The 127,008-nt window shown below is 41.3% G+C and overlaps 6 protein-coding genes across 14 annotated transcripts; 2 read left to right on the forward strand and 4 right to left on the reverse strand.

The window, feature by feature from the left end:
- Positions 1-25,713: 25,713 nt before the first annotated feature.
- On the forward strand, positions 25,714-50,377 carry prag1 (PEAK1 related, kinase-activating pseudokinase 1). Of its 2 annotated transcripts, XM_086152106.1 has the most exons (6): positions 25,714-25,901; positions 31,173-31,517; positions 31,598-33,258; positions 42,641-42,786; positions 44,896-45,662; positions 47,923-50,377. In XM_086152106.1, exons 2-6 carry the CDS (start codon positions 31,248-31,250, stop codon positions 49,084-49,086), a joined length of 4,008 nt encoding a protein of 1,335 aa, XP_086008232.1. In that variant the 5' UTR covers positions 25,714-25,901; positions 31,173-31,247; the 3' UTR covers positions 49,087-50,377. The 2 variants fall into 2 exon arrangements, with proteins under 2 accessions (XP_086008232.1, XP_086008233.1); XM_086152107.1 differs by lacking the exon at positions 25,714-25,901 and having other exon boundaries at positions 28,664-31,517.
- Positions 50,378-55,448: 5,071 nt separating this feature from the next.
- edf1 (endothelial differentiation-related factor 1) lies at positions 55,449-59,104 on the reverse strand. Its single transcript, XM_086152100.1, has 5 exons — positions 58,885-59,104; positions 58,066-58,117; positions 57,027-57,187; positions 56,168-56,261; positions 55,449-56,057 (listed from the first exon to the last, which is right to left on the reverse strand). The coding sequence occupies exons 1-5, from the start codon at positions 58,960-58,962 to the stop codon at positions 55,996-55,998; spliced, it is 447 nt and encodes a 148-aa protein (XP_086008226.1). The 5' UTR covers positions 58,963-59,104; the 3' UTR covers positions 55,449-55,995.
- A 341-nt stretch (positions 59,105-59,445) lies between these two features.
- On the reverse strand, positions 59,446-63,169 carry LOC147231031 (uncharacterized). Of its 4 annotated transcripts, none has more exons than XM_086153054.1 (5): positions 62,923-63,169; positions 62,168-62,223; positions 61,691-61,848; positions 61,497-61,601; positions 59,446-60,151 (listed from the first exon to the last, which is right to left on the reverse strand). In XM_086153054.1, the coding sequence occupies exons 3-5, from the start codon at positions 61,826-61,828 to the stop codon at positions 59,987-59,989; spliced, it is 408 nt and encodes a 135-aa protein (XP_086009180.1). In that variant the 5' UTR covers positions 61,829-61,848; positions 62,168-62,223; positions 62,923-63,169; the 3' UTR covers positions 59,446-59,986. The 4 variants fall into 4 exon arrangements, with proteins under 4 accessions (XP_086009180.1, XP_086009179.1, XP_086009181.1 ...); XM_086153053.1 differs by having other exon boundaries at positions 62,168-62,242; XM_086153055.1 differs by lacking the exon at positions 62,168-62,223 and having other exon boundaries at positions 61,691-61,829.
- A 2,749-nt stretch (positions 63,170-65,918) lies between these two features.
- On the reverse strand, positions 65,919-86,730 carry prrc2b (proline-rich coiled-coil 2B). 4 transcript variants are annotated; one of them, XM_086152105.1, is made up of 31 exons: positions 86,582-86,730; positions 82,363-82,540; positions 82,072-82,249; positions 81,824-81,926; positions 80,772-80,835; positions 80,519-80,662; positions 79,738-80,051; positions 79,436-79,560; positions 79,182-79,345; positions 77,946-78,024; positions 77,664-77,832; positions 76,898-77,237; positions 76,595-76,782; positions 75,957-76,158; positions 75,645-75,849; positions 73,511-75,544; positions 71,861-72,024; positions 71,569-71,684; positions 71,337-71,478; positions 70,987-71,063; positions 70,599-70,886; positions 70,327-70,413; positions 70,023-70,209; positions 69,830-69,927; positions 69,622-69,749; positions 69,286-69,526; positions 68,971-69,138; positions 68,740-68,819; positions 68,493-68,574; positions 68,127-68,336; positions 65,919-66,391 (listed from the first exon to the last, which is right to left on the reverse strand). In XM_086152105.1, exons 2-31 carry the CDS (start codon positions 82,475-82,477, stop codon positions 66,224-66,226), a joined length of 6,660 nt encoding a protein of 2,219 aa, XP_086008231.1. In that variant the 5' UTR covers positions 82,478-82,540; positions 86,582-86,730; the 3' UTR covers positions 65,919-66,223. The 4 variants fall into 4 exon arrangements, with proteins under 4 accessions (XP_086008231.1, XP_086008228.1, XP_086008229.1 ...); XM_086152102.1 differs by having other exon boundaries at positions 75,645-75,867; XM_086152103.1 differs by having other exon boundaries at positions 80,519-80,675; positions 80,770-80,835.
- A 1,903-nt stretch (positions 86,731-88,633) lies between these two features.
- On the reverse strand, positions 88,634-99,035 carry LOC147231033 (inactive phospholipid phosphatase 7-like). The gene is made up of 2 exons (XM_086152108.1): positions 98,442-99,035; positions 88,634-94,345 (listed from the first exon to the last, which is right to left on the reverse strand). Exons 1-2 carry the CDS (start codon positions 98,950-98,952, stop codon positions 93,957-93,959), a joined length of 900 nt encoding a protein of 299 aa, XP_086008234.1. The 5' UTR covers positions 98,953-99,035; the 3' UTR covers positions 88,634-93,956.
- A 1,978-nt stretch (positions 99,036-101,013) lies between these two features.
- fam78ab (family with sequence similarity 78 member Ab) lies at positions 101,014-112,673 on the forward strand. Of its 2 annotated transcripts, XM_086152110.1 has the most exons (3): positions 101,014-101,508; positions 102,329-102,632; positions 109,028-112,673. In XM_086152110.1, exons 2-3 carry the CDS (start codon positions 102,370-102,372, stop codon positions 109,551-109,553), a joined length of 789 nt encoding a protein of 262 aa, XP_086008236.1. In that variant the 5' UTR covers positions 101,014-101,508; positions 102,329-102,369; the 3' UTR covers positions 109,554-112,673. The 2 variants fall into 2 exon arrangements, with proteins under 2 accessions (XP_086008236.1, XP_086008235.1); XM_086152109.1 differs by lacking the exon at positions 101,014-101,508 and having other exon boundaries at positions 101,520-102,632.
- Positions 112,674-127,008: the final 14,335 nt, after the last annotated feature.

Here is a 127,008-nt window from a genome sequence, read left to right on the forward strand (position 1 = left end):
AGGCTTCACGTAGGACTGAAGGGCGATTCTTTTTCTGTTTGAAGAAGTATCCAAGTGATACGATATCACAAAGCTCTGAGCAGCGTTGCGATTCAAAGGCTTGTAAAACATTAGGGGTTAGTTTATGCCGGTGTGAGAGCAACGAAATAAGCCAAATAAGGCAAATTAGCCAAGTCACAATTATTATATATTTTTCTCTTTTGAATATATAATGATAATAACAATAATAATGCATTGTATTTAAGGACGCCATACAGACATACACACAAAATACAGATTTAAAATAAACAATGAAAAAAGAGGGACAAAGTGGTTAAAAAATAAGAATAATTTTAATATCATTTGTATTATTAATATAATTATTAATATAATAACACATAATAAATAATAATAAAAAATGTAGAATTGGAGAAAGGAATGTTAGCAGTAAGGGCTTACAGAAGCTTAGTTATCCTGTACAACATACTGATATGTTTAATATAGAACATATCAGTGACATGTTTCCCCCCCAGACAAATAAAAAATGAAAAATAATAAGTAACGATAATAATAATTTCTCACTTTTATTTGCATATACTTTTCCACAAAAAGCTGTGTTACTTTGTAAAAGTCCTCCTTGTTTATTTTATTCATCTTATTTATTTTATCCTTTTAGAGGGACAGCAGTCACTAGCACCTGCCAACTCACCTACGCTGCCTTCAGGTGAGGCACAGTATTGTCTGCCTCAGCTGGTGACTTTTCTCTAAGGTTAATTTTCCGATCAGCAAGAATAATTGTCTGACGCATTTACGCTAAAGACAGTACACAGCTTGTAGAAGGACATGCTGTATATAATATATATATTGAATCTTTCTGTAAACAATCTATAGGCAACATGCTGAGAAACAGAAACGAGCACCCGCCACACAGCCCAGTTTTTGAGGGACTGCATGGACAGAGGTGACCTCAGCTGCTGCATCTTGGCATGTATTTGATCAGGAAGTGTGCAAAATTCAGCAATTTGTACTAGCGAACATTTAAAAAAAATTTGAATCAGATCAGTTGAAAAATGTTAATATTTATGTTATTTTTTCATTATGGCCGCATGTCACTGGACCATTCACTCTCTCACTCACAAATATGGGCAATGAACCTGCTGAGAACCCAGAGGAAACTAATTCAGACACGGATTCGAACCAGAGACCTTCCATCTGCGAGGCAATTCATTTATTAATGCTTTCCCTCTTGTGTGAACACACACTGCGGCGATATCATATCGAGCACCAGCTTCATAATACCTCCTCTTAGTCTCAGCGGGTGTGATAAATCACAAATTTGATTGGCACACCAGGACTTGCCCGGCGTGCCCGGCGCACACTGCGAAACATGTGTTACTGCACATAATCTCAACATGCCAGCCGTGGAACATGACACTTCTTTTTAAGAAAACACAGGGCTAAGACACATGTTCGTTTCCCCTCTTTGATTTATGTGTCATTTACATGGATGTGCTCTTTGCCCTCGCCCCGATTTCTTCTTTTCCCGGTCGCATGTGGAAAAAGGAAAAAGGGCCGCAACCCCTGGGACTTGTAGTTTATTCCATTCCTCCTTCGATTGTGACAGCGTCAGTCTGGAATGCAGATCTAACGATTGCTGCCGAGGAGAGCCTCAAGTAGCCGTTTCATTTTCCACTTCCCTGTGCCACAGAGTTGCCATCTGTAGAGGGTCAGAGAAAAACATGCATATGTGTGTGTGTGTGTGTGTGTGTGTGTGTGTGTGTGTGTGTGTGAGCATGTTTCCGACCAAGACTTGACTTATCTAATTCAACAAATGCAATAACCTGTTTTCCAGTAATGACACAACATTCAACACAGAATTTAAATGTATTCCTTTCTATAATTTCCCCGAGCCAGAATTGATATGTAAATCAGGGTTAGGAAGTGACTGTGCTGTAAATGATTCACTCAGTAATGGGACGCTGCTCCTGCAAAGTGGCTCAAAGGTCGTTCACACTATTGCCTTAGTCATTACAGTATATGTGAGTAGAACTTGGACTGTTAATCCAAGTTGCTCTTAAACTTGACATACAACATCAACCCATGTTAGGTGGTCCTGTGTATTCAAGCACTTCCTTATATAATTATGTTTAAATTAATCTTATTATCATTTATATATACATATATATGTGTATATATATATATATATATATCAGTGATGTGCGGTTAGGTTCAAGGCAGGTGAGGCACTGACTGATGTGCCTCATGATCGCTCAGCACAAGAAACTAATAACACACATACAGTTGTTAACGAAAAAAAAACACAATACATTGAAAATGTAGTTCATAAAGCAAAAGTGTTTAAACATTTTAATCGCGAATTACAGCAAGACAGCAATAGTGTCAGAGTATGCTAGCTGTCAGCCGTCATTGCGCAACCTATATTGAGGCTAAACAGTCTGCTGCCTCATCGCACGTCTCTTAGTATTTGAACAGTAAATGTGAAAGTCTGGCAATTTTAAATCAAAAACTGGTGAAGTTAAATGTATACTACTTCTATAGCACAAATCACTGATAGATATTATCATTTAATGATTTCTTCCATTTTACATTTTTTTTCCAATATTGGTAAGTGAGGCACGGCCTCTCCTGCCTCCCCTGACTGCACTTCACAGATATATATATGTAATAGATATATATATATCTGTGTGTGTGTGTGTCTGTCTGTGTGTGTGTGTGTGTTTGTGTGTGTGTGTATATGTAAATACATATATGTGTGTGTGTGTGTTATTATAATGAATGATAATTTTTTAATAATAATGATAATTATTATTATTATTGTTGTTGTTAATCAATTCATCATATCATTTTAACAGTGTTTTCAGAGGATTTCTCATAGAGAAAGGAGGACAGCAGCAAGCAAGGCAGGAAACTTGTTGGTGATGTGCCGAATCCAGGACAGAAATAGAGGCCGAACATGGGTGCGGGTACGAAAATAAACAAATGGAAAATGGCATAACTAAGAATACAGAAGACAAACATCAGGGAAACAATGAATAACTAACGCGACCGGGACAAAACCAAAACAATCGCTGGTGAAACAAAGGCGAGGACCCCAGACAGACGAAAAAAGAAACCCAACACGAGACAGGTGTAAAGCATGAGTCAAAGCTTACGGAGACTGGAGGCTGGTAATTTATTAGCGGACAGGTGACGACAACGCAACACGATGAGGCGGAACAGAAAGTCTTCCACAGTAAGAGTAACTCATATGGCGCACAGAAAATAAATCCAGAAGTGCCGCAACCGAAACCCAACGATGGAAGTTAAAAAAAAAAGAAAAGAAAACAAACAGAAACAAAAGTCTCAAACCAAAAAAAATAAGAATGATAAACATGTGCCGAATGAAGAATTTTCCCCATCCTGTTCTTTTTAAAACCTCGGTAAAAATCTTTGCGCTTTGTTGTTTTTCTCTCCGTTCTGGCGCGGTTAGTCATTGTAACAGCTAAACAAAGTCAGGTATGTTATCAAAACATTACATTCATGCTGGACGAGATAAAAAAGCAAAAATGTAATTCATTCATTTATCATCTACCACTGCTTACCCTCCATTGAGGGTCACAGGGGTGCTTGAGTCCGGCCAATTTCGGCTCTCTGATGAATCTCCCTAGAAGAATTGAATTTATCTTGCAGAGAGTTAGAATAGCTGAGCAATGTCTGGGTTTTCAAATGGAGACTGTTTGTTAACACCACTTAGACTGCAAAGCGATGGTGGCTGACATGATGCATTTTTCATTTTAACTAAAACAAAAGACTCCGAGTTTGCTTGTTTTTTTTCATAAGCAAGGTTAAGCTTATTATTCTCATCGAGCTGAAAGTCCTTTAAAATAAAAAAAATATTTTCCAAAAGCCAAAATCCATTTCTGCGCCGTCGGATCATCTATCTTTGCTCGAGGGCAGGGTAATTGCAGCGAGCCCGCTTTTCAGATTCAGTGCTTGCAACGCGTTGAGAAGGCAATTAGAGGCGACCCCGCGGCAACGCTGGTTTATTGCTCTCCATGTTCAGTCTTATTTCGGATGTTTGCGAGGAATTGTAGTTTACAGTGTGTGTGTGCGTGTTTGATATGTCAGCCTGTAGGGGACCTCCATGATGCTGAGGTTTGCAAAACACAATGTGTTTTTTTTTCGTTTAGTGTGTCATCACTCAGCATCCCTTGTCTTCTCTGATCCCATTTGTTTCTTTTACTTCTAAATTTCTTTTACCATTCACTTGTAATTGATGCTTTTGTCTAAGTACTCATGCACTGCAGACGCCCTGCAGAATCAATCCCTTAATTGGATGCGAGGGCGCAATCAGTCTCAGTTTATAAGTACCCGATTCGCCGTTCTCAACACAGAACTGCAATTTCTAGCATGTGAAAATATCAATATTGCATTCATTAAATGGCCGTTACAAATGTCTTCCACGGTTCGGATAACAAAACCATGACAATGCCTGGCAGGTAGGTACAGTTTATTATTTTTATTTTATCGATTGTTTCCGAGCTACATGGGAATACACATGAAAACACAGATTTCACCAATTCATCTGTTTTACACAAGGATTGAATGTGTGAATGCGCACGCTTCTGCAGACTAATGATGTTAAAATGTGCAACTTTATCATTTTGCTTGTTAATATCAGATCTTTGCAGACACGCTGAAGGGCTAAGCTAAAGTAGGGTAAGATTGGTGTGGCAAGTAGAAGATGAGGGAGGATAAACACTTCGATGAACTGAACCCCTGCCTCTGATTTAACGGTTGAAATTCCAATTGACTTCGCAAGAGTAATAGAGCAGGAAAAACTCGCACCTGTGGCTCCTCTGTCAACAAATGACAAGCGATCTGTGATCTTCGTTGTGATGGGGGACACACAAACACACACACACACACACACACACACACACACACACACACACACACACACACACACACACAAACACACACACTGAGGAGGTCACACAGAAACCAGACAGGAATTTCTGGTATCCCCTTTGCTCCCCCTCACACACACACACACACACACACACACACACACACACACACACACACACACACAGACAGGTGCTTATTAGGACAGCAAATCCCCTTTCTTCTTCTTCTCCTTGTGTCTGACCCGTCTGAGGCCAGCAGATTGAGAATGAGAAAAAAAAAAAAGTTTGTCCTTTTAAATAAGAAATCCTAAGGTGTGTGTTTGTGTGTGTGTGTGTGTGGAAGGGGGTCGGCCTATCTGCTAATTCTTGCATGTCTCCTTTTAGCAAACTCTTGGCAGTGAAAACTCTTCAGCATCTGTGTTGGGAGGAGGTGGGATTTGAGGTGCGAATAAGAAATTTATGTTTGGTGAGAGTTCCTGTTTATCTACCGAGCTCAGATAAAGGTTTGAGAGGTTTTGAAGTTTCCTCAGAAGCTATTCAGGAATTCCTAAACACAGGAGAAAAACTATAAAAAATCACAAAGCCTTTGAAATCAGCCAGTGTGTGTATTTGCAGAACTAAAGCACTCACTTTATTGTGCTCCCCTTCATTTTAAGTTGCAAAAGTTTTTTTCTTTTGCTGAAATACCTTTCGAGCAATTTGTCTTTCTTTCTCAAAGATAATATCCAGTGTTCTGCTGAGCCCAGAAAAACTCCCCGCTTTTAATGCTCCCGCTATTGTTGCGACTTTCCCCGAGGCGTTGCTCATTTGGGAAGTTTGTTGTTTGATATGGTGAGCCAAAAAACGGGATTCTTACAGAAGGTAAATACGGCGCATTCTTTGTGAGCTCGGGATCAAGGAGATCAGGCGGCACATCGTCTTTTTCCACATAATTTAAGCTCAAAGTGTTCAAAGCCTAGCAGATTCCAAATGAAAAGGAAAGAAAGAAAAAGAAAATAAAAACAAAACCAATGTGTTTTTTTTTTTGGAGCCCCGATTAATGATAAGAAAGTGTGTGTGTGTGCATATTACCGTCATTACATGTGGTGGTCTAGTTACAGTAACTCATTATATGGTCCTTCACCATGGCCCGGCGGACGTGCACGGACCCGGAAAAACAGCAAAGTGGCCTGTGTTGCTACGTCGGTGAAGAGCAGCGGACGGAAGGAATGCTCTTATCAGATCAGCGTAGCACTCAAAGGAATCCTTCAATATTTGAGGAAACAGGCTCTTTTGTTTACCGTCTTGGATGAGAAAATCAATACTTTGATAAAAAAAAGTAAAGCTCTCAAAAGCATCAGCCTCAAACTCCAAGTACTTTACGGCTGCAGGAGATGCAGCACAGCAGGAATTCATATTTTGTAAGAATGTGCTTTGTATTGTAACCGAATAAATAGTTTTTCACAGATAAACGTTATACTGATATTCATCCATTCATCACGTCTACCGGTTATCCTGTATTCAGGGCTGCTCGATCACGGGGTCACATACAACATTTCACCCCGTCATTCATATGTCATACGGAGACATACAATGGTTGGAGAATGTCACAAATTGCTTTGTAATGATTGATTGAATTGGGCCCTTTAAGTACAAACATACATATACCGTAATTTCCGGACGATAAGCCACGACTTTTTTCACGTAATCAACGATGCAGCTAATATATGGACTTTTTTGGGTGGGGGACGCTCACATAGGACTGATGAAATGACCGGGAAATTCTGAGTCCGTTCAACTCTGACACCGAAGAAGACGACATTGACGGTTTTAGTGCGCAGGAGAAAGACCAAGATAGTGATCTGCTAGCCGGTGCGGCTTATATTGAGGTGCGCTCAATAGTCCGGAAATTACGGTACACATATGATTCAAACACTTTGGGTGAAAGAAAAGCAAATATAGACATACAAACCCCATCAAAAAATATATAAATAAATAAATAAATAAATGATTTATTTTATTTTATTTTATTCTTTTTTAACATTTATTTATTCATTTTTATCACTAAAAATGTGTGAGGGATAAGAGAGGAGAGGATATACTGTTCATATATTGTTTTATTTTCATTTTATATTTTTGTATTTTTCCTGATATTAATATATCTCACTGCTTGAACATTCTTAACTCCCTTTTTATCGCACTATCCGTTTTCTGCTGTTTGAATTAAAAGTTCCCTGCTGTGGGACGATTAAAGGAATATCCTATTCAGTTCTATTCTATTCCATTTTATTTTACTCCGTTCTATTCTACACTTCCCTGTAAATGTGAATATATGTAGATGCACACACACATATTATATGCATATATATATATGTATATATGTTATTTATATATTATGTGCCCAACTATTTGTAAAAATGCTCTTAAATGTAAAGTTGTTTGTGCTACTTGCTATAGTTATATTTATCATCACTGACACTGCATTGTGTGAAACTGCAATTATTTTCCGCTCCAGCTCAAATTAACCGAGCTCCATGCAATTCCTCATCTTCTCCTTTCTCCACACACGGAATTATTAATCACCACGTTTTAATTTAGTGTTTTAAACTCTGAACCCCCCCCCCATTCAGTGAGCGATAATAACACGATAGTGAGCAGGTGCTCTCATCATCCTAATGCACTAGCTGGTAATGCGATCTTCTGGGTAGACGGGTTTGCAGGCGGGTGGTTTCCCCTCTCCTCTCTCCAAATCCCACGAGACAAAATCCTTGCTCGTCTGAATTATTAAAATGAATCCATTTATCCAGAGGGGAAATTTACTTTGCCTCAGATCATTCGTTTTCCAGCATTTCACTTGTCGTACGTACCGAGAGCAGAAACTTTTCCTACGCGGGGATTTGTCCTCCAACACAAACATGCAGTAAAAAAAAAAAAACAAAAGGGGGGGGAAAAAAAAAGAAGAAAGAAAAACAGCGGTGTTACTGTTGAGAAATCCCACAGCCGGGACAAAACATGACACAGGAGACAAAAATGTCTCTTATCTACTGAAGTGGAAAAGAAGTGTAAGTGTCAAAGTGTGCAGGATCACCCGTGCATGTGTGTGGTCAACCATCAGCAGTATAATGGCGTCGAGTGCCAGATGTGCCCCTGTTACATTATAGATGGCAGTCGGGGAACATAAGGTCTGCATGAAGTTACATATCAATGCTCCGTCTTCGTCAGTTCCTCAAAATCCGCTAATGCGTTTTACGTGTTCATTTATTCATGTTGTGTACTTTGTGTATGGAATCAGTCATTCGAGATAATATATGACATTGTTTAGTCTGTGAGTCTTTAGACAAAAGGCGCTTTAAGAAAGACATAATCGCACAATAATCTGCAAACTGGGCGAAGCAACGCTCTGAAGTCCGACTTTAGCAAAGCGAGCCTGGGAAAAACCTGTTTTGAATGATTCATTCACATTGGTTAGTTGAGTATGACATGAAAAAACTCAAACTTCCTGTTGTTTCCAAAACATCCTGGAATGTCAAAATAGCTCTGTTGTCACACATACCACCCCGCCGAAGTTGTAGACAAGGTTACATCAAGGAGCGAGATGTTTGCCGAAACCCCGGGTCGATGACGCGGCCTGATGTGATTTAAGATTTTCCGACAAGATATTCTTTCTTTCTGACAAAATACAGGCATGTCCCCACCCCAGGTAGAAGATGTGCTATTTATATGACCACTTCTATAGTCTAAAAAGTCATCAAGTCAGAGACGAATCCCCGGCTCTTGGCTTTTACATCAACCGAAGATTTACAAGGGGTCTCTTCTGAGCCCACAGGCATACAAATGTTATGCTTACATGTACAAATGGGCCTCTCACGCCTCCAACTTCAAATCATAAATCTAAATCTTTAAATGAACTGACAAACCTATTCTGAGTGGACTATTTTAACAAGTTAGTCCTTCCCATTGGGTTTTTGCTTTCAGGCCAAACACACTGAATGTGACACTTAAGGAAGACCTTGCAGGTTATTGTTTTTGTCACAGTCCCAGACTAATAATTGAAAGTCAGAAGGAAATCTTTACTGGAGCTTTACTGGAGTCTTACTGAAGTCGCAACACACCCCAATCATCTCCATCATTAAGTGTGGGGCGGTAATCTGACCTGTTTCGGATTAGTCTTTTCCCAGCCCCGGGCTATACTATATCAGACATGTTTGACATGTTTGTCAAGTCTTACAGTCTTAACAATGACGTAACACAATCAACAACCAATAGATGAGCTCTAACGAAACCGGAAACAGGAAACCTGGTAAACAAACATTTGCCAGAATGGGAGCGGCGAAGGACGCTCCGATCAATACGGACCATCCAGAAAAAGGAGGGGACGGTGGAGCCCATTGTACGACATCAACTCTCCGACGTATCTCGAGATAGCGGAGAGGGAAAAGAGATGGACCGAAATAGCGGAGGCTTTGCAAGTACCCGACGAAAACATTGCATGATGGGAAAATTCCGTAAAGGATGTAGTTGTAGTCTGGTAAAGTGACCCCGTAAGATTCATGGTCTCTAAAATCTCTGTCTCAGACGACGGCTGAGACTTAAAACTCTAAAAACTAGTCTTTAGATGTGAGATGCTAGTTTTCCTCGAGCCTTTTCCGAATCTTTTCAAAGTCTTTCGGCGTACGGGTGCCATCAGACTCAAGGTCGAACTTGGAGGTCAAACCTTTTGGTCACTGTGACCCTGAGACAGACGTTTACCTGAGCTTGACGGCATTCAACACAACATTAGTCTTCGTGTTACAGGTCTTGACAGACAGGTATATTCCCAACTGCTGGGAAGAGTTATACATCCACAATGTGGTATTTCTAGTTTTACGGCTATATTTGCTTTCTGGAAATCATCTCACAGCCCCCATATGTGTCTTGTGACCTTCCGGATGGAGGTCAGGACTCCCGGGACCAGAGGATGGCAAAAAAATAACCGTTTGTCAGTTTGTCCACGCTAGGAGTGTCAGTGAAGGACACAAGGAGAGGTTTTTGGTTTTTTTTTTTGTTTTTTTTTTGGAAGTCTTAAGACTGAATTAAGAGGATAGCCATCTCTCCTCTCTGTCTCCTTTGTCTCCTTTAAATAACTCGGGCAGATGTTGGAGCGCGCTGGAGGTTAATACCTTCAGACACGTGTCTGCAGCCCACGATCACGCCATTAGAAAGTAATTGTGATGAAAAGGCTCACACAGACACACACACACACACACACACACAGGGAGGGAGCGAGACGGTCCATTTAATTAAATCAGAAAGCATGTTGTCTCTCAGCGGGCTTTGCAAAAAAAACCTGATCTCTCTCACTTGTAGCCTTTGCATTTACAAAATCAGGTATTAGGCCATGTTTTAAGAGGGGTTTTTTTTTTTAAGCAGGAATCTCTCCGGTGTTGCCAGAAAGAAAATAACAAACATTCAATTATCAAAAACCAATCCCGCACTTGTGGAGAATTGACGACGAACGTGTCAGAGCGATTTCGTGAATTCCAGGGAAAAGAGCAGCAAAAACTATCACCAGGAAAAACACTCTTGCGAAAAGCATCGGCCGCTCGAGGTGGAAATGTTGTCCTTTTTTACATTATTTGTGGGATGATGCGTGTGGGATGTTGATGATTGTTATAATTGTAATTATTAACATAATTAAAAAAAAAAAGAAATCATTAAAAGCAATCACGATGTTACCGCAGCAGCTGCTAAGAGGCATGAGGAAGACCCGACGTGAATGCAAATGAGACGGCCTGCTGAGGAGAGGGAAAGGCTTGCAGACGCTTCACCCCGGGTGAGACGACGCCGAGATGTGAAACAGGATTTTATTCCTTCCTTCGGACGCCGTCGCACACAAAGACGGAGCCCGATCCGCCTCGAGTCGAAATATTTGTCTCTACGCCGCAGTTTGTGGGTTCCAACAATGCGACTTTTGCACAGCGGTCGCTTTTCCTCTTACGTTTATGAACCTGTGAAAAAATGCATGTGCCGTTTATCAAGTACTGGCTCTCAAAAAAAAAAAAAAAGCCACACTGTTCTGTTTCCTGTTTCGCCGTCTGCGAAGACCAGACGCACAAACAAAGCCACATCCGTGCTCGACTTAACCCGGGCGCTTTGTCTCCCGTTCGGGTTCAGCGCACGAATGCGAGCGAGGGCTCCCCCGGGCTGACAGGTTCCCTGTAACTTGACCTGACTTTGGCTAACCTGTGTGGAATTTCAAGGTTTAGTGATCGGGGTGATTTGAGAGGCAGAAAAGATATGAAATGTTTCTCATTCCTGGAAACATTGCATTGAAAGGGTTCCCAGTTATGTCGAGATCAGGCAGTAATTACCTTTCAGTTATTTGACCGTTTACTGTTTCACACTTTGGATGACGGCCCAACTGATATTTTTTTTTTTTTTTTTTTGGACTTGACTTTAATACTTGGAAGATAAAAAAAAAAAAATCAATGAATATGGATAAATATAGGAGCTAATTGCAATTATACAACACATAATGACACTGGTGAATGGCTTTGTTATACCAGCTTCATCAGATGTAAAGTTAGTATTCAAATATCCATCTGAAACAGATTTATTTGTAAAGTGATTCCGTCGGATAATGATAATCGGCGAACAGCCAGCTTGGGTTCGGATATTATTTTAGGATCGGCTGGCAGCACTTCACGGATTGTCGAGGGGGTTAAAAAGATGGAGCAGAGATGCTACCGAACCAGATAATTCAGACACCCTTCACCAAAATCACATCGAAGTCTAAATTAATTCTGCGCGTTGAGAAAATAGCACCTCGTTGCCAAAGAGGAAGAGATAGAGAAAGAGAGAGAGAGAGAGTGAGGCAGACACTGCTAAACTTAGATCAACCACAACATTGAAACGCTTGTATTGTGATCTAGAAGACTTCTCACTCCTCCGCTTGAAATTAGAGATGATATCGTTCAAATTTGATTTGTTTTTGCTTTTATTTGATCGGAGCAAAATGTCACTGTATTGTTGGGTGATTCTCCACCCGCCCATGGACTTTGAACCACAGATTGAGATAAAGTATGTCACGCACAGAACCTGATTTTCCCGTGCACTATTATAGAGAAGCAGAAATCCGTTTTTACAAACTCATTGTGATGGCGTTGATGGGATCACGTCAGATATTTTCGCTGCTTCCTTTACACTATTTAACATTTACGAGCATTCTCGGAGTGAACTGTTACATGGAAGATCTGAACCCTTTTAATAAAGTGAATGCCTTTCAACTACTTCATTTTGTGTCTGGTGAGAGGAGGCGTCCACCTAATGGCCTTATCTCATAAAAATCTATTTTATCACAGCTGGCAGCCGCCGCCCACTGTGGTTGTAAAAAAAACAATGAAAATAAAGAGCTGAAATCACCCGCCGGCTGAAAACCCTCCAAAAGGGGAATCACAAGAAACCATTTGCATAGGCTGTTTGAATTTACCGATTGGAATAAACGAAAAATAACAAAGAATCATCAACCCATTTCGATATTCCTTTAAATAATGTCAGCAATATTGCGCATTTGCAAAAGCTTCGGACTTTGCCACAGGTGTGCTCAAAGCGACCACTCACGGCATCTGTCTGTTCTGACAAATGTTTTCTTTTTGAACATTTGTAAGAAATCGCAAGTTTTTCTTTAATGATATCCTCATTAAAACTTGCGACGGGGATGAGGGCGCGGTGTGTCCGTGCACCTGGCAGCGATCACTTATAAGGTACAGACAGGGTCGGCAAGGGGAGGACCACCCCACCCCCCTCCATAGGGATTTCGAAAAAACATTTGTCATTGTAAATTACTCTGACAAAAAGATAAACGTGAACAATTCACCGACACAAATATGGGCGAGCGCGCTCGTAAAACACCGACGCAGCAACACTGAAAGAATCCTCGTCGGACCTTTTCACCAGCCCGCTCGCGCCTTTGGTGTTTGGCATGATATAAAGACACGGTGACCTCCAGAGGGTCACGGCGGGGGGAGTGATGAGGCGGAGAGGTGGTGGTTGGAGGGGTGAGGTCTGGAGCGAACATGCGTCTGGGAACCGAGTGTGATTCACACGCTACTCATCCCCGCGCCGCTCTGTTCCGAGCTGAGCCTCGGGCACTTCACTGAGAGGGGGCTTTGTTTGGATCCTCTGTGTGTTTGTGAGCGAGAGTTAGAAAGACCTCCCGTGAATCAACAACTGCTCATTATATTTCTTTACGGCCAATCGGGAGTTCATTGGCCTCTGTCTTTTGTTTTTCTCGCTGTAAAATGATCTGTACAAGGCGGTGATGTACAGTCCATTGATTCGGTCGTTAGTGTGCTGCGGTAGAGTGATGAGGTAATTTTCCTGAACATTTCAAATTTGTTCAGCTCAGTACCTTCACTAAGCCTCATTTGACCTCAAATATTATACGCCAAAAACATAACATAATCTAATCTGATAACACATGACATAATGTAAAATTCACTTTTTTTAATTTAATTTAATTTAATTTAATTTAGTTTTATTTAGTTTTATTTTATTTAGTTTTATTTTATCTTTTTTTATTTTATTTTATTTCATTTTATTTTATTTTATCTTATTTTATTTTATTTTATTTAAGACATAGACATAGACATAGACTTGTTAGCCCCCTCCTTCCTAAGCCTGCGTGAAGGCGTATGGTCACACATTATACCATCAATAAGAACTATTAAGTTGTTCCCACAACATAGCTCTGAGTGGCCCAGCGCAGCCAGTAGAAATGGATTGTTTTTGTCCACAAAAGAGCCAGTTAGAGTCACAGCCCTTGACCTGCAGGCTGACGAATCGAAAGCGACAATAAAGAGCCTCGGTCACAGGGGTCAATCCCAAATGTTACTTTCGATCACATGAGTATACTTTCTTGGCTCCAGAGTGCGATGGTGCAAAAAGATAAGCGGTATTTTTGAAAGCTCTATTCATGCAGTGCAGACAGCGGATCGTCAGGTAACAACTTGGCTGATTTTGTTCATGGCGTCACGATTTGAGGAACTGAGCAAAAGGAATGGAGCCGCAAAGTCGGACAGACGTCAGCGTGACAGCTGCTGGTGTTTTCCTGGAAAAACAACAACATGACTTTTTGTGAGGGGAAGAGATGCAAATTTGGGATGTTATGTCATGACTTTAATTTTTTTCTGACCAGAAAAAAAACAATTCTCCTTCACAAATGTCTATTTAGTCACAGAATCTCGATTTCCCTGTTGCTTTCATAATCATGAGATTTATGTGTCTTCACAAATTCGGGGCAAATTAGGTCCTCCGATGAACCTACTTCATATTTTTCAGTTCCTGTTTGAATCCAAGCAGGGAGAAAAAGTTTTTGCTGAAAAAAAATGTTGAAATAATAATAATCTTGCATGTATCTTTAAATGTTTATGCAAAATATTTGTTGGTTTGAAGCCAGTCTGGAATCCGACACTCATTCGCTTCAGAGAAATACAAACATATCACATGGGAAATAAAACACTGATATAGTAAAACACACACACACATGGTATTACACACTCACTAGCTCCCCGATCACCTCTGGAATGGCCTCAATGTGCCCGAACCCGAGTTGACTCACCACATCTGGCGTCCCCGCGTCCTTCAGCCTCATGTAATCTCATTGTTTATTCAGATGCCGTTTTTCCAACCAAACTAGAGAAAAAAACCCGATTAAATATCCATAGAGTCTGGAACTGTTGACAACCTTAGTAATGAAGGGATTTAATTTCTTTCCCCGAGGGAAAAGAAAGGATGTCTCAACCAAACCTGACTTGTCAAGAAGTGGCTAAACCGTCAGAGCGTCAGAGAGGAAGACGGTGCGTCTGTTTCCAACTATTTATTGTCGTAAAGAAGCTCAAGAGCTTTCAGAATTTCATTATTTGAGATTGTAGCGAGATTTAATCTTGCTCGGGCTTGGGTGTGACGGCGTCAGTGTCGCATCTGCGGTGTCAATCTAACATTTATCACTTAGCAAGTTTACCCAATGAGAGGTATCTCACATTGGATTTTTAGTAGTTTGATTCCAACATGGGTTTTCAACTCTTTTTTTTTTTTTTTTTTACATTTAAATTTAATCAATTTAAATTAACTTTACAATTAACTTTGAATATCTTTGTCGGGAGTTTCTAATGTAACTTTACATCCCACCTGCTGACATTAAATGGTAAACTTATACAGCGCTTTGACAACTTGTAATTTCACCCGGCTTCAGACAAGATAGCCGTCATCCATTCAAACACACACACACACACACACACACACACAGCGACCATACAGGGAGTTAGCCAGGCCATCTGGTGTAACTTGGGGTTCAGTGTCTTGCCAAAGGGCACTTCTATGTGCAGGTAGAAGCAGATGGGAAGCGAACCGCCAAATTTTTTGGTGGGACGCTCTGCTTTACCAACTGAAATCGGACAATTTTAAACACGGTTTGAATGCCGATTGGTCTGCATCCTACCTGCAGGAGAAAACAATGAATGTAACAATAAGTGGCATGAAAGCAATCTGATCTCCAATTCATCTGGAGGAAATGTCCTGAATTTATTAAGTCTGTTTTGTTAATTGAATTTATTCATTTCATTTTCTCAGAGATGTGGAAGCAGCGTCGCGCGGGGGGTTAGAGCGCTCGTCCTTGGTTTCGATACCCGGTTCCTCCTCGTCTGCCTGAGTGTTATTGAGTTGACTAAGACACCGAACCCCTAACTGCTCCTCTGGCGTTGTTCCTTAGCTGCCTTCTGCTCATGGTGCATCCGTGACGGGTTCAGGACACAGTCATCATGTTCTCCAGCGGGCAGAGGCAACTGACGGAGGCATTCACCACCAGTAGATCCAGCGGAAACACTGAAGGAGTACAGATACCTGGGCACCAACCGCAGTACCGACTCAGGAAGTTGAGGTCATTTGAGGTTAGCGGCACAATCCGAAACCACATTCTATTACGCCTTCATTGAAAACATAACGACCTTCTCCTTCGCCCGCCGGTTCCTTTCCAGGAATCGCCTGGAGCGCACCACCTTGGTCTGCTCCAAAATAATTGGCCACCCCCTCAGGCCTCTCTCCAGGCTTCCATGACATTCAAATCTTAAAAACAGCCAAAAGATCCTCCGAGACCAGTCCCACATCTTTAACCCGGACTTCGAGCGGCTCCCCTCATGGCGCAGACTCTGCTGCATGCCGCTCATGATATATTTTTATATAAAAGCAGAGCGCAGCTTACTCCACAGTCTCTTATCAATGGTACAATTTGCACAATTCTGTGCAGTTAATCTATTTATCATACCTATATTACATATACACTGCTCAAAAAAATAAAGGGAACACTTAAAAAACACATCCTAGATCTAAATGAATGAAATATTCTTATGAAATACTTGGCTCTTTACACAGTTGAATGTGCTGACAACAATATCACACAAAAATGATCAATGGAAATCAAATGTATAAACCCATGGAGCTCTGGATTCGGAATCACACTCAAAATTAAAGTGTAAAAACAAACTCCAGGCTGATCCAACTTTGATGTAATGTCCTTAAAACAAGTCAAAATGAATCTGTGTTGCTTCCTGAGTGGACACTATGATTTCACAGAAGTGTGATTGACTTGGAGTTACATTGTGTTGTTCAAGTGTTCCCTTTATTTTTTTGGAGCAGTATATATATATTAACCCATATATTTATTGATGTTCACAATTTGACGCTGCTGCCCCATGTTCCCCCCGATTGCCCCTCTGGGAAATAAAGTTTTTTCTTCTAAATGCAGAGGTCAAATTTCGCTAGTCTGGTGCTCCATGTATAAACTGCATGTTAAGATAAAGGCATTTCTTCTCAGTAAATGTGTTTAGTCTTTCTTTTATTAAACATCTTTGGCTTCGGTTGGGTTCAAACCCCTCTTCCGCTGCCGCGTTCTGGGAAAGACTCCAGCTTTCTGTCATATAAAGGAAAAAAAGCTGATAAAGAAATTGAATGAAATGAATGTGTAGTTTTGTCGCTGCGCAATAAGCTGAGAGTAAATCATAACTTCTGTCAACATGGAAGGATCATGCAAGACAATATGAGATTATGAGCAGCACAACCTCTTGGGGTGAATTTAAGAGATGAGATAAATTACGAGTAACATTTAATTAACTGATCAATTATTTATTTTGTGGCGCCGCTTGACAGAATGCGGGCACCTGGTCGGATTCGGACAGCGAGCCTTGACCTGCAGAGTTTGCACATGGGTTTTATCCGGGTTCTCCAGCTTCCTTCTGCAATCCTAAAATGTGCGGTCGGTCAATTGGAGACCCAAAATATGACACGTGAATGAATGGGTAAGTGGTTGTGTGTCTCTATGTGGGGAAATTTGACACTTTGGATCCCAAGAATTCAAAATAATCTGTTTGAGAGATTATTATTAACAAAGTCAGGTTGATTCAGGTTTTGTCCGTTTGGAGATTTTGCGAAGTCCATTTTTCCTAAACAATAGTTTAGGCAAATCAAACTGGGATGTTTAAAATTGAACTTCTAAGCTAAATAGTTTTTGGGGGGAATTCCTTTTCTGTGTGTTACTTGAATAACATTTGGCAACACGTTGATGCCAAACTTCCTTTTATGCATTCCCTTTGCATCTTTGTGTAATAGAAATTACAACAATTCCCTTTTTTGGGAATTTTCCAGATTACAAAAGTTACTTGATTTTGTCAGTTTTTCCTTTTTTGATTTCCCAAGCCACTATTACCACTGAGGAATATTAATTCCCTTTGCAAGTATTTGATATGAGGCTCATCACCTCCAAATGGCCCCACATGCTTGTTTGTGCATTTATTTTTTCCTTTAATGAGTCTTTAAATACATCAAATTATCATCAGTGATAATTAACAGTTGGATGTTATTTATGATTAAAAAACAATTTTCTCTTGTTGTAGCCTTATCAGCAAAACTTATTGTTCCAGCTACTTATTTTCTTACTGAGGGAAAAAAAAAGCCACCCGTCTGATTAATAAACAATCGAGCTGTCATGAATATTTAACATTTATAAATCCAATCTAAATTTTGCAGATGACAACTGTCAAACATGTGTGTGCGGCTGTGTGAGTGTGAATGGAAATCTACTTAGCTGACCTTTTAAAAATATCTGATGTAGCACACGTACCCGCAGTCTTACACCAAAGTCCTGTCCCGATAGCTGAGACCTGCTGTGACCTGGGCATCTGCAGACAGCTAATGCATCTGGCAGATGGCCCTGTTTGTGTGAATGCACGTGCATGCCTGAGTGTGTGCGTGTGTGTGTGTGTGTGTGTGTGTGTGTGTGTATACTGGTGCGCTCATGCATCTGTGAAAACTCTGCCAGCATTTGTGCTCACGTTTATGTGTGTTAAGTGTTAAGTACTGGAGCAGAGGGGCGGCTCAGGCGCGGCACAAACAGGTCAGCACTGTCCAAAAAGTATTAATGGCATCCGTGCGTCTGGCCAGATGAACTACCAATCACAAACTAACCAGCTGCTCTTAGTTTGTCACACAAATATGTCGATTTAAGTGTGTAACCGCACCGAGGGTTTATATTTTGACCAAAAACAAGCAGAAAGCGACGTATAAATGTTCCCGAAATGTCTGCTCACAGTCGCAACAAAACTGTTAAATCTAAACCTCAAGGTTTCAGTATATACCGAGTGGTAACAAAAACTTCTGCAAGAGAAATGTGAATTTCCCAAATGGCTAAACTATTATCTTCCGCTGCCTTATTCAGTTCCTATTCATTGTTATGCAGATTTTATTTTTCGGGTTTCTCCACAGGATAAGTGCCAGGCCAGTTCAGAAACCTCATCGAACAATGAAAAGTGTACATAAAATAAATTTAAAGTCATATTTGTTCAGCCCCACATGCTACTGATTTAATCGTTTTCTGCCTTCATTGTTAAATGCAGTAATGTACAGAAAATAAATGAATCATCCGAGACCGAGGACGCCTGAAAGAAAATTCACTCTGAAGGTCTAGGGATCGGATGGTAACCATGGTAGCAATATGAAATATAACCGGATAGTTCGAGTGAAAGTCTAACTGTCTAACCTATTAACACACACACTGAGATTTTATTGTATTTTTTTCGTCATATAAAATATGAATAAAATTATAAAAACGGGTGATTAAAGTCGGAGTGTTGAAATATCCTACGTGATAAAGTACAATTAATCCGAAAAATATAAGGTGGGGTTTTAGAAGAAGTCCTCTAAAGCTCTATAAACAGATTATGTACTCTATTGATGGCGAAATTAAACGTCTTGGGGGTTTTGTGTGTGTGTGTGTGTACGTGTGTGTGTGTGTGTCGTAATCGGAGCCTGTGTGGACAGGCAGAGGAATGCTACAGAGAAATATCGTCATCGGAGACACGGAGTAGGTGATTAAAAAAAAAAAAAGGCTTACAGGGTGGGTTTCTGTGTATTGTTTGACTCTGTACGTGAAGTTGTGTGTGTGTGTGTGTGTGTGTGTGTGTGTGTGTGTGTGTGTGTGTGTGTGTTTGCATGTGAGAGGTGCGGCTTTGCCTTGCGTTATCTTTACATTCCAAACCAACTCCTCTCCATGAATCGCATGGCAACCCAGAGAGGAAAAGACAATAAATCTAACACCCACCTCCCGCATGCGCGCACACACACACACACACACACACACACAGACACACACACACACACAATTAATTCCTGGTGTCAGGCTTTCAGAGGCATACAGTTACAGGAGGGGGTTACCTTCAAATACTCGGGTTTAAGAGGGACAACCCGGGGAGAAGAAAGCGAGTCCTGAGGGAGCTGCGGTACTTGTAGCCTCTTTGGCTCTTTGTAGTATTTTCCACTGGCGGTAAACAAACTGCAAACAGAAGTTCCTTCTCTCTTTCATCTTTCATTTCGAGCACCTGTTGAAAATGTTCGAATTGCGCCATTGAACTTCAAGTTAGGCCTTTTTCGGGGGAGATTTTCGGCAGGGCAGAAATCCGAGAGAAGCTCAAACGAGAGGGCCGGGACGTCGATCGGCCAGACTCGTCGTACGCGGGCCAAATGCACACAAAGACCTTTTGGTGGGCTGACAGGATATCTTTTATGGGGTCTTTTTGTTCTAATGGGAAGCGACACACTGGCAAAAACAAGTGCAGCACAATACCTGGTTTCTCATTTAGCCTTTACAAATGCTGAGCTGGCGAAACTCCCAGCATCACTCATTAGTAAACTCCAATCACACAGAAACTCATAAAATGATGGTATGTCACGACCTCAAAAACAATAGAAGCAGAAATTCATTCGGGATCCCGTCACGGCGTGGGCAATGCGTGACCGACGGGTCAACTCATCACTGGCAATACAACCCAGTCAGCGGGAACAGAAGTTCAGGACCATCAGCGCAGCAGCAGGAAAGACAAGAGGCGGAAATGGCGGACGGACGACACGTGGAAAACGCAGCGCGCTCAGATGAACAGAGCCGATCGGGGGAAAATAAAGCCGCCGTTCTCGCTATTTTTCGTCGACATGCTCGAGACCCACGGCTATAGCTATTTAAAAACGATCTAATAGTTTGGGGTTATCATCGGCTGAAATTGGCACAGGCTTTTTTCACAACGCAGATACGGCAAAGGTGATGCTTTGTTTTAAACTGGCAAAATAGGTAGTTATATAAAGGTATAGATATATTTGAGAAATAATGAAAAAAGACAAAAATATTTTCTCAGCTGGAGAAGAAAAAAGAAATAAAATCCTACAGGTCTTTGTATTTCTATATATTTTTTTTTTGTTTATTTGAAACAAATACAAGTTCAATTCAGTCATTTAAATCACATTTGGATAAATACAACAATACTGTATCGCTCATATTACTGATTTGGGGTGTTTCAAAGTTACACACGCATAATGGAGAAAAATCTTAAGGGTATATTTTACCAAGAACCATTTTCTCGACACAAATGCGTATTTCTGGCCTTCGCAATGGACAATTGCTCGGATTGACTGCTCTTCGTACTCAGCTGGAGTCTGGAGCAGAGACGGCGGCGGTCCTATCTGACCTGGCTAATGTCTTAAATCATTAGAAGTCCGTTTCTTGCTACTTTGCATTAAATCCCACGTCTCTCCTTGCTGGATTTAATTTAAGATGATTGTACCTTTAATAATTCATTCGAGCTGAGGGGAGGAGAGCACGTGCATCAGTCTGAGCACTGCAAAGCCCTGCACCCGCCCATGTGGGCGAACAGAACCTCTCCCTAAAGCGGTAGAGGTTTAAATCCGGTCTTCCCTTTTCAAAGAGTCGAAACAATCTGCGTTTTCACATTTATTAAACACGGTTTTCTCAAATGGCGTCCGGTTGGTAGTTATGATGCAAGGCTGCAGGGCAACCGTGAGGGCTGCAAAACATCATACATCATGTAGAGGTGTCAGGCTCACTAATATTTCATGATCCTGACGTTGCATTGAGTTGGGATGAGAGCAGTTAGAGTCTGGCTCGTCTCCAGCAGCATCTTACTGTTGCAGGAAACACACTGGGACGTTCTCATCCTCACAAACACACTCCCTGCATCCGGCAGGATGTCAAAAAAAAAAAAGCTAATTCATCACCGGGGCTGCAAAAGCGTCTTTTAAAGCAATGTGTCCCGATGGCTTTGGTTTCATGTCTGCAGATGCAAAGGCTGCCAAAGTGTTATTTGCATGCGAAATGTACGGACTGACATTATTTTAAATTTATGGGTAATAATGTCAACAGTTTATCGTTATTTTTGGACGACATAAAAATGTATGCCGGTTAATGCAGTAACACGCATGACACTAAAAGTCCATTAGCAGTCAGCGCGTGAAGAGATCATGTGATAATGGTGGTCGAGTTTGATGTTTTGAGGATAAAATTGAGCAATCCCTTAGTCTGGCTGCATATTCTGCACAGACACTTCACATTATAACCCTTCTTCTCCAATGTGTCTAACATTGAGTGGGTTATTTATTAGTGTTTTCAATTATCTCACATTTTATGCCACTAAACTCACTTGCTATATCAATGTTATTGAAAAATTTTCACAATCATCTCATTAAATGTTTAAATAATGCATTACATGGTTTACATTTCAAAATTATCAAAGGATTATTGAATGCATTTTAAGTGCAAATTAAGGAATGGCAGTTACTCCCTCGGCTGATGGAAAATACCCTGACTTTGATTTTAAATGGGAACCTTCATCTATTTATTTTAGAATATATCCACTGTAAAGTCTCGTATGTAGAATATACTTTTTTTTTTTTTGTTTAATCTTAAAAACAACTTATATTGCCGGGATCCTTTTGACAGAGTCCGATGTGTCAGCTGTATTTTTTTAACTTCTCGGACTACAATCTAAATTTATGAGAGAAGGTAGCGAGCGCTTTCAAAGATTCATGTCTTCGACGGTTTACAAGATGATTACGCCTCAGAGAACGATTAATGCGGCAGATGAAAATAAACAAGCCCTTTCCAAACGCCTTTCAAACTTGTATATTTCGAGCAAACCATAAGCCATTTGCAGAGTCCATTAGCAGAATTATTAAATGCTCTTTCGCCTAATGCAGATGCAAAGCAACAAAGTTTAATCCCCTTGAGAGGATCGCCGCTCTTTCCAAACCCAACAGGTGGTCTAGTTAAAGTTATCACCGTTCCTGGATCTGCTCTTTGCTGTGCCACTTATGCTGATTATTCAGTGCCGTAATAAATCCTTGTGTGAATTTCAGGAAACTGGCAGAGTCTGTGTCCCATAATATGGGGCAGGAAGTGGAGCGAACCGACGTCCTCTCCACGACGGAGGATTTAATGAACGTTCAAGCTGAAAGATCAAGAGCCTTCTCTTGTTTATGCCCCCAGAGCAACAAAAGAAAGATCGATTCGGCATTTCATTTTGATGTTTTGTCCTTGTGACGGAAGGAAACAGAACAGAAACAGTTAAACATTTGACCAAATGTTGTAAATGTGTTTCAGGCGTTGAAAGGCGGATAATGCCCTCTCTCCGCTGTCGCCTCTCATGAAGACATGAAGGAACAAGCTTCTCTAAAAGGTTCGCCTCCATGGATGACCGGCTTCATCCAACGCTGCGGCTGTGTTTGGCGCTTTGAGCTCTGCTTCTCCTTTTGCTGCCTGTAATGAAAAGCAGCAGGGGGTCGTCCCGGCCCAGTGGTCGCTTGCAGGGGGGGGGGTTTGATGTGAAGGGGCAGGAAATCTAAGTTGGATAAGCATAAGTATGAATTCATTTTAAAAAAAAAAGCATCTGAAAAGTAAACCAGCCTTTGTTGGCGAGTGTTTCAGCTTGAGTCCTGTTCTTATCCGCGTGCATGAGAATATGTATCTTTCGATCTTCCACGCGCTAGTGTGAACACAAAGCGGTCTTTGGTCCTTGGTTTAGTGGCTGAAAACTTTGGGAGAAGAAAAAAAATGTGGCAAAATGTAAAATAAAATTAATTTATCAAGATAAAATGAATGTATGAATTTATCCAAATAAAATGAACACAGTTATTATTTTATTAATTCATCTGAATAAAATGAATTTGGTTCAATTTTCATGCTGTTGACATACCATAATACCCCAATAAAGTATTAATTCGTTCATTCTTTCATACCAGATGAAGGCGGATTTCAAAACTGCTCAAATCACGTAAAAAGGTAAATAATGATATTTTCCCTTATAATGTCCTGAAGACGTTTCAGATCGGAGGCTGGTAAATATTTGTATGTTGATAAAAACAAGGGCTCAGACAAATGTAAAGCAAACACGAGTATCAATTAAAGTAGTCAATCTATGGATTTACGAAAGGCAATTGAAATAAATGAATAGATTCAAACCTTATTTAGAAATAATACAGAGAAATATAAAACTGTAATATGAAAACCAACGTGCTTGTTAACTGCCTACGGCATGTTCAAGACACATTTTTATTATTTTCTTCATTTCTACAATGGGTTGATACTAAAAGTGTTTGCAAGACTAGCTAAAGCTCCAACCAGGGTGTTTTAGGATTTTATTTGATATGAATCACTGTTTTTCGATCATTTATATTTAGATGTTATGTGTGTATATTGTCGTTTATTCATGTATATATAAGCCTGAAATCAACTCTGCAGTTAGTCTATTGATACAATTAAGCTCCATGAGGCTTCCGATGTCCTCACAGATGAGTCAATCATGAACCATTTGAGATTTTAAAAATGCAGAAGCGGTTTTGCTGTCACACATTCGGTCGTAGTCCTTTGCCGACATCGAATGTGACCCAGGCTGAACTCCAAGGGTGAACATGTTCTCATCGTACAAGGGTTCTCCTTGTTCCGATCCAAGATTAGCCTCCGCACTGGGACGAAAACATCGCTACCCACAGGAGTTGTTTCTTGAATAATGGAATGCCTTCTGGCTCTGCAGGCAGCAGCTACGTCAGAAAAAGGAAGACTTTAACTACACAACTGCTGCTTGCAAAGACAACAAAGCCTGCAGAGACTGTGATTTCTTATGCATGTTGAATCTGATCTAAATACATCCCAGAGTGTCGGCTCGGATAATAGTGAACGCCTGAAGCAAACTAACATCGAGGCTTTCGGGCCCTCGGCGATCTACTGGGGGCCCGTGTCCGTTAGCAAAGCAGCATAACATACATGTTATTCATTCATTATGTCATCCTGCAGTTTGAGTCACTAGTGGGGGGGGGGGGTTTAGCCCAGCTGTCATTTGTCAAAGAGCGCTTCCTCATTCACATGATTGGACAATTTAGAACCTCACATTGAACTACTGCATGTTTTTTGACTTTTGAAGGAAAGCGTGCAGAGATGATGGCGACTCTGCACAGAAAGTCTTCCTGTCAGAATCGAAGCAGCGACCTTCTTCCTGTTAGGTGGAAGCGCCTGCCACTGCACCACCCTCGAACTTCCCCAATGGGGATCAATAAAGTATTATTCTATCCTGTCCTAAAACAAACAACTTACCTAAAGACATTCAAAACAGTAACAAATGTGCCATACTGAAACGTTAATCTTTTTATATGATGAGTAATGACTGCCATGCAATTATCAACAGCAGGAAGTTAATCTTTGTACTTAAGACCTTAAGACACTTTATAGCCTTGACTTGTTACTTTGACACTTTATAGTTATATTTGTATTTCTTATTCTCCCCTCTTTTTCATACTGTTTATACAATTTCCTACAGTAATTTAATATTGTTATGTTTAACTTGAAACTCTGGCACAACAATTTCCTTAAGGATAAATACATTTGTTCTTATTCTTATTCTTATTCTTATTCTTATTCTTATTCTTATTCTTATTCTTAGACGGGTCTGATAACAGTGGACATCAGAGTAACTCTAGTATAATACACATTTCTAAAGTTATTATTAAATGTGATTATCATTAACTGAAGGTGTTGTAGTAGCAGTACTCTTTTGTAAGAGGTCACGTAATTGGTACATGATCAGTCAGTGTGTGTGTGTGTGTGTGTGCGTGTGTGTGTGCGTGTGTGTGTGCGTGTGTGTGTGTGTGTGTGCGTGTGTGTGTATGTGTGTGTGTGTATGTGTGTGTGCGTGCTTATCACAGAGCCATCGACATAATTATAAAGTACCACATCCCCTAACATGTGGTTGAGTGGACGCGGGGTGGGTTGGACGTCGCCGTGCGTGTATACGCGCCTCCGTGCACGACCGTGGGAGCTCCTCCCCCCACTCCCCACCCCCCCACCCCCGCCCACGCCGCTGCAGCAGAGGAGTCCCGCTCCGCCTCCCCGCTCAGTGCAGCAGCGGCAGCGGCTCCAGCAGAAGCTCCAGTGGCTCCAGCGGCAGCAGCGGCGGCTGCAGGCGGGCGGACAGCGCTCATTCCCCGGGTAAATCAACCTGTCGCAGCCGGGCTACGGATACCGGGCCTCCGCTTCCACCGGAACAAGACTGAAGCCTGACTGCGATTGCTGATTTCTCTCAACCCCCATCCAGCACAACCACCTCATCCTTCCTTCCTTCATCCTCACTGATTTTGGTTTGGTTTCGTGTTGCCGGGAAGAGAAGGTCCGAGCAGGTAAGCAGCGGTAACCTTGGTCGGCGCAGCCCGGCTGCAGAACCGCCGCCGCCGCCTCCCATTCCGATCGCACCGCGGTAACTTCTTCCAAGGTTAACGATCGCATTTATTTATTTCCTATTATGCTTAGAATGATTTATTTATTTATTTTTTTCTGAAAACTATTATTGTTTAAATTATTGTTTTTTTTTTATTATTATTGTGGTCATTATTATGTCGCATTCCTCCCAAATCACCTGCGTAAATGGGAAGTGATTTGCGCGTCTGGAAACGGATCTTCTGGACCGAAACACGTGGAGGGAGGAAGAAGAAACAGGTGTTTTGTTTTTTTTCTTTTTTTTTTGGAAACAAACAAACCAAACCAAACAAAAAACGAACAAAAGCAAAAAAATACGTACAAATAAAGCGGAATTTTCGTTTAAACTTGAAACCTTCAACTTAAAGGACTTCACGGGGATGTATTGACTTGGCAACTCTTGTGCGTGTGCGTGTATGTCTGCGCTTGTATGTATGTGTGCGTGTGTGTGTGTGTGTGTGTGTGCGTCTTTAAAAAGGGGCGGTTTGCCAGCACATGGCACCGAATTCTGTTACAGTAACCCAAGTACAATAACCATCAGATGACCTATGCTTCATAAAGGCAATTGCTGGCGTGTGCATGTTTGCGCCCCTACTGGCGTGCGTGTGTGCATGTGCGTGTGTGTGTGTGTTGGGGGGGGTGTCACTTATATGTAGCTGATCCTTTTGTGCTGCAGACAGATCTGCACAAAGTGCAGTTTTCCCAGCTGTTGTGTATTGATAAGCCCTCTAACCTTTGTGCACTTCCTGGTCACGTGTTGGTTGTCTGCTGCTGTATAGTCAGATGAAAGAAGTATATTATGTATATTTATATATGAATATACATATATAGATATACTTTTTGTGGAACTGCCCTTTAATTTCCCCCAGCAAAAATTGTTTTTTTGAGACATCTAGTGGCTGGACAGGTGTGGGTGGATGCCCGCTTGGGATGTCAACATACTGTGGGTCACGCAGACTCGAAATGCGTGATCAAAATTCATCACATCCCCCCTAGAATGACGAAAATCCAGGTCACACGTCAGTTGCAGCAACGCCAACATCCCCATTTCTCAAGTCACCCTTTTTTTTTTTTCCTCTCATCACGCTCATCTTATGTTTCCGGTCTCTGACTTCTAACAGGCACGTGAAATATTTTTGCCTACGGGGCCTAGAGGTTGTCGTTAGGGCTGAATGTCTGGTGACCTGTGTGTTTTTACAAGGAGGAAGTGAGAAATATTAGACCTTGAGAGCGAAGAGGCGCGGGGAATGTAGACACCGGCATTCTGTCAAAGTGTAAAGAAGCAGAGGAACACAAGCAAGAGCTGGGTTTTGACTTTTGCTTGGGGAATGAGAGCACAAAAAAAAAATGTTTGGCATTTCAGACGGACTCCCACATGTCCGACCCCTTTTGTTATCCCGCTGGGAAAGTGAAACATCACATATTTTGGGTTGTGTCCTCATCATTGTGGTCAGATTCTGCCATCGAGTCCCTCAAACCTGGATCCGATTGTCATTCGTCCTGCGATAGAGCGCAACCAGGAGTCGGCTAATGGTGTGTATGCTTGTGATCGGTCATTGTTTCGTGTGACTCACGCTCACACACACACAGCATCAAACACCGGAGTCGATTGCAGGAATGTTCAAACAAACACAGCGCGAGTTGGTGCTTTCCTTCCCAAACTGAGTCAGACAAGAAAAAAAAACATGCACCATCTTTATCAACAGGGAAACTCCTTCCATACATCAGAAGACTTTGAAAAGATTTGGAACCATCATCTCGTACATTCGCGCTCTAGTTTTTAGACACAGTCTGGTCTCAATTTGAGATTTTACAAAGGCTGTGAATCTTACAGGATCACAAGGCTACAACTAGATTCTTTCAGTATTTTCTTTTCTGTTACGCAATGCTTTTGAGCGTCTGCTATTTCAATCCATCGCTTTTCCGTCTCAACTTGGTCGTGATACGCTGGAGAGTTGACACGGTCCAAGCCGGCCTGTTCTACCCACAGCGCCACCATCCGGACCTCTTTCTGGACGTCCTTCGCCGTTCCCGTTCCGCCAACAAATACCGTATTTGCTGCCAATACCGCTTTGACGATTGTTTATCTACCAGGTTTCCTTTTTTTCCGGTTTTGTTCAAGCTCATCTATTGGTTGTTGATTGTGTTACGTCACTGCAAAGACTTAAAGACTTGCGACAATCGTATAATCGTAAGCACAAGACTAGGAAAAGACTGAAACTGAAAAGACTGGAAATGACGTCGGTCGCAAAATTCCCAAGATTTCCTTCCAAGTTTCAGTTTTTTAGCCCGTGACCATGAAAATCTTCTGCTTTTAGCCCAGCATTTTTATCTATTTTACAATTCCAACGTTCTTCCAGCCAATCTGCAAGTCTCAGCAAATCTAAGGCTCGGATAAATCGCCACGAGCAGCTCCCTAATTTCACATGAAGATTCCCAACCGCCGTTCTCCAGAACGATGGTTCATCCCCGAGGGGGGGGGGGGGGCCTTCGGTCCGTGGATATTTACTCTAGTTATGCAAATGATGCCGTGTGTCATCGCAACGCCTTGTTGAGAGGCAGTTAAAGCGTCTCGAGGGGACGTAAAGAGGCGCGCCTTGATGCCGAGGAACAAATGATCCCTGTGAAGTGGCGTCGATCCTCTCGCTGTCATTCCGGTCAAACAGGACGGCAGGCGCGGGAGGTGTGGAGGTCGGTTTGTTTGAGGGAGAAGAAAACACATGTGGTCCGAGTGTGTGTTTGTGTGCGGGTTGGAGGGGAGGGTGGGGGCTTTTTTTTTTTTTTTTTTTTTGTGGGTGTGAGATTTACCCTGGTGAGACTTGCGCCCTTTTAGACATTCCTGACATTCCGACCTCCGGGATGCTTGTTGCTCCTCCGTGGTCTTGTAGCGTGTCGGGGGCTGCAGAGGACTCTGGAACGCTTTTATGTCTCGCTGCTCACACAAGAAGTTCAACAGACGCCGCATACCCTCTAATTTAGGAGGCCATGGGAACAAGAATCGCAGGGTCTCCTCACGTTACGCCCACAGATAACGCGCCTTCGATGAGACGCTTCCACAGTCCGAACTGCCTCATCATATTTGAATTGTTTTGATGATTTTGTCCAAAAAGGGCATTATGGAGGAAAAAAAAAAAAGAATTGGAAATACCTCATCAAAAAATTAGCAAAAAAAAAAAAAAGACGGATTTGGACACTTTAATTCATGGCGTCGGAGTTCGGATCTGTTGTGATTGAATTGAACTGTCGTCTCATCAATTATATTGATGAATGCCGACACATGATTTATGATGTTATCGCACCTGTTCAGACATTATCATCATCTTACGGCCGTCCGGTGATGCAATCGAAATTCACATATCGACGCTGTTTGCAAAGCAAAGTCCAGCTCTATCGCTGACTTACTCCCTCCTTCGGAGGCTCATCTTAATACAAACCAACAATTATATGCTGGAGTTTATATCAATTTACGGCATTGTGTTATGGACTTTATTTGAGCAGTTGTAGTTTCATGTTCCCTTTTCAGAGATAGTATGTGCTAACGTTTCCTTGCAATTTGTTAAGTGCTCAGGCGCTCGGTATTTGATTGATTTACTTTATATACTGGTGTGCAGATTGAAAAAATATATTGAATTCATGTTGATGAGTTCTTAGAAATATAATGTACAGTGGTCCCTTAAGATACAAATCTAATTTGTTCAAGAAGTGGGTACATATGTTGATTTTTTTTTCGGATCTTTAGTGAATTTTCCCTATTTAAAATAACAGAAAAGAAATGAATTTGTTCCAAAACCCACAAAAAAAAAAAAAAAATCACAAAATAAGGATATTACTATAGAAAAACCCTGAAAAAGAAGGATATATATAATGCAATGAATAATTTCATGCTTAATTTCCATAGGAAGCATCATCTTTCTGGGTTCATCACTTCCCTTCTTAGGCCCCACGATGATTATTACAAAAAAAAAAATCAAAATAAGCACAAAGATATAAAATGATGCCACTCAAGAGATAGGAACGTGACTTGAGATATGCGTACTGGATGAGCTACTCGGACGAAGAGGCCGAGGGATGCCTGAAGCTGCGAGGCCTCAGGGTGAGAGCGGCGAGCAACGGCAATTCAGAAGATGCGACGCCGTCATGAAGCGTATTCAAGTTGTGGGGGCTCGCTTGGCGCATACCGCGTAAATTTTGATTTTCTCACTCTCTTATTCGTATCAAGACTTCGTATCAAGATTTCAAGGATAAAATTTGCTTGAATCACGCTTCGTATCTTAAAAAAATCATATGTAAAGTGATCTGTATCTTAAGGGGCTACTGTATTTTCATTATTCATCATGTAATAATATATACAATTTACTGTGTAAGAAGGAATGGTTTAATTTTTACTTAAGTCTCTCAAACACAAAATACTGTTTAAATCAGGGGTGTCAAACTCAAATACACAGTGGGCCAAAATTCAAAACTGGGACAAAGTCGCGGGCCAACATTTATATTTATTGAAAAAAATCTTCCTCTAGATAAAACAATGAACCCAAGCAAGTTTTGCTTCAAAACAAAATATGGAAGAAGCACAGCTTAATACCATACAATATATAACTTAATATTGCATACATGCAAAATCCCGTTTTCTGCCTAAGTAGCAGGTTGGCAGTATTAGCATAAGGTCGCTATGACTACTGTCAACAGAGGAGAGGGCGTTTATGGGTCCTGTTGTGATTTTCGTGCCAAAACACTAGCAGAAAATCCGTGGATTTGTAGAATTAGCGGTAAATGTAGACCAGGGGTGTCAAACTCATTTTAGCTCAGGGGCAACACGAGGGAAAATCTATTCTAAGGTGGGCCGGATCAGTAAAATCATGACATATGAACTACTGTTCGGTACCTATTGTTCATTTCACTCCTCAAACCCGGTATTTTTTTAGCTTTGCGAGCCGGATTAAACCTGTTCACGGTCCTAATCCGGCCCACGGGCCTTGAGTTTGACACCCCTGATGTAGACTATCCCGGCGGGCCAGCTTTAATAATCTTTGGCTTTTAATAATTTGGCTTTGCGGGCCAAATATAATTACAGTGCGGGCCAAATTTGGCCCGCGGGCCAGAGTTTGACACCTGTGGTTTGAATGGACTTCATTCCTTTAACGCTAAAACCAGTTTCTTTTTCCTTTCTCCTCTGCACGCTGCCTGTGGATGACCAGCCATGAGAGCTTATCCCGTACCTACCAGATTACTCCTCAGCCGCCTCTGACCTTCTCTGATTCAGCGAACCCAAGATGTCAGCGTGCAGTGACTTTGCAGAACACGTGTGGAAACCAGGCTCTTGTAAGAACTGCTTCCACCTGCTCAGCGCGCACAAAACTCACAACGGCCCGGATGGTGTTTTGCCAGCGACTTGTTTGAAGAGCAGCCTCGGAGGTGATGAAGAAGCCGGAGTAACATCGCCTTCGCCCTACAGCAAGCCAACCATCGCTGTCAAACCCACTATGATGAGTCTGGACACGAACGAAACTATGACTGATGTAAACATGAACATAGAGCAGCAGGTGATTCTGTCTTTCCTCTATTAAACGCTCCCGAAAAACGCGTTGGTTTTTAACGTTGACCTCTGTTTGTGTCTCAACAGGAGAACACAAAGAGCCCAGCTGAACGTCTGGGTCTAAAGAAACTCTTCGACCTGTCGTCTTTTTACATCGACGGTAACGTCTGCAACAAGGCCCTGAAAGACTCGGTTCTTCAGAGTCCCGAAGCCAAGAAGGACTACAACGGTAGCTTTCCTCAGTCCCCCCTGTCTCCCAAATGCCTGCCCAAAGACACCATGATCATAAGCAGTATCTATGTCACCCAAGAAGAAGGCAAAGGCTCAAAGAACATAAAGAAAACCGCCAACGGAGACACGTGCAGGCAGCAGAACAGCAGCGCGACCAGTCGAACCAAGAGCACTTACAATGGAAATTGTCTAAAGAACAGGGCCAATTCTCAAGAGGGCCATCAGGAATCTGTGGATTTACCTTTCGGTTCCTCGGGACCCGCCTCGGCGTACAGCACCACCCTGTGCGTCAATATCAGCCAGAGCCCTCAGTCGTCCCCCAACCGTCCTCCCGTCCTTTCCAAAGAGGCCAGTCTATCAGACTCCTCTTCTGCTTCTTACCAAAGTAGTACTGACTCACCTCCGGTCGCGCAGGGTTCGGTAGGGAGACAGGTAAGGTCGGCCAGCCCTCAGAGTCCACCCGCGGCGGACAACGCTTCGTCGGCCCCCAGCTCTCCCAACGGGCCGGACGCCGAGCCCATTTATGCCGAGAGCACCAAGAAAAAACGCAAGCCGCAGGGAAATCGGTCACAGTCCCTTCCGGATTCTCCCGACCAGACGAAGAACTCGCCTCCGAGCTCGGGGGAGAGTCAGCGGGCCACCATCACCGTCGTGGCCGCTCACACCGAGGAAAACAACAGGACTTTCTACCTGAGCAGCCCGGATTCCGCGGTCAGCACCGAATGCCATTTTAGCCCCACGGCGCACAAAGATCAGAGCATCTCGGCTTTCCGGTGGCCCAGCCCGAGCCACAGCGCGCCCTCCTTAGTGACAGAAGCCAGCGTGCCTCCCCCGCTTCACAACAAGCCCCAGTCTAGCCCGCCTATTCCCCCGAAGAGGACAAGCCGCTCGCCTAAGCTGGGCACCTCCAGCCTCACGTCATCGATGTCCTCTCCGGTCCCGCTTCCGGATCTGGCCAAACTCAGCACCTCGGGCCTCACGCAATCCGTATCGTCCCCCGTCCCCCTTCCTGAACTCCCCATGCTCTTCCTGGTCTCTGCCAGAGAGGGCCACTTCAAGGTCCATGCGGAAAATCATACCGCGGCGTCCGACCGCTGGCTCAAGTCCCACCACCATAACCCCGGCTGGAACTGTCGCATCGAGGAGGAAGAGGAGGACGAGGAGAGAGATCGGAAAGAGGGCGAGACAAAGAAGGCGGCTACCAATCCGGCCACAACCTCGCATGCGACGGGCCCGGTCAATGGCGCCGCTGTCTGGAAGGAGTCCAGGGACTGGAAGGCCCACAGCAGCCCCCCTCCAATGACAGAGCCAGGCACGGCCCCTCTGGCCGTACCCAACAATGGTGCCTGTCAGCGGGAGACCGAGGCCTCCGGTGCAGAGGAGGAGGGAAAGCATAACGGGAGCATGCCGACCAAGCAACCGTTGCGTGACGCCTCAGCAGAGTCGCCGGCAGCAGGGAAAGGAGCCGCCATCCCCGAATCCAATCCGCCACCTCCTCCTCCAAAGAAACTGCACAGGTAAGACAAATCCCATCATTTGTTCCTGATCGGGAATACAAGATCACTGCAGAAGCTAGTCACGGTGTATTTCGGTTAAAATTCAATTCTAACACGGACTGATAACAACAGAGAAAGACAGAGGAATCCAACGCTTTTTTTTTAATTTTTTTTTTTTTATGAGTAATAAACCTCAGTCTTCTCCCCGCTAATCATCTGACACAGTTGGGAGGTCCGGATCTTAATTTAGCTTGTAAAATCAATCTGTTTTTACTCTCAGTAAAAAGTATTTAAATATTTCATATTTAGCTGACGGCATCGCTGAGTTGTTTCAGTTTACATTTTTCAATACATTTTCATGATGAGCGCGAATCAGGCGCCGAGGATCCACCAGCCATCACGATGAGCTCTGTTTAGATTTTGTTTCCCATCCTGAAGGGATTGTCCTAAATAGTGTTTACAGTGAGATAAGAAAATGTCAGATAAAGGCTTAATTACTATATATGTGCCCTGGTTTCTATAGTTAAACCTGAACTGGCCACAGTGGTGTATATTTTGCGTGTCTGCACTTCAGTTTCTTACCTGCGACTTACATTTGCATTGATGGAATTGTACTTTCAAACATCGCTCTGGTTTCATTAGATTACATTATTCAGCACTTACAACATGCACTCACTTTGAAAGCCTGCATGCATTTTGCTGTTAGATGGTGCAATAAATAGATTTGGTGCTTCTCATGCAATGTAGCACCAATATATATTACCAGTCAGTGCGTGCGAGTGTATGTGTGTGTGTGTGTGTGTGTGTGTGTGCGCTCGCTTAAACATGCATCTCAGTGCAGACACTCTCCGCTGAATCGTCCTGTGCCCTCTCCTTTCATAACGTCATTATTCAGCCTTGAATCAGCCTCCATTCTGGCGACTTGTGATCATTGAAACTGCTCGGGCATATTCTTCAATGCATGCCTTGTTCTATTCATACTGGTAATGTGACTTTTTCAATTCTAATTAACACACAAAATGGGTCTGTTAAATAGTCCCCCCGCTGTATCACGTTGCTGTAAATTTGTTTTGGCTGGAGCACAATAGGAAATCTGTAAAAGAAAGACGGAAAAAAAAAAAAAAGAATAACAGGCCTCACTCCATTGACATTGTCATGCAGGGACAAAGCTGCCATTAGGAGGTGTTCAGATGCAGCTTCGTGTAAAAATTATTATCTTATTTACACCTGCTGGTATCATTTTGCCACAAATTAATGATGCTCACATGCGGCTGCAGAATTGTAACCATGTTTTTTTTTTTCCCCCATTTATTCGGATTCTTAAACAAGACGTACATTGATATTCATCTTTCCAAAATAAGACGGCCATGAGGGGATCAGTGCCAGCTGGGTGATGAGGGTAAATTAATGTCTTAATATTCAGATGGCGCTTCAAAAAACTAAATAAAATATCAATATACATCAAAACATATGTAGATATTTTGAATATGCAAGAGTTTTTCCCGCCTCTCTATCCTTCGATGGGATAAGTGGTACAGACAATAAATGAATGCATAAATGAATGAAGGAAAGAGTTTAATTCCAGTTGTAGTTTAATAAGTATATGTTTAAACACATTTTGGTTCTTTCTAATACCTGACTCGTCACCCTTGGGTAATATTTACCTAATATTCTGCTAATTTCTTCATTATTCCAAAGTATACGTTCTCTTTTTTTAAGATGCTTCCGCTCATTTTTGGCACGACATGATCATTTTTTGTCAACAAAAAAAAAATTCACTTGGAAAGAATTGACCTTGATCGGACAAGATAATTTAACAGGATTATCGCAGATTTTGCATTCAAAATACTGGAGGATATAAAAAAATATATGGATGAATTTCTCATACCTAATCTCATGATCACACACCAAAAGAAAAGAAGCCTAACAAAACGGAAGGTGCTGTTGAAGTAGAAATGCTGCCACACACACACATCCGTCACCCCACACCCGCAAGACTTAAATCTGTTTCCTGTGAGTGCATTAGTCATGAGGAAGTAACCTTCGGTTACTAGTCCAAACAATGCCGATATAATTCTCCGAAGTGCCCTGAGTAGTCCCCCTTTTTTTTTTTTTTTTAAATCGAATCCACATTTCACAATCGGAAACAACATAGTTTTAATAAATCCCGGCTATTTCTTTGAGCTTCAGTGCTGCGGGCTCTTCACCTTCCACCCCATTCTGTCTCTGGGGATTTACATGTTAATATGGACAGCGGTGTAATATAACTGTCTTTAATGGGCTCCGCAAAAAAGGGATTCTGGTAGACTCAGCCGTTTCATACTGACTCTGCATAAGACCAAGAATACACACCCGCCGTCTGAGTCACCAACCCACAGCAAGAGACAGAGGAACTGACTTGTGTTGCACTTATTAAGAGCGTCAAATGATCCCCCTCAAAATAAACTTTCCTTTGTTCGGGACGGCGTGACGAGGTGTAACACGAGGCCGACATCCTTGAGACCAGCAGACGTTCTTCCACTCAAAAGAGCTGCGCGAGTCAGCAAAAAGCAGACCGCGACTTTTCAATGACATTTCAAGGGTCTTTTGTTTGCGGTGACGCCTTTTACCACTCACACAGCCGGCATTCCCCCCTCGATGGGGATCAATAAAGTATTATCCTATCCTCCTATCCTATCCTATGCTGATAAAAATACACCTAGACGGGATGCTTGTGGTAACACGCCTTTTTCCTGTCCTGAGCTTAGTTGAGGGGTTAAGAGTCTGGTGGAACCTCGGCTTACGATTTTAATTCGTTCTTTGACTCAAATCATTTTTTCCCATTGAAATCAATGTAAACCCAGTCCTCAAAAATTTTTTTTTTTTTTTATGAGTTTATATGTGGCAAAAATACAAAAAGGAATATAAGATAGCCTTAATTATTACGGTGTTTTTGGAGTTCTTTCTCTTCTTGTACTCTGTGTTTACTTCATTAAATCTGCAAAAATAAAGCCTTCTCGCATTTGAGACTTTCGCGAACGCTATCTCCAGCAAGCTGTCTTTCATTGATACAAACTAACATTAACTTTTCTACTTTTTCAAACACTCAAGACCAGGGGTCCCAAAACTTTTTCATGCAAGGGCCAAATAACTTTTTCCTTCTCTGACGGGAGGCCGCGACAGTTTGTAACAAAAAGTGTGACGATCGCGTGACGAGGTGTCTAAACGTAAACATTTATCGTTTTCCAGAAAACCACACGTAAGCAAAAATTAACCCTTTCTGGGATCTTGACATGAAAAAAAAAATAATCAAAAAATAAATAATAACATTATTAATGAAATAAATAATACTATTTATGAAATAAATTATAACCAAATAACCCTTTTCAAGTTTTTCACAAATATTCTCCCCCCAGTTGTAGTCCCTTTGAGACTTTGGTAGGCTGCCAGATCCTCGCACATTTTTAAAGTTTGCGCTAACTCCACAAATAATATTTACAGCTGCGCTGTGTCCTGCACATCCGTGCTCTCATCCAGTGCTATTTACAAAAAGTCAAATTATTTTGTCTTCCGCTGTAGCTGGGCATATACATCACCCCCAATTTCTTCAATACGTCTTGTGATCGTAGTCGCCGACAGACTTGCGACAGCTTTCAAACATTTCTTGATAAGTTCTCCATCGGTGAAAAGTTTACCGCTGCTCGCTATCAGTTGAGCAACCCGAAAGCTCGTTCGATCAGAGGACCGTTTAAGCTGAGCTCGGCGTACAAATGCACTCCGCTGAGCGAACCCTGCATCATAATGCATCTCTGGTATTGTTCAGGGGCCGGGCAAAATGTGGAGGCGGGCCGTATCCGGCCCCCGGGCCGTAGTTTGGGGGCCACCGCTCAAGACCTTTGCTTCAATACCGTAGTCACCCCAGCCACATCAGCCATCTTTAGCGCTTCTTTGTTCCTCAGGATTGCACAGATGGTTTTTTTAGCCTTGTCACAGTGCTTGGCGAGATTTGTGACACTAACACCACTTTCACATTTAGCAATTATTTCCATGTTGAGATCGACTGCAATTCGTAACTTCTTCGTAACACCGCTTGCATTCGGACTTTTTCGGGAGAAATAATGAGGGCTAACTCACTGATAGATAGCACAAAAAAAGTGAGAACACAACGATGAACGATGTAAACAACGTGGAGCGACGCCACAACGTGGAAAGCCAGTGTGTTTGTTTCAGTGTTTGCGCAACATGGTTTGTTCGCGGCTCGTTTCGAAATTTGATCAATTTGATCGAAAACTCGGTTCGTCGGTCAATTTGATCGTGATTTGGGGCCAGAAGTTCCTAAGCCAGAAGTTCTACTGTATTTGATCCTCAAGTGTCCATGGACTCTGCGTATCTTAATGCAGCAGGGAAACTAGAGTAGAAATCTCCAAAGTGTTCAAAATTTCAAACCTTGGTCATCGACCGAGGAGGCAGTTTTGTGCGTGAGGCGAATGGCGATCATACGTACACACTCGCACCCGGCGAAGCAGCATTTCGATGTGCTGAATCATTTAAAAGTCGCAGATGGTTTCACACACACACTCAAAATAAAATCTTTGATCCCGATGGGAAAAACACCCAGTTTATCTTTGCAGAAAGCTGACCTCAACATCACCTTCAGGTGTGTGTGTGTGTGTGTGTGTGTGTTTGTGGAGGTAGATTACTCATGCATGTGTGCATGTGCAAGTCATCAGTGAAGGCGTGTCGACTGGACAGCGAATATTGCCAGAAGGAGGAGCTTCGCAGAACAGATTGTTGCCCCGGGCAACTCCCAAACTGTCCCAGCCTGGCAGTTGGTCGCACCAATAGAATTAGAATTTATAGATCAGGCATGTGGTTTCAAACCCACTGAGCCTGAATTGCCTTTTGCACTCTAAACCACAGTTCCAAGAGAGTTTGCCCCTCCCTCCTCAGAAACCTCTTGATCCCTTCCTTTGCAGGGGAACAGACAGCATCTTGCTGCTCCAAAGCGAGCTGACATTATTGGACTTAATACGATATTTGAGTTATGGCTGCTTTAATTTCACGCATCTAATGGGCACTGCCGCTTTTCCTGCTGAGACAGACTTTAAATACACTTGACTCATATGGAGCCGGGGTTCTGTTACTACTCCTGGACTGGCGGCTTTAGAGAGCCTCCGGTCTGATCCAGAGGCATTTTCGTTCACGGTCTTTAGACGCGGACCTCGGCCTCGCCGTCATGAGGTAGGCACCTGGAGGCGACCTTTACTCGCGATTGTCTTTCGGCGATAGACGGAAAATCAGACTACCGTCGGACTTCTGAAGGGAAACGCAGAAGCTCTTGTCTGCACAGGAAGGTGGCGGTTGAGGTTGATCTTGAGCGTGTTTCTGCAAGATCACAATAACCACAGTGCTTTTGCAGGTGAGTGAAGGCCTCAGCTCGCCGTTGCACCTCTCAAAGGTTAAATATACTAGGCTACTTGTTGGTGTTTCCTCATTTACCCTCTTATTAAAACCCTTTAAATCCTCATAATCTTAAGAATATTAAAATTTTCTATAAGCGCCTTTGAAAGCGTTGAAATTAAACAGTGCTCTAGATGACAGCGAAGAGATATTATACCTATTTGGTATATTCATTCAAGTAATATGCATATTATGAAAAGCGGATTGCCGTATTATCGTGAGCGAGATGATAACATGCAGTTGCAAGATAAGGATTTGTGTTAAACATTAATGGATTTTTTTTTTTTTTTCGAGGACTGTATGAGTAGACAGCCGCGTTGAAGAAACAAAAGACGTCATTCATCGGTGCGTTGTCGGTTGCACAGAAACAAGAAAATACACATCTCGTTGCATAATCCCATTCAAACCACTCGAGTCTTTGAAATAATTTAAAAATGGGTTTACAATCGATACCCGAATAAACCTGGATTTTTTTTTTTTTTTGCCCTCTGCGTGCCCCCCCCATCTCCGGTATAAGTCAGGGCGAAATATGAGTCAGCGATAGTTGCTACCAACTCCACCTCAAGAACAATCCTGAAAAATGTGTCATTAAGTGATACACCAGGCAGAAAGAAAATTATACTGATTTTTTTTCTTTCCTGGTAAAATTAATCTTATTATTATCTTGGTATTCTTATTATCATTATTTTGATTGTTGTTGTTGTTGTTGTTGTTGTTGTTGTTGTTAGTATTATGATTATTATCACTATTTGTGTCAATATTATTAATTATCCTTGGTATTATTTTGATTGATAGCATGTGGTGTGTTTGGTTGCAAGAGATCTGCGATAAAGCAGTTTTTTTTTTGTTTTTTTTTTTGGTAAAGTTATTTTTAGAGCCCGGTTGATTCTTGATTTCTCATTTCTGGTAATCCAGCCGCGTTGGCGTGCATTGTCATACCAGAGTGATCTTCAAAGCAGCAGAGTAGCGATATATCAGGAGATGTATCCGAAAATATATTGGAAATAAGTCAGGTAGAAGTTCCACGTCAGCCGGCAACTGAAATCAGGTTGGTGTTGAAATCCAACACCAGATTCGATTCATCTTGTCTCCTAAGCAACAACATAGAAAACAGCGGTATCGACGTAAGCTGAAAACAACGTGCTGAATCAAAGCGTTGGCATTTGCTGCCCGACATCGACATCGTCGCAGCCGACACCCGATCAGAAATGAACATTTGAACATTGTTGTCCTAATAACTGATCAGATACAATAATAAAATGCGAATCAGTCGTGACGCCGTAACATGTTGATCGTTAGCAGGGGAAATTTGATCATATATTTACACAACAGAAAGTCCTGCACTGTTGCTTGGAAAAAATAGAACCTATGTGTGTGTGTGTGTGTGTGTGTTTGTGTGTGTGTGTGTGTGTGTGTGTATGGTGGGGGGTGATTTGCTCCACAACAACACTGCAGAGTAGTTTGACATCATGTCGCTCTGTATAGCGCAGTCATATGGTGCCCGCTGGTCCGTTCCCCGATTTAAACCCGTTCTGCCACTGTTGTGTGTTTATTAATAACCATCTAGGGGTGTGTGTGTGTGTGTGTGTGTGTGTGGGGGGGGGGGGGGGGGGGGGGTCAACTGATCTCACATGTACATTACTGTAACATGATTGTTAAATATGGGTTACTGGTGTTACTGAACTGATTCCAAAACATAAATCTGGTAGGTTTTAGGGTTTATGTAGGACAGAGCTGGCGCAGCAAGAAGGTCTGGTTTGTTCAATTCAGACATTCTGTGTGGAGTTTGCATGATCTGGGTTTGCAGAAGTGCATGGCTTTCCAAAAGCATACAGAGTTGCATCCAAGTTTTCCTTTTCAAAGGAAAATGATAGACATTTCTGCTTTTCATTAAATGAATATTAAGAAAAAATGTTTGCACTGTAAACCGGCCCAGCAGCCGCCGTCGAAGCTAATCTGCGACGATCTCTGAATTCTGAATTAAAATTTCTTCATCCATCCAGGCCCCGAGCTTCCACCAAGGATTTAAAAAAAATCAACATTTTGTTTGTTTGTTTCTTTTTTGCATAATCCTGCACACAGAGAGCCTGCAAGCCAAACAAATGGCAAAAAAAAAAAAAAAACAACACACAGCCGCCTTGATAGAGGTCAGGTTATTTTCAACCTTAAATGCAGGATCAGTTTTACATGTGGCCCTTTATCCGAGTCAAGGTTTGCCCGTCCTTGCCCAGAAGGCGTGTTCGGCCATGCACATCCTCCCCACAGGTCACAAGCGGAGTTTGACATTCTTTCACCAAAGAAAATCCCGTGTTTTGGATACAAACCCGTGGGATCTGGAGTGAGACAAGCACAGGCGCACATGCACGCACAAAGACTCCTAATCCCTTCGCACATTATCATTCTACACAGCCTGAGCATGCCGACTGCTCCTCATCACCGCCCTTGTCTGTAAAATGATAGCGGATCTCTGAGCCGACTGCACACCGAGACCTTTGTTTTCCCCCCCTTTGCGTTCCTGTCTTCTCCTCTCTTCCTCATCTGTTTGTTCCGCTGATGCACGCCGGAGTTCCGGCCAAAAAGCCAGCAGATAAACGGACAGAGGAATCATTTTCTGATAGAGCGAATATGAAGGGACGAGACCCCGGCTCTCGGAGCTGTTAGCGGGTATAATGAGCCGAGTGAATGGCTGTCACTCCCCCTTAATTGGTCACCTTGATTAGGAAGTCTTCTCGTGTCGTTTTCTTCCGCATTTTAAGTGGCGGTAATCGTCGGTTGTACTAGACTCAAGACTGAAAGAGTTTTTATTGTCATTATGCAGGCATAAAGAAAATTCGTAGACTCGCGGTCAGACGCGTGCGTGAAAAAAGAAGCAAAAAAAATTATAATCGACATACAAATAATATAGACATAAAAAAAGATGATAGCGGCATAAAAATAGATGGCAAAAAAAAAAGTGGTGTTGTGAAAAAGTACAAGATAGGTGACAAATGAAGCTGGACATTTCTCACAGTTAACACTACAAACCAAAGAAATGTGCCTCTTTACAAAGGAAGTGAAAGGTTCAGAACTGAAAGTGAGGGCGTGTGTGTGTGTGTGTGTGTGTGTGTGTGTGTGTGTGTGTGTGTGTGTGTGTGTATAGCCGTCACCACCAGGGGACAGTGCAGCCAGTTGGGTTGAGCTGGTTGAGTTATTTACACATGAAAAAGAAATATGTCTAAGAAATGCGCGTTAAGAATAAGGTATTTTAAAACTCCCTTGATAATAGCTTCTTATGATAATAACTGTTCTCCCCTGTGTTGGAGGGGCTGTGGCATAACGGGGGACTTTTCCCACATTTTTTTGGGACTGCCCTAAACTGATGAAATTCTGGGAAGAGGTAAAAAAACAAATAAGTGAGATTTTAAAATTAAACAGACCAATTGATCCACAGCAATTTATTATGGGTACAGCATCAACAAGCGATTTAAGGAAAAACCAGGTGTTTTCGCTTAGAGTTCTTCTATTAATTGCACATAAAATGATCACAGTAAACTGGCTCAAACCCCACCCACCCACCCTGGACCAGTGGCGTCAGAGGCTTAAGGATGTAAACTGCATGGAACGCATAACAGCAATCTTACAACTTTGGACAGACCTATATCTTGACAAATGGGCACCCATTAAACAATATTTGGAGAGTTGAAGATATTATCTCTATTTGACTGAGTTAATGTTTTTTTTTAATTTTTTTAATTTTTTTTTAGCCTTATTTTATTTTTCGCTTGCTAGTGAGGAAATAAGTGACCTATAAAGAATATTGTATAATGTGTATCTTGTTATGAGGTTTTGTAAGAATGTGTGTGACTCTGTTAAGGAACCTGTTCTAATAAATGTTCCAAAAAAAAAAAAAAAAAAAATGCGCGTGTGTTTTACTGTTTCACATTGAACTTGTCCGTGCTCATCTTTGCTGCGATCCCCCTTGCAGGGTGTCCGGAAAAATCAGCGGCAGCAACATGGAGTTGGATCGCTGCAGCCGGCAAGGGTCAGCGGAGAGCCCCACTTCGACGCTCCAAGGCCTGGGCAGTGCCGGTCTACCCACGGCCTCCACCGACAGCCTGACAGCCGACACCGGTAACTATCACTTTCTCAAAGTTAAAGAGGTTTTTTTTTTTTCCGCCGGCCCAGTGGAAACTTGCGAAGGGATTCTGACGAAAGGGCAAATGACGATGACACACAAAAAGGAATTTCTTGATCCACCAATTTCGTGATTATATGATCCATTCAGTGAAAACGCTGAATTTCAACAGTCGCTTTGCTCTGATGGTCGGTTGCAGTATCTAGGTTGCGGAACATTGCCGACAGATAATTGTGGAATAAAAAAAAAACAAAATACTATCATCAACAATGTGGCCAAACCCCTGAAAAAAATGTGGATATTTCTTCGCAATCTCCTGAATCAGAATGATCTCTAAGACTCTTAAAAACAATGAGAGCATTATTGGATGTTCTGAGTCAATCTGAGTACTCGGGATGTGGCTGTAGACAAGATAGGTGGTCTAAAAACGTTGGTGGAAATGCTTGTAGGTAATATCTCGCCCCTTCATCTGGTAATCCTCTCTAGAGAGGCAAGTTCAGGCGCTGCTTTTAAAATGTTACTATAAAGGCCTTTTGTCCATTGTGAAAGTATTTTATAGCAACAGCCTGCCGGCTTATCTCCCCCGCATTTAAGTACGAATTTATTTTTGCGCTCAGGATTTTGTTATCATCGTCGAACCTGAAACGTGGCACAGAACGAGCGGCATGCGTCTGCGGTTTCAGAATTACGGTCATCCTTTACATGGGACTTCTGCGTCGCTCAGACACTTGTAATTGCTGCAACTTCCTGGCCGATGTTGTTTGAAGAGATAATTATGGACTCCGATAACGAGGGAAAAAGGGATTGGCTACATCCTCTTTTCTTTTTCCTACGCTGTCTTCCACCCACTGCAGTTATGGGAGACTCCACCACACAATTATCATAGTATCTGTCTCCTCTGGTGTAATGCGAAGGCCCGACCGTAAATCTTAAAATTCGCAAATGTCTTGTTGGACCGGAGACGGGTTGAACGTCAGGATGTACCCCGGACTGTGGAAATTTCCCGCTCTTTTAAAGAAACGAGGTAAGGATGCACGCGCTCGGGGCTAGGCGGGAGGCATGGCACGGTAAATAAATTAAATCCGCAACTGTCACTGAGGAATAGGAGCAGGCAGTGTGTAGTAAATAAATCAAACTCACAGCTGCCACGAAGGAATAAGTAAGACTGTGTGGGGTTAGGTCAGAAAAAAATACCCGGACAAAGTACAGTGTTAAATCTTGTCTAAATCCACAAACGCTGTGGAAAGACAAGACAAAATTAGTTGTGTTTGTGTGTCTTTTTGTTTTCTGCCATAAGTGATACATATGAGGTGTTTGATACACTTTCTTTTTTTTTCCCCTTTATATTTATTTATTTTATTTATCAATTATTTTTTTCCCTTTATTTTTATTTTTTATTTTTATTTTATTTATTTATTTGTTTATTTATTTTATTCATTTCCCTTCATTTTTCCTTTATTTCCTTCATATATATATATATATATTTCCTTCATATATATATATATATATATATTTTATATCTATTTTTCTGCCGGCAACCATAAAAACCTATCTTTAACCTAAAAAAAACAACTGTTTTTTGTGCAATATTCAGAACTGTGCAATATTTCATTTCATAACAGCTACACTACAATTTTTCCTTTTATCATACTATTGTGCACTCCTTACCTCACTTGTTACTAAGACACTTATAGTTTTATCACTTGTTTACTAAGACACTTTATAGTTTCACTGAGACACTTTATAGTTTATAGTTTATTTTTATTTCTAATTCTGCCTTTTTCTTTTTATTATTTATTACTGTTATATTTTCTGTAACTCTGGCATAACAATTTCCTTCGGGATTAATAAAGTTGTTCTTATCTTATCTTATCTTATCTTATTTTTTCCTTTATTTTTTTTCCCTTTATTTAACCAGGAAAGTCCCATTGAGATTAAAAACCTCTTTTTCAAGGGAGTCCTGGCCAAGTCTTACTCTTAGCCAAGAGGAGTTTTCTGTCATTTCCGTTCAAAAGTCAACGCAACCACGGCTTTACTTTTGATGCCTGTTTGAAAATCTTTCTGCAGCATAAATGAAATATTTGCTCTTTTTCTTTTCCTTCCAGGCCCTCGGGATGCCACGCGAGTGTCTTGTTCGTCTCCTTTCACCAGAAGCCCCGTGACCTCAGCACCGGGGTCTCCCCACCCGCCCCTGTTTAACAGCTTCGCTTCCCAACCTCCACCGCTGCCGGAGAAAAAGCTGGTGAACCGCACGGTGTCCGCTCCCGATCGCGCCAACGGAAAACCTTTCGTCCGAGCCTACCCTCGCCTCCCGTTCACGGGCTCGGAGAGCAACGTGTGTCGAACCACCGAAGTCAGCTCGCGGGCCAGTTTGCCATCCAGTCCCGTCGACCCTCGGCCCGTTTTCTCCTCCAACGAATCGCTGGAGCGTTGTAACACCCAGCTGAACCGACCCTCGATGTCCAGGACGTTGGACGAGCCTTTCAAGAGTCACGGGCGCCTGGGGGTCCACGGTCGAAGCAGCATCACCTGCTCCTCCTCCCCGCAGCTGAGCGTGCCGTTTTCCTCCACGGAACAAGGCTCGGCACCAAACCTAGGTTCCAGCCTGCAGCTCCAAACCCTTCTGAGTAACATTGATAGCAGGGAGGGCGTGTATTCAAAACTAGGAGGCCTTTACGCCGAGTCTCTGCGGCGTTTGGCTCTCAAATGCGAGGATCATTTCACTCGCTCCCAGAAGAACACGCTTAGGTTCGAGGAGAGCAACTGGTCTCTGTTCAGGCTGACGTCCAACAAGCCGAGCTGCAACGCAGGAGACGCTGTCTACTATTCTGCCGCCTGTGCCTCGGACCCTGCCAATTCTTACGCCGTGAAGGTAATCCCCTTTATTGCACCTGTCGATTTTATGCGGTGAATATTATCAATGTCTCTTGGGATTTTTTTTTTAAAGGGCCAGTAAGTAGGGTCTAGGTCAGGGGTGGGCAAAATATACACATTTTATATTTAACTTCTATATCATGTAAATTGAACAATATAAAAACTGTAATTTAAATATTTACATTTTTCGGCATTTTATTTCAACTTAATCATTAATGATCATATAAATGCACCGACATTATTTTGAATGCAATCATCCATACAAAATCAAACAAAAGGAAAAATATAGGGAGTTTCTGAATTTATCATTGATTGAAAATATTTGTTAAAAATATTCAAAGAAAATTATTGGGCAGGCCGGATGTGGCCCGCGGGCCGTAAAGTGCCCAGGTCTCGTCAAGGTCAAGGGTCAGCAACCTTTACCTCTCAAAGAGCCCGTTTCCCTGCAGTAAAGAAAACACCGGGAGCCACAGAACCATTTTGAAATTTAAAATGAATGGGCACGGCTTATAACGTTATTTTCCTTTATGCCATGTATCAACTTTATGTGTTGCACTTCTTTAAATGAATGAACAACTGCAGAGAAAATGAAATCGCATTTCTGCATGCGACAAAACATTTTGAACTCTGAAAAAAAGATGTTGGGTTAAAGGTTACTTTTAAGCAAAATATTCCGTGTCTATTTGAGTCCGAAGAAAAAAGGAAAAAAAGAAGAACCGGCAGCAAACCGAAAATGCCGTTTTTTCTCTGTGTGATGTCGTCCTTTTACTGGTGCTCGTAGAGAGAGCAACAAAAATATTTGAACACGCTTTATTTAGATGTTGCAAGATCGCCATAATCTGCAAATTAAAAAAAATAAATAAAATAATTTAATTTAAAAATGAAGAAACTAAATTAAAATACATTTTAATTAAAAAACCTAATAAAAGTTAATAACTTTCAAAAGCCACAGGGAGCCGCAGGGATCAAAAATGCAGCTCCGGAGCTGCGGGTTGCAGACCCCTGATCTAGCTGTTGGACTTGATTAAAAATAATCCAATTAAATCATCGAAATAAATGTCAAAATGTTCTTTATTTCCCATCAGTCTTCAACACAGACCGATAGATCAGTCCAACTGATCAGCGGGGATATTAGTTGGTGGCTCCATGACAAATGACTGTTCTTTTAATGATCCGTTAAACAATGAAACCCTATGTTTACGACCCGCCTAATCCTAGCTTGCAGGTATTCAACACTGAACACTGTACAGGAGCTGAAGATCACACTCTCCCTCGCTTAAAATATCTTTTAATTTCATGTATTTTATCACTTATTTTTCAAGAGTGCCTTCTGGCCATCCTCTTATCTACTCACTGTACCTGCAATGCCCACAACTGTTTTGTGTGCAGATGACAAAAGAATAACTTAGAATAAGTAAAACAGTGTATTTCCTCCATTGAGGAGTACTAGTCAAGCCAAGCCTCCTGTGTTCACACACATTTGCACAGCGAGTGTTGGGAATTATTTAAGGTGGTATCGGTTAGATTGGAGATAAAAATCGGGCTGTGCTCTCGTTTGTCTTGAGTCTGCAGATAGGATGGCCCCACAACCCCTCGAGGCATTTTGTATAAACGCACCACGAAGATGGGTGTGGATGCCGTCTCGGTGACCTTTGTCCCAAAGTCATTAATGTTGTACAAAGCGGCAGCTGTTTTTATTGTGAGTGTGGTGCCGCGGCCCTGGTGCCAGCAGTCTTGCTTAATATCTGAAGGCCAATTAATCTTTACATTCCAGGCGGGATTTACTGTCAGTAAAGCCAAGTAATCAAGGCTAGCGTGCTCAAACACACACACACGGTTATCTACATTCGGAAGAGATTTCAGGTGTCACACAGTATTTGTATAATGCAATAATGAGACTCGCTACAAATGCATTTCAAAAGCATGGATTTGCTTAAAGGAAACGATATCTGTGTGTTTGAATTGAAATTCGACGGATTAAATTAAGTAGCTTTCAATGGAATTAAAAACACCGTTCGGCCGGTGGGTAAATTAAATTTTGTTTATTCAACTTCGCAGGACGTGGGCTGAATCAGTCCAACGAAAGCAGGAAGTGAATTGGCGTTGACCTTGAAACCTCACTAAGAATTCTTTTCTTATGTTTCTCGGCTCCCCTCCCTTCCCGTCTCTGGAATTCCTCTCGCTCTACCCCCTCTGTTCCTTTCTCCTCCTTTGCCTCATTCCTTCCTCCCCCGCCTGTTGTGTTTACACCTCTCCAGATCTGCAAGGGCCCATCCGTGGAGGCCAAACAGGGACATCTCTACGGCCTGTCGGTGCAACAGAGCATACCTTCCCACTTCAACCTCCAGCAGGACTGCGGCCACTTTCTGGCTTGCGTGCCCCAGAGCATGTTGCCCTCCGACCAAGTTTCACTGCCGACGACACCCGCTTCCCCTTTGCCTCCGCCCTCGCTGTCCACGATCGGCCAACAAGTAGAGCGAGAGCGAGTGGTGGTCATCACCCCTGACATCCCCCATCAAACCGCAGCTGACTTCGCCCGGGATTGGGAGGCGTTCCACAAGAGCCAACCGGAAGTGTACGAGCGCCGCATTTGCTTCCTGCTTCTCCAGCTCTGCAACGGCCTGGAGCATTTGAAGGAGCACGGAGTCACGCACCGTGATCTCTGCCTGGAGAACTTGTTGTTGGTATCTCATCACCGCAGGCCGACAATACAAATGTCCCAACAGAATGTCAACGACACAAGCGGCGGGAACGGTTTCGGCGCCGTAGACATTCAACGTCACCTTCCCCGGCTCCTCATTAGCAACTTCGCTAAGGCCAAGCGTCGCTCCTCTGAGGACGCCGCGTCGGCCGGCGTGGACCCTCGCGCCAAACGCGACCACGCGCGGTTGGCGCCCGAGATCGTGTCCGCCGCCCAGTATCGGAAGTTTGACGAGTTCCAGACAGGCATTTTGATCTACGAGCTCCTCCACCAACCCAACCCTTTCGAAGTGAGTCCAGCGCTGAAGGAACAAGACTACCACTGTGAGGATTTGCCTTCCATCCCTACTGTGTCCCTTTACTCTGCCGGCCTCCAGAAGTTGGCGCAGCTCCTGCTCCAGCCGGACCCCATCAAGCGTATCCACATCCAGGAGGCCAAGCGCATCCTGCAGAGCCTCCTTTGGGGTCCAAGGAAGGACCTGATGGAGCAGCAATGGGAGAGACACGGACAAAGCGGAGGTTTCGTAGATGGCTCGAGACACGAGGGCCTCCTCAACTGGCTGGATGTGAAACGGGCCCTGTTGATGATGAAGTTCGCCGAACGTTCGCTGGAGCCCGAGAGGAACGCCGAGCTGGAGGACTGGTTGTGCTGTCAGTACTTTTCCACGGCTCATCCTCTGTCTCTCTGCCATACCGCTGAACTGCTTTACTCAATAAAGTGATGTCTCGCCTGAGGTTTCAAAACCCAGAGCGTATAGGTTAGAGACCAATACCGTCAAAGTGGCAATACTGGATGAATCCAGGCAGCGTGGTGATTTTTATTCCCTTCTTTAACAAAGGAGACACTGTGAAACCCACCCACCTGTTTGTGCTACTGCAACATGCATGAGTGCCGTGTATAGAATCAACCGTCCACTTGGGGCAGCATCCTGACGCAGACCGTCACCTCAGCGCGACGCAAAGGACGTCTTTAGATTCCCACAAACGTTTGGATAATAGCAGACACTTACAGACTAATGCTGCCTATAGCCAATAAATACATCCAAATAAAGGACAATATTCATCACTAATATACTTAACCAAAGTACATTTTTGACAATATATTAAATATACCTAACAAGTATCAAGTGATAAATCCCTGCGTGCAGACTAACAGTTTGCAAAGTATGTCACTCTGTCAGCAAGCCCGGCAAGAACGGTGTTATCCATAAATGTGCAGCTAACTTGATTTTCCCGTCTAACTCGAAACAAGCGGTGACTACAAGATCAATTTCACGTTTCCAGTCGGGCACGCAAGTGCTGCGTTTTACAATGTATATTGAACACACATTCAAATTCATCAGATCCACTTTTTCTATATCACGCATTCTCCGTCGAAAGTTGTAGACATGCTGATGTGAACATTTGTGTCGTCTCACTATGTTAGACATTATTGCATAATAAATATAGTATACGCATCAGCTACATCATTTTCACTTTAATGACTGACTAAAAAGTTTGAACATGTTATTCTACTGAAGTGGCCCCGTTTTTTTTCCCTCAGCGACTTCTCAGTATGTGTTTATATGTTATGACAATGTTATGACACAGTGCCTTTTGTTGTTTGTACGTTACAGTGACTCAGAAGCCAAATGTAAATATTACTTATCATTCGTCCTTTGGTGAAACTGGCCTTTCACAGAATGTTCTCGAAACCATTTTTGTACAGTGATATGTTGACAATACGAGAAAACAAATGTTCCCAAGCAGGTCTTAAAAAGCCATGAATATGAGCAGCAGTTTAAAAAAATTATTTATGATATAAGTTGTTATTGTGTAGCAGCCACTGGAATTTCTTTTATTTTCATATGTGAATTACCAAGATTTGTGTGCTTTTTTTTTTTTTTTTTTTTTGGAGGGGTGTGCAGCGGCTTATTTTATTTCTTTGCGTCCTATTTTACATATTGCTGCAGCAAAAGTTACATGCATTTTATTCCCAACTTTAAATGTCCTAATAAAGACAAGAGTGGGCAAGAATTCATCGGGCTAAGTGTGATTTATGTTGTGCAGGTGAGTCTCTACAGACAAGAAATGGCTACATATCGGTCGAAAATAAAACTGTCTGAAAACAAATACAGAATCAATGAAAATGATGGTTCCTGGTTTGATTGCGACGTGGGTTTCCTCCGGGTTCTTCCCAAAATACAAAAACGCGCAGGTTCATTGGAGACCCTAAATGACTCTCACATTTGAATGAGAGTTAATGGCTATATATCTCCATATTATGAATTAATGTCCATATATGTGGTCCTGTGATTGACATGTAGCCGGTCTGGGGTGAACCCCGCCTCTCGCTCAATGGATGGGATAGACTCCGGTGTCCCCGCAACCCCGAATGCAGGATAATCGGTATGGATAATAAACGGCAGAATGAATGAAAGTTGCAAGCCATATTAAATGGTCTCCATAGCTTTGGACGAGTCAGGACTTGCAGCAGTGGCATGAGGGAGGCTAATAATGGGTCCACTGTATTATTGTCTCAGAGAAGACAGCATACGGCACACAATGTTACGGTGTATCAATTGAAGACAGCGTAAATGGCACTGACTTTAATTTAGCGTGTATATCTTTACACGTGGACTCTTACCAAACACGAAATATAGAAAGATCAGCAGACATCAGGAGAAGTTAGGAGCGTGCAGCTGTATACGCAGAAAGTATCTGGCCTTTAAAAATGACATTCATTTCCAATAACCAATTATCTGTATATAGTTTTCCCGACTGGCCTTTTGCCATTTTCATTGGGATTTATATTTTGCAATCGATTGGGGAGGCAAAACAAAAGTGTCTCCCGGTTCGCTGGATTGTGTTATTGCTGATCTCAGTTCCTCAGTCTAGATGTGGCATGTTTATGATAGGGGAGGTGTCAGTTTGTCAACTCCATGAGTTGGAAAATGTCTCTCATCAGAAGATTTTACTTTAGGATTCCAATAGTTTTAACAAACTTGATGCTGGCAAGTGATTGGAATTGTAAATGGAAATATACAAGCCCAGTAATGAGTACTATTTTTCACCATTATCACAGGGGAAAAAAAAAAAAAACACCCACATTGTGGGTGGCGCAATTAATATTTTAAGGATGAGCTGTACAAGTTAGGCTGAAACCGACTAAATGAAAAGCATCCAGACAAAGAGCGAAAGCGTGGCTCGACACAACAGACTGTACGTGAAGAGGAATCTCAATTTGAGCGGAGCCTCGGGCTAAAACAGACCCCAGACTTTCTCTGTCGCTGCCGCCTCCTGACCCACCCACCCTCCCCGCAACGCTTTCTGCTTCACATCACTCCTTCAAAACCGCTGGCTGCTACCTTGTCATAGGATGAACTATGTTGCTATGGTGTTTTGACCAATGGCGTTCCCAGGGAAGTCAGTCAGTCTCTGTCTCCCTCTCTCTTCAACACACACACATTCACACACACACTGACAGCAAAGCAGCCTGTTGAGCAAGAATCCAAATACCCCCGTGACAACAGCCAGGCCTCCTCCTTTGTGTGGTAAATGAACACAGGGCAAGAGGTTGCATTCTTTATGAAAAGAGAATATGCATCGCAGTCTATACGGTTTTCAGCTTGGGGCCTTATTGCAGGAAAATATTCCAAAAATGCAACCGCAGTGAAAGCCAATACTTTAAATATGACAAAAGGGTTAAAAGATTCTTATCTTCCGACCAACTGATCTTTTATCACGTGACTTTATCAGTCTATGTGTGAGCATTTGTGTTCACATGCCATCGGTATTCTTCTTCAGTGAAAATTTCCGGGAAGTTCTTACCATCTTGAAGCTTTGTCCTCCCTCAGCTCTAATTGGTTCATTATTCTGTAAACAAATTTCACTCTGCTAGTGAGGTGTGAACGATAAAACGGGGGGAAGCCGTGATGAGACATGGAAAAGCACACAGTCTATTCTTTGATTTGTATTTTGTTGTGTACACAATTATAATGCAGTTAAAAACGAAGCAGTGAGTGACATCACATTACAGATAAACAAAAATGGGTGTAAACTGCAATTGGATTTGTCAATGGGAGAATCTAGCTGGGAGGTGGGAATTCTGCTTAGCGTATGTAATGATGAGCGAGTAGATTTACAAATTTGCCGCAGGCACCAGAGGGTCTTATCTCACAGAACCAGGTTTATTACTGCGGTGCTCTGTGGGTCATGTTTGCATTTCATGCATCGCTGTATGCTCCGTAGGCCTCCCTCTGCTGGTTTCACCTGAGCAGGCCTTTAGTCCTCTTCAAATGTTGTTGTGCAGACAAAACTGTTTACGTGACCGAGAATAACTGACAGGAATGTCATGCAACAGGGACTCCTGGATTTTCTTCCTGCCAACGTGATGGGCTGAAAATGATTCCGCTCCCATTTCAAGGTAGTGAGGCAACAGTGAAATATCTTTTTTAAATTTTTTCTTTATAATCTCAACATCAGCCATCATAATCTTATCAATAAGAGCTAGGCAACAAATACAGAGACCATAAACTGTGATAAACTCTCTGACACTGAAAACGGAGTTAAAAAATAAATAATTGGAATATAAATCTGTTATTTTCATGCTATTTTGCCACTCAACCTTTTCTTCAATAAATCAGTTAAAATGAATTTTGGGGAAAAAATTGTTGAATGAAAAACGTTCTAACGCTTAAGTGAGAAATATATATATAAAATATAATATATATATATATACATACGTCAATAAGTTTTGATGCCCCTGTGATTTTGCAAGTTCTCCTACTTATAAATCATGGCGTTGTCTAAAATTTTCATTGTTGCTACATTCCCACTGTGAGACAGAATCAAAAAAAAAAATCCCATTGTATGAATTTTTTAACAATTTAATTTTAAAATTACAGGGTAAAATATTTATTTGATCCCTTGACTCAAACAATTTTAATGTTTGGTACAGAAACCTTTGTTAACAATTACAGAGGTCGAATGTTCATGTAGGTGTTCACTAGATTTGCACACACTGCAGCAGGGATTTTGTCCCACTCCTCCATACAGGTCTTCTCTAGATCTCTCAGGTTTTGGGCTGTCGCTGAGCAACAAGGAGTTCCAGCTCCTCCAAAGATTTTATGTTGGATTTAGGTCTGGAGACTGGCTGGGCCATTCCAGAACCTTGATATACTTCTCACGGAGCCACTCCTCGGCTTTCCTGACCATTTGTTGGAAGACCCAGCCATCTAGGGAAGGAGGTTTTTGCCCAATATCATATAATACATGGCTCTGTTCATCCTCTCCTTAAAACAGTGCCGTGGTCCTGGCTGAAAAACACCCCCAGAGCATGATGCTTCCACCCCCATGCTTCACTGTAGGTATGGTATTATGTCTAAGTGTATTACTGATAGTAGCTTTGGAAACGGTGGTCCCAACTGTCTTCAGGTCACTGACCAGCTCCTCCCGTGTAGTTCTGGGCTGATTCTTCACCTTTCTTAGCATCATTGATACCCCACAAGGAGAGATCTGGGCCCCAGTCCGAGGGACAGATAGTCATCATTAGCCTCTTCCATTTTCTGACAATGGCTTGGTTATTCTTTTTTCACCTAGCTGCTTGTAGCACTTTCCAGCTTTTGTGAATGTCAGCAATTTTGTCTTGTGTCTTTTGGCAGCTGTTTGGTTTTACTCATGTTGGCTGCTACATTTTGACAGATTGTGGGGTGCATAGGTGTCTTTAAGAAAGCTAATAACCTCAAATAGGTACTACTCAATTAGAATGATGAGTAGAGTGTCATTGGACACTCAAAAACCAGAGGAACAGGTCTTTGAGGGTCAGAAATCTGGCTGATAAGCAAGGGATCAAATACTTATTTGACCCAGTAATTTACAAAAAAATTGTTAAAAAGTCATACAATGTGATTCATGGTTTTTTTTCTTTTTTTATTTCGTCCCTCTTTCTCTATATATTAACTGGAGGTACCAGAAAATAGGAGGGGAAAACTATGTGTGGGTATATAATGGCTAAAATCAATTGAAATTATTGAAAAGTCTGATTTAAATAAGATGTGTTATTTATCTACCATTTGAATCTACAAAATCTCAGTAGAATCCATGATGTTCTCAAGATTCATTCATTTATTGTCTATGCCGATGAGTCTGGACAGGTTGCCAGTCGATCAAAGGGGCACAAACAGAGACATAGAACCACTTCACTTCCTCAGTCGCGCGTCAAGGCAGTTTGGTGTGTCTTATCAAACTGCTGCATATCTTCCGGAGATTGTACAACTCTGTTTTCTACCATGCTCACTGCTCGGCAGCATATTCTCTCCGAGTCCTTGAGTGCATTGCACCCCTGCACTTCTCCCTGTCAAATATCAATGAGGCTCATGAATCTTTAATAAAAGAAAGGAGTCTAGCACTGGCAGCGCCACCTCAAATCTTACACTTGCAAAACAGGAGAACCATGGAGGAGTTAAGAGCTGTAGAATCGAAAACACAGTCGAGCTTTTTCCAAGGCCAGTCTCTTCTAGTTCTCACACTTTAACACACCGTGACCCAGTGCCAGATACTCATGACCCCGAGCAGATATTTGTACAAGATTACCGAAACGTGAAAATGGCACTGCTATGTTACATAACAACACTATCAGCAGTTAAGCTGTGCAAATATTTAGGGCAAAGTGACTACTGGAGTAGTAGGTGTTCATAAATGCACCTTTAGAATGAAATATAGAAAAGGTGTGGGTTATGAGACAGTTTTGATTTGAGTGTGTGTGTGTATGTGTGTGTGTGTGTGTGTGTGTTTGTGTGAGAAACCAAATTCAATTGAAGAACTTTCAAGACATTTGTTTCGGTAGTCCAGGGACGTTTTAAGGAATTTTGTTTTGCCAAAACATCCAAAAATGTTACATTTGGGGAATTATTTTGTGATGATTTTGAGAATATTTGAACTTGGTCTTGATACTATCTGGAGTAATAAAAAAAAATGCCTCCTGCTTCTGGTTCAACAGCGGATTATGTTCCATCAGGTTTACCGAAACTGCCAGGATTCCTTCTTGAGAAGCACGTCATTGTGTTGTGTTGTGAAATTGTCGGACAAAATTCACGCCAAGAAATGTTGTGAAATGCCAAACTTTAGTTTTTGATCAAAATAAAGCACAGCATTAAAGTATTTCAAAAATGAAATTACATCCACTCTTCGTTATGAATGTGGGAGAGAAAAAAAAAAAAAAAGAGTTGCAATCAAGCACTTTTGGCTGAACATCATGCTTAGAACCTAAGTTAATGAGCCTGGTCATGAGAAGCAAATCACCTGTGAAATGATTTTACAACCACCACCTAGAAAAAAAAAAAATTATTCACGCCAAAGCCTAAGCAGATGTAGGCGAAAAAAACATCTGATCTTTTGTGATGCTTAAAAAAAATGCATTCAGTTGATCAACCCTTTTATATGATCACAAACGTGCTTCCGCCGACTTGTCAGCGCGCAGCCTTTAAACATGTTGGGAGCACCAGGTCCACAGGCAGGACGCAGGTGAGATCAGCCCAGGAAGTGAGAGGGGTGGGGAGAGGAAGGAGAGGGATCTCGAGGGTTGGGAGAGGAACATATTTCACTAATTGAGGAAAAGAGGGGACGGGGGGGCTGATTTCGAGGCTTTGTGTTCATTTCTTCTTGGGTTTTGCCTCCAGGGGTAGGCCAATATCCTTCCCACGAAGTTTCAGTCCTGTTCATGACACACATGAACACAACTGAGTGTTGGGACTTGATGAACATGACATACTTAGGACGGGCACATTAAGTTTCCCTGAGGTGGGACTAACAAGGGGCCCTTACCGAGTGCTCTCTCTATCTTGCCCAGGACCTGGTTGTTGGGGATTGCTTTCCCACACTCGTAGTCGGCGATTACTTGAGGTTTCTCATTAATTTTCTATGGAAACAATTTTAAATACACAAATTGATCATTTGGTGCAACTACAAGCCCCAAAGTTGGCACAAGATCTCAGCATGCAATGAGACACCAAACTTGATGCATTGGTTGGTGCGGAAAATTCAAAGTGAGGAGTTTGAGGATTTTCTTTTTATATAATAAACAACAAGGAGTGATTCTGTTCACTTTGTTTCCCAAGCTTGAAACAGGATCCCCACATCTCATAGAGGGATAACATTTCCGTAGTAACCGTATGATAAGACAGACACTCATACATTGCTGTCAGAGACATCTTACATCTTTTCTGTTACTTGCTATCAGCAAAATGTAATGTACTGAAGATGTACAGAACAAGTATCTATAAACACCAGTCTGACTAACTTTTTGGAGCAATCTATTTTCTTCACTCCGATGATGAAGTGTGCTTCACAGAAAAACTTGCGAGAACCCACTTCTTTGTTCGTAACATTTCATTGGAAAAAGTACAGTGTTTTAAACCTAGCAGGTTCTTTGTTTAGCAATTTTGTTTTGGATTTAACTAGGAGCTTAAGTATGAACCATGAGCAAACTGTGTGGTCATATGGGTTTTATCGGTAAATATCCATAGCTTTTATGAGCCTTTCAATTTTCAAAAATATCAAATATTTAAAACAACTGTATAAGACAACAAACGCGCACACACACACACGTATATACCGTTTTTTTTTTAATATGATTAATATTTTGAGTATTCCTGACTGCGTTATAGATGCAAAAGAAACTCACAGTGGCGAGATCTTTCTGGGTCAGACCTCTGTCCTGTCTCCCTTTCTGAATGACCTTGCCCACCTCCAGAGGAACTCTGTCATGGTGCAGCTCCTCTGTCTCGCGGTCAAGCTTTGCAGTGTTCTTTGTTACAAGATGCTGCTTGTTTTGCCCTGCAGACCCTGTGAATACGAAAGAAATGATGAGGAATCATACAAGACAATTAGCACGCTCCAACAAAAACACTGAATTGAGCAGGGTTACGACTTGGCTAGAACATACAACCAAGATGGGTTTACAATCTGCCTGCTCAGCTTTGGTAAAGCCCCCACACAATTGCAGATTGTGGGATGTCAATATGATTTATACGACAATTAAACAAGCTAATGTTTATATTCAGTGCCTACTGACACTGTCTATTGCCCAAAAAAGGCACATGCATATACGAAAAATAAGTTTATGCATGCATGCATACTACAGCTTAATTTGGAATTCAGACAATACTGGCCAATAGGACGTGACATCTTTGGGTATAAAATTGTGTATTGTGGCTGAAGAGCACTCCAGTATTTAGTGATGCTTCGAAGTGTGTAGGCAATACCTGTCTTGACACAATGTCAACAACTGCTGTGGCTCATGCCATTTCTCAATATCTTTTGAATTTTAAGAGTTTTAGGTGAGAAGTATCTTTAAATATCTCAGTCACAAAAGGATGTCTGATTTTATGACCAGGTCACGTGATAATGTTTCACAGAATATGTTCAAAGAGGACAACAGGGGCCGTCTATTTATGTTTTGTTGAAGAGCCCAGTTCCTCTGTATATGAAAGAATAAACTATCAACTTTGACTTTAAAGGAATTGTTCTTGTACCCATTTTGTGACTTCATTTTATACAAAAATCTATCTGTTCTGAATAAGGTCAATTGCATTATGTTACTGTCTTTATTCAATCTAGTTGTTTTGCCTATAGAGCAGAGAACCTGAATCATCGAAATACTGAGAACTCAAAACAAGTGAACTGTGGTCATTATCAAATCTGTACAGAATTCTTTAATTTACATTTCTTGGTTGTCTCAACTTCTTCCCCTCGTCTCTGAGCAGTAGTGATGGCCTGAGGAAGGAGAGAAAAACAAAGAATGGAGAGGCAATAAGTTTCTGTAACTCAACATCCAGGTGTCTTTTTTTTTTACTAAGCCCATGTTGCCTTTGTTGATTTCAGGTCAACCACATCCTTTCTGCAAATTAACTGACTAAACAGAATTTAAATCGGTATCGACCCAACCTGCCTCCTGGTCGATTTTGTCAGTTAACTGTTAAGACACACTGCTGACAAACTGTGACGTAGCACTGTCAATTCAAGGGAGCAGAAATGATTAGCTTTAGCCAATGAAGGCAAAATTAGTTTTATATTTTGACACCCTTTGGCGTCATATAATGAATTGAAAATAAATAATGAGAGTTCATGAGAGTAAAATAATAGTAGTAAGTCAAAAACAAGAGTTTATCCTGAGATTTACATCGTGTCTGGCGTGTTTGAAGGTGTTGGGTTGAGCGACTAGCTGCTTGGTTAGCATAGCTCCTGGACGTTAGCATGTCCGTTCGGTTTAGAGCAAACGTAGCCGTCGGAAGACCCGAGTGTACCGGGGGACTTCCCCCGGTCCTCACCCGGCCAACTACTGCCAAGTTGACGAGCCGCTAGTCACAAAACGGCCATGTTTCTTGTTGCTATCGAACCAAAACCACAAAGCGTCTGCTTGTTCGATTCAAATTCACGAAAAAACGAAACCGTGTGATACCGCAGCAGCTCGGTCGGACGTTCTGCGAAGTCCCAGCGACACTCGGGCTCGGTGAAAGTGTGCTCCGGAGACCCGGGCTAACCTGCTTGGATTTGGCCTGGGCAGCAGTCGGCCCCTTCTTCCTCAGAACAGTCACGGTGTCCCAGTCGCTTTCTGCCATATTTCTTTGTCGGGGGTAGATTTAGTCGCTGACCGTAACGTCTTTAGTTGATACAAAAATAAATTCAACTTAGTGCCTTGAGACGTTCCGTGGATCGGTTACGCGAAGCGTCCGTTCCCTTCCTGAAATATCACCCACGCGTACTAGCGAAGCTTTATTTACAACGGGGAGATTAACAATACGGTCATGAAGCGTCGACGGCGTCCCCTTCTGGCCAAAAACATTGACCTACATCCACATCGACATGTTTCCAACCACGCGGTAGGGCGGAAGTGAAGCCTGCTTACAAACTTCAACGTAATCTTACATCAGACTGGATATTCACTACATACTGTATGTCGTCATATTATAATAATGTATAATCGCTAAAAAACGTTGGTATATTACCAAGTTCAGCTGTGAATATTGCTGACGGAACGAGCAGGAAATACGTCACGCTTTTCAAAATATCAAATAATTTCACTCACACCTCAACAGCACTCAAGGGGATTTTTATTGTTTTTAACCAAATTAATCAGTAAGGTTTTTATTTAAAAAAATATTCTTAGAGATTATGATGTACCATGATTATTCTGCCATTTTTTTCACGTCAACATTACCAAAAAGGACCTAGAAATGGTTTAAGATAAAAAAAAAGTTTAAAAATGATAAATGGAACTCAAAAAGAAATAATGAAAAAGTAATTTACTTATACGTAAATTTGCAACAAATCACAGAAAGATCAGCAGGCAAATGTTTTGGAAAACAAGGGACATGCATGAAAATTTCCTGTATGACCAAGAAGAGACTCATTGTGGTACCATGTTAATCATTTGCTGGTGAGCAACAGAAGACAAAAGCCATAGTCCGTACCGTATCGAAGAAGGCTTGGCAAAGGATTCTTTTATTAAAACGGTACCACCACAGTACTTTAAAAAGTCTAGTATTGCAGTATAAGTAAAGTGTAGATTTGAGAATCAATGCTGTGTGTGATTCATGTGTGCAGTGTATTTCAGCTTTGTGTTACAGGCCACACTATTCCAGGTCACCAGTTACAGGACATTTCTGAGGCAGCATCACTGTTGCGCCGTGTGCGTATGGGTGACCAGCCAAATTCAGACTGGGCATCCTCAGCCGGTTGGAGACGCCCCCAGCGGTGGCCATGTTTGGAGCCCTGTTTCCCTGCCCAAACACGAGGTTTTGGATTCATCTGAAAAAAAGACCAGGCAAAATGAGTGCTTAAGGTCTGTCCAGCCGACCATGTATTAAACAATATATTGATTGGATCAATAATTAGCACACCAAATCAAGCATAAATATTGTGTTATTTGTTGTTAACTTTCCTGCTGAACCTGAGAGAAAACCGAAATAAAATGTGTTTTGCTTTGTGGCAAAGTTATGTTGTTGTACTCGTATCTGCCACAAGAGTTCAATATATATTTGTAAAGAAAAGGATTGAACAGCAAATGAGAATATTTCTCAGATGTCTCTAAATACGTTATTGTGTTGGGCCATTTTTTTTAAACATGTTTTTAGTCTTGTTCTGTTAATCAGTAAGAAAGCATTCAGCTTATTCCCATACCATCAGAGGCGCATGCTTTCGGACTGACCACTGTTAACAAGCTGGACTGTCCACATTTTTGGTGGTTTCCAAAAAGATTTTCAATTTTGATTTATCTGACTGCAGACCATTTTAAATAAGCTTCAGCCCAGAGAAGCTGGCTGTATTTCAGGACTGGCTTTACATAGCACTGCTTGTGCTTTGTATGACACCGCTTTGATTTTAGCTTGTTTAGTGGATTGCAGGGTAAACTGTGTTCACAGACAGTGATTCCTGAAATTATTCCTGAGCCCTTGGAGTGATGTCCAGTAGAGATACCTGCCTGTTTTTAATGCAGTGCCACCCCAGGGCCCAAAGAAACCACTTCTACAGCTTTGTCCCTTTCCCACAGAAATTCCTCCAAATTCTCTGAATCTTTTAAATATACTGTAGGCTATTGATGGTGGGATGTACTAATTATTCGCAATTTTCACTGGAGGAACATTTTTCTAAAATTGTTTCACAATTTTAAGATGCAGTTTGTTTGCAGATTAGTAAATGTATGTCACTATATACATCTGAGAGGCTCTGCCTCTCTGGAATGTTCCTTTTATACCCAGTCATGTTACTGACCTGTTGCCAGTTAACCAAATTAGTTGTCAAATGCTCCCCTGGTTGTTTTTGATTTGCTCAAATTACTGTTCCAGCTTTTTTTTTTTTCGCCTCTGTTCCAACCTTTCAGAGAAGCGGTCATCAAATTCAAAATGGGCAAATGTTGTCATGAAATGTTAAAATGTTCCAGTTTCAACATCTGGTATAGCTTTTTATGGTAAATCAGGAATGAAGTATGGGCTTGTGAGGTTTTTAAATCATTGCAATCTTTTTTTATTTACATTTTACACACTGTCCCAGCTTTTTGGGAATTTGGGTTCTACTATGAATTGTACTTTCAGTTAGCAGACTGAAGTCAAATTATCTCACTTCCTCATAGTTTCTTGATTTCCCTGTCACTTACCTGTACAAAAACAGTTGTGTTCATGTGAAGTGTCTCCACTCTCTCTGAAAGATGATTCAACCATTCCAGGTGATCACTGATACTCTGAGAGAGATCATTGTTGCTCTGCAGTTGAAGAAAAAATGTCATAACAATAAGAAAGTCTCTTGTTTCAAGTTTGTATCACACGCTGATTTATTGTGTGCCCAACATACCCCAGATAAATTGTCTTTAAGTTCAATGGCAGCCAGGCGAACATGTTCCAATTTGTCAATCTGCTCTTTCAGCCGGTCGTCAAGCTCTTGCATCATCATCAGGCCTTCATCGGGCCGGACACCGGCCTTTTTAGCCATCCTGTGTTACAGCCACAGACCTGCAGTTGATTTGCAGGGCACATGTCTTAAGATATGCACTCAATGCATTTTTACAAACCCTGACCTCAGTTAGATAAATGTCTTAAAACTCAGATATGACATGTGTATCTCATAACACACCCACTGTGAGCTGTTCAGCTGCAATATTAGATTGAGATAATAACACACAGCCTTTTTGAGTAAACACAGATTGGATTTTAAAGATATAGAAAAATAGTTTTAATAGTAATAATCAAATAAAATATGGTATATGGTATAAAAATAGTTCACATTATTGTGTAAATGAACAGTTTCACTGGCTAATGTGTAGGGACTTACCTCTCCACCAGGGAGAGACCATACTCTCCTCACTGGCATCACCTATATTTGGCTCACTGTCCCATTACAGTGAGACTTTGAAGGGGTACAGGATGAATTTTTGAGATCATTTAATGTATAGCAGGAAAATAAAACTTGAATTTAAACAGCAACATTACAACAATTAGCTGAAAAGGAAGCTGAAATGTGTAGTTGATTTTTTTTTCATCAATTGTATGTTGAAGAAACTGCATTAAACAAATGCACTTCCAAGTGGAGGCATTCTAACAGTCCAACCTGCAGAAAAGAAAATATTTACATCATAAGCACATTGTGTGGGGGTAGAAATATATTTTTATACTGGGAAAGACATTACAAACCTATTGGACTTCATCATTTAGCATGCTTAAAGAGCAAATATTATCAGCATTTTAGACTCTGAACTCAACAGATTCAGCTGATTCTCAGTTTTGCGCAGAGCTCATCTTTAGCTGGAATTTTATTTAAAATCTATCTTCATTCAATTATCTAGGTAATGTAAAATAATAATTGATAGATAGAGAAACTGCATATCAGTCAAAAAGTATCGAAGTGTTTAGCTGGCAGTTTTAGCCCGAAGCCAAGGGAAGTTTAGCTAGCATCTTTTATAGTAACGGGACTATTGTTTACTTACAAGTAAGATTTTTAAGTTGTCAGCTTTGATGATAAATCAGTGACTGTAGTTTGTGTATTTATTCTCTTTAGTTCGGAATAAAATAATGCTTTCAAAGGAATACCTGGCCAAGAAAGACACGGATAATCAATTTTCCGTGCGAGCAGCTTTGTCAGTCCAGGAATCCCGGAGAGAAGTTCTCTGAACGCCTCCTACCTCAGCGGACAATGCTTGGCAGTAAAGTTAATAAATCCAGCAGTGAGATGACCACTGTAACGGCTTCTCTCCTCTTTTTTTATTTTTCATCTACTGTTTTGTTTTGTCTTGCAGGAGCGATGCAAAGTTCCCGTCCAGACAAGCTTTCTTTGTCCCGCAAGTATCCCCGGAATTTGACACTGTGACGTCAGCGCGCTGGTGTTTTCAGGTGCGCTCGAAAACGGTGTATTGCGGTAATGCGCATTACGGTAATTCGATTTGAACAATACAGTCAAGATTTCTTTTAAGTTTCCTGTCCTAAAGTATAAATTAAACTAAAATCGCAAGGTTTTATATGCTTTTTTTATTTGAAAAAATCTTTTTATAGTGTTTTTTACTTCCTAAAAAGCTCCTGGGCAAACAACCATTTTCATGGTTTTGAATGCTCACAGGTTATTCCCTGAAGAGACTGTCAGACAATAATCTATCTAATGATCAGTTCTCTCCAATTCCCAGGTTGGGGGCCACGGTAAAGTGTGCGCTGACTTCTAAAGAGGCACCTTAAAATGCAAACACTGACCTGGCCCCCCTTATATCCTGTTTTAGTAACTGAAAGGGGGAAAGAAAATGCAAATTTGCTGATTCCTGCACAGGCAAATTCGTGCAACAAAGCAGATGTTTGACAGTTGACTGGTTTGTGTAGCAAGTCTGTGCGAAAGGTAGAAACTGCAGGTGATGCTGAACAAACCAGGGGGTAACCAAATACAAATGTATGGGTAAAGGGCCAAAATTTGTGTAACTACAACCGTTGTTTCTCTGGGCAAAAGCATTTTAAGAGGAAAATTAAGAGTTCAAAAACAAAACCACTGCACTTAGTGTTTAAGGAAAAATATGCACAGGCTTACTGACATCAGTCAATGAAATAACATTAGGACAGCCAGCATTTATATTAACATTTCCAAAACTAAAATTAATTCCCCAAAGTTTCTTCCACAAGAATTCAACGGATTTTAATATGGCAAAGTGAAAATACAGAACCACCTGTACATTTAAGAAATCACAACTGCTTTATTTCATTTCTTTCAATAAGCTCTTTTTTTTTTTTTTTTTTAAACAAGGGAAAGTAATGAACAAATATCTGAAAGGGTAAAGATCAGGTAGGATAAATAGAATGCTGGATCAGCTGTAGAAGGTGCTGGTCCATTTGCCAAAAATGAAATATGCATCTTTAAAATACCAAAAAAAAAAGGAAAGAAAAAATAACTTTTAGGGCAACATTTTGGTGTAGATACAATAATGAGAAGCATCAAGATCTTTTGCAGGAAGAGGCAAAAACACTCCAAGCCTGATAAACCTATCAACGGGTGAAAAGCAGTCCATTCTGAAAACAGTGACCAATGTCAATTCATTTAGAGTGCCACAATGTCCAAAATGAAATGTGGGTTTAAGCCTCCCCTCGCTGACAAGGCTCGACTGTACAGTTAAGTATGCATATACATATACCAGTGAAACACTGACGAAGATAAATCATAACATTTTGTAGTGTCATGAAGCATTATAGTAAGCATTTAACGAGTTATGACATCGGCAATGTGACTTTGAAAACGGGTGTCCATTACAAAAACAGAGGGGTTCCAACAGCTTCACATTTTAAAGAGAATAAACACTTTAAAAGTCCTTCGTAGTCTGCTGGAACTGCAGTGCTCTGAGGAGGAAGAGGAGGAAGGAAAAACAAAACAAAACAAAACAGAAAAAAACCTCAAGCAAACATTTTAATAATTCAACACACCAGTCTTAACGCTTCCCCCTTGTAGTTATTTTATTTTGGGAAAATGAAAAATGATTTGGACCCTGTTTGTAATAACTGTTAGGCTGCTTTTATTGCTAGTGCCACTTCAGAGATACAAATGCTGGAGTCTAAAATTGAGTTCCTTTACAACGTCTCGCTGCAAGGTTCAGTGGGACAGGAAAGGAACTAAGTCTTTCAGGAGCCCTAAAAAAACAAAAGAAACAAAGAAAAAAAAAAAAGCCATGTTTGAGGATGCTAAAATCATTTTATGTCACACCCTCGAACGTTAATTCATTACAACCCAGAAAAGAGCAATAAGAAAACTAACGTGGGATCTTTTACAGCAATCATGAATGCTGCATCTTCTACCTCCTCTGGCAAACTTCACAATGAGCCTGAAATTGTTTCCAGCTTGGGTGACAATATCCACACAGATAATGGCAGCATTATGAATGTCGAGGTAAAAGTTCAGTCTTTGTGAAATGTCGCCAGGTAGGAATCCTGCAAAATGACACACGTTCAGCACATCACATGCACACAATGTTCCCAAAGGAGCAATATCGTTTTGGTAGGATGTCCTGACGTTTCTGTTACGGTTTACATCCAGGAGAAAACTGAATGACAGAGGGTAAAAGCAAAGAACAGAATTTTAAGAAATAATCTACAAATCTATGCCGTTAAGCCACAGTCCATGGTTGGGTTAAGAACCCAAGAAGATGCATTTCAAGGTTACAGGCTGCACGATCGCCATGTTGACATGCAATGATGTCCACAAATTGGAGTTCTCCATTTTTCTCATTTAATTAAAGTCCATTTCCAATAGGATGAATGGGTAATGACTTTGAACATTTATCAGCAAAAAATAACAAAAAAAAGTGCCCCGCTGCATTTTTAATTTGTTTAAAAACTCTGAACAAACTTTGCTTCTCATGTTGAGTTATTTCAAGAGTCTGCCTGGTCTTAAAGGCAAAAGTCCATTAACAGGGAGGAAATACAGTTTGGCAAAAAAAAAAAAAAAAAAAAAAAAAAAAAAAAAATGGTATGAAAGAAGGAACCATCTGTCTTTTTAGTTGACTGCCACCCCCCCACCCCCCAACACACACACACACTTCAGATAGAAACACAATAAGCAGGAATATTTTTTTTCTTTACCACTCTCCCCGTAAAAGTGAACTATAATAAATTAAAGAGGACCTTGAAGAGATCTGCTTAAAAGACTGTTTGTGTCTATGTATATATTTATATATATTTATATATCTCTATACTTGTGAAATAATAGTGTCCAAGTCTGACAGTTCAACAGGGGTATTTCATTACATCTGCATGAGTGCCCCTTGCATTGGTGCCTTTTGATAAGGTGGGTCTCAAAAGGCTCAGACATTGGTCAGGGGGCTTTGTGTGTTTGTAGGCTGGGTGGTGATGAGGATTTTAAGGTCCATTGTTATGCCTTGCCCTCCTCCACTTTGACAGCCTGCGGTTTGATGGCTCCAGTGCGTGCTGGTTTGGCTTGCCCTGTGGAGGATAGGGGCTCCTGGAGTTTGCTGGTCATGCCCCCGGGTGGTGTCTTGCCCTCCCCCACGACTTTCCGTACTTCTCGAATGGTTTTACTCTGCACAAAAAAAGAGACATATTCAGACCATAATTCACTCATGAATTAACTTAATGTATTGTCACCTTCTTCAAATAATAGCCTGAGTCATTTTTCGGAAAGTTTTTCAGAAAGCACAATAAATTGAGCCATATGTTGAATAATGAGTTGATTTAGCTTTAATTCTTTTTTAAAAGGCAATTATTTACGAAGGTGATGATATGCACATTTAATGAAGTCTACGACAAAAACGATAACAATCATCAATTACCACAAAGAAAGCATTTAATTTAATTTCACAAGTCAGTCGAGTTTTAACAGGTTCCTAATGGTAAGTCAAAAGAAACGTAAAAAATTGGGAGTTATCACTTTGTCAAAATTTATTTAACACATGGCCAAACACTATGAAACGCACTAAAACTTTTTAAATTTCACATTTTCCAGCTCGGTCACTATCCATCAGCTAGCCAGAGTGGCTGGAACAGGAAATCCAAAATCGTGACAAAATAAAGGAACATAAGAAGGTAACATGAAGACTGTAGAACAAAGGACAACATTAACACGAGTGAAAGGCGTAGGTGACAGCAGCAGTATGTCCACTCTCACTTTTCTACACTACAACCATACACATTCACAATTTTGCTAGTTATAATTGAATGAACAAGCAGGTGCTCAGCTATAGGTCATTTTAAATAAAGGTGGCGATAGATTCAGAGAAAGAAAGCAAATAGTTATTTAAAGCCATGACAATACAGAGATTAATCAGCTAATTGCTTGTAGAATTTGAACTACTGTCTGTATGTACTATTCACATGTGTGTATGTGTGCATGTGTGTGGGGGGTAAGAGCATACCCAGTACTACCATGATCCTCAACATAAATAGCCCAATGCAACAGACTGGGAAAAAAAGGAAAACAAAAAAACCTTCATCTAATATGAATTACTTCCACTGTCATGTCAGTTTTGCAGTATTTAACAACAGAAATGATACAACATATGACAAAATATCCTCTTAGCTAAGTACATCTTAATCATAAAAGCAACCTGTAGAGGAAAAGGGAGTATTATGACATACTGTAGTTTCAAATTTCATCCCAAACCCCACCTGTAAATGCACACTAAAAGTGCTATCAACCACATCAGTTCTCCAGCACGACTTGCCTCCATCACACTTGGGTGGTTTTCCATTACTTCACAGTACCTCCTCAATGCGGGTGGGGATGTCACAGCACGACAGTGCGCATTGCCGTTATTTTATACGCAACACTAAACAAACAACGAAAGAAGAACGTCGAAGCGATGGTGTATTTGTTGTGCTGTCTGACTTCTTGTCACAAAACGCACGAAAAGAGTCAGAGAAGGCTGCAGTTGTCAAGAGAAAGCAGCCAATGCTAATGTGTGCTCTAGCAGGTTTGTTTGATTTTTTTTTTCCTCATGTATGGTGGATTTGCTTCTAGGTTTGAGTGCAGCACTCAGACAACATCCTCTGGCCAATCAGTGGCTGACATTCATTTTGAAGTTGCATTTTAGTGTCTGCTTGGCTCAATTGGAACCTCACCGGAACAGGTGCTATAAAAGTGCAAGGTGCTTTTGTGTTTAATCGAAACACTAAAAGAGCATGAGTCGAGTCGTGCTGGAACTGTGTAGCGCCACTCAAGTAAAATACACACATTTGAAATACATGAAAAACAATGCGATTTGAAAAAAAGAAAGTTGATTAAATTAAATTACCTATATTTACAGTGGGTGGCTCACCTTCATGCCATCCTCTGACCCTTTGACTGGGGGCTCAGGGGCCGAGGGAGGGGTGGAGTGGGGAAGGTCACGACCAGGATTAGGGTAAGGGGGGGAGCGGATGATGACAGGTTTGTTGACCTGCATAACTGGTCTCTGGATGGGGTTAGGGAAAGGGCCTGTGGTGGGGGGCCGCATGTGCATCACCATGCTGCCTTGAGCAGGCGGGACCTGTTGGCCATGGAAGGGGAGGTTTGGGGGAATATAATTGAATGAGCAAAGAAAAACAAATGAGAACACAGTTAGGACTCAGTGCTTTTTTTAAGCCCAAAAATGTAACTTAAATTTTCAGATCGTGCTAAGAGACACGATGTCTGATATAAATACCTGCTGAGTGAAGTGCGTGGGCAGAGGTCCTACAGGGCCACCAGGACCAGAGGGCTTGCCACTTGGACTGGCAGATCCCGGTCTGATGAAGACAATGAAGAAAGCAGATAGGTTGTAGTTTCTATTCGATACTTAAATTGTGAAGCAAATGTTATATTTGCTGAAAGGATAGAAGAAAAACTGATAAGTTGAGAATGTTAAGTGTCGCTAACATGCAAATTTAATTTGTGCCGAAACATTCACCCACCTGTAGGATCCTCCAGATATGCCAGGGGAATGATTGGGCTTGTCGGAGAACTGAAAACCTTTCATTTCCATCTGTGAACCCTGAAAGTGTAGCAGTGACAAAGACACATTGTCAGCCCACAACGACTCTAATGCTGCTTGCAGACTCTGGCTGTACTGTTTGTCTTCGGATTGTACGGATTTATAGTCTTATTATTGTATTAATGGCTTATTAGAACACAAAAGGTCACACCTCTCGACTGCCAGTCATGACGGCAGGCTGGGAGCCAGGAGGCATCATTCTGCGCGGGGCTCCTACAGACAGATTCTGTCCTTGCTGCAGCTGGATGGATTGTGGAAGGATGAGATGTTGTTGAGCTGAACCATAGCGTAGCTGAGATCCAGGCAAGGGCATGGTGACCTGGTGAAAGCAATATTCTTTATGTTACATTCATCCATTCATTTTCTCATAATACCATTAAAAGACAAAGATAAATGATACAAAAACTGCAAAAAAAAAGGTCTTTCTCTAGCTGCCCAGACAATGGACTCCTCGCTATCTACAGACCTGGATGAGTTGAGAGTCCATTAACTGGGAAGATCCCATGCTGGGTCCCTGGTTGAGTTGGCTGTCATAGACAAGCTGCTGGCTGCCATTCATGGGCTGGTAGTGTGAGCCTGACTGAGGCTTGACTATGTCGGAGGGCTGCATGCCCGGGAAAGCAGAGTAGGGCCCCTTGAGAGGGGCCCCTCCTGACAGCACCATTGGGCTGGGCTGGGAAAGGTTGGGATGCATGTATACCTGGGACCTAAGAGGAGAAACAAAGATGGTAGGAAAATGAATTAGCTCAACTTCTTATACGTCCTTTTGTGATGATGCCAATATTCTACTCTCATTTATTACCTGAAGGGTGGCATAGAACTGAACATTTCTTGGGACTGTGAAACAGGTAGACCTCCCCGGAGACCCAACTGAGCCTGAGCCTGAAGAGATGTATGTAAAGAGATCGGAATCTGCTGAGCTGCTGCCGCCTGAATGGGTTCACAAATTCAACATCATGACCATTTTGAAAAGAACATAAACAAAGGTGTCGGTGTGTGTGTGCTGTTACCTGTTGGTAGGTTTGCTGTTGGGTCATTGTGGGTGGCACGAGGCGTGGCTGACTTGGAAAAACATGACCATCCAGATACAGTGGGGGAATATGATTACCTAAGGAAGAAATATGAAAGAACAGATATTAAATTCTTTGCAATATTTCAAGCTGCCCTGAATTTAGAAATTTCATATTTTGTTGTAGTTTTTACCTTGCATGGACATGGAAGGTGCTACTGATGCGACAGGCATTGGTGGCATAGAAACCCCTCCAAAGGAACTGTAGCTTACTGATGAACCAACGCTGCAGGGAGGTTGAACACCAGAAGCACCTCCACCTGGAGAGCCTTGCTCCGGAAGAGACTGGGAATTCTCCCAAGCCTTACGTGCAGATTCCATCTACAAAGAATAATTGCGGCTTATCAGCTTGGCACTTCACTTGTTCACTCAAAACTGACTGATCCCTAGTTATACTCTTGCAGAATTGTTGTATCAGTTGTAGCTAGTTACAGTTACCTTAAGAGTGAGGTCAGCACTGGGGAAAGAGATGGGGTTAAGGTTGATGCCAGGCTGCAGGTGATTGGTACGCAGCATGGGGATGCTCTGCTTGAAAACAGGCAATGAAAGGAATGACAACAAGTTGTCGAATTAATGACACGTATACCATTTCATCAAAAAAACAAAAAAAAGCCAAGACATTCCATTGGTAGAGGGCCTTTCTTTTTTACACTCTAAAGGCTGCTCAATGTTTCTATTCAAAACACTGCGGAGAAATGAATTTCACTCACATTGGTGGTAAGAGCATCCTGCAGCTTGTTGACAGGGTTGGACACGGGAACTGGGGTAGAACCTGGGGGCAGGCTGAAATCAGAGTCTTTGGCACTGACGCCAAACTCAATAGGGGGTACAGGAAGCACAGTGTCCACATGGAGATCCACACCGTTGACTGGAGTAATAGGGCCTCCCTCTAGCCGATCAACATTTTCAGAGCCCTTGCGATGCTTCAAGGAGCGTTCATTTCCAATGGGCCCCGGTTTGTGCTGTTCTTTACTCTGTTCTGGACCAGCATCAGAGTCCTGGTGGAGAATAATCAGCAGGCACTTCAATTCAATAAATAATGTGGTACGAGATATGAATATTTTGAGGATATTTTAATGAGCAACTGTACTGTGGTACCTCAGAGTTGGGCTCGCTCCCCGTGTAAGACACCTGTTTAGTCCATGAGTCTCCCCCTGAGGACTGCACTGAAAGAGCTGGGGAAAAAAAAAGTAAAGTGCTGTTTGTCAAAATAGTCAAAGTTTTTTAATTCATTGCGAAATTGTGCTCAAGAAGCAGCCTTACACAATAATCCCTCAATCTTCATTTAAATCTTTCAATTTTGACCAAAACGACTTTGAGTACGGTGCTGATATTAAAACACATTGTGGACTGAACCTCACCCTCGCACTGCAGTCTATTACCAATTTCATGTTTATAAAATACATAGTTTTGTCATCTAAAAACAAAACTAATATAGTCAGTCATACCTGAGCTGTTTGTCTCCCAGATTTCGGTTCCCAGGTTATTAGAGGAAAGCACTTCCTCCGGTTGTTCAATGCTTATGCTTCCCTGCTTTTTGGCAAATCGTGGAGGTATCTTGGAAGCGACTGATCTGCTCTTTACAGGTACCTAAAACATGTCAAAAAAGGGGATTAGTTAAAAATCCCCTGACAGGGATCACAATTACACATGACTTGTCTGCAACTATGTTAAACTTACAACAGCTCCCTGTTCCTTCCTCCTCCGGTCATCTTCCTGTGGGCGTCTTTGCTTTTTGGACAAGGCATCCTGGTAACCATCTGCATTTGAAACTGGTCCTCCAGAATCTCCGTCAACTGGAAAACAATATTTCAATGTTGATAAAACTACAAGCTGCGTGTAATTTATCTCCTGATGAAAGACCAGCACACAATGCCAATAATAAAAATGCAGGCTGACACATAATAATCAGCAAAATTGTGAATTAGATCGTTTTTGAAAGACAAGAGATCAATGCCAAGCCCTAACTTACTTGGGTAGGTGCTGAGCTCATACTGAGACAGATGTTCAGCTATATCGCCTTTGACAGATCCTGGTTTCAGGTCCTTGTCTAACTTCTTCCCTGAGGAGTCAATGGGCTCCCTCTCCTCTGGCTGCTCTATGCTATAAACTGGGCCTGAATCATCAGGGCTCCTGCTGAAAAACATGAGTGAGACACAGAAGTTTCTACCTGTTGCGCTGAGTGATGCTAAATATTTCAAAAATTAAAACAGCTAAAACAGTTCCAAACTGATTACAATATAGTTGATAAATAAACTAACAAACAAACAAATAAATAATAAATTTATATTACACACTTATCATACACAGTAAATTAGCCTCAACACAAACATTATGGATACTTACTATAACCTCAAGATGTAAAGGACAAAGTCAATATTCTATCACTATCAGATAATTAAAATATCACATCAAAACTGATAATTAATGCAATTTTCCATCTTATGACTACATAATTATTTAGGGTCATTAAGAGTGTAAGAAATATGTCAACAACCATTTTTGAGGAGTCAATGTCCTTGACTTTTAACTGCAAAAATCAAAATCAGTTCATCAGTGAGTTAAAGAGGGCTTTTGTGTCTCTCACTGCTATCAAAATCAATGCATTTAACTAATACTGCTTTCTTGATACAGATGTTTTTGAAATGTTTGTGAAGCATTATGCAGTTTTATTTTCATGCAATTTCTACTCTGCCCTTTAATTTAAATATTTTTGTGGCACAACTAGACATTTATTTAAAAATGATGTTACAAAAAAAGCAGTATCCAAAATAGAGGCTCTAATTTAGGTAACATCTGTAATTATTTTTTGTTATATTTTGATAAATTGAGGCATATCAGTTTAAAGCTACAGAAAAGTATTTCCTTTGCTCTCAAATAATGGTTGCATTATGTGAGAAGCTTAAAGAGAGCTCTGAGATGATAGTGAATAAAAATCTTAAATTCTCAAAGTGAATGGGCTCATTTACGGAAACAAAAACAAAAGAGAACAAGCAGAAAGGGAATTTCTCTGTTGATCCCCTGAGAGTAAGATGGGGGCGTATTAAATCTGTTCAAAGTCTCAACGCCCTTTCACAAAAGACTGCATGTTGGGGGAGGAAACAAAGTGTGCAAAGTGGTGGAGCTCAATATGTGCAACCATAATTGTTGGTATGCTGGCATCCAATGACTATGATCAAGGTGAAATATATCTACAAAGCCCGTAAGGATTCTTTCATCCGTCTTATAATCGATATCCCTCTAAAGATGACACGTGTATTATTGCAAATGCAACGCATGTCTTCTTGCATTTCCAATTCATGATGTTGCGGATTTTCGGATTTCAAGGATTTGATTATCATTATAAGTTATTAACTATTAAGTGAAAGCAACTTTACGAGAGTTCATTCTATTAAGCTATTGTTGAGCCTGGTATACTCTTAGAAATCCATGTTAAGAAAAAAAGCACACCCAACAAACTACCACACATACAGTTCTATGCATGCAAATAAACAGTAGTTTGGGAACAAGTGCACCGTATCAACTTCACACCAAGTACTACGTTCAACATTTGTTCCTGATACCAAGAAGTGGAAAAAGAGATTAACGCAGGCTTTTAGGTTTGTTCAGGTCATTAACGTACCTCTTGCATGAAGTACCTCCATTCTGCCAAGTATCATTTCTGTTCGAGGCAGCGGAAGGATTTTCAGGTGTGCGTGACATCTTGCTCGTCTCCAACAGTGTGGGCTCTCCTTTCCTGTTCTGCCGGTCAACCAATGGTCTCTGGCTGGAGAAGCTCCTCTTGGAGAGTTCCCTTTTCTCAACAGAGCCAGGTTCACTATGGCAAGAGTCTGAGGGAATATCTCCATGTCCCTGTGTAACAGTCCCTCCACTTCCAGCTCGCTTGTCCCTCCAGTCACCGAAGTCACTGTTGTCTGATCCCGTCTCCCAATCCTCTGCCTGGCCGTGCTGGCCGGATCGCCCGGCAGAGTAGGGGCCGCTGGGCCAGTTGTCATCCCCACTACCTTTGGGACGACCGGGCCAGGGATTTGCAAAGTCCCCATTTACATATTCATCACTCGTCCACTGGTTTGAACCAGGTTCGCGATCTTGTCGCAGACGACGAAAACGCGGGGGTTTGTCTTGCCGTGGTGGGCGCCGCCTCCGTAAAGCGTGTCTGTCAGGGTTGTCGTTGTCAAAGTAGAATTCTCCTTCACGTTCCTCTGTACCATTTTCCATGAAGGAGCCGGTGAATTTAGGCGCGTATTTGAGTGTCTCGCGCTCGGCTGGGGGCCTGCGAATATAAGTGGTCTCCGCTCCAGGGCAATAACCGTTTTCTTGCATGAAGCCACCACTGCTACTGAACTGAGGGCCACGGCCTCTCCATGTAGAAATATCTCTGGAGCCTCCAAAACCTCGGCTGTAATTCCCAGTGGCGTTCAATCTCGGAGGCAACACACGACCACCAAAGCCTCTGCTGACCTTGCCCTTTTCTCTGGCATCTAGGTTTGTCAAATCATCCGTGTATACCTTATTGGATCTCCAAGAGTCTCGATCGGCTTTACGGACTTCTCCAGACTCGGTGTAAGCTTCTCCATTTTCAGATCCCTTCTGCCGTCGTCTCTTGGGCAGTTCCTCGTACTCAGAGGTCTCACTCAATGTCTCACTGACATTGCGCCTCCTTGGCTTGCCCCTCTGAAACTCCTCTACCTTGAGGTCTCTTGGTTGTGCTCGACCTCTGGCTGCTCGCTGAACACCAACAACGTTGTTATACGCTCCCCTGAGACTTTCTCCACTTCGGACACCACCCCGACTTCCGCCTCTGGAATTGAAGTCTCTAAAACCTCGACTGCGGCCTCTACCCGCTCCCCTGACGGAACCAAAGGCCTGTTCTTCATCTATGAAGATCCAGTTATTGCGCCGCGGTGCCTGAGGATCTCGATTTTCCTGGCAATCTCTGGATGACTGGTTTTTGCCATTGTCCCAGGGATTCTCCTTAGGGGACTCATCGCTTTGGGTGCTTGGAGGCCTTTCTGTCTTGATGGGGACCGGGGACTGCCGCTGCCGCTCTTCCAGTTGTTTTTCAATGACGGGCGAAGCTGTCCGCCTGTTGCTGGCAGGCTGGATGTCTTTCTTCAAGTCATAAATATTTGTAAGAACTTCTTTTTCCAGGCGGTATGGGACAGGTTTCTCCTCAGGCTCGGGCTTAGGCTTCTCATTTTCCTTGTCTTCAACTTTCAGAGCTTTGAGAACTGGTTTCTTAATTGGCCCAGTTCTGCGCGTCAAGGTGCGCCCAGTGGTCTCAGGCAGCTGGCTAACACCAGTGCTGGATGAGGAACTGGACTCAGACCACTGGCTTTGAGAACTACTGAGTCCTCCATCTTGTTTCTGGCCTCCATCTCTTTTCCAGTTGTCTTTGGAACCGTCTAAAGTCTCATCCTGAGATTCAGTAGCATCTTTCACAAGCTTGTCTCGAGAGTCTTGTTTTGAATATTCACTATCTGAATGCTGGGACTGGCTCTGATTACTTGTCAATAACCCTTGGTCATGTGGTTGGTGCTCCCTGTCTAATCCTCGGCTCTGGTAAGCATGATGGGGGAGATCATCTTGAGGGTGGGTCAAGCACTCATTGGCTCTCTCTTCATAGGAGTCCTGTTGGGAGCTGGCTTTATCGCTTCTGTGGAAAAGGAAAAAAAAAAATACAAAAAAGAGCTAAGAATAGAAAGACTGAGGCCCGCAAGTGTTTTTTTCTTTTCTTTTTAAACACAACAGCTGACCTGTCATCTGGTTGGCCACTGTCTGAGCTTTCATGCTGTCTCTGGTAAGGTGGAGTGAAGCTGCGCAGAGGGTATCCATCTTGACTCCATACAGGGTAAGGCTCGGTGGAGGGGGTTCTTCTCTCCTGATGCACATTGGGATGACACCCCTCATCAGAGCCAGGACTGCTCAAGTGATCTTGGTGCATCGTCGGTTTCATTATTCCTGTAGAAAACAGTCCGTCTTTATATACAACAAATATTTCAAGTAAATCAGATGAGAATTTAATTTCAGAAAACTCAGTATGAGCTTATTTTTGCGGAAGCGTTCACCTGAAGAGTGGACGGCACTGGGGTAGTAGTCAACGGGCGATCTGCCTTGGGTCATGCGGGGATCCATAAAAGGCGGCATCATCATCCAACGAGGGTCAAACCCGAGGACATGTGGTGGATAGTAGCCACGCTGTGAGTGGCTTGAATTAGAGGACGAGGAGTGACCTGACTGCTGCCAGTGCTGCATTTTGTATACTTGCTCCTGCAAAATCCATTGAACAATTATAGTCGGCACACTCTGACCCCTATTCAAGAATAATGTAACATCAGCTGACTGTAATTATGGAGTTTTTTTTTAATCAGATGGGCATACGAAGGCTTTCTTTTTTCCTTCCTGCTGGCTTTTGACAGTAAATTGCCTGTGATACTATCCTTAACTCAAAGTGAGCGGGCATCAAAATTAAACTAGTCAACATGCTGTGAGTCGTGCCAGTGATGCTGTGATAAATAAACTACATTTTCTTGAAAGGTGAATTTTAAAGTGGACATCAACTTTCTATCCTGGCGCATAGCTGTAAACATGAATTGACAGATCAGACAAGCTTGAACTCAAGTTTGCATTCTTCTGATGAAGCTGCCAGTAGTGCATTGATGGATTTTCTTCATTTGGATGTGGATTACAAGGGGGCACCAATCACCTGCTGCTGGTGCTGTGGTTGTTTCTGAAAACGGGGCGCGATGGGTTTGGAGGAATGACGACCACTGAAATCTCCAGAAGGGGAGGAGGGCTCCTGGCCATCATCTTCACTACTGCGATAGGTAGGGAAGCTTGATTCTTCACGGTAACTATGGCTAGGAGAATTGTCTGAGGGACACTCGTTTATATCTGGAAATCATGAATTACAAAAAGAAAAAGTTTAGAGCTGGCTTGTTAAACTGGCAACATTTGACATATTTTTACATGAATACTTATGACTAAAATGTAATTTAGGTCTTCTTACCTTTTGTGCTGTATTGCCAGCTGTCATGGTGGGCTTTAGTCTGCTCCCTGCTTGGAGACAACGGGACTTCTTTGCCCTCTCCATCTTTCTGGCTTTCCTCTGTCCTTGACGTTTGCCTTTCAGTCTTTCCAAATTTCTCATCAAGCTTCTTAAGTTTTTCTGCACAGGCAGCCAAGCGTTCTTCTCGTGCACGCCTCTCTTCCTCCTCCCTGCGTCTGCGAGCCCTTTCAACTGCCTCTGAAAGCTCAGGCGATACGTACTTTGCCCTGGCCGGACCCTGAGCCTGGCGCTGGTGCTCTTCTTGGTCAGTCAGGGGATCACATTGGATTTTCTGCAGGACCTAGATGTGGAACAGACATTGTCAGAAAGAGGATGGCAATCTATGATGATCTATGGTCTTGAAAACACATGGGCATGACATGAAAATGAAACTATAGCCAAATTTAAATACCTCACAATGTACAGCCAAACTGCTGTTAACACAACCAAAATTTGTTTAATTCATAACAGTTGAATACCAAGAACTTGGTCTCACAGACTTTTTAAGAATCAGTCTGACAAAGCCAGGATCCAATTTCATTGTCAAAACCTTTTCAAAAGTAAATACATCATTATGGTTACTGGGAGGTCAGTGGTATCTTTTTTGGCAGTTGCAGCACAGTGAAAGACAAAGACTTTTTCATCTGTGAACAAAATTATGGGTCGAGCTTCATGTAATGTTATTCTAGAGTAATAGAAGTAAACCACAGAAAACTATATGGCTTACCTTTGAGTCTGTTGAGAGGTATCTGCTACTGATCTTCCTTAGAGACTCCTGATGATGATGTTGGTAAGAGTAACCCTCCTCCAGACTATCCTGAGGGTAATGTACCTCACCTGAACTAAGGGAGGATTGGCAGTCACGATGAAGGTCTCTCTCCCTCTCCCATTCAGTCCTAAAACATTAAGAGTTCAAAGCAAATCCTTATAAATGAGAACAATCCTAGCACAGTTTACCAGTGACAGTAAGTTTTCTGATCGCTCAGGAAAATAAAAAAAAAAATCTCACCACAACTTTTTCTCAGAGTGTTCTTCTTCGTCATCACTGAACTTGAGCTTTTCACTATAATCAACTTCCTCATGGAGTCCTTAAAAACAACAATAAGTCAGAGGAGTTGGGATGCAATTAAAAGGTGCAGTTGCACAGCAGCTTTATACTGGCAGTTCACTTGACTCACATTTGGACTACATTTTGCATTCAGGAGCAAACTGAAATCTGGCATAGGCTAATGACATTACCACTACGTCAATAATTAGCTAAACAGTCATGTGTTTACATGCACTTAAGTAACCCATTTACAGCTGCCCTACTCCAGTAAGCTGATTTCTTACATGCCTGGTAACCAATCTTGCTTTCCGCAACCAGAGGATTACAGAAACCTCATTTACCCAGCCAGATTTCGCCTGCAGAACAGAAATCTCTTGGCAAGGTATACAAAGACTTCAGACACAGACAAAGCTTTTAGACAGTGAAAGCCAAAGCAGAGTGGACTATGGAATAAAAAGCGCATTGCACAGATTTGGTAATCTTCCTGACAATACAATACATATTTAAGAGACTTTGCAAAAATGTTCCATGGCTGCAGCCTGTGACAGAATAAGTACTACCATCACTGCGTTTATTATAAACTGATGACTTTTTTTTTCCAAAGGAATCCATATTTTACAGGCTTCACTTTGTACAAGTTTTGGAGACACTGCTTGTTGAAGGAGACATGAGGCAACAGTCAACCTACCATTCCAAGTTAGACGAAAGGTAAGAAAAAAAGGCAAAAAACAATGTTACATTTATAGTGATCCACAGTTGCTGCTGCAAAAAATGTATTTTATAAAAAAAATAGACTAGACTTATTAAAATAAATTGATTAGACTGACTTATCGTCAAGCTCTAATTTCAGCCATAGTGAACAATTTGGTGAAAAGCCAAGGGGTTTTCTAAATCTGAATGCTCCTCATGGTCAAAGAATTGGGCCTCATGCCAACAGAATGATAATTCTTTTAACCCCAACAGTCAATGCTGGTATCAGCGTTCTGTCGTATCGCATTCGTGTATGCATCAAAATGTGTATGCGTGCATGTGCGTATATGTGTGGGGGGAGGGGGTTACGCTTCTGCAAGTTAAAATGTATACAGGTTGGAGTTTGGCAGTAAAGATCAGAAACAGCTATACGGCAAAAATCAATTCATCATTTAAGTGGCATAACTGTGACAGAGGTGATTCATTAAGTGTTAAAAAAATACTGACCTGCCCATCCATCCTCACACTCATTGTCGAGTTCATCCAGATCTTTTAAGTCTTCTGGGTTAATGATAGCTGGGCGTTGCAGTCTGTCACCAGGCCTGCGGATGGGCTGAGAGGAAAGTCGAGGTGGACCACGAATATAACGATTCTCTCTTTTCACATCACCACTGTAACCAGAGCACATACAAAAAGTTGCAAAAATGTCTAATGGTGCGAGTTTCTCAATGAGAAAATTAATGCTTTATAAATATACCTACTTGACAAGTTCAGGTTTGGCAAAACTCTGTCTAAAAGTAGATTTGCTGTCAAATCGGGCTGGTGCTGCTACAGTAGTAGGACCATGGTCTGTGCCGGGGGTTTCACGTGTCTCTTTTGAGCACATCTGATAAAAGTAGGATGAGACAATGCTATCACTCCAGGAGGCTATTTAGCTTAGAGACAAACAAAAACTCCAAAACACGAGGAAGTTAGCTTAAAAAGATGAGAATTCTAGTTTCAGACTAAATAAACAAACATAAAACAGTTAAAACAGTCTCCAATGTGGTAGAATATAACTCACAAAAGCAGGCAACATATCATGGTAGACAGCGTTCGATGTGTGGTGAAGCTGGTACTGCAGGGCAGTAGGGACGGTTGTTCTACGGACAGGCTGGGCGGGTCGCAGGGAGGGCTCCTTGGGGTCAATACTCGGAGACTGACTTGTTGCTACACCAGTGGAGGTGGTAATGGTGGCAGAGGAGGGGTGAGATGAGGCTGGAGGGGTCCCTGTCTCTCCAAGGGCAGTGGGTTTACCCTCAGGATCAGCTGGAGGGCTGAGGGTCAAGGACGAGGGCTGAAGGTTCCTGCCACCACCTTCCCTCCAGCTCGTCACATCTTTACATGAGAGATGAAGATTTAAGTCGGAGCAATGACAAAGTTTATATGTAAGAAATGTACTGACAAGATGAAATATTCTAAAATGACAACATGGCGATTCTGACAGTTTCAAGGATCCATTTGAGGGTGCAGACAGCAACATAGATTAGTGATGTGTTCATCACTGAGAAAGCCAATACAGAACATCCCAAAAAAACAAATACAAGAGCCATTCTCCCTTTTGCCACCAGGGTCAAAGAGACAGGAGAGGTGGGGATGAGTCAGTGCTCATCATTCAGAAATGCATCACAATTTTGTTGCATGGAATATTAAATATATGGAAATCTCACTCAGGCTGATGCCATTACTTTCTATTAGCTTATTGAGGACTTTCTGACTTATTGGTTCCAAGCAGATGCTTTTGGAGGACAGCTATGAGCCAGCAGGCTGATCCCCACAATTGGGGGCATAAGAACAGAAATTACTTTGGGGGCGGAGGCTTGGTCCGGGCCCATACGACGGATCGAAGCCGCTTCTTTCCTTGCCAGCCCTGTCCTGTTCTCCAGCTGCTTTCAGGGTGGGAAATTCCTCGTGAGAGAAGGGCTGAAGTCGGTTTGAGGCCCTTAAACCTGATTTTGTGGGACCAAAAAACATTAAGAAATTCTCTTTATAGTCTGACTTTGCAAAGAAATGCTTCAAAATTAGGAAAGGTGTTTTAACCCATGTGAGAATACTCACCATCTTGCTCTACTGCTTTTCCATTTAGCTGGGCCCATTGCTTTGGTCCACCTGTGTTTGTGTTCTGTGAAAATTCAGAGTAAAAAATGCAACCAAACAATGGCTGCGTTAGATCGCTGCGATCTTTGAGACCGAAGGAGTCATTATTTTTGAATCTGAAATTTGTTATTCTGCTCACATAGTATCTGAAATAAAGTAAGTTTCCAGTTTCCTTCTGTAATTTGAATTTCAATGTCAGGAAAAAACATTGATTCAAAGCTAGTGGCCAACTTTCTGCAAGTTCACTCGGCTCTAACAAAATGATAGTGTTTGTTCTGGATGATACTGAGCTTCCAACTGTTACTGAAACAATTACTCAAAAACATTAGGGAGAGAATGTATTGATTCAGCGTTTAAAGGACAATTTTCTAGAATATTTAACCTGACAATTTAAAAGAACACATTAAAACAAGATAAATAAACCTAAAATATCTGATTCAAGTGTTTTGTAAATGCTCTCCACTCATGACGTGCTTTCGTCATCTTGTGGTTTCAAAGTGCTTTACACTGGTTTACATTCACTAGTTTACATAAGCACTCACACACCGATGATGACAGGGCTGCCATCGGGAGTAACTTGTGTTTCAGTGTCTTGCCCGTGAACATTTTAACATGGAGACCTAAGGAGCTGGGGATTGAACCCATAACCTTCCAATTGAAGGAGTGCCCGCTGTACAAACCGAGTAGCAGGCGCTCCAAAAAATCTTGTGGCGCTAATCCGAACATGAATTTGACAGAAGGCATACACAACCTTTAAAAATAGCTTTGCTCTCAAGCTCTCAAAAAGGTAGCTCTCTCAAGCTTCAGAATGTTACATCTATCTATCCATATATCTGTATACAGGAAATCTATCTATCAATCTATCAATCTATATATATATATATGAGGGTATATAGAACAGAAACTCAATGCAAATAAAATGACTAATAATAAGCAATAAATAATTTAATTCACTTAATTTCTGCAAAAATAAGCCAAATATCCACTGACTGTAGAGGATTAACCTGACACACCTCCTGATTGGCTACTGGTGAGGACTTCTGAAGATTGGAGACAGATTTCTGTATAGCCAGCTGCAGCTGCAACTCCGGCAGCTGTGGAATTGATGCAACAGAACTAGGGACAAAGTGGGAGAAGTTTATCAATCACTGTTTCTGAATGGGGTCAAACAAAGCTCAAATTCAATCACAGGAATGATAGAAAATTGCAACGAATAATATTGTGGGATGCCTGAAATCCAAGTTGAGATGCCATCCCTCACCTCTTTTGATCGGGTTGTTCCTGCTTGTTCGCCCATCCTGTACCGTCTTTTGGCACAATAATCACGTTGGGATCGTTTCCTTTGTTTTCAGACTTCAAGCTCGGTAGGTGAGCAGGTGGGGGCATGCGCCGGGCTGCGGCCACTTTGCCAAGACTCTGTAAGCCATGTCGTGGAACTACTGAGGAGAGCAACAAGGCAAAGAAGGTGGTGGAGGGGGAATTGAGATATAAAAGAGGACTAAATTAAGGCAAAGTAAACAGTTATTGACAGAATGACACAAATATAGCTTACCTGTATTTTTCTGAGTTTCTATTGATTTCCCCTTGTACTTTTCAAATAGGCTGAGTGAGGAATACTTGCTTTTCCCATCCTTGGACTTGGTTATTTGCCCCAAACGATCGGACATTGCGATGTAATGTCATCGAGTATGAAAATTTTTCTTTGCGCCTCTTCCCAGTGCCTTCTGATTCTAGGGGGAAAGAAGTGAAGCAAGAGCTAACTTTAGTACTGGTGCTTGGACACCAGAAACGCTTGAACACATTTAGACTTATGTTTATTGTCCTCACAATTTTGCATCAATTTTTGATACCATGGAAACGTAAATATCAGAATATGTAAAAGCCCCTTCCTACCCCCAATCAATATGTATCTCTGAATGCATTGGAATGGAAAATTGAAATTATGAAATAATTCTATCACTATTCATCATACTGGTCCTGCTTTCTAAAAGCAAACAATGGTGGGATTAATCTACTGCTGAGCATTTAACCGGTTCAACTGATAATTCTATATTCATTTCCTGTTAGGTATGAAGTTGTCATAAATTGTCATACTGATGTATGGCTACAGAATTTAATAACCGCTTCACATGGTCACCAGGCTGACTGATTTAGCTAATAAAGGGATTATATGGCTTTGAAACTAATGCATTATCTACAAAGGGCAACTCTTATAATTGTACATTCATGACATGACTCCACTGAATAGCAAGATGAGCGCAACTAGGTGTCAACCAAGTGGCAACTAACAGGGGCGGCGGTGGATATGACATTCAAAATGGAAAAAATAACCACAGATGAAAAAGAGAAGCCAGAGATGCACCTGATGCATTTGCCCAGACAGAAGAGGTTTCAATTCAAAATATCTGACACTAATAAAGTTTGCATAGGCACTGTTGTTGCTGGTGTTGGTAACGCTGCAAGCTCATCCAGTTATCTAAGCAAAAATGTACATATGAATGAAAATGTCAGATTTAATTGGATGGCTTTTTTTAAACTCCTGAAACAATATGCCAATATGTACCTATTTATAGAGGTCTCATATGCAGAAAAAATCTGATATACCAAGACAGCTTCACAGACTTACAAACATAGCAAAAAATTTGGTCACACTTTACAGAAAAAATAATCTCTTAATGTTTTTAGCACAAATTGGGGCAGTGATTTTGTTTATCACAAGCCTCAGCGCTGAATGCACACCATAGTATATTACCATTACTGGAAAATGTCAGATCTATCTAAACTGTATACTGTCAGTGGACTGCTGAGGACTAATATAAACTATTTTTATATCTATATTATATGGTTTGGTATGGGTATTATATGGTTTACTATATACATTATATTCTTTATCTCCATCCTTGAATAAAGACCTCCCATATTACAGCCCATTGATGGTTGATGTTATACAAAAGCCAAGCAGTCAAATGTCAACTATTGTCAGGGAGCAAATCCTCATCCATACCTTGTCAGGTGTATTTCACTACTGAAGATAAACTCCTAACCCTTGAAGTTGCCCATCAATTCATCTTTTCATCCTGCTTTAAAATCATGCAATGAGAAGAGTGGGTTGAGCCTTTTCCAGGAAAATGAACAATTTGTATAATTTTCAAAATGTATAATTTTGAAGAAAAATTATAGAATTTGGCTTCGTGGGGTAAAATAGTAGAAATACTACTTCTGACTGGAAATCACAATGCATTATCAGACAGACACGTCAAAGATTTGTGAAAAACTGGGTATTCTCACAAGGACCAAATTTTTGCTATGCGCACAATTAACAATTTTGTCATGTATTTTATGAAAGTTTAACATGCAAATATCATGTTTTATTGAATCCAGACCAACCTCAAAATAGCAAAACTATGTTCCGTTAGGGTACTCCCCTCTCTATTGTTTCTCTTCTTGATGAGATTCATTTGAGCAGCCATGAACACAATAATCAAACTGTAGTGCAGACCAGAGCAATTGCACCTAAACCTTTAGGGGGCTGGTCTTTTTGACAACCTTTATGACAATAGCGTTTACAAGTCAACACATTATTCCTATTTATGAATTTCTGTCCATGATATTAATTCATTTCAAACATTTATAAAAGGTTTGACTGACAGGGTTAGAAGTGCAGTGTTACGTAACAGAGAACTGAAGTAATCATGGAGAAGAATCAGAGAAGTTCTCTGCTATAAGCCTGACTTCCCCCACACTACTTTCCCATTTTCTTGTTTAGTCAGAAACTAAAGTCATGCGTTACCAATGGTGACATTCACTGAAGCCTTAGCATTCACACAATATGAAATTTAAAACTGGCAACGATCCATCATATTCCACAATTTATTCCAACCAAAATGAACTATTAGAGCGCAGGTCCCAGTGTGCAGGAAGTCAGCATCATGATGCTGCTATGTCAAGAATCCCTTCTCTTTCCTGGTTGAAACCCCATTTCCATCTATTCTTTCTTAACACAAGGCGCAGCTACAAAGGGCTAATGCAATATTAAGAGAAATCACACAGAGATAAAATAAATGGGCGAATTTATTACAGCTTTATCTACTAAATCATTAAAAGACTTACAGGATATTATCTGACATGTTCTTATCAACAGTACTGGGATAGGATTTTAAACAAAGGCGCTGGAATTTAGAAATAAACTGACAACAATGCTGCCAACTCAACGAGTCTGAGATTTTGTTTTCAAATACTTGGTCATCTTTTGGCCAGTTAGTTGTCAATCCAGGCTTGGATATGGCTTATTACATGTATTACAACACAAACAATAATGGCAAAGACGTTTTGGTAGCTTATATATGACTGAATTTAACAATCTGTGTTACACATGAATTGCTAGTCATACATTTTGAGTGGTTTATCAGGATCTGAAATATAAACGGAACCAAGTGCGTTATACACTATCCTGCTTTGGAGCATTACTTATGTGAAAGCTTAGAAATGGATGATGCTAAAGGCTACAGATTAGCGATGCCTTGCAGAAAGCCATTTCTAAAATGAATGTGCCAAAATAGGTATGCTGGGATGTTATTTGACACTTAGATGACACATGGTGTGCTTATTGTTTCAGGGACATATAGTTCACAGATAACATTTACTATAAGGTAATAAAGAAGTTCATATTCGTTTGAGCTGAATGCAAGACTGTCGTTAAGCTATGCGAGGCCGCTTACCAAGAGGGCAACATCGGCGTTTTGTTGTTGAAAAAAAAACAGCATAACGCCCTTTCAAATAGAGGTTTACAAGTATTTTGCACTTAGAATAGTAATTTATGTCTTTTTTTCTGCTACAGAACAAATTAATAACTTTCACTTTGTCCAACGAAATTCAAATTCGGAAATGTAAGCTAACACGATGGCATCTAGGTAGCTAGCGTTAGCATTAAAATACACTTTAAAGCTTTCCATCGCACAACTACACATATAAACCACACAAGCAGATACGCGTAATGTTCACCCATACAAGATATTCATCGCAAATGTATTAATATTATCGATTATATAGCGAGCAGCTATTTGTTGTGAGAACTAGATAATGCTAACGCTAATGGCAGCACAAACATGACGACTGCCAGGACACTGAAAACACAAACAGAAGCTGTTTCACACCGTTAAATCAATCCTTCAAAGCGACGCAACTACAAACTAAGATAATTCACAAAATTGTTTCAAAATTGAGACAAAATTCGCGACTCAACCAAAGTGGTAGCGTATGGAAAAAGGCAATGTAAACATCCAATGCTAACGCTAATGGTACTCGTCATATCATTGTCGTTACGCTTTTCGACTCTACCGACATAAACAAGAGTTATATTATGAATCCAAACAGGTCAAATCGGCCCCAGTTCGCAAAGACTGTTGCACGGTAGCTGTTTATTTGGGAAACCAACGGTGGCCAAATAGCAACGGCAATCCTGATAAAACTTCCAGCGTTAGTATTTTCAGAATAAAGCCTGGTGGGCCGGGAGGGGGGGTTCCGTGTACTCTGGTTTGGGTTTGACATTAAGGAACGCTGCGATTCGAAGGGTAATTTTTGGTGTAAAACATTAAGCCCCGTATTATTATATCCAACTTGGCTTTCGGATCGGGGGTGAAGACAGCGATGGGAATGTAGGACAAGACGATTAAAAATGGCTGCTGCCCAGAACAAAGCAACAATAAAATTGGGCAGAGTGGACGACGGGCGAAAATCGAGATTTGGCACAATCGATGACATCCATAACTCACCAATTCAACGACTTAGTGAACCTTCTGAACAAAGACCGTGAGATATTTCCACAAAATGTAGTCTAATCGAACGATGGATGGCGATTGTGAAGCCCAATCTTCATAGGCTGAGCCTCTGGCTGAGCTGTTGCTGGGGTCCTACCCGGCCTGAGAATGAACAGGGCAGAGTGGAGGCTGCTTGCCTCGGCTCTCAGCGTCATACGTCACTAGACGACGCTGACAGGGACGCCAGACTAGCGCCTCCTATCGGTAGTCATGTGCAACTGCAAGCAATTACACAAAGGGAGGGCCTTTCAGCACAAAACAAACTTTGTTTAAATCAAATATCACAAGTATTTCTTATCAAATTCACAATTAAAAATCATTTGTTAAAAAATGTACAAAATCTCTAATCAAATCGATGGCGCATTAAATATAGCATCAGAGACCTCAGGTCCTTCATCCTATCTGCAATCAGATTTTTTTAATACCACAAACTCATTTACTTGATATTGCAGTTTATGCAATATTTGATTTTTGCACTTTTTCCACTACTCCCAATACCTATGATCTCAATCTTTCACCACCTCCATCCATGCAATATTTATATTATTATACATTCTCTCCAGGACACATACCCCACTTGTCATTTCCACAATGTGAGACACATCTCTCTCTCTTTTTTTTTTTTAACAATTTATCCTTTTTTAATCGCTCATGGGGAAATTTGTTCATGCTGGCAATTAACCCAGCATGGATGAACCATGAGCATTTTCTACACATGCTTCCATGCTGCTTATCCTATCCTATCCTATCCTATCCTATCCTATCCTATCCTATCCTATCCTATCCTATCCTATCCTATCCTATCCTATCTTTTTCTATCAGTCAGTATATTGTCATTACCTATTCAAAAAATACCTCCCTATTTAATCCATGATACAGAATTAGCTCCTATAATGCAAAAACTTGCTTGCTACTTGAAAATTAATACCTATTATTCCAATTAAACACGCTATACATATGATTGTATATATCAGGAATGAGTCCATCAGAGGGACAGCACATGTTAGATATTCCAGAGAAAAAGCTGGAGAAGCCAGACCGACATGGTTTGGTCAGTTGGTCAGACAGAGGATAGTGAATATATTGGTAGAGGGATGGAACTGCTTGGCAGGAGGTCTAGATGAAGACCAATAGAAGATTTATGGATGTAGCAAAAAAAGACATGAAGATAGTTGGTGTGAGAAGAGAGGATAAAGAGAATAGAACAATATGGTCGTACCTCTTTAAGTGCTAAAAAGTGCAGGTTACTGTATATTCAAGATCCAGCAAGATCCAGAATGTATCATCCGGGATGTCTTAAATTTCAAGGAAAAAAAAACGTCTGTCATAGCCTTAACTGAGAATTCGTCCTCGTTGTTTTCATTATGTGATGATGTGCATGTTTTAACAATAAGTGTAAGTGTTTTTTTTCCCTCGTAGTATGTTACTCAGTAGTTATAAAAGGAGAGCTCTTCTGGATACCTGCAAGAATTTTCTGTGTATCCATTTCTGGAAGTATCACATGAGAACCTGCATCATTTTCACACATGTTTTTGCCACTGAGGAATTAAGGAGTAATCAACAATTGATTATTCATTAATTGTCACAGAAAATCCCTTTTGTAACAAATGAAATCATTTAGGCCAGATCAAAGATAGTGTATGAAGAGAGCTTTAAAAAATGTTTAGAAAAGCTAACCCTGAGAAATCCCTGTTTCCTTTTTCTATTTTAAGTTCTATAAGCTTATTTTAAGACTTGGTGCCTCAGTGAATAAATGCTATACTATGTCAACACATCAGCCCTGGACCAAACCTTGTGAATGTGTTTCCTGTTGAATTCCATAATACTATATATCATTGTACCTCAGTGAACTGATGTCATAGTTTTCCAAAGCATATCTGTGATATCACAGATATCACAGATATGTAATATAATTGATATCTAGAAATCAAAACCAGACATGAACTCGCTTTCATTCCTCATGCTCTTGCATTTGCTTTATGCTTCCACTGGTAACACCATGTCCAGAGCTGTTACAACTGTGTCTGTGTATCAGTGCAATTTTTATTTTTAGATGTCATACATAAGAGCTGCTTTGGCAACAAGATGCAAACATTATAATCAGTCTACACAATGACAACAGTGTATTGTAAATATTGTGCAGAAAACAGGCCTCTGGTGTTGCTTACAAATTAATGAACCTTGCAGATTAAATCTTTCTAAAATTCACAATTCCAATGCATGAAAACATATAAAAGAACCTCTCCATATCTTCAGTTGTTAACATGTAATTGAATAATTTGTAGCATTTCAGACAAATTCATCTTTATCTTATACAAATGCAATCCCCTTTTAAAGACACTTTTCCTTTGAGTCACTGAGTTGTGTCAGGAAAGAACATCCAATATTGTCCAGTGTGATTTAATAAATTCCTATAGAGGGAGCTCTTATCTCAAACCATTCCTTCGAAGAGACATAAGAATCTACCTGAATTTTTTTCCCATCAGCAATAAAATATATAGGAAGGCTAGCACAAATTTCCTCTAAATGTGCCAATTATGCAGCTATATCCAATGTACTAAGAAGGTTAGCGGTACCAAGAAAATTGTCATGTCTGTTTTTCCGTCTCTATTCACATGCTCAACACCCAGAGCCATGACCCAAACAATGCATAAAGACACAACAGTCCAGAGTGTAGTGTCTGTTTAGTCACTGAATGTAGACCCTGCAGAAACAGACCTGCAGGTACTGCATGCTCTTACTCACAGAGATATTTTGGGTACATACTAGGGAGGGTTTTTAAGGCCTAAATTTTCTCACAAAATAAAATGGGGAAAAATACAGCTTTCTGCTGTTGGTCATGAAGTGTTTTATCCACAAAGTGGCACATTTTGTGCAGACCTGTAACATCACCGGTCAAAGCAGACTCCCATACATCTGTTGTGTTCATGAGTATAGATCATATTCATTCAAGTCTGTATTCTTGTGTGGAGGTCAGGTAACTTCCAGATGTTTTTTGTTTTTTTTTTAATACATGAGCTGTGCATTTGTCACGGAGTTGGGAGTCTTAGTTCTGATGGTACCACAGGTAAACAAGTCTGAGTTGTGGGCTGCAGAAAATTGCAGTACATGCATTTATCACCTCAGGACATGACCATTGCTGCAGCCTTTAATTATGTGTCACTAAAAAAAAAAAACCTGAATATCCAGCACATGTAAAATTAAGCTGCTGTGAGAGGCACGACCTCTTGTTCACCAATCTGCTTGTCCATCCATCTGTCTTTTGTATTTCTATATCAGATATGTTTTTTTAATTGTGCACAAATGTCCATTTGGGATTCCAAAGAATATGGTTGTCAAAGTTCACTGTGCTTGTAAGACTGGAATTTAGGCTTGTATCAGCAATACCTGGATGAATTTTCAACCTTGTGCAAGAAAAACTACTTGGACTCAAAGATAAGGTGATAAGACTTTGGTGGTGCAGTGTCAATGCCACTGTGAAATCATGCATCCTGTTGTTGAAATCTTTTTGTTGAAATCTTTTTGTCATGGCAGCTGGACTTGAATTTCCTCTTTAGAAGACATTTCACCCCTTCATTTGAACTGAAGAAGCCTCTCGGACGAGGGGTGAAACGTCTTCAAGTGAGGAAATTCAAGTCCATTTGCCACGACAGGAAGATTTCAACAAGAATTCTCCATGATCTGGAAGACTGACATGAATCCTGAGGGTAGTTGATATTCATACGTTACTCCTGACAAAATATCAGGTGTTGAGCTGACCAGCAGGGTTCAATGAAGGTAGCTGGACTGTTGGAGAACCGGATCACACTGTTCCACAAGATAAAAGAATCAGATCAAGATATTTTTAAAATCTAGACAATAAAACAGGAGATGTAAAATACTTAACTTGCAGATGAATCCAAAAAAAGCTACTTCTGACAGTGAAATGAATACTGGAGGGACGATTTACATCTGTGCAATTAATTTGATGGAGAACGGTGCACTAGCAGCCAATGCCCTGAGGGCAGACACAGAAGGATAGACTAGGGAGACAAAACTTACAGAAACAAAAGAAAAACGGAGGGAACATTGAGAACAGTGGGTAGCAAATGTCTCATAGGATACATCCAAGACATTTAATATCCAAAAGCTCAGAGATCAACTTCACAAAACATTTAGAAAAATTGGTAAACTGTGACTGCTTGGAGGAAGCAACCAGCCTCAATGTGATATTTATAGATTTAGGCTTTACTCCTGATGATCTTATTCTTCATGACCATATTATAGACATTGAATCCACATGCATCATGAGATCATCAGGCAGATGTGTTCTGTCTCTTTTGGAGTTCAAGTTTAAGCCTCAAAGTTGTCGTCTGGGCTCTCGAACGATCTAAGGAAACAAGACCGCCGAAGCCGGTACCTTTGACTAAATCTTTTGCATTCTGCTTGTAAAGAAAAGCAAAGAATACCAAAAGAAATCATCATATGAGTACATTTCTTGCTATTGTACTGAACCTCAATGATTGCTGGGTGTCAAACAGTGTAATTGGACTACATCTCATTATCAGGGTACAATATCTCATGCATGTTTGCAGCCGTATCACATAATCTCAAGATGTGGAGTCTTGATAGTTTTTTTTTCTAGCTTTGAAAAAAAAAGCCCTTCATGTTGTATATTCATAAATGGCAGAACAAGGATGAACCAAAACAACTAACTTTCAGACAATGAGAAATGCGTGAAAATTCAGATGCCTTGAACCCGTACAAAAAACTGAAAACCCATCATATGATTCTCCCTGTTCTTTTTAACGCAGTTTCACTTCTCCTTTGCTTAATTGCAGGTGACATTTCACTGGTTTCCTGCCAGAAGATCCGTTTTTGGTGTAGCGAGACAGGAAACTGTGCTTGTGTTTGTGAAGACACAAAGCTATATGACAGGAGATTATACTGTTGCATCAAACAAAACATATGAGTAAAACTACTCAAAGACTTAAATACAGTTAACAAAAAAGATTTGAGAAAACATCAACTTCATTTTAAATACTAAGCTGGCTGCTCTATATCTGCACTCCCTTTGTTTGCACGTGCATGTGTATGCGTGTGTGTGTGTGTGTTTGTATTTGTTACAAGTTGTTGTATAATGTGATGCAAGCTTGGAGAGCTTTATTCTCAACCTAATATGAATAAATTATTTGCACTGACAAAGTAATACGTAAACAAGTCTTTTGGACTAATATGCATTTTTATGCTCACACCATCAACAATAAAAAGCAAAGGCATACACATGTTACCAACAGTCTGCCAAAGTTTATCAATAAGATGATAAGAATTGTAAAATGATATATCCACAGGGACAGTTTTTATGGGCTTGCATTCAGACACCCACACAAACATGTTCTGTGAGCAGTTATTTCATTTTAATTTCTTGAAAATTCAAGTTTAATAAGAAAATCTAAGGCATGTATTCAGCAGGAATGCTTGAAAATGACCAAAAAAACTCTGCAAGACATATATATACATGTATATATATTAGTGAAATGGTCTGAAGAGATTTTTTTAAGGATTATAAAGTCATTTTTAATCAAATGCACATGAAACCCTTCTAAATGTTGTATTCCCAGATATTTGGATAAAAGTTAAGATGACTGTTTACTCAATCCAATCATAACTGCTAAAGAAGGTTTTTTTTTAGGTGGGGGCATCCTTCAATCCTAAACTGTGACTGTGGATATACGGTACCTATACAGAACAAACCATACAGAAATGTCTATTTACACACCTAAATCAAAATCCCTTTTGGTTTGACACGTGAGAAGGAGAGGATACAACTCCTTCAAAAAGCAACTTGATTCAATCAAACATTTTTGCCCTTGCATGCTGGCATGCAGATAGGCTCACATCCATTGTTTAGTGTGACTATTGTTTAGTGTGAAATTGGCATCACTGAAGAAAAAAAAATGTCACTAAAGGCTTATTTGCAGCGGCCAATGAATATATCTCAAAAAAAGACAAAAAAAAAATTAGAACTCATTAACACATGAATGGAAGAAAATAAAATTGACCAAGTAATAAAATTCTATGCAGTTTGTGACCTGTTTTACACAAAGAGCTAATTTAAGTATCATCTGAAATAGATGACTGGTAAAACAAGAAGAACAGTATCCCACCAGGGAGATTCACACACACACCCACCCACATACACACACACCCACATACACACACACCCACTGTAACAACCATGCCAATTAGGAACACTGTGGACAATCCAAACAATTGCTTGATATACATTGGCATTACATCCAATAGTACAACTCCACATAGACCTCTATTCAAAATTTATCACACATTTTATAGTCCTTCTACTTCCACTGGTTTCTAATACAAGATTGTGAATATTTTAAAAAAAGGTGATAAAAAGATGGAAAACCGACATGAAAAATGCATATTTAAAAATATGATCAGTTTTCTATATCTGTATTCTTAACTGGCACCTGGTTGGATAAAGGTTTTTTAGATGGTGATATATCACTAAATAGGTTGCAACCTCTAATGTGAAAATATGATTTACACACTGACGACAGTTGATGTAGATATTATCATATAATACATTATTGTCAAGTAATACGTTAGTGTCCAGATGTCTTACTGTAAACATGTTCTGACATTGACATGTTGTTGGTTTTGAGGTCCAACATTGGATTTTACTATCAGCCCTGATTTTCATTTCCAACAAAAATGTAAGTGTGCCCAACATCCTCCTTTGAATTGATATATGGCACATCTGGTTGTTAAAAAGTGTGAAATGATTAAGCTGATTCAATGTTATACATTTAAATCTGGCTGATACATCAGCTGACATGTTGATATGTGAAATATTTAGTCCAAAACATCCATACTACATACTAGTATTAGAATGAGCTCTAAAATATCAGACAAAAATCATAGATGTGTGAGAAAGAATAATAGCCAACAATGTTTTGTTGTAGATTGAGTGTTTTTGTATTGTATCAAATCAGATCTTAAAACTATGTTTTGCCAATGCATAACTGTCAAATGTCTTGACGTTGTTTTTCAAGAGTGTTCTCTTGACATAAGGAAGCGTTTGTTTGTTTTTGGGGTGTGAGGTTTTATTTGAGAAACTAGAATCTCTGCAGCAAAACAAACTTGAAAGTTTTTTTTTTTTTAAGCCCGTTCTATCATAGGCCTCTCATGCAAGTCGGCATCTGCATCCAAAACTGCATTGAGGTTATGTTACCCTTGCAAAAAAAGAACAAAAATAAACAGTAAAACTTCAAAAGAGGTACCGAAGAGTATCAAACGAGGCTTCTGTGCATAGCATCATATCAAAAGCTCAGAAAAAGGGACTCCAACTGAAGGTGCTTATGGAGATAAGAGTCTGGCAGGTGTTTGATGAAAGCCACACGGTCTCCATCAAGCTAAAGTGGAACAAGCCCAGTGCAAAGCCACACACCATGTCAGTCAGATGATGCTTCCCCAGCAGAACCCGAGACAGGCCCACCAGGAAGGCCCATAGCACCAGCAGGATGCGGAGGGGGACAGCCAGGACCAGGTGGGACAGCAGGAATTTGGACACCATGGCTGCCCGGCTCGCGTGTGCTCCGGGGAAGGAGTACATGTCCATGGCGATGCAGTCCAAGAAGCCCGGCGTCATCTCCCAGGGTCCCCTGCGTTTGACCAGCCTCTGGAGCCCGGCGACGGTCAGGACATCAAGGATAAGGGCTGCCACACAAAAAAGGAAGTTGTAACCTTTAACATGAGGCGATACGCTAATATACTACTTCTCTCAACATTATATTTCATGTATTTTCATCAAAAAAAGAGGCAAACTTAAACCCCAAAATGTGTATGTTGTAACTATGTTGTAATTTAGGTTGGAACCTTTAACATCAGGCGATACGCTGATATACTACTTCTCTCAACATTATATTTCATGTATTTTCATCAAAAAAGAGGCAACCTTAGCCCCCCAAAATTGTATATTATGTTAATGGATGTTTTATTATTAATTTTTTTCAATTTTGTCTGATTGTGATGAAAGGACCAGGTTCAGGTCGGATTTTTGGTCTACATGTGAAAAAAAATAGCAACTCATCTTTTTGCATATTTACATACAGTCACGTTTTCTTTTTGGGTGGAGCAATATCTGCCTCAAAGCTTTTCCATTCAATAACAGTTTGTCATCAGACAGAATAATTATTCTTTTCTCTCTCTTTTAACCTGGAATGATAGGTGTCAACAATTGACAATAAACAAGAGTAAAGGGCCGCTGATATATTTTCCAAAAAATCTGGTTCTCCAAATAAATCAAAAACCCACTGCAGAACATGTAAAGCAGTATCAAGGAAGAATAGCTGATGGACGCACGCTGCAAACACCATTTGCTTTGACTCCGCATAACGGACATTTGCGGATGCCTTTTATAGTTCCAAAAAGCGCTCCCAAAAATACCCCTACCATCGCCATCTTTGACTTCTGTTCCAAGCACACTAACTTAACTCACCCTGAGCTAAATAAATGCCAGCTGTCTGATATATTACACTCTGTTTGGTGCTGTTGAATTTGACATCTGCTAAATTTAGGCAGTGTTTACATGATCACAAAAGGAGGAAACTAACATACTAAATAAAGAAAGACACAAAAATCAAATAAAAACTGAATTTGAACTGTGAGTGGAAGGTCAAGATCTTTGCTCCAATGGGGACTCCTAGCAGTTGGTGCCGAGGGCAGGCAGGTTTGGGAGCCGAGCAATGACGCATCATATTATAAGATACGGGGGAGTAGGTTTGTTCGTGGCTCCATTCCGCTGACTCAAGCAAAAGCAATGAAAGTTTGTCTTGGCGCGTTTTTTTTTCCTTATTACCTTGGCACATGCGCACACACAGAAAGAAAGAAAGAGAAAAAACCCAGAGGAAATGAATAGCATTAAATTCTACTTTTTTGGAATGATCCTAGTTGACATAATATTTTTTCAAACAATTCATTTTGGTGCTATTTTCATTGTCATTATTGCTATCACTGACGTATGACCCTAATTGTTGTTATTCCGTTTTCTTTTCCATCTAAAACTTGGTTTTATTACAAAAAAATATGTATATATTTATCTTTGACAAAAATTATCAATATAGAAATGTACAAGTAACAGGATATATAGACTAATCAATCTAAACCAAATGCACAGATATCATATATATTTAAGCAAAGCTATAGATTGTGTTTTAGCACATTTTTCATTACTTTTTCTTACGTAATATAATGTCACTTTCATTCCCTTGTGTAATATACAGAAAGATTTATTGAAAATGAATCAAATTGCTCTTGATTGCCCAAGTACAGTAATTCAACTGCATGCCTACAGACACTCCCTTCACAGTTCTTTTCTTTTTAAATATATACAAATAATCAAACTTTGCAGTTTGAAAGAATGGTGAATGTTACACTAGTGTGACCAATGTCACTTTTAAAAGATGCTGAGACCAGTTATCAGCACCTTTCCCTCCATGTGAATGCAGGTGAAATATCCAAGATTAATCGTGGCTTATTTCAGAACAAACTAGGTCAGTGGATTCACTTCTTCACGAGGAAGAAGGAATCAGAAAAGACCAAAGTGGCGCTACATTGAGGCTGATAAGGATGGGTTTTCTGCAGCGCCAAGGTCTGCTGTGACAGGCATGCTCAAATTATTGAGTGACCTAGCCATTCTGTGACAAGACTTGCGTTTCCAAAACGGAGGACAAAATGTCTGCACTGCACCATCATATGGCCACAACGGGGGACTGAGTCTTTGTGGATTATTGTTCCACAACAATGACACATTTTTACGCAGTATTTAATATTAATATCCCACCTGATGTTCAGCACATTGGTAGATTTGTCTCATGACGGACTAAGAAATGGAACAGAAAATAAAGAGCATGCATTCGAGGGTGAACAATGTCCCCAGGCACAATACAACACTGTCCCAAATCCAGAGATTTACTGGCTTAGACGTGGCTGTAGCCACAGTCGTGAGATTTGTAATAGTTTTGCTTAATAATCTGAGTTTGGGCAGTGATTGTGACTGCACGTGTGCATCCACACAAACACACACTTAAACATGCACAGTACATATACAAACACAGGTGCACACAAACTTTGCTCCTCACCAACAGAAATGTTTCATTTTAAATGCATAAGACAGTTTGAGAATCCATCAGCGGCTTAGGGAGGAGTGATTAGCCGAAACTGGAGAAACTTTAAATTATGTTGGATATTCAGAATTAAGATACACTGTCACCACCCCCTGAGTCACATCTGGGTTACCCCTTTCTTTCTCAGTAACTATTTCATATTGATTTATCTTACAATTAATGGACAAAACCTCAATCATTTCTCTTTGAGCTTGATAAATCTTCCCTTCAACAAGTAAATTTGCTCTAATAGTCTGTAGTGTACTGTCTGCAAGCTTAGCAACTGTGAAAGTAAAGGTGCTGGATCTATATTTGAGCCCATCGCCTCCAAAACGGCTACTTGTGGTATTCGAAACCTTGACATCATGGTAGATGTGACATATTATTTCCTGTTGATTTCAAGCCCATGAATTCTAACCAAAGAATGTACCCAGCTTGAGTACTTGAACTTTCTCTCTACTTGTGAACTTTCAGCAAAATACATTTATATGATAGTAGTACTCATCTGTCATAAGAGTATCCCAAATATGGATACTGTATAGCATCATACTGCTGAAAAAAAACTGCAACATTAAAACAATCGTGTGTTTGCTAGTGAAAGCAAAAAAAAAAAAAAAAGTATAATAGCAATGTAACGCCGTTTGCATCACAAGTACTTTTAATTTATGTACATTTTGATGATAATACTGCTCCTCTACTTCACCAATACTTGGATTACGGCTTTAACTTGTAATCGGATATTCTTAGACTGGGTTAGTTAGAATTACTTTAGTAAAGGGCCCGAGTACAGCAGCCACCTATGATGACCACAGCTCTTTTCCATAGCTGATGTACATACATTGTATATATAAATGTATATATAAATATATATACACATACACATACACACACATGTATAGATGGATAGCGCAATTAGAGATTCTGCATAACTATCCCAGAATAAGCTTGGGATGAAGGATTGATATATTATCTCTTACAGATGACGTTAAAAATAAAAGCGAAACTTTAAACTGTCACTCTTTTCTGCATCGTCTGTGCCACTCTTCTGATTCATCCAACCAACGCAGGTCCTCGGCCTCCCTCTGTGTCACGTCAACTCCTTCTTGTTCGCCTCCTTTCGGTCGGTCCCTTCAGGGGTCGCCACAGCGAATAAACCTCCTCCATCTAGGCCTATGCGCTATATGCTATCCTCTCACACCAACTTTCTCTATGTCCTCTTTTACTACATCCATAATTCTTCTTTTTGGTCTTCCTCCAGACCTGGTAGTTAAGCATCCTTCTATCCGTCCTCTGTATTTGATAGAACCATCTCAGCCTGGCTTCTCTGACCTCATCTCCAAAACATCTAGCATGTGCTGTCCCTCTGATGGACTCATTCTTCTCCCAAAGAGAACATCAACATCTTCATCTGTGCCACCTTCAGCTCTGCTCCCTGTCTTTTCCTCAATGCCGCCTATCTCTAAACGTGTCACTTTTGGAAATACAGCTGAATCACTTTGCATCAATTGAGCCAACGACACGGGGTGGTTGGGGGTGGCATGCAGGACATGCAGAACATTGCAAGCGCTGCAAAACATCAACAAAATTAAAAAAAACTAAAAAAAACAGCGTCGATGAAGCCATGTTGTGTGACTTTTTTTTTTTTTTACCGAGCAGAAGATTGACCAGGACTTCTTGCCCGGCCAGCGTGTTACTCCTGGTGAGACACACCACCGTGCCAATGATCCAAGTGATGCCGTGGCCGGTGAGCGCAAGCAGGGTGACCATGGAGCGGCAGCCGCCCCACGACGAGGACGGGTGCGCGCAAACCCCCATGCGCTTGGACAGCGAGATGTCGATGGCGAGCAGGGAGTTCATGGCGATCCCCTTAAAAGAAGGGTTCAGCTGCATGCAATCCTCCTCCGGCATCCTGCTGGCCTCCCTCCTGTCCCTGCTACCGCTGTCGGCGGGCTCCTCGTTGGACTGGCTGCTCTGGTGCTTGACCTGGCCGGGTCGCCTGGAGCCGCCGCGGCTCTCTGCGGGCCCCCCGGCGGCCCCTCCACCTCCACCGCCGCCTCCTCCTGCACCGCGCAGCGGCTGATTCAGGGACATGAACTCCGGTCTGCCCAGGACGTTGTTTCTCTCCCGAGCCCTGGATCTGGCGTTGTAACCGGAGGGCATGTTCGGAACAAAAAAGAAGGGGTTCTCCAAATTGTCCGGCGGATAATTCAAGTGGGAGCGAGTTTCAACGCGCCGGCGAAATGTCCCAGAATAAACTCAGACCCCCCCCCCCTTCCTCCAACCCAACCCCCACCTCCTCCTCCTCCTGTGGCCTTAATAGATATATTTAGATCGGCAGGAATGTGCGATGGCCGGACTGTTTACACCGAGACCTGTGCAGGGAGGGAGACGCTCCTGAATGGCATCTGCCGGGGCCAATCCGGAGGAACCCGATCTACAGCATGGAGATACAAAGATCGAGCGTCTGGTTAAAACCACGACGCGGCACTGCAAAAATACAGGTGTTTTCTGCAAAAAAAACAACAACAACAAAACAAAAGCAAAGCAGCAACGCTGCGCGGAAAAAATCTGCAAGATGTACGTGAAGACGCGGTGTTTTCATCTCACCCCATCCGGTTAAACCGACCCCCCGCTGTCGCAACCACCGTCGAGAGGTGGGAAGAAAATAATAAAAGTTAAAGAATCGGCAGGAATCGGCTACAAATGGTGGGAAAGAGGAGAGTCCGGTGAGCGCAGCATCACCCCCCTCCTCCTCCTGTTCCTCCTCTTCCTCCTCCTCTTCCTTTCCGGCGCGGATCTGACGTACTTTACGCACTCCCCGGATTCAAGGCGCGCTTTGCGCAACGGCGCAGGAGGAGAGGAGTTCTCCAAGGTGCTTAAAACAGGCGGAGGTGCAACCTCCGCAGGGCCGGGCCCGCAACCTCTGCAGGTCGGCTCCGCAACCTCCGTAAGAGGAGTGAAGGTCAGCCGCTGCAGGACAGAGTATATGTGAGGGGATGAGAGAGAATCGGTTGGAAGGTGAAGAAGGTGGAGGATTTTAAGGGCACAGGGTCAACAGTCCAAGGAGGCAGAGGAGGTGCATAACCATGAGACCAGCAGTGTAGAGGAAAAGAGAGGAGGAAGAGGTGGAAGGAGCTGAGAGGAAGACGTGGAGCTCGGGTTAGGATGAGGGACGGGTCCGTCAGAGGGACAGCACATGTGAGATGTTCTGGAGATAAGTCCGATTAAGATGGTTTGGATGTGCGCGGAGGAGCGAGAGCTAAGATCAAGCCAGACGAATGCTGAGGTTGAAGCCACCGGAGCATGAGGCCTGGAGGAAGACCAGAAAGGGGATTTATGGATGGAGGGAAAGAGGACATGACGGTAGCTGGAGTGAGAGGATGCAGAGAAGAGGGTTAGCTGGAGGAAGATGGTTTGCACCAGCGATAAGATAAAACCATAAAACCATGCACAAAGTGTATTTTTTTCCATGATAAGAATGGAAACTACACAATCGTGCAGCTGTTTGACTCGCTGAATTAGAAAATAAAATCCTTTGGGGTATTTCCAGAAAATAAATCCAGCAGCTCAGGTGTCAGCCTCAGTAGTGGATGCCTTTGAGTCGGTAGTTAAAAAGGAATAAATCGCATATGTGTGGTTCCGTTTGGTTTATGTTACTTGTTGTGGGATCAAGATGGCAGATTTCTGGGGAGGGTAATTATATGTATCTACTCAGATGAAAAAAAGGATGATGCAAAATCAACTGAAATGGATTTAAAACTCAGAGAATGTATCAAATCAGCGTAAGAAGAAGACCTTTTGTTTATAAATGTGATGATAAAGTTCAATATTGCAATTTTTTATATGTGAAAGTAATAAAGAAAAAGAGGCAGGGGACGACCACTTTGATAAGCCACACGAAAAATAAGTAAAATAAAAAAATATGAATGTCAAGGTTTTTCAAAAGCGATATAATGATTTTAAATTAAACATATATTAGCGGAAAGTCTTTTCAATGAACATCTGGATATTTACCAGTTGCATCAATCTCATAAATCCGATAGGTGAAAATAAAATAAAAAAGAATTAGCATTTTAGCATGAACAGAGCGTTTTAACAGCACTGGCTTCTCATTGTTGTTTTGGACGAGCCGCCTACATTTCCCAGCATGCCCGGGGACACAACCGGAAGTGTCGTCACCAAGGTGCTTATAAAGGTTCTCTTCCCCCCCCCAAGCAGCCCGGATAGAGCGAGGCGGAGCGGGTGAACCTGCCGCGGCTGCGATGGGACAAGCGCGGGGGAAATGACAACCTTCGCCGAGGTCTCACCTCAACTTCGCCGCGGACGAACTATGTGACAGCCCGTCTGTTCCATCCCTCGCTTTTTTTTTCTTTTTCTTTCTTCGTTCATTTATTTCTTTTGACACCCCCACCCCCGTGGAATGGGTGCTAAAGTTGCCCCGGCGGCGTCCTCTGGATGTTGCTGCGGCGGCGGTGGCGCCGCTCCGCGTCACACCGGACCGGGACGTGCGAAGGGGGGAAACCCGTCGCCGCCGCCGCCGCCGCCGACTCTTCTCCCTCCCACCGCGGGACGCTGACAACCCGTTGTCGGCGATTAAGGGCGAAAGTGACGGGATCGAGCGAAGAACCGGAGAAGAACTGTGTCATTCTGACCCCCCCGCCCCCTCCACTCCTCCCGCCGAGGACACCGGAGACTTTCCGGTGGATTATTTCATAGGTAGACTTCTGTTTTGCATGTTGCTTTTTTTTATTTTTTATTTTTATTTTTTTAATCAACTATAAATAGACCGCAATTCATGCAATCGCTCTGCATGAACCTTTAATCCGCTTCTTGGTCTATTCTTTTTTTTTTTTTTTTTGTTATTATTCTCCCTCCCTCCCCCCATTGCAATGAACTGGGGCTTTTGCGGATTAAACGGACACCAGGCTGCCACCGTGCAGAGCGCTGGATTTTTATTTATTTTTTTGTCCGGAATAACATCCCTCTTGGCGCCACATGGGGACAGAGCTTTATCCCTGCGTCCGGGATTAAAGACTCAAGCAAAAAGAGAATATGACGCCAAGTTGTAACACTAGAGGCTTTTGTGAATTATTTAACGCATAGTTGACCCGGTACCCCCCTTTTTTTTTCTAAGGGATGCATGTTGCCAAAAGGCGAAGAAGTATCACTTCCTTTTTTCTTTCTTTTTTTATTTAATTTTATCATTTTTGAAATTATAGGGTGATAATCCCCATGTGCAAGGTGGGAGGGTTGTAACTTTGCAGCATGAAAAACCGTGCGCCCCAAACAGAGGCTGCGCTTGTTTTGGAGAGCTTTGCGTCTTTTACGCACAGGAAAGCATGACGATGCGCTGAAAATGGAGCATTTTCCCTAAAGTGGTCCTCTTCTTTGCGACAAATACAAACGCATGTTTTCTTTTTCTTTTGTTTTTCATCTCCACCTCTGCTTTGAATAAGCTGTTTTTGGTCGGTTAGTGTGGATTCCAACCCCTTTGGTGATTCTCTTGCTGTGTCCATGCGTCTCTCTCCTCCTCCAGACCTCTGGACGTTGTTGTGGATTGTGTTGCTCTTTAATGCAATGGGCTGTCTGCAGAGTATCAGGTGTAAGCCCAAGAGTTTCCGAGACAGTATCATCGTTCTGGAGGTGAACACTTCCATCGACTCCAATCCCACCAGCATCGACGAGTCATCCGGCGTAGTCCTGCGCTACCGGACGCCGCATTTCCGCGCTTACGCCCGGGTCTTGGTGCCGCCGCTGGCCGGCAAAGAAACTTGGACCATCGGCTGGATCCAAGCTTGCAACCACATGGAGTTCTACAACACGTACGGTAATAAAGGGATGTGAGTATCACTTGTTCTTTTCTGGAGATGATGGAAATGATGGTCAGAATGATGGTGTATGTGTAATTCCAGAGATTCAGGGATTATTAATAAATATAATCTCTGAAATGGACGAGAAATGTGAAAAAGAAAAGTGTTTTTCCTTTATCTGTCAGCTATCTCTTGGAAAAAAAAGTTCTTCTATTTAGACGAGCAAATATTAATAACTTACTTATTACTTTTGAAATTAATGGTAAATTATTTGCTTATCTTATAGTCCCAACTCACCCGTAAATATTTTCTGAGCCCCTTTTTGTGACAGAAATGTCTTTAGAACTCAGGCATCTCTGAAATTCATCTTGGACTTTGGAAAACAGTGATCTACATATTTATTTGTGATCATTTAAAAGCCAACCGAGTCGCCACTGGGAAAGAAAGTAATCAAGCAATGAATCGATAATAACAATGTTGGAGCAGCCGAGTAAACATCATGCCTGCCCTCTTCATTTCTGATCACTAACTTATAGGGAAATATATCAAGCCAGTCCACAACAACAACAACAACAACAACAACAACAACAACAACAACAACAAAAAACAAATAAGCGAATTTTTACAGTCAGCCTGACAAGTAGCTGAGCCAAATCCTTTAAAAGAGGAAATAATAGCTAACGGTGCTAATTTCTAAACTCTCAGAATTGACAGGTATATTGTCGATAGGTGTACGTTCACAGTTCCTCTTTTAGTATTGCAAACAACGCTAAATTACACACCGGCAGCAGAACTCTTATGCAGTGAAACCGGCGCACTGTTGCAAACAGTGGCATCTTCCTTTGGAGTATGATTTAGTAATGCGATGGCATAAACATACATTCTGAGTCAAGTGGGTGCTACTTCTTGAAAAGTGAGGTCAAGTGCACTTTCTGTTGGTTGATTCTCAAACCATGATGTATATCAAGAAAAAGCATTTAATACAATGCACTTGCCAGGGGGGAGCAGTAGGTTAACAGCATGTGTGTGTATGTGTGTGTGTGTGTGTGTGTGTCTTAATTTGTGTGTGTTTGTGCATGACTGCATGCCTGCGGGTCACACTTGAAAATTACAGATAAGAGAAGAACAATGCAATCCCTGACCTGTCAGGTCTCCGGCTCAATTATTGCCGCACCACACGCTTCAGATTCATGATAACATCACGATGGCACGATTATTAAAAGGCTCCCTTCTCTGGTTTTCTTGCCACTGATTTTTTTTTTTCCTCCATTTCTTCACTGAAAGGAACAGATGTTACACAATCGCACATCCTGTCACGGACAACCGCAAGTTGACATGTGTCGAGAATGTGCTGCGTCTATCTGTAGACGCTGCAGCATTGAGTGCTGCGTGTCTAAGATTAGCGTCCCCTCCCTTCCCTTAACCTTCCCTCCCCTCGCTGCTGCCCCCACCCCTGCGCCTGTGCAAACTCCAGAGATGGTGAGAAAGTGCCCTCTTCGCTAGTGTTTTTATTGTTTGTTTTTTTTGTTTTTTTTTCAGAAGATTGAAATACTCCCTTTCATTTAGTCTCAAGTTTAATAATCATGCTTGCTCTTCATAAGCAACTGACATTTCTATTTTGAGGAACTGAGAAACATTCAAAAATAACAAAAGCCTGAGAAAAAAAGATATCACCTAAAAGCTGAGTAACACATCTACTTTCTTGTGTTTTAGACATGAAGCAAGAAGAGCAGAAATTGCCAAATAAGGGGAAAAAAGTCTGAAAAAAAATCTTATTTCAATGGCAAAAAATTATCTCAAATTTATCTCAAAATTCCAATTTAGAAATTCCTCAAAAATTACTTGATATTCAAAGGAAAAACCTCGAAATCAGTGAGAAACTATTCAAAATTGGACTTCAATTACTTTTAATTATGCTGCTGGAGAGAAACTTTGGTAAATCATTATTATTATTTTTATTTTCTGTATCTGACAGCACTTGTATTGAACCTTCACATATCTTCCATCCCTCGAGGTAACCGCAGAAACAATGTCACCGTGTGATGAGTAGATTACCAGCAAAATCAATGAGACAATGATCACAAGCTGAAAGTGACACACATGGATGTAACGGATATATATAGTACTATATATAGGTTTGGTGGAATGCACCCACCCACTTTTGCAGCAGTATTTGCACAGGCAAATACCCCTGCACTTGCAGTATTTACTTTTTCACCAAGCCCAGTTAGCTCACACAGTCAAAAATCTGCTTTTGAAAAAAAACCAAACAGTATGAAACTGGTGTCGCTATTGTTTGAGCAGTTGCTCCTCTTAGCAAAAGGCAGAATGTCTACATGTTCAAAGTCAGCAATATTGTCAATTTCTCTACATATACTGGACATACAGGGGAATTGAGAAGACGTTTCTCACAATCCCATAGTGACATACAATATAACAATATAAAAATAATAATAATAATCAAGTGCAAATTATCAGTAAAGTGCACCATTACATTAACAGTAAACATTAAACTATCAGGTATGAACTCCAAACGCACCGTGATTCAAATACTCATTTGGACGTGAGAGATCGAATCTCATACCGAATAGCTTCTTTGACGGCGATGAAAAGTCAGTTGTTGTTCGTTGGAATAAGCAGCCAAGGGCAGTCATGTGGACGATTTTCTCTGTTGGCGTTGGAAGTTGGGGTTTGAATTTTGGATGCCCTCTCCTTCTTTCTCTGAGTGACATAACTGGGCTTGTGGTGGGTTTTTAGTGTGTGCGTGTTTTTATAAATAAACCAGATTCTGACATATATGAAAATAAGAAAAAGAACAACTTTATTCATCCCAAAGGAAATTGTTGTGCCAGAGTTACAAGAAAAATATAACAATAATAAATAAATAAAATAAATAGTAGAAAAATTGTATAAACAGTAAAAAATAAGAGAAAAGGGATATGCGGTTGGATGAGGCCTTTGTGGTCCCTTTGGAAAAAATAATCAGGCTGGTCTCGCAATACAGAGTATGAATAACACAGCGTTAACACAGACCTCGATGAATATATCAGTCGATTATTGACCTTGCACTTTATAACCTCACAGATTAATATTATCTATGCAATGTTTGGATCAGTTTATAGCTATTGGGATGTCTTTTGGGACTGGAAGAGTTTTTTTCATCATATAACATCAGTTGCAATATCACTCTAAGGTTATCTAATACCCACCGCATTTCTCCAGCGTCTTCTATTGTCAAATTCTTTTAATGTCAGCGCGACGGGGCCGCCGGCTACGATGCAACGTCTGTCCAACATCCTCTTGATATCATTTGGACTCTTCTTAGCCAATAACAAAACATCTGATCCAGCTGGGTCGTCACAGACTTTTCAATCGTGCGTGTGTTCAAATAAGCTCCAAATGGCAATTCTACGTGGTGGAAACAATCGTCCAACATTGTAGTTTACTTCCTCTTTCAGTTTCACATCGTTATATTCTTTGATTAATGATTTGGTGATTTGTAAAGGTGAGCTCTCGCATACAGTTTCTAATGACACGACTTTCAAAACAACCTATTGATCATCGAAAACAGTGAAAAGCCAGCCCTTGTATGATAGTAAGTATGTCCCTGACCTTAACCACCGCAGCTAAAAGCAGTCGTTAATGGCGCCAAAAAAACACAGCGAGTGGAGTGAAAAGCACTCACACCTACACGTGACGAGATTTCAGTTTGGGCAAATGACGAATTGATTGCGTTAACATTCCCTTTTCAACTTCTACTCCTGTGAGGGCCACACAGACTCCAACCATTAGTGATTGAAAGCATCTCTGGGAGAAGGTCATTATTCTCTGTTTAAATGAAAATAAAAAAAGACAGTGACCCCTCAAGCTGTTTGTGAGTGTGATGCAAATGAATGTTTCTGCATAGTGTTTGCGCAGGCATGAACATTTACTACAAGCTTTGTCAATGAGGCCATTTGTGAACCTTCACTGTACGTTGCATTATAGCACATTTTACTATTTTTCTAAAAGAAATGTCTGAAACTGGGAGTTACCAGTCCTCACGTGCCTTTTATAGATGAACTGCACTTTTACTACATGTGTTGTTTTCATTTGTTTTGTGCATTTTTTGTCTTTTGAGAAAGAAAACAGTTGCACGTCACATTTCTGAATATACTGTGCTTATTTGGGCTTATTTGTGTGGTAGTGATCTTAGTAGAGCATCGTCCCAGATTAAACTTCAAAGTTTCGCGCACGGCTTAATTTGTATCTGGTAAAGTGACACATCCGAGCTTTTTGAACCCATTTGACGCGTTCATTTTTTTTGTTTGTTTTTTAGAATTTCCCACATGCTTATCTAAGCTCCTGACTCTTTTCTTCTTATCTTTATCCCTTGAATTCTGTTGTTGCATCAGTTTTTATATATTGATATATAAATATAATCGTCCTTTCAAAAGGGTGTTACTGTACTCTGTTAGCTTCATACATTAATTGCAATAATAAATATCAAAATACATGAATAAATAATAATAAATGGCGTTTATTTGAACAATTGCATTTCATTAAATGATGCTAGTTGATGGTAGAAATAACAAGCTGCACGTCTTGGCCTTTGATAAAATCAGAATGTAGCTGTTCTTTGCACTGAGGTACAATGCTATCTTCAATGTTGGTATAGCAGCCTTGTTGTTGGGCGGTGAAGGGAAGGCCGCTCCACAGTCCACCAATAAGGCGGCGCCAGCGACGGGACCGACTCTTGAGGCATCTCTATAAGAGCCTCAATTCTACAGTCCATTGAAAGGATCAATATTGTCTGTACCTCCCGGCTCATGCAAAACAAAATACCTAAAGAAACGGTTATAATTCTGATGAACCCGGCGATGCACCTCCAGACTTTCGTCAACGTAGGAGGGAAGTCACAGACACGTCCTCTGAAAGTCAACTGCTGATTGGTTGAATGAGGTTGTGCGACTCGAGCTAAACTCCTTTGTTTGGACCCCATCAGCAGATACAAGGATTCATCGAAGCGGTACAAAGTCTTTGACGTGGAGTTTAACTCACCGATCATACGTATTTCTGTGTCAGTTTCATGGAACAAAGGTCTGAGTTCACATCTGATGCAAACAGGAAGTGAGACGTACGTGTTTATACACAACCGAGAGGTCTGACTCAGCTCGGACCGAGTTTTCACTTACAGCGAACTCGTGCCTTGTGCTCATAAGAACGGTTTCACAACATTTCAAAACACGACCGGTTTGCAGTTTCCAAACACATTCGCCGTCAAAATATGACTATTATATTTTTAAAAGCAAAAAAACCAAAAGCCCAACAGAACACTGTACAATCACCCAAAAGCTCTGCAGAGATGGGTATCTCAATATTTTTTCCTTGAAACAACCCCTATGAAATATAAATATAGATACACAACGATAAAATCAGGATAAAACTGTAGAGCATATGATGAAAACCAACCACAAGTCAGACTATTTGGCATTCAAACCAAACTAGCGGGAGATCTCTTATCTGTCATGTGCTTATACATGATAAAAGGATGCAGATGTGAATTTACTCGGATGCATGACCCCGCGGCTACCGAATTCGTCTGATTAAATGCCTCTGAAATGCTGCAAATTGTTTCAGAGACATCAGTAGAGAGGATTAAGTTATTTTCTGAGAGGGGAAATAAACACACACACACACACAGACACACAAGCACACACTTACACAAGCTACTGTCATGCCTGACATGCTAATCTCTCCCCCTGGGTGAATACATAAATCATAATGTGAGGCCAGGCTGAGCAGGCAGTAAGTCATGTGGCTGGCGATCACACTCTTATCTCCTCTGTTCTGCTGATTCTCGGCTTCGGGGAGTGAAAGGTAATATATTTTTTTTCTGCTGCGGGCAGGAAATCGATAGGTTGACCGGACAGAGCTTCTAGGTCACTTGAGTCATCTATTGGTGCCTGCGCTGTGTGTGTGTGTGTCATGATATTTGATTGTATTCAGCTTGAAAAGCAAAGCAAAGTAAAGCTCCAGCTGTGAGGCTCTATGAGAGTGTCTTGCTTTTGTCACGTGCTGTTAGATTCTCAGTGAGAGAGACAATCGGCTACTTACATAGAAAGGATGGGACAGGAAAGTATTTTCCGCTGGACCCGTGAGCTGCTTCATTTTGCTTAATTAACTTATTTGACCGATTGGAGACAGCTTGACAGCAGAGCTCCACTGATAACGGAATTTCTGTGACGATATCAATATTTTGGCCTGATAAAATGGATAATTCGCTGAAACTTGCGCAAAGAATCATTCAAAACATAAGCTTGCTATATGTAATCTGCAAGCACCTGACATGGGTGTCATGGGACCCTTGAGAACTCCTTCTTCAGTTGAAGGGACTGAAAAATAATTTTTGAATACATTGATATTGATCTACTTTGAACTTGCAGGTCCAGTTGGGAGCTTCCTGATCTACGTGACTGCAAGATCCAGGCCATCAGTGACTCGGACGGGGTCAACTACCCTTGGTACGGAAACACGACGGAGACTTGTACGATCGTGGGTCCCACCAAGAAGGACAGCAGGTTCACGGTCAGCATGAACGACAATTTCTACCCCAGCGTGACCTGGGCAGTGCCGGTCAGCGACAGCAATGTGCCTCAGCTCAGCAGCATCCGCCGTGACCAGAGCTTCACCACCTGGCTGGTGGCCATCAACCAGGCCACCTCAGAGACCCTGGTGCTGCAGACCATCCGCTGGAGGATGCGACTGCACATCCAAGTGGACCCGGAGAAGCCTCTGGGTCAGCGGGCCGTTCTCAATGAGCCCGTTGCCCAAGAACAGCCTCAGATCCTGGGCAAGAATGAACCCATCCCCCCCAATGCCATGGTCAAGCCCAACGCCAATGACGCCCAGGTGCTAATGTGGCGGCCAAAGAATGGTGACGCGGTGGTGGTGATACCGTCCAAATACTGATCTGTTTCTCCAACCAGACTGGCCTTGGATACCTGAATAGTATCATTTTTTTTTTGCCCCCTCTTTCTTTTGTACCTGCAATTCACCAGCTCTCATTATTATTTTTTTTTTAAGTTTCCTTGATAATTCCCTCTTCCTCTTTATTCTCCCCTTTTGTGTGTGTGTTTTTTTTTTTTTTCAAGAAAGCAGGGAGAGACAACAAGACGGTGGAAGCAGAACTAAAGCAGCTCTGGAAAGAACGAAAAAAAAAAATACACGAGCTGTTGCTTCAAGGTGGGATTTTTAAAACCGGAGCGAACAATCAGCAACCATTCTACCTTCAAAGTGGGTCGGGCCTCACTGTGCTAAATTCAAGTCATTTAAGGAAAAAAAAACAATATAGTTTGTCTTCATTTGATTTTGGCTGTTTGGGCCAAATTGGGCTTTGTTTGTGTGGATTGATTGAAGTATTTATATTACCATGTATGCACATACATGGATATGCACATGTTTTGTGTAAGAATACTAGTTTTGTTTTTATTTATAGGCTGGGAGAGAGTGCATTTCATTGTATTTGATGTTGTTTTGTTTTGTTTTTTTGACAAAGTTAATCGGACGACATAGATTTTAGTTCCTTTTTTGATAACATGCAAGACGTTCAGTCCACGCTGCCTTAAGTTTACATCGCTTTCCACTCGAAACCTTTTCGCCTTAAACAAAGTGCAATGGTGTGTTTTGTTGACGTGTCCCGTCTCTTCCAACTTGTTGGGTGTGTGAAAGAAAATGAAACTGGTCGGATGTTTCAGAGCAGTCAAGTTTCTCCCAGTTTTTATAGGAATCCAAGCAGCTCGTGTTAAATCTGTCGTAATAAATGGAGCGGAGGTTTCATGTAAAAGCCCAATTTGTAAACTAAAATAAAAAAAAAAGGCCGTTTCACATGACCGTGAGGTTAATATTTACCTTCAGATTATGTGCTAAAATGGGAAAGGCCAAGGAAATATGTAAATCTATGCAATTTAAGAGAAAATATTACATATTTTAGATGAGCCCGCAGTATTGAAAAATTAATAATTACATGTTTAGTTGGTATGAAAGACACTTTCAGGGGGCCGTTGTCTAAAATGCAAAAATTAATAGGAGCAAATTAAACTAGAACCTCGAGGCTTCACAAACTATTTAATCCTGTAAATCAGGTTTTGTTCCGCCCTTCTTATATTTGACTTGTGCACTAATGTGAATGTTGAGAAAAAAGAAAGTGGCATATGTTTCTTCGGTAACACATCGGCTTTTCTCACGAGTATGAAAAAAATTAATGATGCACCGATTTGGCAGAGGAAACGTTAAAATATCAATGTCAAGAGAGAGATTGATAACTTTTAATGCAGGAGTAAAATTAACCAGAATATTTACTCCTTTTTTTTTTTTGTTCTGAGGTTTTCATGAGGCAGCTGTGTGCGAAAACCACAATTAATAGTGATCCGGCCAGTATTTTACCGTGGGATATTGCACCATTGTGGCGGGTCACAAGCCATTTTACTGAGAAAGAAAGGTGACGTTTTCTCTCGGAAACAATGACAGTTGGAGATCTGACAAAAAACATTGCCGCAACTCAATTGCTGGATGACTTTGTGAGATCCTGCAGCTGACAGGTGGCTTGTGGGGCCCGATGGTTTCTAGCCACTTAACGGTATCAGTCATAGAAGATCAGTTTCTGTCATTGATTCAGTTGATTTGCCTATAAAAAAAATACATATACCGTAATTTCCGGACTATTGAGCGCACCTGAGTATAAGCTGCACCGGCAAAAAATAAATTTGAAAAATAAATATATGCGTATATATAAAAGCTGCACTCGGCTGTAAGCCACAGGTGTGATGAGATATTTATACAGAAACATTTTTTTTTACTTGTAATAAAATACATACCAGTAATATTCACAAATACGTACTGGAAATGCTTGTTTCCTAACAGTGCCTGTAACACGGCTGCTGAATAAGACGAATACTAAATAACAAGGAAAAGTCCACAAATCCATTTTCTATCCCCTCTTTGCCCCAATACTCCAGTTGATCGCTATCTTCGTCTTCCTCCCGCGCACTAAAACCATAAAAGTGGTCTTCTTCAGTGTCGGAATTAAACAGCCTTGGATTTCCCATTAATTTCATTGGTCCGATGTGACGAGGCTAAATGTTTTAGCGGCATGAAACTTGTTAGCCCCCCCCCAAAAATCCATAAATTAGCCACATCATTGTTTAAGCCGCAGTGTTGAAAGCATGTGAAAAAGGTAGCAGTTTATAGTCCGGAAATTACGGCGTGTATATATACACACCGAAATTTCCGGAGTATTGAGTGCACCTTGATATAAACCGCACCGGCCAGCCCGTCGCTATCTTGGACTTTCTCCTTCGCACTAAAACTGTCAAAGTCGTCTTCTTCGGTGTCGGAGTTGAACGGACTCAGAATTTCACGATCATTATTTCGGTCCGATGTGATGAGGATAAATGTTTTAGTGGCGTGAAGCTTGTTAGCCCCCCCCACCCAAAAAAAATCCATATATTAGCCGCTTCGTCGTTTAACTGAAAAATGTCGCGGCTTATCGTCCAGAAATCACGGTATAAATATGCATAGTCTCTAAAGTGAAACCAGTATTATTTGTACACACATTATACACCAGGATGACTGAGTTTTAATGAGTGTTATGCTACAGAGGAGACGTTTCGGCCTGATTTGAAAACTGAAAATGTCCCAAAACCTGTACAAATGCCCGAAGCACAATAGTTAGTAGACTCGAGCAACAGGTACGCTGATGCCCTTTTCGGCGAACCTCATTTCAGTCCCGTTATTGTTTTTTGATCCGTTGTGATATTTAGCGACAGAAACGAGTTGTTTTTTTTTTCTCTGCTCTCTCTCCCTCCCTCACCTATTCTCATCCAACCTGCCTTTCTTGACTTGGCGTTGTTTCTGTTGAACAATCTACACTTTTATTTAGGAACAGTCCCCTGGTCCAAGTAAATTACCGGGAAATGAGACCGTCTCGCGTCTCACATGCGTTGCCTTCTGTTATCTCAGTTAACTTCTTTCGAGTTTATTGGGTTTAATTACATTAGCCATATTCTGTGTTTTGTAATCTGGCCTCCCAGCCTTCCGCCCTCCTCTCTTTTTCCCCTTTTGTCTGCTGTCGAGGGTTTGATCCCGGCTGCTCGGCTGGCATATAGATGACCCGCTTCTCCGCTTTGCCAGTTACAGCCCTCGATGTAGCAATGGGGAGTTCATCCCGCCAATGTCACACACACACACACACACACACACACTAACATGCACACATAAGCAACTAGCTCTGCTAAATACTGGCATTAAATGGTATTAAGCTCATTTAACTGCAAATCGTAATGTAATGCACAGAAAAAGTATAGAGGGAACCCGGACTTTGCGGCATGTCTTTTTAACTCTGTAACATAGGAAGCTGAACATTCTAGTCGTGTGGAGTTTATGAGTTTTGCCATAGTGTGTTCAGTTAACGGCGAGTTGCAAATACCCGGCAGCATTCTGTGTTTTTTGATCTTGCCTCAGAATGTGGAGGAAAAGACCTCATGTCTTTGTTTTTTTTTTTTTTTTTATTCCCAAAAAGCATCTCTCAAAGGTTTAAAATGAAACAGACGGATCTTTGTTTTGTCCAGTAAACCGCTGGTGTTTCTCCGTCTGTTTCCGTCCTCCTATCTTCTTTTACGATCATTCATCTTTCAAAGAAAGGTTGTCCAATTTACGTGCCGTGGATACAGAAACATCCCTGCGGCAAAAGAGCCTTGAAGGACTTTAAAATCAACAGACGTTGAACATTCATTACGTTTTCCTAAGTAAATATTTTGGGCTCGGTAACCTGAAACCCCCTGTCTCTCCTCAGATGAATAAGAATAAGAATAAGAATAAGAACAACTTTATTTATCCCGAAGTAAATTGTTGTGCCAGAGCTTCAAGTAGAACATAACAATAATTAATAATAGTAGGATAGAAGATACGCCATCATGATTTTGATGATAATGGAATACACATCTCCTTTGCTCATGGCCCTAAGAATCACCCTGACAGTGGCCGGAGTCACGTGGTCGCCGTGGTGATGAGGATGTTAAGGGCTAGTGGGGGACAGCTGTCATAATTAGATCTGCGGTGACACATTTAAATGCCCTACATGGACCGAACTGCGCCGAGCCACGCTGTGCAAAGCCGGGGCTAGCTGGAGTCATGAATGAGATTTAAGTGAGGCCACGTAGGAAAGGTCAGGGTCAAAGGTCAGGGTCAAAGGGCGCCACTGCGGCCTAGAAATAAACACTGCAATGACAACCAGGGAACAGAATATCCGTGTCAGTACACATTAAATGCATTTTGAAATGAAGTCTAGCTTCACATCATTTCAAACTCAAAATTGAACTCCAGTGATTTCGATTAGTGGTCTTATTCTGAAGGCACCAAAGAAAGCTGAGGTTCGTGTAAACTGCACGACCAGCCGGTTATTTTGAAAACGGACTGCCTTGAAAGAGAATAATAGACAATGAGTTGAGACTTGATTTTAGAGCCGATGCTACTAAGATGCCAATATCGCCACTGAATTCAAGTAAAACCCTCTATTTTGATATAGCCATCATCCTCAACTCTGTATGTCAATTCGCAAAAGGTGAAAACCACAAGGATGTCGTGACATAGTCTCTGTTTTATGAGAAACGCCTCCCCCGTTTATCGGCAAATGTTATACGTGGCTGCATTTGACGACTTTTCAACTCATCGTCGAAAAGAACCGATGGGCCCTGCCTTCACGCCCAAATATAAATTTTAGCTGTAAAATGTAGGCTTTTTTTCCAGCATGCAGATTGCAAATATCTAGTTCTCAGACTGTTAATGTGCCCTGCTGTGGGCGGGGGCACTTTGAAAACAGCGGGACGCCGAGAGCGCAGAATCCCAAATAACTATCAATCGTTCTGGTACATCGGATGACCTTCTTTGCCATCAACCGAAATGTTTAGCTCTGGATTTTAGATTTTTTTAACATTAAAAAGATACATATTTTTATTTTACATTTTTTTTTAACTTTCATTTATTTTAGGCAAAATTTGTTTCTTTATTTTGACATAATATTTATTATGTCATATTAAAACCATCCACCTCAGCTGGCTGTCAGTTAAGCAAATATTGTTAGATACCAATGTTCAGCCATCATGCTTTGTTACAAATGGAATGCAACTGTGTCGACATTATTAGTTTTACAGTTGGCCACAAAATTTAAAGTCAGCTGTTGGCAATATTCTAATTTTAATGGCCTTGACACCAACTTCTGGTGGACTTGAAACACTGAATTCAGCCAAATGTGTATGTCAGACTATTTGGACGTCCGGCTGTGAATGAATATAATACAGAGTGGTCATACCTTTTTATATCAGTGCACGCTAAAGACACTGTTACTGATATATCAGTGGAAGGTAAATACTGGCTGACCCATATGCAGCGCGAGCGCATACGGCCCAAGATGATCTTAACCATGACACGCGGAGTCATTGTGTGCGTTCATGTGTGCGTGTGTGTTAATTCCCGTCAGAGGGATTTAGCCAGGATGAGGAGTTTCACTGCTGTGCTTCTGCTGTTGTTGAGTCATGGTTCTCCCTATGCCTCATTCTACCATACACACAAACACACACAAAGAGTGCAGGGAAGGTTATGTCCTTGTCATAAAAACCAGGGATACACACACACACACACACACGCTCCCGGAGGGTAAAAGCGCAGGCTGGCATGGTATCTGTTTGTCACATCATTGTCACATTGGCAGTTTGAACCTCCGCTATCAGCCCTACACGTGGACCATCCGGACACCGAATTAATGCTCCGAAAAATATTGCAAAGCCATATGCATGTGTTTACCAACTAATAGAAAGTAATGACAAACATTGTTGTGTGGCTGAAATTTAGAACGCTATAAAAGACACGGAACTATTGAGGCCATTGTGTGGGTGCCTGCCAACAGCATTTTTACGTCAGATTGTAGATTGTGTGACTGTGTGCGTTTTGCACCACAGAGGGGACGTCACAGATGTGCTTCCTTAAAACTAAGCCAGAGAAAAACAATATTGCACATTGTTTGCTGCATGCACGGCAAAAAGTACCAAAACTGGACAACGCCAAACTATGCAGTAGGGCATTGTACGTGTGTTGCAACCACAAAACTGCGAAATAACAAGCCTATATTCAGTTGTTTTGATCTTTAAATGTATTATTTGTACGTCCGGAGAAACGTCATTATCGAAAATGTTATGATCGTCATTGTGTTTTTAGCTGTTGGTCATTCGCAAAGTGAACCTCTCCTTAGCCATATAAACGAGAGCTGCTACTTCTGCTTCAGGTCTAAATGTAATTTAATCCCATGAGATATAAATCTTCTCCATACAATAAGGGATACAGCAACTTTTTTTGAAGCCTGTATGCATGAGTGCTACTGTAGGATGAGAAAGTAGGGACCTCTCTCTTCTTTGGTCATGCAGAAGGGAGCTGAAAACCCAGCACCCGCTAGTTAGCTTAGCACAATGATTTGCCGTCCATTGATATTTCAAGTCAACAAATAAACATTCAAACACTCCATAGCACAACAATTAACACATTGTGTTTTTTAAGCAGGTACCACAGAAACAAAATAAAAAAAATTGGCGATATTGTTATTTCTGAAGAAATTACACAAGAGTTATTCTCATGACGAAACCTCCGAGCCTCCTCGGCTCACGCAGCAAGGGAGTAAAAACCATCAGCTTGATAGGATTTGAATTGTAATAAAAGCATCCCAATTGTATTAGAATAATGCGCTCGTATCACCAAGACCGGCGGATTAGATTCAATTTCCAATTAAATAAGTGCACTTGTAATTTTATATCATAATCTCCTAACTTGATTTGGAGTTGTTTGTTATGTTTATTTGATGCGTTTTGATGGAGGCCAGTCACTGCATCGGGGAAAGGCTCCAGGATGATAATACACGCTGAGATAAGAAGTACGCCTACTGTATCTAGGCATAAATTTCCCCCAAAGTTGACATTTACCTTTCCACCAATAAAATATCCCGACCTTCAGGACCACTTGCCTTCTCTCATAGAATTAAAGCATTTATTAGAGTTTCTTTTTTTATCTTGCTGTTGATCTGATTTCCTGTATTCACCGTCCCGTTGTTGGATTATAAATGTCGCACACGAGACAACATGCATCTCCTTTCGTGCGGCTTGTTTGCTGGAAATATGGGACGAAGCAGAATCAGCCAGTGTGATCTCTAGTCCAGCTTTGTTTTCACACAAATACTTGAAAATGGGTCTGTCTTTGGTAAACATGTCAAACTGTGAAAATGCACAACATTGGAGTAACACAAACAGAAACTCATGTGTATATACACAAAGTCTTTTTCATCAATTAATAAATTTACAAACAGAAATGGTTTTCTTTGCTTTTCTTTACTTAACTTCCCCACAATGACTAAGTATCTTCTCACTACATTATTACAAATTACAACACATTTTCTTATTAAGGAAGAGATTTCATATTTTAAGATAAGAATAAGAATAAGAATAAGAATAACTTTATTTATCTCGAAAGAAATCGTTGTGCCAGAGTTTCAAGTAAAACATACTAATTATAAATGATAGTAGGAAATTGTATAAACAGTATAAAAAAAGGTTTATTCATAATTCTGATATATATATATTTTTTTGCTGTATTCAAAAATCCATTGCAGTTTCTTGGGAAAACCCCTTCTCGCCCTGCAGGCTGCTTGTTGTTTTTTTGGAAAATGCAGCCATCAAGGCCACAGTGCTTTTCTCTGCACACCATAACCAGTAAACCTCACAGCAAGAAAGAGTCTGAAAAGCTGAACTGAAAAATCCTGAAAGCTTGCATGCATGCACAGACCCCCCTCCGCCGCCCAAAACCCTGAGGCGCCACATACACTAGAGCACACATGATGCTTGCTTCACTAAGTCGAGATATTTCCATAACGTCAGACAAACCACTTCTGTTCTATTTATATCACCTCGTATTGTAAGTTATACAATCGTAGAGTGGAGGGAGGACAGAGAATTTCACTGAGGGGATGAGAAATTTTATGAAACCATATTATTTCTAGTTTGCATTGACAGTGAAGTTTGAAAAAAAAGTCTGTTGAGCCACTGGAATGTTCAGCAGGAGATTCAACGGTTCGAGATCTTCTCTGCATGGAAAGTGTCATGAGACAACGGCATGTATATATAATCTGACTGGATTTGCGAGATGAGTTCAACAACCAGCTACAGAGACCTTGCAAATAGAGACAGATTACCTTTCCACAATAAATGATTATGGAAAGTATGAAGTGACTCTTTAACACCAATTTCAGCACATTTAAATGTTTCCTTTGCGACCCATCCATTTTACACTGTAGTTTCCAGCTAGAGGTTGTGCTGAATTTTTTCATTTCTTCTGCTTTTCTTTTAAATTATAAATTCAGCAACTGACATTGCAAATGTACCTGATACTTTTAATATTTCTGCGAGAATTTTTGAATTTGACATGCAGACCGAGGATGGGGAGAGGGAAGTCTGGGCCTCTCTGCCTCTGCTGCTGCCCCCGCGACCCCAACCCGGATAAGCAATAGAAGATGGATGGATGGATGGATGGATGGATGGATGGATGGATAAAATAACCCACATGCACAGGAAAGAAGTGAAGAAGTGTGAATGCTGAATGAATAAATATTACCAGGTTGTTAATGTCATGTGGATAACAGTTAATGGCTTTCCATCCAATGGTTTTTATGTACATTTCCAAAAAAAAAAAGTAGAAACCAAAAAAAAAAAAAAAAAAAAGGTCAGCAGTTAAAAGGTTTCACGCTTGGGGAGGCAGGTAGTTAAAAAATGAGTCGCGTACTCATAAATCTAAATCGTGAGCGACATTTTCAGCATAGGGTAACTTCTGCAGTATCGGAAAAAATGACTGATGTGCTAGATTTTAGTGAGCACATCATCTTTCAACATTCATTATCCATAAATGGTATTCGGGGCTGTAGGCAACAAATGTGGGCACCCAGGACCAGTTGCCAGTTGATCACGGGGCCACATATAGAGATGTACGACTGTTCACACTCTCATTCACAATTTGGAAAATTTAGGGTCTCCAATTTAATATCATTACAGACCAAAATCTTAAATTATGAATTAATTGTCTATATAGTGGTCCCTTAAGATTCAAATTTAATTTGTTCCAGAAGTAGGTTCATATGTTGATTTTCTTGTACTTTAAATTAATTTTCCCCAGTTAAAATAACTTAAAACAAATTAATTCATAGCCTTCATAGATTCCTTTTGCTTTAGGATGGTATATATATTTTGACTGCATTCCGATATTTACGTCCGATATCGGTCATGTATACACCACGTTCATACTTCGTTATAATTTCACGCTTCATTTCCGTAGAAGGCATCTACTCTCTGGGTTCCCCACTTGCCTTACCACTTGCTTTCTTATTAAAAAAATACACAAAATAAACACAAAAATATAAAATTACAGGAACACGAGACAAGATATGCGTGATATAAGTGGCCGAGGGATGCCGGGAGCAGCAAGCAGCGCCACTGCAGAAGGTGTGGCGTATTTGAGTTGCAGGAGCATGCTTGACACGTCCCGCGCAAATTTAGATTTTCTCGCGTGTATTCGCATCATGAATTTTTTTTTTAATTATTTCAAGGATAAAATTAGCTCAAATTGTGCTTTGTTTCTTAAAAAAAATTGGATATAAAGTGATTTGTATCTTATCTGTACTGCTTAAGCTGCACTCTGGGTCACAGGGGCGGCTGGACCCTAAACCCAGCTGTCAACGGGCGAGGCGGGATTCGCCCCGGACCAGTCGGCATTTGATCGCTGGGCCACATATAGAGACATGCATCCATTCACTCTCTCACCCATCTGGGGAGTAAATAATCTCAAATTAACCCACTGCATGTTTTTGGACTGCGGGAGGAAACCAGAGAACCTAAAGGCAACCCATGCAGACACGGGGAGAACATGCAAACTCCACACGGAAAGGCCCCCTGTTGGATTTGAACAAGGGCCCTCCTTGCTGAGAGGAGGAAGTGTTAAACTTTCAATCAGAATTAAATTAGCGAGGCTCCACTCATTGAAACACCTCTGGATGAGGTCTTAAAAATCTACTGTTAAGGTGGATACGTCATTATTATTCAGAAGACCTTGAAAGATGCCATTATAACACCAAGGTAGAGGTGAGCAACGTATTGATATAGACAATATGCTATTCTATCCTGTTATCTTTAATATCTGAAATGATATATTGGCATATACAGTTATTATGACAAATAAAAAAAAATATTTATTTCTGTAATTCCCACTTTTAAAGCTCTACCCAACATCTGAAGAGTTTGGTGTCCACTTTGGAATTATCTAGCACACGAGCAACAACACCCACAACTTTGGGATTTGAGACAGATATGCTAAATAGTTTTAACGCAAAGAAGATGCTGCTGCATTAATATCCCTTCACAGCTATTTTAGAAGCTCTTAGAGGCTTGAAAAGCTCAGCTGGGGTCCCGGGGTTTCCATTCACCGCCTCTGAATGAATGTTGCAATATTGAGCGTGTTTGCAAAGACCCAAAGTTAATCTCCGTTTCTGTGGCATCTGCAGGATGGTGATACTTTCTTTTTGGCCACAGGCTCACAGTCACAGCTGATATGGCGCAGTTGAACTTTTGGGAAACCCTCTAATCAGATTTAAGAAGAATACAGTCAATGGTGTGAAGCCCATGTTTGATAGATAAAACTTGTTCAGTTGTTGTTTCACTGAGAATACAATTATGAACCCTCTAAAACAGGAAATCCTGCAAAAGGTTAAAAGAAGTTTTGTCCGTGTAAATGTTTTGCATGGAAGTGCATGGAAAGCTGTGTTCAACAGACACTGGGTGACAGCACTCAAGTTCCAGATCTGCAGCCCCTACTGTCTCAGCTATCCTGGTCACATTCCTGAGCTGCACATTCACAGCTAAATTTATCAGACTTGGTCTGGGTTGTTGGTGAGATGCAGTGTCTCTCCGGATGTATCCACCTGTCGCTAATTGTAATACAGAGTAATCGCTCTTCTGCTGTCTCTTTAGCATTCTTTTCTATTAATATATGGGTGGAATAGCACGGATAGCTTGCTAAAATTCCATTTGATATCTGCAATGACACTTGAGCTTATTAGCATCCAGTCCTTTGAAATCCTCAGGCTTAGTTATTTCAGTTCAGCTGTCAAGATGACAATCGGCTTTTAGTTCCAATATCACAAAACACAAAGAACCTGAAAATCAAATTTTAACTGCATATAAGACCAGAGTTTGTCTCAAAACTACTTGTGAAGTTCCAATCTGTCTTAAACTCAGACTATATCAGCAGTATTGTCGTCTGGAATTCAAATGTCAAACTCTTTGCAGATGACACTCTACATATTGAAGCTCAAATGTTCAATCGTAACAACAACAAAAAAAAAAACAATCATTCAAAAAGTGGATGATAATCGTCACGTCCATTGAGTCGATGAAGGAAAAGACCGGGGGCTGTTCCGTTTACAGCTCCTATTCTTGGGTACCTTTTCACCGAGTTCCTACTATCTTTAAATATTTCAAAAGGTATTGGCCGCAAATTAAAAAGTTGAATCCAAAGTCTTCCTTTAATTTTTTTTTTAATTCAAGCCTATTTTTTCGAGAAAAAGGTTAGTGACTCCAAGCTTCCTATATGTTATTGAGCTCAAAAACAGAGGGCCATGTCGATTTAATGTCACATGTAGTGGTATGTTATTTAAATCCACCAGTGACATTTGCCAGCAAACTGTTAAAAACTCCCAACAGTTGCAGAAAATTTGAATTCCGTGGGCAGTATGTTTGAAGCTCCGATGGACCGTGTACTTTACGCTGCCTGATGGGAAATCACCAGTGAGTGACGATACATGGTCTGCTTTCAAGCCCATAATAATTTGTTCATTCTCAATGAAATATTTTGAAATGCACAATTAATAGGAATCCCAGTGTAGATTTTTCACATGAAGTTTATTCAAAATTGTAATATTACGGCGGCTTTAATACGAATATCTGACCCATGACATTCACGTCAATATGAAGGTTACATTTCCACCACGTGTGTGTGTCAGAATGATTGACAGGGACCAGGAAGTACAATTTTCTGAGTATCGAGGGAGGACTCCTTTTCAAGCAGATACAACACGGGAACGAGAACTTACACAGGAAACCGTCTCGACAGCGAAAAGGGCCTGTTCCTGCCTCTGACAGGAACAGGATTTTACGAAGTGTCTGACAAGCGCGTGTGAAGGACCGTGTGCCGGTAACCATAGCCACAGGCGGAGTTCCCTCTCAGGAGGGAGAAAAAGGGCTCTTTTTATCTAAAGATTGAAAATGTCCTTTTTTTTCCACGTCTGTGAGGCATAGAATCGCCAACGATGTGGGAAGCTCCTATACTGCATATTTGCGCAAACATGCTCACGCTCTCAGTTTTGCAGATTCACCTTGTAGTGTGGAATATTTCCTGCAAAACCTTAGAAATTCTAGGGACCAAAGATTGCGCTAGTTAGTTTGAAGGATGTAGACAGGGGTGCTAATCGACCTCATCAGGGGAAACCTAAATTTTAATTATTCATTTCAGGACGCTGCTGAACACTGAAAATAAAGTTGTTACCCCATCAGCAACCCAAGACAAGATACTTGAGGAGATGAAATTTGGCTCATGCGCTATGTGGCTTGAGTTTTAGGCCAACTTCTGACTCCTGTCGTATTGGACCCTATCAATCACTCCAGCAGAATCACATGGTTAAACAGATCCGGGTTAAAAGACATTTATTAATTGTCTTTTTAAACCAAAGCTAAGCGAGTCTTGCTGGAAAGGAAACTATATAATATTTAGTAAATAAGGGCCGTTTAATGGAGTATATATAGAAAACAACATCATCCAGGAGACTAAGAGTTACATTATAATAACATTTTCCACTGAAATGAATTTTAATCATTAAACGCTGAACATCCCACAAGCTCTAGATGGGTTACTTCGGGGCAACTTCAATTGCTATGAGTGTAATTACAGTATGTGATATATTGGATCCCAACACCTCCTGTACTTCTCCAGGGCTTAAGCAATAAAGCCAGACATCACAAGCAGCTCCGAAGGGAGAAGCATCTCAATCCTTTGCATAGTTACACCTTGAACTAATTCAGAAGAGTTCAGCTGAACATCCAATTTAACCTGCTCCCATTTTGTTGGTTATTAAAGACTCTAATATTAATACCTTCACTCACATAAATAAAACATGATGTTGTCTCTGCTCATTTCACACTTGAACCTTAATATCTCTCTTTGCAGAAGCGCAGCTTCAAAAGACTTTCCAGAAGGCTGCGAAAATCCGTTGGGGATCGGGCCGGCAGAAGGTGAAAAGAGCAGTTTAGGAATAATTCCACCTCATTGAGGATTCATTGGTGATCGGCGCTATGCTTGTAACTTTCTTCATGAGTTTTTTTTTTTTTTTTTTTCAAAAAAATATTTTACTGTGATCTATTGCAGTAAGAACGAGGTGTAAAAACATCCTTCATTCTGCTTTACACAATCCAAAGTCATGGGTGTTGGCCCCCGAGTCTGGCCGTTTTGCAGAGATGTGCGATGTGAAACACTTCTATATATCAAGTCGTGCCGTATGTAACAAAAGTGAACTGAATATAAAATAGAACTCTTGTAATTCGCAGTTAAGAGATTTTTGTATGTATACTTTATGCACACACACACACACACACTAACCCTAACCCTAATCCATCCATCCACCACTTATACAAAGACATACAAAGACAGACAACATTCACTCACAAATTCAGGGAAATTTTCTCCAATTAACCTGATGCATGTATATATATACATATACATATATATATGTATATATACATACATACATATGCATATACACACACATACACACATATATATATATATGTATATACATGCATATATACATTTACTTTTGTCGCAGCAAATCAACCTCCTCCATCTAACCATGTTCTCTGTATCCTCTTCTGTCACACCAACCAACATGTCCTCCCTCACAACAGCCACAATTCTTCTCTCTTGTTTTCCTCTCGACCTCCTGCCTGGCAGTTCCCAGCTCAGCATCCGTCTAACAATATATTCACTTTCTGCCTTTTGTACATGGCTGAGCTATCTCAGTCTGGCTTCTCTGACCTTCTCTGCAAAACATCTAACATGCGCTGTCCCTCTGACAGACTCATTCCTGATGCTATCCATCCTTGTCACTCCCAAAGAGAACCTCACCATCTTCGTCTCTGTGACTTTCAGCTCTGCTTCTTGGCTTCTCTTCAATGCCACTGTCTCCAAATCATCCAGCATTGCTGATCCCATCACATTTATCACATATGACCCCTGAGACTTTCTTCCACCCATTCTAACCTCTTTTCCACACTCTCCATTACTCTGGAGTCTTGATGACCCTAAGTACTTAAAATTCTCCACTTTCTTTATCCTCATCCCTGGAGACTCACTGTTGCAGTTGGGTCCCTCTCCTTCACACACAAACTCTTTCTCTCTACCTCCACCTGTTCCCTGCTCTCACTACAGATCACAATGTCATCTGCAAACGTCATGGTCCATCATGGAGATTCCTGTCTAACTTCATCTGCCAGTCTGTCCATCACCACTGCAAACAAGAAAGGGCTCAGAGCTGATCCCTGATGAGTCCCACCTCCACCTTGAACTTCTCTGTCACACCTACAGCTCACCTTACCACTGTCTCACAGCTAGCATACATGTCCTGCACCAGTCTAACATACTTTTCAAAGGCTACAGACTTTAACTCTCTATACTTACCTCAGTTCTGCCTATTTCCCTTATTCTAAAAAATAATTACTTCTTCTCTATCCCTCAGGCATCTTCTCATGCTCTTAGATCTTGTTGAATAATTTAACCAGAAATTCTCCAAGACACTTCCATACCTCGACAGGTATACCATCATCTCTCTCTCTCTCTCTCTACATTATATATATATATATTCACACACATATATACACATACATACATATATACATACAGTACATACATACACACACACACATATATATACATAAATGTACACATACACACACTTATACATGTATATATATATATATATATATATATATATATACACATATATATACACGTAGGGATAGTTCACAATTTCACATGGTTGCTGTTTGGATGTCGATGTGATCCCTGATTGTGTGTTCCAAGACAACGCAGTGCTTTCACAATATTTATTTACGGTTATTTCTGTGCTAGGTGTCCATGAACCTCAGTGGATGACCGAAACCTGCAATGCGTCGTAGAGGAGCTCGCTGTGTAGTCTCAGCCCGGCCTTGACCCGCTCGGTGAGGTCGGGCACAGAAAAAGGAATGAAGTGTCACCTCTCGGAGGGACCGCTGCACGCAGATAAAAAAACGTCAAGGTCACGTGGACCTTGCCCTCATGACGCTTGCAAGGGGAAAACAAGGGAAGTTGGGGAAAGATCTGTATGAGAACCTCCTGTTTAAAAAGGAGAAGTGATACACCCGCTAGAAGGTGGATCTTTTGAGGCAGACAGATTTTTTCAAAGAAAAATAATCCATGCAGTCAGGCTTTAAACGTTCGGTTCTAGTCGGCACCAAACATGGGCCGCTCCATCAGCATTGTAGAAGGAGATATGGGAAAGCAATGGGAAGGGTTTTAAGTATGATGACAGCAAGACGTGTCTGTGGAAGCGAACCAGTAACGGGGCTTCCTGAGGAGTGTAGTTTAGATAATCCAGTCACCTTAGTCATATCCGAACTGGACGGACATTTTGTCACTGAATTATGAGAAAAACAGGCTTTGGTTGATGTAAAAAAGAGCTCCTCTTGCTCCTTTGAAAACTGATACAAGTTGGAGTTTGGTGAGAAGAAATCCATGATAATTAGTAAGAAATTACTTGTTAATGTTATCTTATTTCTTCAACTCCTACCTAGATATGTCAGGATAAAAATAAAAAAATAAATTGATGGATTACAAGACATTAATAAATTAATAGCACATTATGTGAACAATAAGGGAATTTTTAAAATTGCTTTATTAGATAGTATGCTGTTTAAAATTTTCAGTTAATTTTGGAGAGAATGGTGATTGGGAAATTCTGGCAGAAATCTTCGGAATATGGTGAAACATAAAGATCGGGACAGAAATGTAGATATTTCCTTGGGAGAAATAAAGACGCTGAATTTTTTTAAATGGAGACATAAGATCATTATCATGAAGGAAAGCTGAGATTTTAGATGATAAACTGGAACACCCTCAAAAGGATAGAAGCATAAAGCGAATTAACATTAAACGTGTGACCTGGTAGCTCCAGCTTCTTTCTGGAAACAAGCCTCTCTGAGCCAAAGGTTAGAGAAACGGTCGTGCACACATATTGGATTAGTACTTTTTTTTTTTTTTTTTTCAGGGAAACACTTCACGCTAAGTTGGTCCGAAGGTTCAGCACCGTGGAGATGATGATACATGATGGCATTTTACCGAGTTAACCTAATTTTCTGCTGCGGCACTGATTCCATAAATTACATCAAACCGCCGCCACCGGCTGACTCCATGGAGATGAAGGATTAGCCGAAACGAACGCGCCTGTTGGTGGTCTTTCGGTTTTAAGGGTGTGCTAGAAAAACAAGACTGCGCAGCTGAGGGAGGGATTCAGGGGCGATGCTGCAAAGTCAGGTGTTTATCAGCGTTAAACTTTGGACAGCGGTATGCAGAGGAGCATCCATTGGATGGGGGCTTCCATCACAGAAGGAAAATTAGATAGTAATTTTTAACATTTCAGCGGTGATAAATCAACTTTTGGAGTTTCACCGCACTGCAGAGGCAGTTGTTAGTCCTCCGTTCCTCCACATGCAGGCACATAATATATGTGGCTGTCCGTTCCTTTGTTCCCTCAAGTCATAACTTTTCTTTACCATTTTATGCATCTAGATGACTTCTTGTCCCTTCTCAAGTCAGCGAATTGCCCTGGAACAGGTGCAACTACATATTTTGGGTGACATTTAATGAACTATTTACATGGGACTCGTCCTGACCCTGGGTGTTTCACATAGATTACTGCTTAAAATCGCATTTTCAGTAGCAAGCTGAAAATGTCATTTTCAAAACTGAAATACATAGAAAAATATCTGAGGTCATCTTATGTCACAGGAGCCAATGACCAACCCGGCTTAAATAAGCATTGAAAAAGAATTTCTCACAGGTGATGTAAAAAAGTGAAGCAGATCGGGTGATATGTGACAGGAGGCATCATTTGGGAGAATAGAAATGAATAAAAATGGGTTGATTTATATTCATATTGAAAAAAAGCATTCACTTCATGTTCCATCTGTGCTTATATATGCAAAAT

The sequence above is a fragment of the Fistularia commersonii genome, chromosome 9 (assembly GCF_037954325.1).
Source record: "Fistularia commersonii isolate RoL2024-O1a breed Wild chromosome 9, RoL_Fcom_v1.0, whole genome shotgun sequence".
NCBI classification, from domain to species: domain Eukaryota; kingdom Metazoa; phylum Chordata; class Actinopteri; order Syngnathiformes; family Fistulariidae; genus Fistularia; species Fistularia commersonii.

Excerpts from the sequence above, each read along its gene's own strand:
- prag1 (XM_086152106.1), top strand. The coding sequence starts at position 31,248 with ATGTCAGCGTGCAGTGACTTTGCAGAACACGTGTGGAAACCAGGCTCT. Across the intron at positions 42,787-44,895 it reads CAGCCTGACAGCCGACACCG|GCCCTCGGGATGCCACGCGA; the intron begins GTAACTATCACT and ends TTTTCCTTCCAG. Across the intron at positions 45,663-47,922 it reads CCAATTCTTACGCCGTGAAG|ATCTGCAAGGGCCCATCCGT; the intron begins GTAATCCCCTTT and ends ACACCTCTCCAG.
- edf1 (XM_086152100.1), bottom strand. The coding sequence starts at position 58,962 with ATGGCAGAAAGCGACTGGGACACCGTGACTGTTCTGAGGAAGAAGGGG. Across the intron at positions 58,118-58,884 it reads CCCAGGCCAAATCCAAGCAG|GCCATCACTACTGCTCAGAG; the intron begins GTTAGCCCGGGT and ends CTCCTTCCTCAG. Across the intron at positions 56,058-56,167 it reads CAAGATAGAGAGAGCACTCG|GACTGAAACTTCGTGGGAAG; the intron begins GTAAGGGCCCCT and ends TGTCATGAACAG.
- LOC147231031 (XM_086153055.1), bottom strand. The coding sequence starts at position 61,828 with ATGGCTAAAAAGGCCGGTGTCCGGCCCGATGAAGGCCTGATGATGATG. Across the intron at positions 61,602-61,690 it reads TTAAAGACAATTTATCTGGG|AGCAACAATGATCTCTCTCA; the intron begins GTATGTTGGGCA and ends CTTCAACTGCAG. Across the intron at positions 60,152-61,496 it reads ACACAACTGTTTTTGTACAG|ATGAATCCAAAACCTCGTGT; the intron begins GTAAGTGACAGG and ends TCTTTTTTTCAG.
- prrc2b (XM_086152101.1), bottom strand. The coding sequence starts at position 82,477 with ATGTCCGATCGTTTGGGGCAAATAACCAAGTCCAAGGATGGGAAAAGC. Across the intron at positions 75,545-75,644 it reads AGTGGCCAACCAGATGACAG|AAGCGATAAAGCCAGCTCCC; the intron begins GTCAGCTGTTGT and ends CCTTTTCCACAG. Across the intron at positions 68,337-68,492 it reads CCACGCACTTCACTCAGCAG|GTCCCGCCTGCTCAAGGCAG; the intron begins GTATTTATATCA and ends CATGGCCAACAG.
- LOC147231033 (XM_086152108.1), bottom strand. The coding sequence starts at position 98,952 with ATGCCCTCCGGTTACAACGCCAGATCCAGGGCTCGGGAGAGAAACAAC. Across the intron at positions 94,346-98,441 it reads CCTGGTCAATCTTCTGCTCG|CCCTTATCCTTGATGTCCTG; the intron begins GTAAAAAAAAAA and ends TTTGTGTGGCAG.
- fam78ab (XM_086152109.1), top strand. The coding sequence starts at position 102,307 with ATGCGTCTCTCTCCTCCTCCAGACCTCTGGACGTTGTTGTGGATTGTG. Across the intron at positions 102,633-109,027 it reads ACGTACGGTAATAAAGGGAT|GTCCAGTTGGGAGCTTCCTG; the intron begins GTGAGTATCACT and ends TTGAACTTGCAG.